Raw genomic sequence first — 144,179 nt, forward strand, 5'->3', positions numbered from 1 at the left:
TGATAGTGAAGGTCCTGACCTGTGAAGATGATATGTGCCTGCTTTGCAGTCCAGGACACAGCTTTTACCCATCAATCTTTCTCTTGGCTTTATTTCTGACTGTGGTTCCCTCTGTAGGTGAGCAGATACTACACTTAGTCTGTGATTATGTATTGGCATTTATGTATATCCTGTTCTCTGTGATAGTATTTTAATTCATTCACTCAGTATGTATACCTAAGTATCTAATCAGCAAGCAATATTTCTATAGAAATAATATTGATTCAAATCTATAAAAATACCATTTTTTCTCCTTTTTGTTTAAGTCTGTGTTTTCCATAGTCACAGATATGATAAGAACTGGAACTATTTTATAAACCTAATGTTAATTCTTAAGGTAGGCTTTTGCTTTCAGATATATATTGATATCGTCTATGTGATTCATTGTTCATGTATTATCAAAATACTGAGTATCCATTCTTTTGACACTATTTGATTTTCCTTAGAACTAAAGTTCTTTGTCTTGGAAGTTGTCCTGGACTCTTCTGTAATAGATTGTCACCATCGTTTTGTCATTTGTATTTACATAGTTCCTGGCTCTGGTCAGTGCACAGCAAATCATGAGTGAATATACTATGAACTTTATTTACGTTTATTTGAAAGATTGTTAGAAAACAGAAAAGAGAGCAAAGGAGCTTCTTCTGGGTCTCATGCATCGGTGCAGAGGACCAAGAACTTGAGCCATCCTCTGCTGCCAATGTCATCAGCAGGCAGCAGGATTGGAAGTGGAGCAGCTGGGACACCAACCTGTGCTCATACAGGATACTGACACTGCAAACGGAGGATGAGCCTGAGAGGCCATCTCACTGGCTCTATAATGTGAGCTTTGTAGTATCAAGTTAACGTTTAATTGAAGCCTGTGTCAATTCTTTGAAATCATCTTCCATGAAAGGAACGAAAGAAGCAAAGATGAATTACCACAAAAGTAAAGTGAAGACAGAAAGAACATGTCATCAATGGAAGAAACATTCATAGTGGAATACATTAAGGGAGAGGTAAGCTTGTTAGATAGTGGTCCATTCCCAACCAAATGAAATGAGTTATAATTTGAGTGATTGGAAAGAAATGTTCCATTGATGACATAAAAAGAACTATCTCCTTTCTAAAATGCCTAGGAAATCCATGCATGCTCGGCTTTTGATAAGAAAAGGATTAGGTATTATCTGTACTATAAAAGGCAAAAGGAAAGACTTCATTTTAATGAGAGTAAATTTAGTCTTAATAAAATGATTATCAGAGATATTTATAGTGTTTAACTATGCAACGTGCTTTGACACATCGTAAATGATTTGTCCTGACACAAAGTTTCAATGAATTATACATTCTCCCCCGTCTGCTAAGTGCACAGAGTTTCTGAACTTGCCTGCAGGCTTGAGGAGCCTGACTCCTGGTGATGTCTTAGAGCTACACTTTCATTCTTGTCATCATTTCTCCTGACTTTGCTCATGTATTTACCTCATTTCAAACAGAAGTTTTAAGTGTGTCTCACACATCTCTCCATTTGTTTCTGTCCCATTCCACATGTTCCTTGGTGCATCCAAAATATTCCGTTAAGTTTAAAATTCATCCTAACCCCAGCTTTAAATCTTTCCGTGGCTTCCCATCAAGCTCAGAAAAAGGTTGCATATAATTTGTTGCCTGCCTTATTTATATTCCTTTTTCCATTATGCCGGTCTCTTTCTTTCTACACTTTGATTATTTATAGATGCTTGAAGATGACCTTCTCTCTAACTCCCCTGAGCCTTTATACCAGTTTCTGCTCTCTGGCATGACTTTCCCCCACATTTTGCACTTAGTTAAATGCCACTTATATTCAGACATGCAGTTTGAGTATAATCTTAGCTCAGGAGTCTTTTGCAATATCTTTAAAGGAATAGGGAATATATCTTTCTTTTATTTTCCAAGTTATGTGTAATATATCCTGTAGAATGATAATCATGAACCTTACAACTATCCATTCCTTTACATAACTATTGAAGATACAGACGCTTCTGTCATTAAATGTATAATTTAATGCTTCAGTCTACACTTGGCATATCGTATAGAGAATATAGGGTTAATATTATTATTTCAGTTTGTCAATGATACATTTCCGTGTGAATTCTGTTTAAGAAAAATAGTTCTTTTAAATTAGAGTAGAAGTTGAACAAAGAAGAACCTAGAATACCCTTTATCTTTTTGTGTTCTGTTCTCCATTCTGTCTAACCCTTGTCCATATATCTCCATATTTGTGGTGATTATAAGAACACATGGCTAGAAGAATGCTTCCAATGTATATAACTTTATTGGTTCTTATATTTATTTATGTTCTTTCTCTGAATTTCAATTCAAATACCTATAGAGACAAATCACTATGGAAGTTTCTTGGACTTCTATCTGTCACATGGCCAATCTTTGCTCTGTCATTGGTGTTCTGATATGTCAACAGGTGTAGCAAGGGTGTTCAAAGGAGTTGAACCTTGGATCATGGTAATTGCTGAGGTGGATTTTTTTTTTTTTTTTGGCCACAAGTCTTTAGGAATAAATAGTTAATTATAAACTTACACAAAGTTCAACTAGGTCACAATGTTATTGATAGTGCCTAAAATCAGAAACAACTTATGAGAAAATATGATAATTATTTCAGAGGTGAAAAAGAGTCGATCATCGAATTATTCGCATGATATGTTATTCTAATAAGAAGTTAAAACTAACATGAGATGGAAAGCTAATCGATTTTAATGAGTATGCCTCCAAAATAATTTTTGAATGTGTGTACACATTATACACTTATATCTATCCACTGCATTTTTCACTTTAGCATTTAAAGTTTTATTAGACTGGTTTCATTTGGCTTCATTTATCTTTAGTTTTCTAAACTTTAGAACCTACAGTAAAACTATTTGATTCTTTCTTGCTAATATATTTTAGCATATATTTTCTTTCTATCTATAAAGACATCGCTATGTTACTCTTTTATAGCAAATGAGGACTTTCTTGGTTTCAGATATTTGGTATTTCATACATGCTTCTTGTTTTAACTTTCCTTATTCTATAAATCTGATTATATTATCTGGATTATATGACAATCTATAAAAATATATATATTGTGATCCTAAAAATCTCTGATCTTATTTTTGTAGTTTTGATCTTATTTTTCAGGGTTTTATTTGAGGCCAATGTATTATCCAAGATTGTCCAGAAAAACAGAAAAAATATTACATATATTAGTATTCTTCAAATTGTTTGTAAAAAAAATAGAATTAAAAATCAGATTGAGGTTTTTTTAAATCTATGCATACTTTCATCAAGAGATTATACAAACTACTATAAAATGTATATATTTATTTTTATTTGAAAGATAAATTTTGCATAGAAACAGAGAAGGGAGTCTTTCATCTGCTGGTTCACTGCCCCAAACAGTCACAATGGCAGGAACAGAGACAATCTGAAGCCAGGAGCTAGAAGCTTCTTGTCAGTCTCCCACATAGGTTCAGGGACCCAAGAACTTGAGCCATGCCATGCTTCCTTCCCGGACCATAATCTGAGAGCTGGACAGGAAATGGAACAGACGGGACATGAGCTGGTGTCTATTTGGGATGCCGGCCCTGAAAGTGGAAGATCAGTTTGGTATGTGCTGTGTTTTGTTCTGTTCAGGCCCCAAGGGATTATATGAACTTCTAAAGGCTTGACAAAAAGAAAATCTATTCCTCTGCCTTCTTCCTTTTGCCACGTGAAGACGGAACATCAGCCACTCCAGAGGACGCTGTAGTCAAATGAGAATAAAGATGAGAATAAAATTGTAGCAGATGACTGACTGTACCAATTCTTTCATTGAAGACTTCCCAGCATCCCTCGCTGCAGGCACTTTACTTACTTTGAGTTGCCCAGTTGCAATTACACGTGGTAGAAGTGCAGCAGTCCTTGTGGCCGAAAAACAAGGAAGCAGATACAAGTAATGTTCATAACGGGAGGACTTAGCAAGCCCCTTTAGGCTGAGAAAGGAAAACGTCCCAAGATCCCTGCATTGGTGTTTTATTGGAATGCTTAGTGAGTCAAACTATAGGAACTCACCTGGCACAAGCATTAACACGCATGCATTTCTCATGCTAACTTGTCAATTCTTGATTAGAAAACAGCTTGACCCAAGAAAGGAAGTCCGTGCTTGAACATCTCAGGGATATCCACGAAACTCAACAGTTCTTTAGTCTTGACCACCTGCAGACCACTGCCCACATGATCTTTCTCTTTGTTGCCAACAGTTTATGCAAGTCCAGATTTTACACAAAGCCTATGCTGCTCTTTAACAGGTCAGTTTGACTTCTGTAAATTGCCTTCAGCAAGCAGCACATGGAGACTAAGGCAAATGAGTAAAAACATGTATGTTAATATGTATTACATGTGTATTTATATTCATTGTTATAACCACGAATGTCCCCACGCCTGAAAGTAATGTAAAAATTGATGTTGCAGTCTCAAACCCAAAGGCACTCTAAAAACAGAATTCTTTCTTCTCTTGTGGGAAAGAGCTCCATCTTATAGCCTTTGCCTGCCTGAAGGCTCACCTTTATTATGCAGATGATTATCGAGTTATGACTGAATTGCCTTTAGGCAGATCATTCTTCAGATGAAAATACTGTAAATAAAAAATGCATTTAATGCATCTCAGTTGCTGAACATCATAGATTAGAAACATAGTTTGCTGCCAAATGTTGAGAATTTAATATCAGAATCTAACATCACACCATACTGCATATCTCTAGTGCAGTAAAAGATAAAAATTCAAAATCTGAAATGCAAGTTCTATTGAATTAATAGTGGATTTGCACTATATTAGAGATTAGAAAGACCCTGCATTGGAACATGTTAGATCACAAACCATAAATAGGGGATAAATCTGGCTTACTCAAAGTTTACATAAGTAAATGCTATTCACATCTGAAAAGTGTCTAACAATATTTGATGCTTGGACTGAAGTTTGTCCAAAATTATCCTATTGTCTGGCCAATGCAAGTGTGACAATGTTTTTTTTAAATGATTTATTCATTTTATTAGAAAGTCAGATACACAGAGAGGAGGAGAGACAGAGAGGAAGATCTTCCGTAAGATGATTCACTCCCCAAGTGACCGCAACAGTCAGAGCTCACGCAGTCTGAAGTCAGGAACATTTTCTGGGTCTCCTACGGGGGTGCAGGGTCCCAAGGCTTTGGGTCATCCTCGACTGTATTCCCAGACCACAAGCAAGGAGCTGAATGGGAAGCAGGGGCCCTTAGAGCTAGAACTTGCACCTATATGGGATCCTGGTGGCTTCAAAGCGAGGACTTTAGCTGCTATGCCACTGCTCTATGCCTGTGTGCCAATATTTCAAGACTATTTAACTTATTTTTACTTCTGTCACAAAATTTTAGTTACTTGACATATAAAACAGTCATAATGTGATATATTTCAACCATATTCTTACAATCATAATATCACAATTCTGAAATCGAGGTTATGTGTATTATTCTTGCATATATGTATGTGTGTATGTCTGCATGTATGTGTAGATTTTTTTTAATTTTTTTTAAGATTTATTTTTATTACAAAGCCAGATATACAGAGAGGAGGAGAGACAGAGAGGAAGATCCTCCGTCCGATGATTCACTCCACAAGTGAGCCGCAACTGGCCGATGCGCGCCGATCCGATGCCGGGAACCAGGAACCTCTTCCAGGTCTCCCACGCGGGTGCAGGGCCCCAAAGCTTTGGGCCATCCTAGACTGCTTTCCCAGGCCACAAGCAGGGAGCTGGATGGGAAGTGGAGCTGCCGGGATTAGAAGCGGTGCCCATATGGGATCCCGGGGCGTTCAAGGAGAGGACTTTAGCCGCTAGGCCACGCTGCCGGGCCCTGTGTAGATGTTTTCTATGTGTGTATCTGTTCTCTTTCTTGTGTATTTCAAAAATAAAATATGTCATAAAATATGGACATGGATAATAGTTTACATCCTAAGTTTTAATATCAATTCTTAAATCATATCACTTCCAATAGAATAGTTTATGTTAAAACAATGAATAGAACAAAATTATATATAATTTAGCTTATGCAGATATTTCAGAAGAATTTGAAGGTATTTTGAAATGAAAGTCATATATTTTTTAGTGCTAAAATACTTTAGCACTCATGGTAGAATGACAAAACTGAACTTCCATGAGCTTTTTGTGATGAGACAGTTAAATCTAAACAGTAACCTTTACAGACCAAATCACCTGTATTTTCTCATTCCCCAAATTAGGTAGCTTCCAAAAGTATGTCTCTGCATAATAATGCAGAATTTTTTTTCATGATTGAAAGGTGCCAAATGAATTACTAAATAAATTTAAATACTGGGCCTAGTACTGCAGCCTAATGGTTAATGTCCTTGGCTTGCATGCACTGGGATCCCATATGGACACAGGTTCTTGTCCTGGCTACTCCACTTCCCATCCAGCTGCCTGCTTGTGGCCTGCGAAAGCAGTATAGGACAGCCCAAGATCTTTGGACCCTCCACACACAAGGGAAACCCAGAAGGAGTTTCTGGGGCCTGACTTTGGATGGTCTCAGCCTCAGCCATTGTGGCCATTTGAGGAGTGAACCAGCTGATGAAAGATCTCTTCTTGCTTCTTTCTCTCTGTAAATCTGACATTCCAGTAAAAAATAAACACCGCTTTGAAAAAAGTAAATTTTTTTTTTTATCTTAGGAGGTTTTATTCCAGTGGGGCAGGAATGGAACAGAGTGATTGGAAGGCGAAGAGGGAGGGAGAGGAAGAAGAGGGGGAGAAGGAAAAGAGACAGAGCCACACCTGGGGGGTTTTATGTCATTCCGGTGTATCATCAAGGTGTGGGGAGAGGGGATTGGGAGGGATTCAGAGCAGGCCCCAGGGGATTGGTACCTGAGACTGTCATGGGTGATTGCCTAAGAATGATTGGTAAGTGGGCAGAGTTGGGGAAGGAGCTGGGAGGTTGGGGATGGGATTCTCAGGTGAAATGCCTGATTGGTGGATAGCTGGACTGGCAAGAATTTCCTGAGCTGTGAGGAAGAGGAAATGGCATTGGGTCCAGTGTGGGATATTCGAATAACTGCCTACATTCCTCCCTTTTGTTATATATAAAAGTAACTATTATTGCTTCTTCTGTTCAATTGGAGCAATGCCCATACCTTAAAAAAACATAGTTACATTTTATTTGAAAGGTATAGTTACAAAGAAAGAGAAGAAGAAACAGGGAGCTGCTATCACCTGGTTCACTTTCCAAGACTGCAAAACATGTAGTTGGGCCAGTCTGAAATCAGAAACCAGTGATTTCTGGGGGTGTCCTATGCGGAGGCATGGGCCTAAGCACTTGGCCATCTTCTGATTACATTCTCAGATACATTAGCAGTAAATTGGATAGGAAAATGAGCATTTGCCCCAGCACTGGCTACCACAATCTTTATCTTAACGTCTACTCTCCACCCAGTCTTCTCTTGACTTTTTGTACAGGTATTTCTAGCATCCTTTTAGTTAAGGTAACTTGAGCTAATTTCAGAATTAACATATTATTGTTAATAAAAGTGTTTATTAAGCAAATGAACAAGATGAGTGTAAGCTTAGGATTCTTATAGAAGTAAATATTAATTACTAATCATATTTTAAGTTTGAGGGTATTTTAAGAGAACAAATAGCTATTTTCTGAAGATGAAGAAATAAGGACAGAAATAGTGCTAACATAAATTTCTTAAATCATCTTAGATATTTACGAATCTTTGAAATATTATAGATACCTCTTTACGCTCTCTGAGGTAAAAGAAAGAATAAACAGGAATATGGAAGATTGACAGGACACTCTCCAAAGGAAAAATATTTAAATGTGCTTTAGATAAATTATGTCATAAATTGAATAGGAAGTCTCTGTAAATTATAAGTTTTTCTACCAGGTAAATCGTCCATGCAAAACAGGCCTGTTACATAGAACAGCCAAACATGGCCCCCGAATATCAGCCCTATATTGATCATTTCATAGCAGGCTAATATACTAGCTCATAAGCCCCACCTCAAATTATACCAAATGCTGCCACCCATTCTGGAGATCTGAGTGAAGTTCATGACTCCTGGCTTTGGTCTGGCCAAACCCTGGCTGTTGTGGTCATTCGAGGACTAAAACCAGTGGATTGAAAGATTCTCTCCTGACTCTGTTCTTGCCTCTATTTCTCTCTGCCTTCCAAATTAGTTAATTAATTAAAAAAAAAAAAAGAAAGCTCTATGGTACTAGTATAAGAGAAATGAGGTGGTCTTCTATAAATTCATAAACAAAGTGCTCATTTTTGTAGCATCACAAATAAACACACTGAAAAAGATGTTAGGGCCAGAGCAATGGCTTAACTGACTAATTGTCCATCTCCAGGCACAGGTGTCCCGTTGGTGTCCTTGTTGCTCCACTTCCCACCCAGCTCCCTGCATGGAGCCTGGGAAAGCAGCAGAGCATGGCCTAATTCCTTGGGATCCTGCACCCATGTGGGAGACTGAAACAAATATCTGGCTGTAGGCTTTGATTTGGATCAGTGCCAGCAGTTTGGACCATATGAGAAGTGAACCAGCAGATTAAAGATCTTCCTCTGTCCCTCCTGCTCTGTAAAATCTGCCTTTCCAATTGGAAAAAGAAATCTTTAAACAACATCCAAAAAATTGTTTGCATAAATACTTTATTACATCCATTTATAACATGTCTTCTCCCTCAGTAAACATCCTTGCTGTGTTTTTTTTTTCCTACAAAAATTAGATTCATTCATTCTTTTAGCACTTATTGATTTTTTTTCAAAATGAACCATTTAAGTTTTTTTCCCCTTGGGGAGTATTAAAGTTCATAAGGTTTGTATTTATGTTGTTCACATAATTATTTTCTGATCCTCTACCCTTGAATTTACTGTTTCTGATATAGAATATTCATTTTTCTTATTTTTCTTTAGTGTTTTTGAGAATATGGAGTAACTAATGAGTTAGCTTTCCCTTTGCAAAACTCCACTGAATTATCTTCATTAGAATCATTCTGCACTAATTAGGCAATGGGGATAGCACTCTGTTATAGTAAGTGTGAGGAGCAGGCTTTATGTCAGGACATCCATAAGTTTTAATCAAGGCACATTTTTATACCAAAGCTTTACTCAAATTAAAATTTTGAAAGGAATTAGAATACCTAATCAATTGTAGCTTTCAATAAAAATTTTGGAGGCTGGCTACAGGTCATAACCAATCAAGAAAAAACACAGACTATAAATTAGGTAGCAAATATATTAAAAAAATAACATGACTTTGAGAAAAAATGAGTCACTCTGAAAATAAGGTCTAAGCAGGAATTTACAAAGAGCAGAGAGTTCTGCTTTAGATGGTTTCAGCTTTCTCTGGACAAGGCTTTGCACCTCAGTGGCTGAGAGCACCTTTATCCTTTCCGCAAAGCTGATTTTCAAAGCATAGGCCACATAGTGTTTCTGTTTTGTAATCTTTTATGACTTACCATTAGTTACAAAGTCCATTATAATATCTCCACAGCCGTCACTACTGACTTTAACTCATTCTTACATACTTTTATCCAAAGGACAAGACTTAAAATGTCCTTCTTGTTGAAATCCAACCATGTTCTAGGAATACACAGCTCGCTTAATTATCTTTTTAAAAAGTGTTGCGCTGCTTGCATGAGATATCCTGGATAGACAAACTCACAGGTCCGTATTGGCCAGTGTCAGAGGAGGAAAGAAGGTAGAATGCTTGCACCTATTTAGTAGGCATGGGATATCTTTCAAGCATCAAGAAAGTACTTTGGAAATAGATTAGAGTGATGACTGAATGCACTGCTAATTTTTAACTTCACTTAATTCTGTGCTTGAACATGATCAATATTGTCATATGAATTTCAGCACAATAAAAATAAACATCTACTTTTAAAAATTACCAATTGTCCAAAGCTTTTATCAGTATTTCAGAAACCTGAAGCATTTGAAACCTGATTTTTTGCCTCTCTCAAATTAAGTAGTCACCTATATAGAATACTATTAAACTAAAGCTCTAATAGTAGTATATTATTTTAAAGTTTCATTTTTGATTTCTGTGTATTTTATCATAGAACCATTCATGTTTCAGGTGCTTTAGGATTCCAAATCTTCCAAATCCTGACTGCTTTTATGAAATATTTATTTGCTGTAACACTATACTTTAAAATTGAAGTGCACACCTCTGTGCATGTTTGAAATGTCTTTTTTAATATGTAAGGAGAAATGTTCCAGTCTTGGGTGATATTTGCATTTGATTTTCACTAATGACCTCATTTTTCACTCCTGCAGGAAAACCTAGAAGAGTCCCTGTCACTGTGATGCATTGATAGAGATCTACTTAATCACATCGTTGTATTAATAATTTTTGTTACGTTTTACACCTTTGTGATTTTAAGAGGTTGACATTCATCATTCTGTGTCTGTTTGGCCCACACTTATTTGAGAAAGGCTAAAACACTGAATTGATGTCCCAACTATTGTAAGGCACGAGTACACATGCTATGTATAACTGCTCATGACAGTCTTCGTTTACATTGACCTCTCAATGTTTTCTTTCATATATTATGATAATCTTACTGTCAACAGTTTGTGAAGTAAATACTTTGTAGTTTGCAGTAGATACTGATATTGGCAAACTGGAATTTATATAAAAGAAAATGACTAATATTACCAGCGAAGCTCAGTGGGTCCTTTCCTCAGCTTAGAAGGGGAATAGAAATCTGGGAAGTAGTTTTGAGTAGATGAGAAGCTTTGTTTACAGAAGGAAAGCACTTCCAGGTAAAGGATCAGGAAGTAGGCTGTCTGGCCAAAGGACAGACACACCAATTTTCAGAGAATTTTTTTATTGTTGTTGTTGTTATTGTTGTTGTTTTCTTTTTAAAGACTTTTTATTTTTTTTTTATTGGAAAGACAGATACACAGAGAGGAGATACAGAGAAAAGGAGATACAGAGAGCAGAATCCTTCGCCTGCTGGTTCACACCCCAAGTGGCTGCAATGGCCAGAGCTGACCTGAAGCCAGGAGGCAGGAGCTTCTTTCAGGTCTCCCATGTGAGTGCAGTGTCCCAAGACTCTGTGCTGTCCTCTTGCTTTTCCAGGCCAGATGCAGGAAGCTAGTAGGGAAGCAGAGCAATCAGGACATGAACTGGTGTCCATATGGGATCCTGGCACATGCAGGGTGAGGACTTGAGCCACCAGGCCACCCTACTGGGCCCTGTGTCTTGGTTTTGTAAAGGCCACTTAGATGGGCATCGGTCTCTCTGCTTGATGCCCACCTGTGTGGACCTGTGAACACCTTCCACACTGGTGATCTTTAATTTATTCGCAAGTGGCTGATCAATTTTTATACTGCCCACTTGAACGTGTTATTTTTCTGGCCACCAGGTGAGGTCAAATGGTAATTGACAAAGAATAAAGGTAAGTATCTCTTCTTATTGAGACTGTATGGGTTCTCGAGATTTAAATAATATCCTGCTTGCCAGTACAAGAGGTGTGTGCAAATGTGAGCCAATGAAATGGTGTAGCAGAAATAATTGCCTCTCAGTGCTTTCTTCTGGACTTGACACAAGATTTTATCAGGATTGAGCAGTCTCAGCTAAGATTTCAAGATATCTGAAAATAAATGATTGGATTAATTAAACAGGTTTGTTCTTAGAGGATAACAATTAAAGGGGAGGGATGGTATTTCAAATATTTGAGACACATTATTGGAAGTGATATTGCATCTTTTTGTGTACTTACAAATATATTGCAGCCACATAGATATCTAGGAGTTAACCCAGAGAGTTTGCAGGGGTGCCCTCACAGAGGATGAATTGCAGAAGAGCACAATGTCCCTCAAAGCCTAGAGCTTGCCAAAGTGCCATATGCACCGCTGTCACCTGAGCTTCTTGTTACTATCAGGATTCACAGTTAGTAGTCTTTAAGTGGCATCTGAGATTTTGAACTTTGAACAAATTCTTAATACAAAACAGCACAATTCCAGAGGTAATCCTTAGATGACTGCCCTTTAAAGGGGTACACCTTCCTTCCTTCGCATGGTAGTGGTCAGGGACATAACAAACAGGTCTGAACAATTCTTAAAGATCCTCACCCTCTTCAGATTTTGCCTGGAGATGACATTTTTTTCTATTCATTTATTCATTAATTACATTGTATTACATGACACAATTTCATAGGTACTGGGTTCTACCCCTTCACCCCAAACCCTTCCCTCATGGGGAATTCCTTCACCATGATGCATAACCACAGCTCAAGTTCCGTTGGGATTCCCTAATTACAAGCTCACACCATACAGAGTCCAGAATCCCACTTGTCCAGTCAAGTTCAACAGCCTCTTAGGGAGGCCCTCTCAGGTTTGAAGGTAGAGCCAGCAGAGCGTCGCCTCAATCAATTAGAAGCTCCAACATATCATCAGCAACAATCCAGGTACGATGAGGCTGGTGCAGAGTCCACTGATTGACATAGTCCATCTTAGAGTTTCCCCTTGTCCAGTTTTTCACTGCGAATATATAGCTGAGGTGGTTGATTGATCTACTCCATCTTCTATCTTTTCTTGATTAATGTTTTGGTTCCTCCGTTTTGTTCAGGGGAATCCCCAAAGAAACTTTGAGGTGTTCCCAGTCCAGGCTTCTACATGCACTACTAGTAAGCACAGTGCCCGCCACAGTCCATCACTCCAATCAGCTGGTGGTTGTAACCCCTGGGTTGTTTCTATTCTGAGCCCTGACCTACATTGGAACCAATGAGCATTGCAGCTCTTCCCGGCTCTGCCCATCACACACTCGTCCCTCACCTAAACCAGTGCGAGGTGTGCTGGTTGGGTGCTGCATTCCCTACTGGCACAGGCCATTTCACTTTGGTGTTTTGTGTTTTGTACTGTTTTGATCGCAACCAAGCCTGGCCAGGCCCCCACACAGTTCCAGCGCTTGGATTTGCCAGTGGATGACGTGAACTGACTTAGCCTGGTCTGCCCCCAACCCGAGCCAAATGTATGCCAGTGGGTCACTTTCCAAAGCCTCTTCTGGGTTGTTTACCTCCATACTTCCTGCGTTTATTTGTAGGGTCAGTGTCCTGTCAGAGGAACTGTTCAGATTCCTCCATCAGACCCCTTCCTGGTGTCAGGCTTCACGCATACCAGCAGGTCCTTCGGCCAGCACCGCTCTTCAACCCATTCTGGTTCCTGCTGTTGAGAGTTTCAGCCCAGCCAAGGCTCGCCCATACCCACATATAGCTCATATATGGCTCAGCTGGGGTTGAAACCTAGCCGAGTCCGACCCACATCTACCCTGGTCCTCCGGAGCACCAAACTGTGTTGCGGTCTAACCTGGCATGGTGCGTCAAGTCCGAATCCATATTTGTGCCAAGGGATTACAACTGTGACCCGACCAGAACTAAGCCCCCTTCCAGTTCCTGCACCCCTCAGTGGTAAGCTCCACCCAGCCAAGGCCTCCCCCAAGCTCCCCAACCAGGCCTGTTCCCAGCCAGTGTTAAGTATGCCAAAGGTTGCTCTGGGTCAGCCCAGCGCGCCCCATAGACTGTCATGCCTCCTGCATAGACTCCACTGGCCCTTCTAAACCATTCAGTGGGGCCAGAGTTTGCACGGGGATTGGTCCACACATACCTGACACATTCTAGCTCCGAGTATGGTTCTCGAATGCCAGACAATGTCATAGTCTTGCCTTCTGTGACTCCTCTGCTGATCCCTCATCCTATTAGGTAATGGAGTATCCTGCTGGACAAGCCCGGAATTTTGCCTTTTGAATGAACTGGTGTTGGCAATCTGCACTATAAAGTGACTATAGGTTCTTCAGAGGAAGATTTACTGCCATTGAGAATCTTAAGGACTAATACACATTCTCAGAGAACTGTGGGTTCAGCATGGAGCGACTCATGTAGCATATCAAAAAAATCAAATTCCAGAATTTCCTGGCCGGGCGGCCAGCAGGCACAGCCTGGCGCCAAATGGCGCACTGGCTGCCCGAGAGCCGTTCACCCCAAGTACGTTCATACGTACATGGTGGTAAGCCTGGCTGTGCTAGGCTGGAATCGTGGCAGGGAACCCGAGCCCTCCGGGCAGCATGGCTGCCTGGGGATTGAGACACTCAGGCCTCTGCCTGGATCCTCCTAGCTCCTCCCCCACTCTACCCACATGGCACACTGAGGAGTTCCAGATTTGCTTCTCAGAGTCCTGGGACAACCCCCCCCCCAATCCCAAAAGAGGGCCATCAAACCAGGATTACGGCAAATCAGGAAGCCGCCTGGGAGCCGCTCACCCCATGTACATACGTGGTGGTGGTAAGCCTGGCTGTGCTAGGCTGGAATCATGGCGGGGAACCCGAGCCCTCCCGGCAGCATGGCTGCCTGGGGGTTGAGACGCTCAGGCCTCCGCTCGGATCCTCCTAGCTCCTCCCCCACTCCAGCCGCATGGCGCGCTGAGGAGTTCCAGATCCGCTGGAGAAGACATTTTATTGAGGATGATAGTTAGCAAGTTTCCATAGAAGTCTAACTTTCCAGAGAAATGAATATTCAAGGGAAAGAGATGGGTTATTTGTCTCTAATTGGTGATATAACAAGAGTAAACAGAATTTTTGTAAGATATTTTGGAGATTAACAGAGAATGGGTTCTAGCTTTTCATGACTTTGATTCAGATCACTAGATATCCAAGAACATAGAAATTCTCAAAGCACGAAGCTAAACCAGATAAAACATGCAAGACATACCAGGGGTCCTGGAAAAGAAAAAGGCAGATGAAATCAGTATCAGATAGAAAAAATGCGCATAATGCAGCTAAGACAAATTGCATGGGACGACAAAGAATGGCAATGCCTTCATTTGGAACCTCAAGCAAAATTAATTTTTGTCTTCTCCACCTACATGCACACTATTTTTTGATTGCTGAATGAAATATAATACTGCTTTTCTTAGTATTGGAATGTAGCTCTAAAGCTAGTCTACCAAGCTGCAGAATTAGGATCAATATAAAATACAAGAAAGTCAAACTGAACTCAAAGTGAGAAATCAGTTTTTATAAAACATGATAATGGATTTAAACAACGACAAAGACAATAAATGTCATCATATTACAACATATGCTATAATTTTTGAAAATAAAAAGCCTGACTTTGATGTAGGTTGCATATTGGGATTTACTGTTTTGGATGAAACAAATACACTTCAAAATAATTTCTTAATCTATAATTGTATGATTATAATTTAGTTATTTATTTGATTGTTGATTTAGGAGTGAAAGAGATGTTGGGGAGAGGCAGAGGCACAGGGAGAGGAGAAAAGGGAGAGAGAGAAAGAGAATCATCATTTACTAACTTGCATTCCAAATGCCTGCAAATACCATTGTTGGACCAAAGCCAAAAGCAGGATCCAGGAAAGAAACCCAGGTTTTTCACACATGTGGCAAGAATCCCATTATTTGAGTCCAGCTCACAGGGCTGTTTTGCAGGCGGCTGGAATCACTAGCATAACTCAGTGCTTGAATCCAAGAACTCCAATGTGAGATGCACATGCTGAACCACCAGGTCCATTACCATTGCTTGGGTCGTTTTCATTCACTGGTATTCAACTGATTCACACTTATTCATAAACTCATTTACTACTGAGCCGATCATCCTTACTCTGAGATCGGTGAAAGTTCCCTTGGTAAAGCAGACAAAATGTATTTGATTCTAAAATTATTTGAACAGGGTAAACACATCCAAAACTGAACCTGATTTTTAAAACCGCTAATTTGAAGGCTTGATAGGCTTTGGAAACTAACATACGCCCCATCAGTGCAATAAAATGTCTTCAGGGAAAGTAAAAACAACATCTCTGGATGTCTCTGCAATGGCACTGTGATGAACAACATGCAAAGATTTTGAGGGATATAAGTGTGTTATATAATATTCCGATTTTATTGTAAATCATGTTCTACACGTTTAACTTTACCTAGTGTCTTAAAGGTCCTAAGTGTTGGTTCATATCTAGTCGAACATGTTGCCTAAATTCAAGACTAATATAAACTTTGATATGTAATTGCAGAAAAAAGGTAGAAATAAAAATTTCACTGTATTACTGTATGTACCCTCTATACCTCATTCTATGTTGATTCATTGATAATTTGACAGATGTTCAAATGTATTTGTGTTAACAAATAGGCATAAATAAAGATACACACATTATGCTTGTCTTTTGTCTTTTTTCTCATTTGTGACATAACTTTTGGTTACTGTTTTATTAATCATTAAATTATTTTAAAATAATTTAATATGGACTATAATATGTAAAATAATTGCCTATGATTCAATACAAATATTTATTTTCTACTTGTTTCTTGAATGATTTTTGCACCAAATCTCATATATGTGATTTTGCCAGTGGAAAGTAATCTACCCCCTCTTTTTCTCCTCTTTCTCCTCCTCCTTCTTCTTGTGTTAATATTTTTCATACTGTTCAGTTTTTAAAATTACCAAGGGAACATTTTCAGCAGTATAATACAGAGACTACATATCCAGAAATTCCCGTTTATTTGTTCCAAGGTATCAATTAAGATAAATAATTTTAGGAATTCTTATGGTAAGCCAATGTTGAAACAGATAGGTGCTCACATTTGTGGTGTGGTAGGTAGAACCATTGCCTGTAGCACCAACACCACATATGGCCACCAGTTTGAGTTTGCACTGCTCTGCCTCCCTTCTAGTTCTCTGCTGGTGCCCCTAGGAAAACAACAGAAGACAGCCTAAATACTAGGGACCTACCCCAACATGGGAGACCTGCAAGAAGCCCCTGGCTTCTGGAACTGGCTCCTGCTTCACATCAGCCAACTTCCTACTGTTGAAGCCAGCTTGAATGTGAAACGGTCGATGAAAATTTATCTTTTCCTGCATTCTCTCCCCTTGACTCTACCTTTCAAATAAAAAAAAATTAAAACAATGAAACAGCCAAATGAACACTATTGTTGAAGTTGCAAGAAGCACTTGGGATTTATCTTTTTCTTTCCCTTAAGGGTTGAATTAAAACAACTTGTTAACGTTGCTGCATTGTCTTTATTAACATGAAGAACATTGCTTTGGCCAATTTAGATCAAACAAAATAAATAATATAATGCATATTTGCAGAAAACTCACACAGCAGACTTTGGCATATGGGATTTGACATAAATTATTTCACCTCACACTTTAGGCAAATATATAGATGTATATATGTGAATATATACATATATGTGTATATACATACATATATGTATGTGTATATATGTATATATGTATGTATATATGTATACACATACACATGTATTTATAATGTACTTTTGCACATCAAAGTCTGAATAGTTTAGACTTATCTAAAGTGTAAAGGGTATACATTTTTTATATTTTTTAGGAATAATACTTTTTATACCTTATATTTATAGAAAATTTAAATTCTATTTGTTTATTTTATTATTTTATGATACAGTTTAATAGACTCTGGGGTTTCCCTTCCCCCTCACCAAATACCCTCCTCCAGACATTAATTTCCTCTATGTTATTGCAATAGTAAAGTCTTTCATAAAGAGTGGTAAGCTCATCATTCTGCTATTTAAATATATCACGACATCGTATGTATGGAAAATGCCAGAGAGTCCAGCAAACTATTGTCAAGATATAAGTAACAGTTTCATTGGGTACTGTGTAATAGGGACTGTCACATCCAGATATGAAGATACAATGCAGCATGCATGTCTACTTCCAAATTAGACATAAACTCCCAATGGAATAACACTGTGTTAAAATCAAATTAGATTTATAGAGGCCCGACGCGACTGTGTAGTGGTTAAGGTCCTCGCCTTGTGCACCGGGATCCCATATGGACGCTGGTTCTAATCCCAGCGGCCCCTCTTCCCATCCAGTTCCCTGCCTGTGGGCTGGGAAAGCAGTGGAGGATGGCCCAGAGCCTTGGGACCCTGTACCTGAGTGGGAGATCTGGAAGAGACTCCTGGCTTCGAACTGGCTCAGCTCCAGCCATTGTGGCCACTTGGGGAGTGAATCATCGGATGAAAGATCTTCCTCTCTGTCTCTCCTCTCTGTATATCTGCCTTTCCAATAAAATTAAAATAAATCTTTTTAAAAAATCAAATTAGATTTATATAAACTTTCTTACATTTGAGGATAATTTGAACGTAGTTTTGAAAGATTTAACTTTCTCATTTTACAAAGTGAGAAGGCTGGCCTTGATGCTAAATATTGACATATTCTAAGTTAAACCAAGGATTGAATGAAACATGAACTTTTGCATATAAATTAGGATCTGATGTGAATTGAAAGAATATTGTATCTTTAGTCATGATCAAAAATTTTTATTTTGGATATCACTTGTTCCATGTTTTGCCTGTACAAATAATGCGGGAAAAAAAGACATTATTTAAATTTCTCCAAAGTACCTCAATGTTTCAAAAAAAAAAAAAAGAAAGAAAGAAAGAAAGAAAAAAAAAACTGTCGCAGAAATGGCCACTGTTGCTTTTTCACTCCCTCAGGCTGACTATTAAATAAAAGTGTTGTGTATAATTAGAAATAACATTTTGGTCTTATTTATTTCCCTTTGCTGTTTTGGAAGTCGTAGAGAATTTTTCTCTACTCTGATATTTTCAGCTTTCGCCATTAAAGTGAAATATCCACAATCGCTTAAAATAAATCCAAGGAAGAATATTATAAATAACTTATTCATCAGTCAGAATGTGTGACGTTCAAAACTAGATTTCAGGCAAGTTTATCACATAAAATGGCAATAAATGTGCTCATTACTTATATAAAAAGTCTCTGAGGGATGAAATGTGAGTAGTCTTTAGTAGTAAAGATAACTAATCAGTTACTGCAAAAAAGCAAAAAGGGGTCAGCATTCCAGTTTTATGTAAACCGCTCCATTTTTGCATCTAGAGAAGTCAATTGCTGTAATCTATAAATAAACAAATAAACAAAAATATTTTCCATAGTTAGCAGTTTTACAAATTACTGCATGAAATTGAAATCTTCTGATATTGTTTCTATTATGTTTTCAGATAAGTAGGATATAGAGATGATCAAATATTTTAGGTGCTGTTACTTCTCTAATTTTCTTTCAAAAGAAATTGCATTATACAGGAAGTTCACTCTTCCTGAGACCATAAAATGCAGATCAATCAAGGACATTCGTCTCTAAAAATGTATTTTTTAACATTTTTAATTTGAATATATTTTCAGTTGCAGCTTGGCCAAAGTTTATTCCCTCATAAACAATTACATGCCATGTTTTGATATCTCTTAGATTTTTTTTTAATTGGAAGAAACATTCTTTAGAGAACAATTTGAACTGCAACTTACCGATTCGACAGTGTAAATGGTGTCACATCTGTCTTGTTCAGTAGTGACAGTCCGCCTTTTTGGACAAAGGAGATGTTATGCTTTAACAAGCGGTCAGTAACTGCACAAGCCAAAATGAAACTAGATGCAAGTTTGAGAGTACTTTTCATCGTAATTAAAAAAAAAAACTCATTTTTAGGTATTTTAGCAGAGCAGAATAAGCATGTATTCATTTAGGCTGAATTTTCATATTCATACATTCAGTACATACATTGAATTATCTTCCAAATATGAAACTAATGTTTGTTTACTAAATTGTACAAATCACTTTATCTTTTTAATGCATGACACCTAAGTAAAATGTAAAGGTTTTGATTAATCAAACTTCAAATTTACATTACCCAAGTAACATGTTGCATCGTCTCCGAACTTAGGTGTGTGTGTCCTGGACAGTATAGTTTCATATATTAAAATTCAATTTTCAGAGGTGAAGTTTCAATCCTAAAAAATTAGAGTAGATCTGTATGTAAGAGAAATAAATGGACTATAATTAGGAAGCTGTTTGATACTCTAAATCAATCCGTGTGCTGAGTCTAGAATTCTAGCTTCATTATCAAAATACAGTGTCTGGCTCCTGAATTTTCAAAAGCAGTAAGGGAGATCTACGAAGGACAACCAGGGAATGGAAAACTAGTGAGTTTGCTGCTGCAGAAATGAATGCAAATGGCATCTCTATTCATTTCATTCACAGCAATCTGTCACCTTTTAGTTTCTCTTTCCAGATAGAAATAGGGGATAATACTGGAAATAGTAATGCCTAAGTGGACAGGGCCTGACCATTAAAGTGTTTACGATTTCCAGAATGATGCCTGCAGATGTTACAAAATTGAAACTGGAAAGGTGTTACAATTGCTGCCGGTTTCTATTCATTTGAATGGCAGCAACCCAGAACTCTGCTTTATGGTTTTGTGTGGAAGGGCAACCCATTATATTTTTCCCCTCCCTGGGATCAAATAGTACTTTTCTGAGGATTACATCTCTGTAGTAAGCAGCAATGGAACCAGGACTATGAAGTTTGAATCTCAAGCTTATTTCCAAATTCAACTCCTTTACAATTGCAGAATTGACTTTGAAATTGAAATCCCTGTTATATAATTGATTTTTAAAAGTTTTGAATAGAAAACTCTTTTCTCAAAATAAAAACTAAGAAGGCACATAGAATATGAAAAGGGCAGAGAAAAAAATACACTTTGTGGGATTTGAAAGTTTTGAGTGATTATATGACTGCCAAACTGTTGCTATTTATTTACTTGTTTTGTGAAAAGAATTTTCTCCTTTTTTGCAAATGCAGAAAGATTATAATTAACTACACACACACACATATTTGCAACATTCACAAAGTAAGCTTGCAGTTGCAAAATTTAGTGGTGAGTCAGGCATTTAATGCAACCGTTACAATGTAGCCTGAGACACCAGCATTCCTTAAGGGAGTATCTGGTTTCAGACTGTAGCTCTGCTCGTGTTTCTAACTTGCTGGTGAGGCACATCATAGAAGGCGGCAGGTACAGCTGAACTGTTTGCTTTGCTAATCCTCACATGGGAGACCATGAAAGAGTTCTCATCTCTTAGCTTTGATGTAGCCTAGCCATGGCTGTCACAGGCACTCTGGGAGCAAACTGAGAGTTGATAGATATCTTTGTCTCTCTTTCACTCTAACTTTCACATAAGCATATTTTACATGGCTTAGCAGTGTTCAGAGACAGTAGTCTGCTTGATTTAATGTTACACTTAACGTGGCAGCACAAAATAATGAAAATAAATGCACACTGGTCTCAGGAACAGTAATACAAGAAGAAATAACAATATCAAAAGAAAACTAAAGCAATCTTTAAATTGGTAAAGTTACAAGAAAAAGTAACAAATATTCATGGAACAATGGTTGGATAAGATGGAGCAGTACAGAATTCCACAAAAGAAGCTTCACAATGGTGGAGCTACTATTTGTTGTGCGTTCTTTTGCTTCTTGAGAACTAAAAAGGATTCCAGATACATACAAGCACACAACTATTTGCTAAACAAGTGAGAAGTCGCAGTAACTTATTACAGTCTTGAGAAAACATTTGCACATTGATTATTGATTTGTTTAGAAAACTTCTGTCTACGTTTCTAAAAGGAAGAAATGTTTCTGAGTTTGCTCTCTTGCTCTGTCTTTGACCCTCTCACTCTCTGGGAGTACTTGGTCTGCAAAGGGTAAAATACAGCAAGGATGATTTCCATTTGCTGTTTATAAGTTGTGTTACAGACATGGCAGCTTGAGAATAGAAATTCTTATTTTTTTCTGATGTTCAGCTGTTTAGTGGATACAGCATGAGTTACTTTGAGTGTCTTCTTCATGTAATCTTGGAATCTTAAAAAGTATGTCAAGAGTTTCCAAGAGTCTAATTTTACATTGTCCTCAGAATTAGATGTAAACTTGAATTAAGCACTTCTCTGACTAATAAGCAACATTCTCTAAGGTGTATTTTTTTTTTGTCGTGATAATTGCTTATGCGGGCTTATCCAGGTAATCAAATTTTGATGACATTTTCTCCTCCACAGAAAAATAATGAAACAATTACAACACATAGTACTTACTTCCAGATTGCCCCCTTGAACAGGATGAGGTGATTTTTCCACCATCTGATGTTTTAACCATCCATGGATAATTGCTCCATAGTCTTATATTTAAATGATCTTTAGAAGATAACACTTTCTAAATATTCTTCCAAGAATGTTATGCAAGTAGCATTTTTACATAATCTGCTTAAGAATATAGAGCTTCACTAAAAGTTGCTGGATACCAAATGTGATTTAACATGTGTTATTAAAAATGCAGGCTCGATTCGACAAAAATACAGTCCATATCTTTTTATTGTCTTGGCATTTATTGCTTCAGTTTCTAAATGCTTTTTTTTCCTTCAAGCTAAGCAGAGTCCCTACTTATATATATAAAGAAGGCTATGAAATGTTTACCAAAAGGCATCCTAACATTTCAAGAAAAAAAGCAAAAATGTTTCTTAGTTGATTGAGATATTATTTTGGAATATGGTAGATATTTTAAATTCATTCTCTTAAATCTGTGAAGTAAGAATAAACTATTGGAAACATGAAATACTCAGAATATGGTTCATTTTGTAAAAATATCCTGAACTATGCATTGTGTAAAATAATGTACTGCTTTTCTGCATTTTTTGAAAGATGTGTCAAGTGTTGTACGACACATCCTCTTGCTTATCTTTTCTTAATTAGAAATTGAACACCTAGGTGTATATTACCATAAAGCACAAGTGCTGGTATGTTAAAATAGATGTACTATAAAATATAACAAAGAATTTTATTGTCTCATCTAAAACCAAAAATACATGTCAGGTGTGCCTACACACCACAAGTTATCATTCCATTCTTCCTGCATATTTACATTTCAGTTTTACCTTCTAATTTATTTTAAATACAACTTTCCAAATTATTGTATTTTAATAGAAAGTGAGAGTGACAAGAAAATTAAAATTACCAACTTATATATGTGTGTATAGAAGTTAGATATATAAATTTATGTATATATTATATATATATATACAAAATATTGAGCACTACAATTTTGCTAAAAATCCTTTGTGATGGAGGGATATGTTAATTAACTAAGCAAGCAACATGCCTGGTCTTATAAAGCTTGCACTTTCATGTGCTAACTCACAAAAAAAAACTTTGAAAAACAATGCACATTATTTTCAATGACAGCGAAGAAAATAAGGATAGCGTACAATCAGTGGCACTATTTGGGACAAGATGATAATGGAGAAATTATTTGCAAGGAGGTAACTTTTGAACAGAATTCCAACTGAAAGTTGAGCTCTGGTCAAAATCTATGGCTAGGAAAAGAAAAATTACCCTAGAGGGAGATGTAAGTGGGAAACAGTTGAGACAGGAATACATATGGGTGCTTAAGAGACAGTAAGCAATCATTTGGAGCATGACGATTAAAGCTGCTGCATTCCGTAAAAGAGCTCCAGCTCCTATTCTGGCTGCTGCACATCTGAGCCATCTCCCTGCTAAGAATCCAGAGAAAGCAGCACACGATGGTCCCTGCCATCTGTACTGGAGAGCTATCTGAAACTTCTGACTTTTGGCTTCAGTCATGTACAGTGCTGGCCATTGTGGACATCTAGCAAGTGAATCAGTAGAAAGAATCTCTGTGACATCCACTTCGTGAAATACTACTAAATCATGAAAAAGAACGAAATTCTACCATTTGCAGCAAATGGCCTCATCTGGAGTTCATTATGCTAAATGAAGTAAGCCAGTCTCAAAGGGACAAATGGAAGGCAACATTCATTAAAAAAATTAAATAGACATATAGATAGACATGTATATACATATATTCTCATAGATGAACCGTAAAATGAAGACTAGGAAAACGGGAAGTAAATACAGCTTAGTAGTATGATACTAGAATTTCTGTCATTGCCTGTGTCTACAATGCGATGATTTCCTTAATAGGAGAGTATCTGTCTTATGACTTGCTGAAGGACTGAAGTATTTTAATAATATTGGGGATATAGTGTGTGGAGGCAAACGGGAGAGAAGAATGGAAGTTGGAGGGACAAATTCCAAGAGACACAAAACTTTATTATGGGGCCTGGTGCCATAGCCTAGTGGTTAAAGCCCTAGCCTTGAACGCACTGGGATTCTAGTCTCAGCAGCACTTCTTCCCACTCACCTCACTGCTTGTGGCCTGGGAAAGCAGTCTTGGATGGCCCAAGGTCTTCCGACCCTGCACCCAAGTGGGAGACCCAGAAGAAGCTTCTGGCCTCTGGCTTCTGATTGGCTCAGCTCCCGCCTCTGTGGCCGCTTGTGGAGTGAACCATCAGACGGAAGATCTTCCTCTCCGTCTCTCCTCTCTGTGTATCTGCCTTTCCAATAAAAATAAATAAGTCTTTTAAAAAAAACTGTATCATGAAAAACAATGAAAAGCACAAAAATGTATTTATTCATTCATTCATTTAAAAGAGAGCCTACTCCAATCTAGCGGATCAGTTCCAGTTGCTATCAGTGGCGAAGCAGCCCGCGCCAGGAGTGGCAGGCAGTCAGTTGAAGCTTCCCAAGTAGGTAGCAAGAACACAATTAGCTGAGCTATGGCTTGTGGCTCTCGAGGAGTGCATTAGCAGAAACCTACAGTCAGGCGCCAAAGACTGGTAAGCAACCAAGGGATTCTGGCATAAGATATGATTGTCATAACCACTAGCCCAATGCCCAGCTCTAAATGGATAAGCTATAAAGGTGAGATATGTACCAAGATTATACAAAAGTACCGAGAAACTCAGAAATTGGTGATTTAGGTATCCAAGATGTGTTAGGCCAAGGATAGAATTTGTACCTGAGGTCGGTTGAAATGGAAAATCTACATGTTAGTGATTATCTATTTAATAGTATACTTGATATCAGGATGTTATTATTTTTGGTTTGGGTTTTGCTCAGAGAAGATGTTAGCATAGGTATAAATATATATACATGTGTGAATGCAAACATGCCTTTGTGTGGATGCTGGTGACATGCTGTTGATGACTGCTTTAGAATTCTTCCCCAGCTTTCCCCACTGCATGACAGTGGAGTAAATGCTTCACTTCATGAAACTGCTCTTTGGAAAATGGTTTCTCAGAGGTAACAGAACTGTTATACACTCAGAACAATAGCATCAAATGGAGACATCTGGAGTATATTGTCAAGTTCTATATTACATATCTCTCTCTTAAAATAAGAAGGTAATTAAGCAAAGACCATAAAGAAGCAAAAGCATGTTTACTGAAATACATTTACAAAGACAATGGATACAATTGCAAGAACAATCTGTTCTGAAAAAAAAAATGCATTACCTTGAAATAATAAGCTGCATGAGGTTACACATTTTAATGTCATTTTCTTAACCAACATTATTGGTGACTGTAAGGAAAAATGTGAATTTTGTTTTTCAAACATGATTTTCTAATTTGTTTTCCCTGGCAGTACTCTTCTTAAATAGGTTAACTTTTTTTTTTTTCCCTCTGTATGTGTGTGTGTCCAGGAAATCGAAGAACTTACAGCAGAAAAATCATAGGATTTTATTTTCTGGTAAGCAAATTTTAAATCATAGTTTCCTAATGAGATTAGAGAGTCAGTTGCTTTCCTGCAAATTTACAGCTACCATTATTTTTGAGGGAAAAAAAATGCTCTTCTAATATTGTTTTATTGACAGCAATTTGTTATAACATGCTTGCTGTGTATTTTTCAGTGATATGAACATATATTTTAGTGACTTGGAAAGTAGTGAAATCTGCTAACAGAAGAATAAATTGCAGTTATATAAACATGTCACTAAATAAACTATAGTGATATTCTCTTTGGTTCAAAAAAATAGACATTTTTTTACTTTCAAAATTTTAATTTTTTAAGGTTTCTTTTTAAATTTTTGTTAGAAAGTCAAATTTACTGAGAGAAGAGGGAAGAGAGACTGATCTTTCTGTCTGCTGGCTTACTCCACAAGCGGCTACAACGGCCAGAGCTGAGCTGATCCAAAGCCAGGAGCCAGGAGCTTCTTCTTGGTCTTCCAGTTGGGTGCAGTGTCCCAAGGCTTTGGACCATCCTCTACTGCTTTCCAAGGCCACAGGCAAGGAGCTGGAAAGGAAATGATATAGCCAGGATATGGACCAGAATCCAGGTTTGCAAGGTGAGGACTTCAGCCGGTAAGCTACCGCACTGGACCCCAAAACTTTAAGTTTTAAACTAATTAGAAGACGACCATTCAGCTAAAATGCTTTCCCTCCCCAATTGTTATATTATATGCATATTGCTTTGAATAGTGTAAGTTTAGTGCTTAATAACAGATATATGTCTGATAATTACAGTATCTGTATAGAAAATGGTAAAAAAAAAAAGCAATACTTAATAAACAGCTTTAGTAACTGAATTTGCTTTATATTCTGTAAGGTAGGTCCTGGATGTGTAATTACAAAGTAGTGCAACAAATAACGGTGATTGATTTCACTCACGGGTTGGGATATATCTTTAGTGATACCATGAAAAGATTAAATAATCCAAACACAGAAGAATATACATGAGATATTTGAAATTTCAGGAACACTGTGAAATCAGAGCTTGTTCTATAGCGTATGTCTTTTTTGTTTGTTTTTGTTTGCTTGCTTCTTCTACATATTTTTAATTTTAGGCGATGTTAACATAGATGATCAGAGTGGGATGGATCAAGGATTAAGGCAAAGTGGGTTTTATCATTGTTTCCAAATTTTCTGTTTCTTCTTGTTTTGGGGAGGGAACTGGGTAGGTATAGGGGAGAAGCCATATCCAGCCTCACAACCACACCAGAACCTGGGAATGGAGAACGGCCACTCAATTTCAGGCCAGGATCCCGATGTGGCACATACCACTGAGGCTTCTGGCCAGGTGGATTTGATACTTCTGAAATGCTCATGATCTTGCCTATCCAAGGATGAGGGAACCCTTCCAATGTCCATTGGCTGACATAGTCTTTATCTACCCAGATATTTGCTGTCATGGCTTGGCTTGGGTAGTTGTCTGTTGTCCAATCTGTTCTGTCCTCCTTCCTCTGGGATGTACAGAAGTCCCCTACAGGGGTCCATGGGCTGCCATATCCTCCATATAGATAGTGGCCAACTGTCTACTACTCCATCTTTTCCACTGAGGAGGACCAGTTCTCACAGATGGGCCAAGAACCCATGCCAGGCAACCCTGGCCCTGTGGGACCTCCAGCTCCTGGGGCTCATGGACCCGGCCCCCACCACTCAGGTGGGCCAAGGACCCAAACATGGCAGCCTGGGTCCCCACAGACCACTCTGGAGCTCACAGATCCGACATCAACTGTACAGGCTGGCCAAGGACCCAGGCCAGGTAATGTGGGCCCCACTAGATCTCCACCTTCTAGACCTAACAGACCCACCCACCCAGTCCTGCACAGGTGTGCCAAGGACCCAGCTAGGTGGCCTACCCCCCACCCAACGCAACCCACTGACCCCATTTTTCCAACTCAGCATTAGTAAAATTTAAGAAACATACTCACTGCTGTTTGAAGTTAAAAAGGAACTATTCTATAGAGGTAAATTTCCCTGAGATAAAGATTTCTGCTGACAGAGTAAAGCACAAAGGAAAGTAGTTTGAATATCTGGGTTATACAGCAGTAAGTTCTTAAAAGTAAATTATGTATTATGTATAATATCATAAAGTATAATACATAACTACAAAATATAAACTTAGTCTGAGCATGGTTTCTAAAACTTTCAAATTACCACGAGTTACTAATTCTTTTACATAAGGAATAGCAGGAAAAAAAATCAATACAAATAATAAGCTGATATTAAAAAATAAATTGCTGGTGCCCGGTGGCATGGCCTAGCAGCTAAAGTCCTCGCCTTGAACAAGCCAGGACCCCATATGGGCCACAGGTTCTAATCCTGGCAGCTCTACTTCCCATCCAGCTCCCTGCTTGTGACTTGGGAAAGCAGTTGAGGATGGTCCAAAGCCTTGGGACCCTGCACCCGCATGGGAGACCTGGGAGAGGTTCCTGGTTCTCAGCTTTGGATCGGCACAACACTGGCTGTTGCGCTTACTTGGGGAGTGAATCATCAGATGGAAGATCTTTCTCTCTGTCTCTCCTCTCTGTTTATCTGACTTTGTAATAAAAATAAATAAATCTTAAAAACATAAATAAATTGCTAATGGAAAATAAAATAGCAACCCCTGCCCAGACGGCCATGCATTTTGTCAGTGTGATGAATCAACTTTATTTATGAACAAACTTTTCTTGAATTTTCTGTGACACTTGACATCATCTCATAAATTATTAAAAATGAGGGAACCTGACTTTAATCTCACATCAGAATGAGTAAAACATTTGTAAACCATGGAATAATAATAATAATTTCAAAAGTTCATATCAAAATTAGAAGTGGATTTACCAAATACCTTCTGGATAAAAAGCAAAACACAACCTGAAATATGAGATTAATAAAAAAAGACACATGGAATTAAAAATATTCAACATAGAACTCCTAGGAATATATCCAGAACACTTGTTCTATGAGAAACCAACATGCACTCCTATGTTCATAGCAGCACAATCAGTAATTGCAAAAACATGGAAGCAGCCAAAATGCCCATCAGCAGAGGATTGGATAAGAAAGCTATGGTTCATCTACTCCATGGAATACTATTCAGCTATTAAAAAAAACAAAATGCAGTTCTTTGTGGCCAAATGGGCCAAACTGGAAACCATAATGCTAAGGGAAATGAGCCAATCCCAAAAGGTTAAATACCACATGTTTGCCTTAATTTAAGATGACACGATGTTATGTATAACATGTTATGTCAGGTTTGTTATATGTTGTGTATAAACTAAAATTGAAATGTCAATGAGATGGTCACAGAAGGTGGTTAAGAACTCGCATTTACTTTTATCATATTGGTTACTCATTACTATGTCAATTAATTCCATAATGATGTAAATTTGTGCTGATGGTATGTTGGAGTTTTTAATTGATCGGGATGATACTCTGCTGGCTCTGTCTTCAGACCAGAGAGGGTATACCTAAGAAGCCGTTGAACTTGAATGGACAATAAGATGATGGACTCTATGTTTGGTATATGCTTGCAATGGGGGAATCTCAGCTGAACTTGAACTGTGGTTATGCAACAAGGTGGAAGAATCCACCATGGTGGGAGGGTTTGGGGAGGGGTGGGGAGAATCCAAGTACCTATGAAACTGTGTTACATAATACAATGTAATTAATGAATTAAAAAAAAGATAAAAAAAATATTCAACAGAAGATAATGTATATCTCAACGACGTTTTGCAGTTAAAAATGAAACAATGAGGGCCTGGTGTGATAGCCTAGTGTTTAAAGTCCTCACCTTACAAGCACCAGGATCCCATTTGGGCACAAGTTCTAATCCTGGCAGCTCCACTTCCCATCCAGCTCCCTGCTTGTGGCCTGGGAAAGCAGTCGAGGACGGCCCAGAGCCTTGGGACCCTGCACCTGCGCGGGAGACCTGGAAAGAAGTTCCCCTGGCTTCGGATTGGCTCAGCTCCAGCTGTTACAGTAACGTGGGGAGTGAACCATCAGATCTTTGTCTCCATCTCTCCTCCTCTCTGTATATCCGCCTTTCCAATAAAAATAAGGAAGTCTTTAAAAAAATGAAACAATGAGTTATTTTCAGCTAAATAATATAAATAGAATACTAAGTACATTTTGAAACAATACAAGGAAGGAAACAAATGATAACAATAAAGTGTTAGAACACGGAAAACATAAAACTATACATATCAAAATCTGCTTTCATTGAATAAAATAAATCACAAATAAAACAAATAATTTAATTTGTTTAAATTAAATTGATGGATCTTTTCTTTATGTGTCTGAATCCAAATCTTTTCATTTGTCATTTCTCTACAATCTCTCCCAATTGGTAGTTCTCAAAATAAAAATATATATAATTAATAATTTAATAATGATATCATATATCATATATTGCACATATATTATATACTAAATATGTATAATATATAGTATACATATTAAGTAGTACATATTATATATTATATATCTTGAAAGATTTATTTACATTTATCGGAAAATCAGATATACAGAGGAGGAGAGAGAGAAACATCTTCCCTCCTATGATTCACTCCGCAGGTCGCCACAATGGCCAAAGTTGAGCTGATCCAAAGCCAGGAGACAGGATTTTCTTCAGGGTCTCCAACCCGGGTACAGTGTCCCAAGGCTTTGGGCCATCCTCGACTGCTTTCCCAGTCTACACGCTGGGAGCTGCATCAAAAGTGGGAAGAGGGAATTAGAATAGGCACCCATATGGGATCCTGGCGCTTGCAAGGTGAGGAGTTCAGACACTAGGCTATCGCACCAGGCATAAAATGAAATAATATTTAAAAGGAAACAGAAAAAAAACTTTTCCCCTTAAATTAGGAAAACATGTGAGAATGCATGATTTTTCCCTACCATTTCCCATTACACAATTCTAAATGGGACATTAAACTCCCTACTATAAGAAAGGAGATGTCCAATTTGAGGTGTAAGACGGGTAAAGAAGATATAAATCTACATAAATTTGCTAATATGACACTAGACCTGAACAATTCTAAGTTACACATGTAACAATTTCAAATAATGAATTGATACAATGAAAAATCAGAACTTTTGCAATATGTATCACAGAGAAAGAATGACTATTTAACACCTAAAGAATTATTTTTTGCATAGTGATATAAGATATATAGTGTAGCATCTATATGATATTCTGATTGATATAAATCACTACGAATTTGGCAAAAAAAAATGGAATGTAAAACATAAATAGTAACCTATTCTGTAAGCTATACACTTGAAGTGATAATGAGGAATATCACTTCAAGTGATAATGAGCAATCAATGTAGATTTATCTAGTGTAACAAGTGAGCCATGCTAGTGAGAGTTATTGATAATGTTGAGAATGAACTTGTAAGAAAGTTTATATGGAAGACATCTTTTAAAAGGAAAAAAAACACTTAAATAACCAAGTTATAGAAGAATTGCAATTAATATCAATTGTTCCAGTTTTGTTCTGTAGCATACTAAGTTTCCTGCACATACCCAGCGTAACAATGGTGGAGGGAAATACATTAAGATTTAAACTACTGGTTCTGGTACTTTCTCCCTGCTTCAATAAGATTTGCTGCTATGTCTGTCTTTTGGTTTCCATGGGATTTTTTTTTGCAGGATGGGATCTGCTTCTTTAAATACAGTATGCTATGAAGGACTGAGAATATTCTACCATGGGAAGGAAAATTCTGTGGAGAGAGATCTTTCAAGTGTTGCATATCAAATAAAAATAAAAAAATTAGTCATGGTTTATATATAATGCAGGGGAATAATGCAATGCAAATGAACATGGGAAGCAATATTGTTGACTCATAAAAATATTGAATGAAAAGAGCCAAACACAACATAAAGTATGCCACATGGCTTCATCTATGTAAAGTTAAACAAAAAAGCAATAACAGCATATGGTGTTAGAAGTCAAAATACAAGGGGTCTTTAAAATGTTCATGAAAAAATGCACATTTTGAAGAAAGTGCAGACTTTTTTACAACAAAATAAACCCAAGCTACCTTATATATCAAGTATGAACAGAAGCTAGTTTCTGGTTTCAGGAACTAAGAGGGCTAATCCATCAGTTTGGAAAAGGCCTTTATCAAGGCAACATAAATTTGGTGAAGTTAACCAGAGAGTAAACATCAGTTTCTGCTACTTAAGGGGTCGAATGGGCAAATCATTTAAGCTTCACAACAGGCTTAAGAAGGTCATACCTCAACAAAAGTCTCACTTTAAATATACAGACCTAATATCAAGAGGAAATGAACTCTTGAGGAAAGTAAAGCCTGCAGCAGGGACTGTCCACATTGCTAAGCATGGAAGAAACTTGAATACCGTCTGTGTCACAATTGAAGAGGATGGATGAAAACAGTACCGACAATTGTCAATGCTGTAGACATCCGAACTGCTTCAGCTTACACAACTGTGACTGAAAAATTAAATTGCAGCAACAGTTTTGTTTTGTGGGTGCCAAAATTGCTGTGTTAGATCAGCTACAGAGAGAGTGGGTTTTTATAGAAAATTGAAACTAAAAGAACCACAATCCTGAACAAAATCCTTGAAGAACTGTAATAGGATATAAACCATGGCTTTGCTGATATGATCTGAAGACAAAGTAAAATCAAGGCAATGGTTATAATGAGGTGAAATGGATTCATGCAGAGAGAAAATAATTTGGAAAGCTCAAACTACAGTACTTTCTGTTTTTCCTGCAGGAACAAAGGACCATAACATCTGCTTTAAAACTTACCTAATTGATGAGCATATCTTTTAATGTTGTAATTGTAATTGATGTATATATGGAGAAAATACAAAAGCCAGAACTACTAATTTCATCATATAGACAGAAATTTTGCATTTTAAAATTTTACTTTGATTTTTTTAGATTTAATTGCAACTGGTATTTAGTGGATTTTATGTGATTTGTAGACACTGTTCTAAGACTGCAGTGAGATTCTCTTTTCCTGTCCCATCCCTGCTCTCATCCCCTCCTCTCTCTTTAAATGGTTAACACTTGAGACAACATATTTTAGATTTAAATATAGTAAAAAGCCTAATACTTCGTTGAATATGAAGTTTAACAAATAAAAAGCAAAAAGATCTAAGTTAACTTCAAGTAAAGGCAACTATAAGCAACAAGAAAATAAAAAAGTTATCAGCTTACCTATGGACAATGAATTATGAAATCATCACAAATGATGAAATTTATAATAGTATAACACTTCTAGCTCCTGGTTTGGCAAAAACAAAAAACAAGGTCTTGAGCAACTATATATATATATTTTTTTCTACATAAAAACTATATATCTTATTTCACTCCATGTAACGCCTTCCAGTTGAGTTTACTTTGTGGAAAGTGGTAGAATTTTTTTGTTATACATGAATGTTCCATTGTGTATATGTGCCACATTTTATACATCCACTCATTTGATCATGGACATCTTAATTAACTCCAATTTTTTTTTCTGTTGTGAACAGTATTGCTGTAAAATATGTGATGAAGGTATTTCTTTGATTCATTGTGTTGTAGCTTTTGGGCTGATGTTGTGAGAAATACAGCCAAGGCTGTGATAGGACAACACTAAGGAGATGCTCAGTAAAAATCTTTCCCCACATTGACAACATTTCAACTCGTGTTTGTCATCAAACAAGACAATTTTGTGAGAGTTCCAGTGTGAAATTAGTAATACAAATTAAGATTCTACTTTTCCTAATTTTTTTAAGATTCATTTATTTTTATTGCAAAGTCAGACATACATAAAGGAAAAGAGACAGAAAGGAAGATCTTCTATCTATTGACTCACTACCCACGCGGTCGCAATGGCCGGGGCTGATGTAGTCCAAAGCCAGGAGCCCAGTGCCTCTTCCAGGTGTCCCACGGGTGCAGGGACCTGACTTTGGACTGTCCTTGACTACATTCCCAGGCCACAAGCAGGGAGGTGGATTGGAAGTGGGGTTGCTGGAACGTGAACTGGCCCCCATGTGGGATCCCCGCTCATTTTGGAGAGAACTAGTTGCTATGCTACCACACCTGGACTACTTGTTACCTTTTCTTATCTCTCAATAAATGATCATTTAAAAGGATATCCATTTTTTTCCTACAAAAATAATTTTCGAGGATTTTTGAATCTTTTTTCATGAAATGAATCATAGAGATTTACATGCTCCCGCTTCAACTTCCTCCTCAGTAGCTATATTTATTGTCCTTAAGTTATTACAATGGCAAATTATTCATTTCACCATATCAGGCATAACATTCTGTTATGTAAATGTATCAGTGCATGAATGATGTGGGAAAATGAATGAACATAAAGCAATGCAACAAAAAAGTTTAATTCAAAGTACTATTGGGATATCTACTATTTCGGGGAAGTAAGGACACATGCTTTTACATCAATTATTTCCCAATATGCTGATCTCCCTTATAGAATTTATGGTTTGTGTGTGTGTGTGTGTGTGTGTGTGTGTGTGTGTTCTGTGTATTAGTTGCGAATCAGAAAGAACACATTATTTGTCTTTCTAGGACTGGCCTATTTCACTAAGAATAATAATTTCCAGCTGGATCCATTTTTTTTTTTTTTTGCAAATGGTAAGATTTCATTATTTTTTTGATTCCCAATCTGTGGAATAAATGTAAAATTTCTGTATCCATTCATACATTGATGGTCATCTGGGTTGTTCTCATGTCTTAGCTATTGCAAGTTGCATTGCTATGAACCTGGGACTTCAGGTACCTCTCTTGTCCACAGATTTCATTTCGTTTGATTGGATTGCCACGGTGGAATGACTGGAACGTGTCTTAAATCTGTTTTGAGGAATCTCCATACTGACTCTCACAGTAGCTCACATATTGACATGACGAAATTTTCATTTCATTGAATTGTTCAGTTGATTAAATGACTGATATTGTTCATTACAAGATGTGCTTTAATCTTGTTGTCGTTTATGTTTAAGTACATTTTGTATTTTTAATTACTATACTGTATTTGATTTCTACATGTACACGTTGAGGCTCCTCAGTAATTTCCTCTAGGAGGACACAAGCATAGTATTTATAAAGCAACACAGAGAGCTGCATTTTTCTGCACTATCACCTTCTCAGTAGTGTGTTTTATTATATTTTAAAAGTACATTAGCCTGGCACAGTAGCCTAGCAGCTAAAGGTCTCACCTTGCACACATTGGCATCCCATATGGGCGCCATTTTTAATCGCAGCAGCCCATTTCCCATCCAGCTCCCTGCTTGTGGCCTAGTAAAGCAGTAAAGGACAGCCTGGTGAGTTCCATCCACTTGGGGAGTGAATCAACGAACGGAAGGTCCTCCTCTCTATCTCTCCTTCTCTATGTGTATCTAACTTTCAAATAAAAGTAAATTTTTAAAGAGTCAATAGCTTAGTTGCTTAGTATTCAAATCTTGCATACATTTATATATGTGTATATGTATGTTCTATACTCATGTATACACTATATTACTGTGTGCACAAAGAACGTAGAATGTTTTACTTCAACGTTCTCTTTTCCTGCAATGTTATTTTTTAATTTTTATTTCTTTTTGTTTTTTTCTCCAAGTATATTATGATGTAGCTATCAGGATACCTGAAAATATTTACCAGATGCACATTTCTAAGGGCAATTTTGAGTAATATGTATTGTAAGATACGTTGATGTTTCCTAAATGAATAATTCAAAAAAAGACTATTTGCTACATGATTTATTATATCATGATTTTAATATAAAAACAGATCAAAAGAAATACAGTCAAGTAAATCTGGAAATCTACTCAGAAGCTTGCTAGCTGAGTGTGTCAAATGATGATGAAAACCACAAAAATGATGTCACACAAGAAAAAACTGGCATTTTTCTATCATAGTCCAAATAAAATCAATCTGATATACAAAAGCAACTTAAGAAATATCATGAACACTGTTAAGAAATACTCATGAGCAAATATACACTAACAAATAAATTTAGAAAAAGCAACATTAAAATATAAATTTTACATCTTATATCACATGTACCGATTTTCCTGATACAAGCATACTGAAATTGAAATATTTGTTTAAACAAAAGGCTGTCTACATTTTGTTCTCATTCGAGTGTTAGGTTTTTCAGCTTATTATAAGAAATCAAGTTTTGAACAAATTGATAAAACTCAAACAACAATCTGAACTTCTTTTTAGCACAATTTCAAAAACTCTCGGTAAATTAATACTAGCCAAAGTACAATTACTCTTTGGCCACTCTAATCTTCTCTGGCTTTGGCCTGATACGCTGGGAATGAATGCTGTATTTCAAGTGTCTGCTGGAGACAGCTGCAGACATCTGCCTCGAGGGATATCCCTGCTTGGTGCCTGCTCACATTTGGCCCAGCACAGCTCAAAGCATTTTGATTCAACATGCCACATTTAAGAATGTTATCTAAGGGAACTTTGAGAATCTCTCCTTCCTGATAGTTTTTGGCGTTATGCTTTGACCTTTTTCTTTTTTTTTTTTTCCGTGAGAAACAATGTCCTAGTCTAAAATATATGCCAGTCTGCAAACAGTGAAGTTGGCATAGAATAAAGGTCATTTACCACACGTAACAACTCCTGTAAAAATCGCAAGATAAAATCAGGATCTAACCTCATTTTGTAATCAAAGAGTCAATATCAACCATCCAGAAAGTCTGCTCAGTGAGGGCCGACATGTATATTTGTGGGTTTGTTGTGCTTCAGAATGCAGTTTCTCATGAACTTCTCGATTTCGTTTTGAGTGAAAAAGATTTGAATGAAAATTGAAATTAGAAACAAAAGTAGAGTCCAAACAAGTGAATTCTCCCAGGAGTTCTCATGTTGCCCCATGGCTAGCAGGAAGGATCCAGGTACGATTTGTTGAACCAACTGTTGGCTACAGTCCAGAGGGAAACTCCTAAGAGGACTCTAAGTTCCTTTGGACTCAAAGTCGCAGGGAATTCCTGGAATAAGTAATGTGTCACAACCTCCTAACAAAGATAAATCTGGCATAGACTATTCCACTTGTTGAATAACAATAGTAATTTCAGTAAGCCGTATAAAAATGATAGAATAAAGCTTATGATATTATTAACAGGAAAGGATGTCTGAAATGAAATTTCAAAGAAAATAGAATCAGTGCAGAACAGAGCAGATAAAAGAACTGATCACAAACCAAAACAGTGGGGAGCAGTCTCACGCTCAGGGAGAATTGCCAGAATTTTAACAGAAAGTTGCTTTCTTCTTTTTTAGTTTTTCAGCGAGCCTTTTTATTTGTTCTTTGTTGAAATGGAAGAGGTTCCCATTTCAGAAAGTGTCATAGCGCCCTCGTTAAACTGATGAACGTCCATCAAGTCTGTTGTTTTTTTTTTTTTTCAGGCTGAAAATACACCAAAAGGGTTTTAAATTTTGTACAGTTTCCTACAATATTAAGTTTTGTCAATTGTTAGCATCCGTATTCCATTTTCATGATTAATAGAGGCATTATATTTCAGTATTAAAATGTAGTTAGGGTTATAATGAGCATCATTAGGATCGCTAATGGGAATCAAAATCATATGTCATTTATACAGGGTTTTTTTGAAGCTTATTTGTACTTTATAATTTTTCTTTTCTCTTTTCCTACTAAGCAGGTAAAGTAGCATAGAGGTTTTAAACTTACAGCTATAAACACCGTTCTGAAATGGTCTTATACTTCTAATTTTATTCTTTTTGTCATAATTTTAAAAGCAAAGCAGTTGATTCCAACTTTTTCCTTATGAATCAGAACCGAGCCTTTATTGAATAAATATTTTATGTTTGCAATTGTGTGCTTAAATTTAAATATGTTAATTTGTTGTAAAAGGATTGAAAAGTGTTTGAAATATGGAAAAATCAATCGTTGCATAATTTATCTTAGAGATAAAGCATGTATGTCCGGTTGCAGGAGTTAGAAAAACACACAGCACACCGCTTTTTAATGTGTACATTGTACTGTAATTGTACTGTAATAGCAACTGATCTACTCATAAAAGCTTTTATTGCGTTTCAATAAAATACAGACCTATAAAGATGAAATATAGGCTGCTACTATTATTTGAAATTATTTTCTATGTATTAAATTCTTTTTGGCCTGCATAAATTAAGATAACTATTCTTAAAACAAAACACATTTTTAAGAATTTAATATGCATCCCTTTGTTGTGCAATTTCATACGACTTTTGTAAATATTATTTTAAGAATTTCTGCAATATGCAGTAAATATCATTATATTTTAGTAAGAAAAAACCACTGACCCCTTCCTTCATCATTAGTTAAATTATCACCACGAGATCGGTGCCATAGCCTAGTGGCTAAATCCTCTTGTTACATGTGCCCAGATCACTTATGGTCGCTGGTTCTTGTCACACTGCTTCACTTCTCATCCAGCTCATTGCTTTTGACCTGGGGAAGCAGAGCAGAGCAGGGTGGCCCAAAGCCCTGGGAACTTGCATCTGTGTGGGTGACCCAGAAGAAGCTCCTGGTTCCTCTCTTCAGATCAGCTCAGATATAGCTGTTGGGGCCACTTGGGTAGTTAATCAACAGAAGGAAGAGCTTTCTCTTGGTCTCTCTTTCTCTCTGTAAATGTGTCTTTCCAAGAAAAAAATTAATACTTAAAATTTTTTAAAAAATTAACACTAAATCTTTTTCTGTCAAGTGAAAGTATTAAAGATCTGAGGCTGACATTGAAATTCCCGGTGGTATAGACTTTTGTGGATATTAAAGGATGTGAGAACTCCAAAATGAGACATTCACATGTCTTTGGCATTCCAAAATTTAACTTCTGTATTGGGAACAGAAGTAAAAATCAATTCCTGATAAGGTGCCAAATGCAAAATACCAGCGAAAGCAAAACATTCCTCTGGATAAAACAGCAAAACTGTATTAGGTGACATATGATAAGTAACAGATTTGTGCAGGACAATTCTCACATTCTCTCTTGAAATATGAAAAGGCTAAGTTCCAAATAAGAGGTCAAATCCTAACTGCCAAGTTATCCATACAGAATAATTTTAAAAATATACAAATTTAAAGATCACAAATTTTCCAATATTCTAGAACAGTATGTTGAACATCATATATTTTTCTTTATATTTGAAGATATTTGTATACAAAATAATATTGGGTAGAAAATAATTTTATTGTTATGGCTAAGGTATACCGTATCTTCAAACTTGAAACAAATTATATTGAAAATTAATAACACCAAGTCTTGCATTAATATTATCATTTGTTACATTCTGTTCAAATTCTTTTTAAAAATTTTTGTGTGTAATTACCTTTTTTTGAAAATTATTCACTCATGTGACTAGTACAAAAAATGTGTTTTGCAAAAATTTTGTAACATCACATCTTAGAATCACTATGATTTTCCAAGAACCTGAGCATAAGGATCAAATCAGGGAATTCTGCAGATATTTAAATGAATTAAAGAGAAAATGTTACCATTACCCATGTCTTTTCATTCTTACCATCAGTTTCAAATGATTCACAAATAAAAAAATGTATAAATGTTATAAAATCTAGTACTATTGAGATCATTCCCTACACTACTTCTAGGACTACAATGAATGTTTGCGTATCATTCGACTCTATTTTATCAGAGTATAATAAGCATGAATTATTTTATTTTTCAGGATATCAACATGATCAAAATGTCATTTTTCTAACCTTTCCTCTTTTGCACGCTTCTTTCCTCTCCTGTACTTACTTCTCTCTTTATTTTCCTTCGTTCCCCCTCCATGCTTCCCTGCCTCCTTCGTTCCTCCCTCCCTCCCTTATTTCTTCCTTATTTCTTTCCCTCCTTCCCTCTTTTATCCTCCTTCCTTGTTACTTCTTTTTATTTCTTCTTCCACCTTTTTCCATTCCTTGCTTCATGTGGAGCAATACATAAATTTAAGTTGCATTTGTTTCGTATCCTATAACAATAACTATATTTTAGATCTATTTAAATGCAGAGTTTATGACGTATACAGATGATATTAAACAGAAATGGAAGCAGATCAAATTTGTTATTTTTATACACATGCTTTGGGAGCTCATTATAGCATTTACAGAAAGGTAAAGGGAATATGTTACTCCTTGATTAGGAAACTAAGATGCACGAACATGGTTAAACTAATTCAAAGAATTCCTGAGCTTTGTGTCAGTGTGGAGTTGTTTATGCAAAGCTTTACTTTAGTGCCACTTACTTAAAACTGGAGCAATTATGTCAATTATCATACATTCTAGAACATCATATTTTAACAATTTCTTCTGGATACATAGTTTCATGATCATTGTTGGCTGTCATTTTGTTTACAGAGCTGTTAAAACATTTTTTGGTTTGCTTTTTTGTATGGTTATTTACCTAGAGTCTAATGTTTCATATTATTTATGCATAGATAAATATTTGAGTGACAATGCATGATCAAATCCATAAGTTACATATTTGCCAGGACAATGAAAAGAGCATGAAAAAGTTTATAAGAGACAATTTTGCATTAAATATTTTGGGGGACTGACAGGTATGAGAATTATGAATTAGGAAAAATCAGTTGAATGATAAATGGAACAGCAGGGGACTAGATACAGACATGAAGTCCTCCCTCCTCCTCAGAGACTATTTATGGTCTTATTTTACTGCAAATTTATTAACTGTAATAAAAAAAATATCTTTCTTTTGCTCATCAACTCCACGATGTATACTCCCACAGTGCAAGTAACGATTCTAAGTTCCTTTGCTTCATAGTTTGTGCTTGAACTTCCTTTCATTCTCTTCTGCATCTGTAATGTATTGAAAGAATCAGGGGCCACTTTACAGCAGTGAAGATTACAACTGCCTTTTGAGGGTTTTTTGTAAAATGGATATTGGGGAGGAAATTAGTTTCTATGCACATTTGCAGCTGCATCGAAAAGAGTAATGTATAAAAAATGGCAGCAGATAGAGAAGAAAAAGTACATAGAGCTTAAAGAAGTAGTCAGGACTGAACATTTTGGGAAACTTAATTCAATTATGTGCAGTATAGAACACATTAACACACAGAAGATACAGGAAAGAACAACTCATCAATCAGTCTACCAAGAAGCTTATTATTACATGAAATAAGAAACATATACATGATCAACTATAATATGAAATAAAATATTAGTACTGAAAAAAAAATGACAAAAGACAATGGTAAAACAGTGGTACTAAGACTAATGAAATGTGCAATAATTACCACAACTTCCATCACCATGAAGACAAATGGCATCTTCATATACATACTTGCATATTGGGTGCCTCCCTAGACTTCACACCCATAACCAGTTGCTTATAGGAGAAATCTTGGATATCTAAGCTATAAATCAAATTCAACATGCCAAAAAAATCTGTCTTGTCTTATTAGTTATCTCAAAAGATTCCTTCTGGGTTGGTGCAGTGGCCTGATGGCTGAAGTCCTCACCTTGAATGCACTGGGATCCCATTTGGGCACAGGATCTAATCCTGGTGGTCCTGCTTCCCATCCAGCTCCCTGCTTGTGGCCTGGGAAAGCAGTCAAGGATGACCCAAAATCTTGGGATCCTGTACCCACGTGGGAGCCCTTGAAGAAGTCCCTGGCTCCTGGCTTCAGATTGGCACAGCACCAGCCACTGAGGCCACTTGGCGAGTGAATATTTGGGCAAAGATCTTCCTCTCTCTCTGTATATCTGTCTTTGCAATAAAAATAAAATAATTTAAAAAAATAAAATAAAAGATTTCATCCAGTAGTCTTAGATCTCACATAATGGAACTATTTAACTAATTTCTGAAGTCAGTACCTATATATTTTTGCCTATTTCCTTCCCTAACCCCTACATGTGAACAAATAGCAACCATTGGTGACTTACTGCCAGACATATATGTTCATTCTCTTTACAATGAAAATCCTTCCATCATCATGATTACTGCTGTCTTTACTGTGTCTGCCAATCTATTTTGTAATTCCTTTAAAGACGGATATATTATTGTGTAAAGCACCTCACATATTTACTGTTTCAATTTTTAAAATTCCAACTGCCAGGCCCTACTCAATGGTTGTGTGGCTAAATCCTCTCCTGGCATGCTCCGAGATCACCGTTGTGTACTGGTTTGAATGAAGATCTTTCTGTCTAGGTCAGCCTTCACAATAAAAAATAAATAGATGTTTAGAAAAAGAAAAAAGGAGAGAGAGAGAGGAAGAATGAAAATCAAGAAGCAAGGAAGGGAGAAAGGAAAAGAGAGAAGAAAGAAAGAAAGAAAGAAAGAAAGAAAGAAAGAAAGAAAGAAAGAAAGAAAGAAAGAAAGAGAAGGAGAGAGGAAGGGAGGAGGGAGGGAGGAAAGAAGGAAGGAAGGAGGGACAGGAGTAAGAAAGATCCATGTGTTTTTCTTAAGCGAGCCCAAATGTCTTTCTCAATCTAGGAACGGCACTGTTACCACTGAAGTCCTCAGAGACTTTTTGTTCCTCTTCTTCCTTAGGGCATTTATGAGTTTTTGTACTTCATTTCCATTCTTTATATGCTATTTACTTGATATCTAAATAAGTCATCTCATAATAGAAATTTATATTAAAATTACACTGTATGGCCAAAACTCAAGTCACTACGTTCAGAAATAATTGTGGTGTGTTACAGCTATCATATTTTAGCTTTTCTCAGATTTCATGGTAGCCTTTCATGCTAGCTTGCCAATTTTTATTTACTTGGTCCCTGAAATATATCACGCTTCATCTACTTAACTAATTCATATTGATATTATCAATTGAAAATGCAAAAAATAATATCTAGATCTAGACTTACATATAGATTTAGCTATAGATACGATTTAATGCTTGCAGTCTCTTATTTCAGTTAGACCATTTCCATGCAACAAGAAAAACAGATATTGTAGAACACATAACATATACTGGTGAAAACAAAGAAAAATGAATTATAGGTTTAACAAAGAGATATAAAGGGAATTACAATACTGAAAGATTAAATTGTAGGGATCGCTGAGTTTTGTTTTTTGAAAGTAGACTGTAAAATTATAAGAAGCACTTTAGGGACATATTTAATGGAAGCTTCAGGAAAAGTATGTTAGAGAAAGTTATAAAGCTCCAGATAATTCATTTAGGAGACAATTGAAATCATTTACTTAATGATACTTGACAGATATCAATCTTGTTGAAGTTTCTGAATATATATTATTCATTCATCAATTCACTCAATTACTGAATAAAGATAGGGTCAAGATATTTTTCTTCCTAGAAGCTGACAGAAATTTGGATAGCACCAATACATAGATGACTTATTTAAACCTTAACTCCTCAGCCCTTTGGCATTCTCATCAGCAGTGAATCTTGCATTTTTCATCCCATCACAGTTAACATCTGCACAGTTGCAATGGACTTAAAGTCCTCCAGCACTTGCATTGACACCTTCACATATCAATAAACTTCTTGCTTAGAGACTTCATCATCCCAACTTTGACTTCTTGAAAGCACTCAGCATATTAACTTTGCTTCACTTTCCTGTTTCATATATATGGAACATTTTATATATATATATATATATATATATATATATATATAAAATATATATATATATAAAATATATATATATTTATATACATATAAATTCAATTTTTATGCAAGACTTAATCAATCCCCAATTGAGGCTAATTATTTCTGATCTTGATCCTTCAGTTGCCTTAAAATAACTTTGAACCAGACATACGGTTTCTTCACTGAGAAAAAAAATTTTTTTTGAAAACCATGTAAGATCTAAAAACCTCTGCACCTAAATTCTTGCTTTTATTAATTATGCTTTACCACTCTTAAAGATGTTATTAAATTTTGAATCACATGCCTAAATGTTCCTTTTTCAAAGAAGATTTTATTTTAATTTGAAAGGCAGATTTGCAGATAGAAGAAGAGACAAAGATCTTCCATCTGCTAGTTCAAACCCATACATAGCAGTGCTGGAAGCATTATGTGGCCCATTGATAGGAACCCACACCAACTCTAAAGACACCCAGACATTAGAAGAATCACATCATTATGTAGAATGCTGGTTGCAACTGGGGAAGATCTTTATGTTGTAAAGAAAATTATTTAAGAGTGTGCAAAGGAATCACAAAATCTCTAGCAAAATTTGTGTAATTCACCACACTACAATTTCTTATCCATTTAATGTAAAGATAAATCACAAATTATAAGGAAAATCATATTTTAATTTTGCATGACCTAGAAAGATTCTATTCAATATAGTCATATTCATTTGACCATAATTCCATGCATTTTTGTCATCGGTTGGTGAATATCTGTTCTACGCAGAATTGTTAGTATTTGATTTTATTTGTTGGTTATGCATCCTTTGCTAAGCAGATTTTTAAGAAATCATTTCACCCTAAAGAGAATGTGTGGTCTACAGGTTATCCAGCATGAAAACACTGCTCCCTACCTGGAAACAAGGTACCCTGCCAAACTCTGCAGCACTCTAGGGTTCAGAACAGCAACCTGGAGCTGTTCGTATAAAACTATTTCACAGTTTATGAAATAAATTTCTGAATACTACTGCAGATCAAGGTTGTTAATCAATTTGCACATGTAATTTTACTAGTTGCTTTAGGGAAATATTTTGCTGATGTTGAGCTAGATCAGGAACACAGTTGCTTTTATTTTGTGTGATCAACCTCTAATTTTCAACTAAGATGCAAAGAAAACAACCTCTTTTTTGTGGATCCATAAAACATATTATTTAACCACTCCAAAGTGTGGTTGTAGATATTTGAAGAATCTTTTAAAGGAAATAAAATTGTGAATAGACTGTTCATGAAAATTTAGTTTTAAATCTCCACTTGCTAGATGTTAGGCATCTGTAGTAGAATATCAGAAAATAATTGCGACAAAACTTATGAAACACAATATAATAATAATAATAATAATAATATAATGATAATAAAACCTTTCCTTATTTTAGTCTCAGAAAAACCAGGCACAGGCATTTTGCAACAGACTCTTAAATTGTGAATCTTTTTAAATTTATTGTTATGATAGCACAATCATATTAAGTATACACAACTCTCAGTCAAACATTTGTTTAAAATGATGAAAATGTTAATATGTGAATATTTTTACTGTGGCCTATTTCTCTATGAATTGGAGACATATTTTTAAAAGATGTATTTTATTTTTATTTGAAAGGCAGATATACAGATAGGAAAATTACACAGAAAAAAAAAAAAGATCTTCCATCTGCTGGTTCACTCCCCAGGTGGTCTCAGCCAGGAGCTTCTTTTGGGTCTCCCTTGCAAGGTGTAGGGGCCTAAGGCTATGGAACATCCTCTACTGCTTTCCCAGGCCACAGGCAAGGATCTGGATGGGAAGTAGAACAATCAGGTCATGTACCAGCACCAACAGAGGTCCTGGTGCATACAAGCAAAATTTTAGTCACTGAGCCATCCAGTCGTGCCCAAGAGACATATTTTATGACAAATGTGGAGTTATTCCATTTCATATGCTGAGAAAAATAAACTTGACACTGAACACAACTGAGAAAATTAAATTATGACTTCCCATATAACCATGATACTTCTTTGTCCCATAGAGGCTGTAACTCTCTATATCGTAGTGATAATCAAATTCGTCTTCAGACTTGGAATTTTGCTGCTTCAGACCTTTCCAGTTGATGTCATTAGCTGAAATCATTCCCTTAAGCTTTTTCTTGCCTTATTTTTCTTTGAAGTGCTGTAAGAACATTTTCATACAGTTCCTTACACTGAGAGCTAAGAAACCAACATTACTGAGTCCGGTTTGACTAAATCCATTATTTAAACCTCTATTACCCTGAATGCCTTACTCGTTGTAGTAGTTGTCCACAGTGCAAGCTGACAGTCTTGGATTGAAACCCACTGTGGTGTCATTTGTATTGCAGTTAGAGTGTCAGACAAGAGATTTCGAAAGCTCTTAGATGTACCATTTACAGATTCTTCCTAAAATGTGATTAGACCAGTCACATCTTAAGGTGAGATGGGCAGGAGTAGTGTTGAGGTAGTGTTGATTTCAATTTAGGTTTTAAGGCAGTTTAAAACAATATATTCTCTACATTTTACCTGTTTCCTTCACTCTGCTAGTCTACTCATGCATGGAAGCTAACCTGTCAAAGAGAAGTCTTTTCAGTTTGGGTATGGTAACATGTTGTTTCATATATAATTTATTATTTTTCATGTTTTGTTTATTATTGAGAGTGAGATTTAGCAAAAGTATAAGTGTAGATTTGCCTTACTACATTTAATGATGTCTAATAAATAATCTTTAAAAGTTGCAGGATGTATTATTATCTAGATGAGAAAACATTTTAAAATATGTAGTAGAACACTTTATTAAAATACATGCTAAAACATAACATCTAGCTTTTGATAAAGAGCAATGTTTATTTTCCTGAAGCCATTTTTTACTAAACATGGAAGCATACAAGAAAAAAAGGGGCTTGCATAACTATTCCAATAAATTGTTAGACCACATCTCTGATTTTTCTACTATTAATTAATAATTCAATATGTTTCTCATCCCTTAACTTATTTTATATAAAGTTAGGAAGTTATTTCAACTATGTAAATATCCTAACATGATGTTTTCTTCTTCTTTTGGATATTATACAACATCCTTTGGAGTTATAAATATGTCAAACTTTCCTTAAGATGTCATGATATAATTCATTATAATTCACAAGGAAGAGTAGAGCATAGTTTTGGAAGTAGCTTATTATTATATCAGGATGTTTGATATTAATATCAATAAATGCTATAGAAAATTCCTGAAATATCCTTATTGCATAAAAAGCCATTCTATACCCAGCTTTCCTTATTTAAAAATACAAATCTATGATGTCATGAAAAGATTTAATATCTAACATTTCTTCTTAATCTCTGCTTGTTAAAAATTTTATCCTATACTTCATCTAGTCTTAAGGGGGCACATGAGTTAATCACAACATATCAAACTGTTTAATTAAATTTATCTTCAAGATACATGAGGCTGAGCCCACTGATGAAAAAAGATCAAAACTCTGACATCCTATGTCTGCACTAATTTTCAGAATGCTAGGGTTCTTCCAAGAATAATTAGATTAGGTTACTTGTATGCAATAGTTTTGTTAAGTTATTATAAGTTAGAAGACTGAATTAAGCTCATTTGCCATTTTTAGTTCAAATAACTGATTAACATTTAATTTTGATAATGGATAGCACACTGGGTAATTTGTAATCAACTTAAGGCATTTTACCTCTGTTTATATTTCTGTGGAAATATGGTCTTTCTACTCTTGTTGAAAATTATGTCTAGTGTTGAGTTAAACCTGTTATTATAGAGTGTATTGAAATTACATTTTTGTGAAAATTGAAAAAAAAACATATATAGAAGAAAGGAGAATGGTTGGGGGAAGAATAAAAAAGAGAGGTAAATATGACATTAACAGAAAAAATATACCTTTAGAATATATGAAATCTGTTATTCTACACTTTTAAAAAGTGATATCAAATACCAAAAATGGGACAAGAATTTCCGATCATATTAAAGGAAACAAAGTAATAGATTTCTGTGAGTGAAGGGCAGTAAGCTCCACTACTTCTCTCCACAGTGAGTGCTAAATGTATTAGTAGTCAGAAAGTCGGTCTTTAAACATCAATTTTAAAAAGTTGCCCCATAGTCTCTGCTAAACTCATTATTAATATAGTATTGTTTAGCTGTGGAAATGAGATAATTTTATGCAAAGTATAAAAATAGATATTCTCAATTATTATGTTGATTTGATTATTATCTTGATTTTTCTTAATGTATTTATTTGGTTCTCTTCTGACCTGCTAATATCTACATGAAGCAAAGAAAAAAAATTTCTTTGTCTGAAAGATTTGATAGCTTCTTTTTCAGAAAGTTACTAGTATTGGTGTGAGTTTTTAAAGTAATTTACTGAGATTCACTCATTTATTCTCAAAATAATTCAGTGTAGATTTGATTTTAAGCTATTTGTTTCATCTGTAAACCTTAGTTACTCAACTTTTAAAGTATTAATTATTGTCTTATCTAAATGGTAATCACGAGGTCCATCAACTACAGCTGACTACCAAAGTAAGAAAGTGCGGATTGGGCCTTGGACTCTTCTATGGCACATGAAACATTTGATGATATGATCATGACTTAGAATATATAAATGAAGCATCAATGCATCCGTTTTCTTTTTTTCTTTAAAGATGTATTTATTTTTATTGGAAAGGCAGATATACAAAAAGGTGAGACAACAGGGAAGATTTTCCATCTGGTGATTCATTCCCCAAGTGGCTGCAATGGTTGGTGCTGAGCCATTCTGAAGCCAGGAGCCAGGAGCTTCTTTGGAGTCTCCCATGACATGCAGGGTCCCAAGGCCTTAGGCCATCCTCAACTGCTTTCCCAGGCCACAGAAAGGGTACTGGATGGGAAGCAGGGCCTGCGGAATTAGAGCGTACCTCCAAATGAAATACAAGGAGAGTATTTTAGCCACTAGGCTACTGAGTCGGGCCCTGGATGTATCTTTTACTTAAATGTGGAAGTTATGCTTAGGTGTATACAATTAATCACAGTGAAATATAGAATTGGAGAATATAACATGTGCCTATTTTTTCTAAACACAAACTCACCCTGATAATGAATAATTGAAATGGACTCTCAAATATCCAAAGGAATGAGGATGATAACATAAACATGCAATTATAGTTCAACTTTAGTTATACTTGAAAAACAAAACAAAACACAACCAAAAAAACCCTTTAACCAAAGCAAAGTGAGAACAGTTCATGCAGGGGACACAAAATACCTCAACAGACTAATCCTCTGCCTGATGGCCCTGGCATCCCATACGGCCACCGTTTCATGTCAGGAATGCTCCATTTACCACTCAGCTCTCTGCTTATGGCCTACAAAAGCAATGGAGGATGGTCCAGAACCATGGGACCCTGCACCAGCATGGGAGACTCAGAAGAGGTTCTTGATTCCTTGGTTCAGATATGTTCAACTCTGGCCATTGCATCCATTTCAGGAGTGAAGAAAAGGATGGACAATCTCTCTGTTTCTTTCTCTATGAAAATTTGCCTTTCTGATAAAAATAAATAAATCTTAAAAATCAAAACAAAACAAAAAACAATATATCTGATTGACACCTACAAGCAACAGAAAGGAAGGAGAAGCAGAAGATAGATAAATGACCAAACTCAAGTATAGTAATTGTAGAGTCAAGAGTGTTGGATGATTGACCCACAAAGCAAATAGGGAAATGTCTTGTAACTGTAATGATTATTTTAATCTAACCTACAAAGAAAGACTGCAAAGGCATAATCACAGTAATTACTTTAATTACTGAAGATTCTCCAGCTCAGGTAAGTTAAAATGAAATACATAAATTCATTGATGATGCAACATCTCAGTTAAATACCTTCTAATGGTCTGGCAAAACTACTCCATAGTATATAAGAAAAAAAATTGGGGGCCAGTGTGGTGACGTTTCAAACTGATCCTACACATACTCTGTTTCCCATCCAGCACCCTGCTTAAAGCCTGGGACAAGGGAGCATAGCACAAGTCTTCTCTCTCTCCATCTTCCTCTTCCTCTTCCCCTCCTCCTTCTCCTCCTTCTCTCTCTCTCTCTGTTTCTTTCCTCTATGTGGATCTACCTTTCAAATAGTAATGAATCAGTCTTATTTTTAATGAAACAGTAGAGAATTTCAACTGAAATGTACAGTTCTAATGGTTATGATTACATGTAGCCAAAGAAATATCTGGTCTGTTCTTAAATTTTAAGTAAAGATTTAGGGGGGTTGTTATAAACAGATCTTTTTAAAGATGTCTTTATTTCATTGGAAAGGCAGATCTGCAGAAGGAAGAGGCGATGGAGAAGGATATTTCATTCACTAGTTCACACCCCCAGTGGTAGCACAGTCTCCATCCCAGGGTTTTGAGTCATTCTCCACTGGATGAAAGTGGAGCAGCTGCACTAACAACCAGCACCTACATGGGATGCAGGTTCTAGCAGGTTAGCCAGTTAAGGCACCATGCAAGTCAATAAACAGATCCCTTAAGCATTTACTTTATTTCACACAAAATAATGTATGAATATTAACCTCATAATGAATGGCTATATATATATTCAAATTTGCAAAAATTATGGATCTTAGGCTGACAGGATGGCTCAGCAACTAAATCCTTGCTTTGAGAACCATGCTCTCCTATGGGCACTGATTCATATCCTGGCTGCTCCACTTCCTTTCAAGATCCCCCATTGTGGCCAGGAAAAGAAGAAGAGGATGGCCCAATGCCTTGGGACTTTGTACTAGTGTGGGAGACTGAGAGGAATCCCCTGACTCCTGGCTTCAGTTTGGCTCAGTTTTGTCCATTGCAGCCACTTGGGAGTGAACTAGGGGATGGAAGATCTTTCTTTCTGCTTCACCTTCTCTGTAAAAATCAGACTTTCCAATAAAAATAAAGCAAATATTTTAAAAACATTAACATTTAAGTCCTAAAAGGTAATTATTTCTTCTCTTATCCTTAAGAACACCTCTAAATTAATTTATATCTTCTAATTTTTTAATGCTTGATTCATTTTCGTTGGAAAAACAGATTTACAAAGAGAAGGCAAAAGAAAGATCTTCCACCCAGTGATTCACTCCCCAATTGGCCACAAGGACAAGAACTGAGCTGATCTGGAACCAGGAGACAAGGGCTTCTTCCAGGTCTCCCACATAGATGCGGTGTCCTGGGGCATTGTGTCTTCCTCTACTGCTTTCCCAGGCCTCAAAGTGGGAGCTAGAAGTGAAGTGGAGCAGTCAGGACATAAACTGACACCCATGAGGATCGCTTAGAGTTGGATTACTAGCCATTGAGCCATTGCATTGGTTCTGTGTCTTCTTTTGTCTTAAGAACAATATTTGATAAAAAAAAAAAGTATTTTTCTGTTAAATGTCTTCTAAAAGCCTATTCTACTCTAGTCATCTTTCTTCTCAGGACATTTTAAAATAAGGTAGCATATATTTGATATAATAAAATTTTTACATCTAGTCTTTTTATCCAACACTCCTAAAGATATCTGTTTATGTTTCATATGTCCTGATAGATCCTTCACATGATCATATCTGGAATTATACAAGTTTAAACTGTAGTGGAAAAAACAGCATCGTGTTAAGCCTCACCATAGTCTGACAGTCTCAGGCACCATGGTACCCAGGGCTTTTCTTCCATCCCTCAGGAGATTGGACTCCAAGGTAAGGTTCTTTATAGATGTCCACCTCCTAGCCATGGCCCTGGCTGACATACTCAATTTCCCAAAGCGAAAGTCACACTTCTTTTTATTTTATTTGCAGGCTCCAGAGAGCATTACTAACTCCTTAATTTGACAAAATGAACTCTGACAATGTGCTAATGAGGGCTTTGACATTTGTATATTTTAATAGTAATTTTCAGGAGTTAATTATTTTATCTCAATTCAAAGAAGTGCCTCCAGCAATGCAAGATTTATTCCACATAAAAGCAAAGCCAGGGCCCATGGTTATCTGGAATGTCCACATTTCTACCATTATTTCCCTGTGTTGTTTTCATAATGTGTTCCTTGTTGGAAATTAGGCGGCTTGGGAATTCAGAAGGGATCTAATAAGATCTTTGACCCTGTGAAGAAGATGCATATGTTGAAGTACGGATTCTAGTAGTAATCATGTTTTCTTTTTCCTTTCCAACTACAATAAAAATGAAATAAACTCAAATTTAAAATATAATCTAGACTTCCATCAATTCGCAGTTCCTTCTGCCTGCCTCAAGTGGTTGTTTGTCCATTTTGCAGTTTAGCCCTGAACAAAAAGTAAGGCCAGAAGGAAGATGCAGACTGTTTTTTTTTTTTTGGAAAGTCAGATATACAGAGAGGAGGAAAGACAGAGAGGAAGATCTTCCATTCGATGATTCACTCCCCAAGTGAAAGCAACGGCCGATGCTGTAGTCAGGAGCCAGGAACCTCTTCCAGGTCTCCCACGCCAGTGCAGAGTCCCAAGACTTTGGGCCGTCCTCGACTGCTTTCCCAGGCCACAAGCGGGGAGCTGGATGGGAAGTGGAGCTGCTGGGATTAGAACTGGCACCGATATGGGGTCCTGGGTGTGTTCAAGGCGAGGACTTTAGTCACTAGGCCATGCTGCCAGGCTCGCAGTCTGCCTTTTTAAACAATAGTTATACGTAGAGGAAAGGAGAATCTCTCTCTGTGTGTGTCTCTCTCTTACACACACAGACACAAACACAAATGCACACACACACACAGAGAATCTTCCATCTCCTGATTCACTCTTCCAGTTGATACAATGGCCACATCAGGCCCACATTGAAGCTAGAAGCCAGAACTTTCATTTTAAATCTTGCATGTGGCTGGCAGCAGTCAGACACTTAACTTGGCTCCCTCTGATTTTCCCAAGCTCTTAGCAGGGAGCTTAATCAGAAGTGGAGCAGCCAAGACACGGACTGGAACCCAAAAAGCATGATAAGATCACAGTGCGCAGTCAGCACTTTAACTGCTCTGCCACAACGTTGGCTACTAGATTCTGCTTTTTTGTTCTGACACATAGATAGCCCTGCAGCTATAATCATTCTTTCTCATCTGTGACAGTTAAAAGCATACGTATATATAATAGTGATGCCAGGTTTCCGATATCCTAGAGATAAAAGAAAAAAATATTGGCGCAGGGTTAAGTTAGGTTCAAAGTTATGTATCAGGACACTTGCTGAGACAACAGAAACAACAGTTCAGGATCATATGATCTTACAAAGGACTGTAGTTTCTGGGAAACTACTTTGTCAGAAGGGAAGTGGGCATGACAATATAGGCTAGCAGAGGAATAAATTCTATGCAACCCTTTCTAAGTGTCAAAGTTATTGTCCTATACTATGTCTGCCCTGCATCTCAATGTACTGCCCCATGGTTTCAAATATAGGCATTGTGTGGGCACCCACAATACTCATGTTTCTGTGGAACTAAAGGTGAACAAAAAGAGCAGAGTAGTGTCAGTTTTTTCAGTATTAGATAAAAATACAACTGTGTTTCTACTTAATGCACTCTCTCCCAGATCACCATGACCAAGAGATGTCCAGCCCCACTTTGCTGATGAGAAAACTGTAAGAAATGATAAAAAGTGAAGTTTCCTTGTTTGATAAGCTATGAAGCTCATTTTGAATGAAGAAGCTGAATCTACCTTCAGGGTTAACATGCAAATGTATTTTGTGCAGAATTATTATTTTCAAATAATCTGTTGTTCTTCAAGTTGTCAATTTTAGAGTTGATGCTCAGAGGATACCTTTTAACAGAAGAGAGTCGTGTTGCTGGAAATTGGGTGAAAAGTTCATATGCACTATTGTATTATATCTCATATCCATTTCCCTTTTCTTCTGATCATTGAAGATAATAAAACTTGTCTTTAGAGAAAAGGAAAAGTTATAAATATCAACGTTAAACCATCTGTTAACATACTAAATATTGCATAATATTTGATTTGCAGGATAAAATTGTTCTACTAGTGATGACCTGCAAATGGAATTGTTGCATTGTTTTACTTATTTTTGTCAAAACAAATTGATAAATGATATATCATGTGAAAAACATGATGCTGTATAAATAATAAGGTATGAAATGAATGTAGAAAAATGAGATGTCATTAGACACAAATGTCATAATCGAATGCTTAGGAATAAACTCACAGCAGAGATGCACGCTAAGAATACTTGCCAATATTCAGTTTCCACATTAATGAGCATAAGATTTCAAGTTCTTCTCAATTTCCAGGATTCATTTGTACTTTTTACTTGACTTTTGAGGCACATATGATGTATCTGAAGAGAATAAGGACATGCAGTGTATCTAAAAAGATGATGAACATAATCTTAGTATTTGTTATAATATTAAATATTTACACACATCTGTAGCATATATAGGTTGAGCCATATCTTTATAATATAACTCATGATTTGAATATATTCAGATGTGTGATCAATCTCCTTGTTTTAATTCATTTCAGATATATTATTCTTAGCTTCTCATAAATAGCGACAGTATGCTTTATTTTACATGTTTGCCAATGTTGTCTCATTCACTGATATGTGTATTCTATTTCCTTTTTTTCTTAAAAAATACATTGTGGGCCAATTTTGCTATTATAATATTTTCTTAGCTATAATATTTTTGATTGCTAAAAGTGAATTTGGCATTGATTTCTCATTTGTGTTTCAGTCAACATCCTTGTTTTATAATCTTTTCCTAAACAAATTAACATGGCGAACTTTTCAAAACTTTAATTTTGTGAGCAAATATTTTATTCTTTGAAACAATATTTACTAAGCATCAATTATTCCAGACATCCTTCTACTCATTAGAGGCAGGATATGACAGACAAAATCCAGTCCTCTTAAAGCTTGAATTTCAGAGAATTAAAAAATCAATAAGCACACATCTAAATAAATGATTGATACCAATTTATCATGTGCTTAGTACCATGGAGAAAACCCAATACTTTCAAAACCTCAAAAATAAATTAGAATTTTTTTCTGTGATTTTTGATGGTGTATGGCAGTGAGGATGTAAAAATCATTTTGCCTTGGATATGATGATAACACGGAAGCCTCATCACCCTCATGGGGAAGGAAATCACATTTTATTTAACATGAATCTTAAAAATTAGACCATTTAGTACAAACTCAAGTATCACACAAAACCTCTAAGTGATATATGCAAAACACTATTATTCAGAGGCATATTTTAACTAGTGGTTAAAACGATTATGAAGCATGGATTTCTAAACTTGGCTATGATGACCGACCAAAAATACGGATTAGGCAGAATTAACCTGAGTCCTTGGGGAAAAGAAATGGCCACATTCATTATGAAAGCTCTAGAACAGCATTCTATTAATAGAGGCCGGTAATTTGGCTTACTTCAAAATGACTAGCGGCATTGTTCCTGTTTTTTTAAAATGATTTGCTTTGCTGGCAGAAAATCTTGTGTGTAAGTCAAACTCACACAAAGTGATTCAAATCCCACTTTAGCCTCTGAACTTCTGCATATGGGTTCCAGGAGTCTAGGGTTTCCTTAGTCACCCTATTTTAAGCCTACTGTTTTGACACATTATTAATAATTTTAACCGCACTTTCAAATTGGACTCATTCAAACAATAAATGCCACTAACATTTTAATATAGAGATATTCATATAAAAGCCACTGTCCATTTCATTAATTGTTTTGTCAAAGAAGCAACATTAGGGCCCAGCACTGTAGCCTAGTGGCTAAAAGTCTTCACTTTGCATGTGCCAGCATCCCATATGGTTGCTAGTTTGTGTCCTGGTTGCTTCACGTCCCTTCCAGGTCCCTGCTTGTGGCCTGGGGAAGCAGTAGAGGAGAGCCCAAAGCCTTGGGACCCTGCATCTACATGGGAGACCCAGAAGAAACTCATGGCTCCTGGATCCTGGCTTCTGGCTCCTGGATATTTTATAAAGAAACGTTTCTTTGGCATAATTCATTTTACATGTTATAATCAATCCTTACCTTGATTTTATTTAAATCCTTTTTTGAAGTCCAATGTTCTGAAGCTGTGTGAACTTTGATAGGCAGCATGGATGATATTCACTCTGTAGTGATTATTTATGATATTTATGTATTACTTTTTAAATAAACTGAGAAATATAATGGATGATACAAGCAGAGAGAATGTCTTACACCTGTCAGGTGGAATGACTATGTCACACCATCAACGCCTGCAACATCCAGGGCTGGCAAGACCGCCACTGAGAATTCCAGAAAGATTTTCTACTGGAAGATAGGGACCGATACTTCAGCATGATTTTCTGTCTGAAAGGTGTATTTGCAGAAAGCTGAATCAAAAAGAAGTGGCAGGAGCTAATCCCAGGCATGCTGATAGAGGGCAAGGACCTCCAAGTGATGGTTTAACTGGCTGCATCACAATACTCACCCCAGCTACATAAGGAATATAAAATTGGAAAGATAAAAGTTATCTAGCGTAAAACCCTGAAGAACATAGCGTTAAATTTATATTATTTCATTAGCACTATAAACAGTGGGATTTCCTTGATGTTATTCATTACTAATTTTCAGATTATCCAAAGCATTTAAGTTATTATTATTCAGCATTATTCGTATGCATGCTATGCCTTCAACAAGTGCTACTGAGTGATAAGAAGTATGAATACATAACTGTATGTCTTACAGTCCCAAGGCTGTGCAATGAATAAAAGAAACAGTGATAAAAGACAAAACCTTTGGTGAAAAAAATGTTTTGTTTCATATTTTTTTTATCTTGCATGGAGCTAAAGAATTTAGGATTATTTTAATAAATAATTAATGGATCTTGGTCAATTGCTGATAGATTCAGTTGTCTTTCTAGATACTAAGAGGAATTTTGGTGGCTTCATTCTGTATACATACATTGGGTGACTGAGTAATTGAATCAATGACAACTCTAGTATGGCATTCATGGAATATTTAAAAATATGAGACTACTTTCAGGAAAGAGTAAAACAACAACTGGAAAATATATAAAGGAAAGAGAATCAAAATTAGGCACATAAATCCATAAATATTTCCACATGTAATCTATTATGTAGAAGTCATTGATCATTGCAACCATTGCAGACCAGCATAATTACAAATTCAGGTTAGTAACTGAGTCTTTATCCCTGAAGTATCATATCCAGCAGATGACTAAGAAATAATAACTCTTCCTCAGCATAGTAATATTCTCTATGACTAATAGCAATTTCATATTAGGAAATTGGAAATTTTTCAGTTTATTGAAGACAATGACTAAGGGAAATTCAACTCAAAGTAAGTATTGTGTCTGTATTGCCTTACCTAAAGGTCATGTATCAAGGATCATTACGGAATTTCAGACATGGTGTACATGGGTCAGAACTGGCCCTCCTTGGTTGCTGAAGCCAATGCAGTAGACAGCATGTCCAGATGCACCTGGGGCCATGACAGCTCCCTGAGGCCTGCAGAGGACATCTAATACCACAGAGGGCAGAATAAACGCGACAACTCTCTCAACCAAGCTTTGACAGCAAGTATCTGGGCAAATGGAGACTCTGTTAGGCAAAAACCTTGGAAGGATTTCCTCATCCTTGATTCAACAAAATGACCAGCATATCAGGACTGTTGACACCAGTTAAGCAGTATGCTCAGCACAGGCTGCACATCAGGGACCCTAGGATGACATCGAGTGGCTGTCCCACATCCCTTGGTAATGATGTGGTTAGGCTGCTGGGTGTGGACCTCCCTCCTTTTCTCTCTGCTTATCCCAGATACAGACACAAGAAAATGAAAATTGGAAACAATTTTCTCATCCACCTTCTCCTATTCTTTGACCATTCCCACCCTAATCAGTGATCTACATGGACATAGATCCTTCTCAACTCAAATTTATTTTTGAAGGTAATTAAAAAATAAAATAAAAAAAGAATTCCAGACTTTAAGCACATCGTTTTTATAACAAAGTAAAAGGAGCCTTCATTCATTTCCATAAGTGTATGAATGTAGATCATTGCAGTTTATATCAATTGAATAACCAAAGTTTTATTACAAGTTAAATTTTGTGAACATTAAATATAATATGTGCCCATCTAAAATATATCACATTTATTGGGAAATCAATAAAATACTTTTAATTTTAATCAATTGACATTGATTTATTTATCCATTCAATCAGAAGAAATATCCACAATCAGTAACAGGCACAGAAATTCAGTTTAGTGTCATAATAAATACAATAGCATCTTTGAAATAAAATTGCCACTATGTTTTCTCAGATAAAAATACAGACATTTTTAAAAACTTACAACTAGCTTTTCTCTGCTTTAGATTTTAACTAGTACTTGTTTCGCTGCATGGCACATGTTTATTAGGTGAACTGGGCTATACTCATTTCATACTTCATCTGTTTTTTCTTTGTGTGTGTGTGTGTGTGTGTGTGTGTGTGTCTATGTGATGAGATTACTTCTAATTGCATTTCACATTTTTTGTGTATTATCCTGCTACTTTAGAACATGCTGCAAAGCAAATTTATAATATGTAAACAAGTATAAAAACAATGCAATTAATTTGTAGAATGTGTTTCTAACAGATTCTTTCAGTATTTCTCTTTTCCATCGAAATCTGGAGGGCAAGCCTTGCTTTTTCCATCTTCATTCTCTGCCTTGCACTATTATTGGAATTCATAAGCCTTTGTTGTTTGACACATGGAAAGAAATGCTTACCAAGCTAAAATCAAATCCATTCAAAAGTTGAAGAAAATAACATGCATTATGTCATTGACTTTTAGCACAAACATAAACCAGAATAGCTTACCTGAAAGTATTGTCCTACAACTAGAGTACAAAGCAGGGCTGCACTGTGTCCTGCAATTACCAAAACATCTCCTTTCTTTGCATTTACGCTTTATTGCTCCTGTGTGACTATGAAGGCAATAGTATCTTCATCTAATATTTTCCACATTAGTAGTAGAGATCACACTGAGTGTATAAATAAAAAAGGAAGGAAATTATGAAAAAGTATTAGTTCAGGAAATAATATATAAGTATTTATGCTCTGCTTCAAGAATGTTTAGAATTATAGACATAATTTACAGGGCCCGGCGGCGTGGCCTAGCGACTTAAGTCCTCGCCTTGAAAGCCCCTGGATCCCATATGGACACCGGTTCTAATTCTGGCAGCTCCACTTCGCATCCAGTTCCCTGCTTATGGCCTGGGAAAGCAGTCGAGGACGGCCCAATGCACTGGGACCCTGCACCCGCGTGGGAGACCCGGAGGAGGTTCCTGGTTCCCGGCTTCGGATTGGCGTGTACCAGCCCGTTGTGGCTCACTTGGGGAGTGAAACATCGGATGGAAGATCTTCCTCTCTGTCTCTCCTCCTCTCTGTATATCCGGCTTCCCAATAATAATAAAATCTTAAAAAAAAAGAAAGAAAGAACTTACAGTGTTTGGGTTAGTGTATATTTCTGTAAATAAACCTTTGTGCTTTAATTAGTATAGATTTGTTACAGAAAATAGATTTTTTGCTGGATATTGTCATGCACTATAGAATTCAAGTAATCTGATGATACTGTAAGAATAAACATATAATGGAGTAGACAGTCTGAGTAAAGGCAAGTAAATATTAAGACTGCTTTTTAGAGGTCATTGCAGAGATGGAGTGGTGATGTATCTACGAGACAGTGAATCCGCGGCTGGCAACTCCTCACAGAGCACTGATTTGAGTCCAGAATGCTCTGCTTCCAAGATAGCAGAGAAATCAGAGGAGCATGAACCAAGTACTTGGGCCTGGGACCCTCATTTGGGAGGCCTGGAAGGAGGTCCAAACTATTGAGTTCAGTCTGGTCCAGCCACGGTTGTGCAGACACTTGGAGAGTAAACTAACAGATGGAAAATACCTTTGTGATGATGTCTCTGCTCGCTCTCTCTCTCTCTCTCTCTCTCTCTCTCTCTCTTTCTCCCTATCTTCCTCTCTCTTTCTCTTCTGTTCTTCCCCACACCCTCCTTCCCTCATTATAAGCCATTCAAAAAGAAGGTGAAATGCTGATACAGAATAGAAATGACAAATACTTCTTAAGTCACTGTATTTTTGCCTGAAGTTGGCTTCCATAAACCTGGCTAGGGATAGGATTTGACTAGAAAAAATTTAAAGTGATTCTTAAACTGGAGAGCGAATCAAAGTCACCTGTAGGGATAATTAACTGGACAAAAATTTTTGGAGCCCTTTTGTCTCTAGACATGGTGATTCAGCTACTGGAATGGAACCTGAGGGTTTTAATTTCAAAATAATTCTAGTGATGCTATTGACTTGGTGAAAACAGAATGAGAAATACCAGCCTATATACACCTAATTATACAAATGTAGCATTCGGGTTATCAATTGCTGTCTAGCAAATCTCTCAAAATTATTATTCAAAGCAATGCTGAAGGAGCATTTGTGTTTCTGTGGGTTGAGTGAGCTTGTCTGGATTATTCTCATTGTGTGTCTCATACAATAGCAGTCACTCATCAAGTGAGTCTGGAACAATCTGAATGTTGTGCTGGGACTGACACCCATGATGGTTTCCTTACACACATGTTACTTCTGCAGTGGAATATGCAACAGGGCAGACATATCTCTTTCTCGACAAGCATTCTCAGGGAAGATTTGGATGGGTCTTCTATCTTTCCTGTACAGGAGAACAATCTCAGGCTAATAAATTCAAACATCAGGTTGAATAAGATGATCAAAGCTCAAAGACTTGTCATTTCTACAGTAAAAGAAAAAAAGGAGAGCTTTAGTCTTTAAAAAGATAGCCACTGGCAATATTAACTATTAAAACTGAAAAGAGCATGGAGAATAAATCTCATTATTTTTAATTACATCCAATTGTGGTTCAAAATATTCACTTCCCTTGGTGCTAACATGTTAAGTTCTTTAATTTTTTTTTTTTGAAATGTAGGTATGAAACAACTGTTATCGTGATGAATATATTTGGGCAGAGCATTGTGCTGCCCTAGAATAAATCTCTGCGTGGATCGACATTCTAACTGAATGTATGAAATCTTTTACTTTCATGAAACAATTTTCATATAACTTAGAGTAGCCTGATAAGAAGCTATATCATCTGACCCTCATTCATTCAGAACTTGGTTTTAGCCAAAATGCCAAGACGTAATTGGCCCTATTCATTCTGAATGTATTATTTTAATTCCAAGATACTACCACTCTGTTGGTAGAGTGGCCACCAGTGAATAGTATGGCTGGTCTCTTTTGTTTGTAAACTCGGAAATAATGAAATAAATAATGGGAGAAATATTAGGTGGAAGAAAAGGACAGCATCCAAGTTGTTTTTGCTTTTATTTCATGTGGAAAAGAACAATAAAATGATGATGAATAGAAAACAAAGGAGTGTACCAACATCACCTCTGAAGAAACAACCATAAGTTCACTCATCCATCCAATCTCATTTTTTAAAAGTTAAGTAATTGGGGCTGCAGTAGTGGCATAGCAAAGCAAACTTCCACATGCAGTACCAGAATTCCATACGGGAAGTGTTCATGGTCTAAATGCTTCCATTCAGCTCTCATTCCAGATCCTTGCTTCTGATGTAATAAAGCAATAGAGGATGGCCTAAATCCTTGGGCTCTTTTCACACTATTGGGAGACCTGGAAAGAAACTCCTGGCTTTGGATTGTTACAATCATATGGGGAGGAACTAGAGGACAGATGATCTCACTTTGCCTTTACTTCTCTCTCTGTAGAGAAGTAAAATAAATAAATAAATCTTAAAATAATAATAAATCTTAAATAATCTTAAAATAACAGAGTAATCTCTGGAAGCAAATTCCAAAGAGGGAAAGAAGAGACAACACTGCAAGAGAAATAGTCGGAAGGAGGATGTGTCAGAGAGTGACTACATTGCAACTTGGAAATCATTAGAAGAAAAGCTTAATTTTAAGGAACTATAAAAATAACACCAAATCCAACTTTTTGATTTTTCCGAAAACTGTACCTCTATAAAATACTAATCAATTTATAAAGACAAAATTTCAAATCAGACATTCACTGAGTTTTGTGCCATTAACCTCTGTATAAATACTATTATATAGGGATTTTAAAAGCAGCATATATCAGAACAATAATGTAATATGATTTTTCATTGTTGTAAGAAATTCTAGAATTTTTTTTAAGGTTTATTTATTTTTTATTGGAAATTCAAATTTGCAGAAAGAAGGAGAGATGCAGAGAAAGATTTTCCACCGGCTGGTCATTCCCTAAGTGATCACAACAGCCAGAGTTGAGCCGATCCAAAGCTAGGAGCTTCTTCTGGGTCTCCCATATGGGTGCAAGATCCCAAGGCTTTGAACCATCCTTGACTGCTTTCCCAGACTACAAACAGGAAGCTGGATGGGAAGTGAAGCTGCCAGGACCCAAACTGGCTCCAACATGGGATCCCAGCAGGTGTAAGACAAGGACTTAACTAGTAGTCTACTGTGCTGGGCCAAGGATCCTTTTTCTTAATAAATGCTTGCAGAGAGTCTGTGGCAAGTCAAAATAGTATTATGTATTAAATAACCACTCCTCTTATATAATACATTCGTAACTCATATCAGATTTAAAAATAAATGTTCATCAATCAATTCAAAAGATATGTACATCAACAATGTGATATAATATTGTCAGTTTTAGAGAATATTTTATAGGAAAAGTAATCTTGTCATCAGTATGCAAATTTCATTTTCCTTCATCAGAAGGTAATAGATTTATATCTGTACCATCTATAAATAAACTGTTCTGGTGACTTGAAGTCAAGGGAGAATATTTCTTTGTGCAGGGAGGATATACTCATGGAAACAATCAGTTATGCTGGTGGTTAATGGATTAATTTTAATGGTTGATTTGAAAGGGTACAGGCTTGATCATATTATTGCATCTGTAAACAGGGCCTTTGAAATGAATGAGCTGATTAAATAGATCAAATAGATCATCATGAACAGATCATGCTAGTTTTAGAAAATCAGATACGTGCTCTTAGAGAATGTTTTCTGTGTCTCTCTGACTCCTGACCTATAACTTGATCATCTTTTTCCACTTGTTCAAACTCTTCAGATGCCTGAAATGGAGCCAAGTGATATTAAACAGATATTCTTCAAAACTCTAAGTTATAAAGAGCTTTATGCCCTCATAAATATGCCCTTTCAGATATTTAAAGTATAATAACCAAAATTGGTAATATACTCTTAGAAAGTAGCTGCTTTCATGAAAGTTCAGTATACCATGTTGGAGAGGAAAGCCACATTGATACAGAATAACTATAAAAATCTGGAACCTGCAGAGGACATCTGGTACCACAACAGAGGACAGAGGACAGAACAAATCCATTGTCTACCCCAGCCATGTGTTGGCAGTGAAAATCTGGACAAATGGAGACTCTAAGGTGGACTATGTCAGCCAGTGTATTCTGGAGATATTTCATCGTGCTTGGAATGGTGAGATTGCCAGCAATTTAGAACTGCTGAACTATCAAAATCACTTGAGCAATGCCCTCAGAATATGCCCCGAGTTGGGGACCCTGGGATGGGTGGGAGGCTGGGTAGGGTTTCTGTCTTTATCTCTACCCTTACCCCAGGTTGCCCCGTCCTGCAGCGACATTAAATGACTAGGAATCTCGAGGGCCTAGGAGAAACAGGAACCGCCACCGCAACCGGCACACACACCGCACGAACACACACACAATCAAATGAACGAAAAGCCGAACCAAGAAATCAAAGGCCAAGGAAAAAGGAAAAGATCGCTTCTTTATTGCCGAAAGCGGGCTGCTTATATATCGTTCTTCCCCAATCACCTTTTTTCCCGTGGGCCCACTGGGTGCTACCTGATTGGTCAGGCCCTGGAGAGGAGGCAAATTTGCCTCACCTGCGACCTTCTGTCTTCCTGCTGCTTCCTGGCCTTGAGCCAGCCGCCATCTGGAGGTCCCTCATATGCGTGGGGTCAGTTCCCGGGTCGCTGCTCCCCACACCAGACACAGAAAAAATTTGTGGAAACGGTGATCTTACCCACTTTCCTGTAGCCCTGATTCTTTATGCCCTAATCAATTATGTAATGATTATCAAAATAAAATAATAAAAAAAATAAAATAAAAAGGAAATACAACATTCATATCAAGGATAAACTGCTATAGAATTTTTAAAAAATAGACTCTGAGGGGGGTGGAAAATATGAAATTCCATCACTTGCTAGTTATGTCCAAATCCCAATAGGGGCAACAGACAGATCAGTAAATATTTCTTGATTCCTTCAGTCTCTTTAAAGCAATCTGAAGCAGTGTAAGCTGGCTTCAGACAAGGTAGTAAACCATCAAAATAATTTCCATATGTCATTTAAAAGCAAGCATAAAAGATATACCAAGCTAACCATATTAAAGTGAATTAAAAAGAAGTAAATGATCTGGAAATCATTCAAACAAAACAAAATTAAAAAAAAAAAAAAGACAGGGAGTTCCAATGCAGTGCAATCCCTCTGAGTATGTACATGTGTGTATTTAAGTGTGTCAGACTCCTCAACATATTTGATAAGCAGGTATTCATCACTGAAAATTCAAGTAAGATTACTTAGAACTGAACTTGTCAAACTTTGGGAAATGTATTGATTGACCTGATTTGTGTATTAAGAAGACAAACACCATATAAAACTCTGCTTCAAAAAATCATATAGAAAAGTGAAATTAAAAAAAAAATTATATATAGTGAATTTTTTAGAGACCATATATATTAGGAATTTCAACCCTGATGGGTGAATATCTGAAAAAAAGCCATTAGAATAAATAAAACTCACTTCTTAGTATGCGATTATGTATGTGTCCATTTTATAACCCTTGTATGAGATTATGTGCATATACTTGTTTATATATCTATTTGTTTCTATTTTTGCATGAGGATTGCACTATATCAGAACAAAGCTGTGGTATATTCCTTTTGGGACTGGCATATTTTATTTCTGAAAAAGAGCAGACAGCTAAGATGAGAAAAGCCTAGTTATCGCTATTGGTAAATGAGCAGCGGCAATCGGGCAAAAGCACATGTTTTCCTCCAATACATGGAAAGTGTGTGATTTACCACATGATTACAAAACTTTTCATCCTAAGCTAAATAAAATAAATAAATGAAATAAAATAAAAGTATTCCATATCTCTTATGCTGTGGAAGATGAAGACAGAGAAGGTGAGGAAAATTAGGCTTATTTTACATCGAGTTGTACAAACGGAACAATGTCTAATGAGGAAATGTTTTTTCAGATATTCAGATTATGGTAATGATGAGGGCAAAGTCAGAGAAATAAGTCTAGACAGAAAGATGTAAAATGAAGAAGAAATACTTAAATTAAACTGAAGGTTATAAATATACAAAAATATATATGTAAATTCATACTAAAATTAAACACTTAACTAAATCTGAAATGGTGACTCAATTAAGTTAAGTGTTAGGAGAAACTCATGTTATAGCAATTGAAAGCAGAGTGAAGGAACAGACTATCTGGCTGACCATAGCTCATCTATTATGGTCTTTAACTGGTCTCTTCTCTGCTCTACTTCAAATCATCTCAGTATGCTATTTCATTTCATTTCATTTCATTTCATTTCATTTCATTTCATTTCATTTTAGCTTGGAACACATGTAACTTCACCAAAGGCTCCTTCAAAAGCACTACAGAATGTTTCACTTTGTGACCTAAGAGTTCTCTAATCAACGTCATTATGAGCATCTGGTCAAATGGCTAACATGGACATACCTAGAAGTTCAAGATATTTCCACATCCCAGTGCAAAATATGGCAAGCAGCATGGGATTTGATGGAAAAACTGTTAGTCCCTCCATATCTCATGACATAATCTATGCAGCATGCTATGCAGATACTCAAGAATTCCAGTGGAATTGGGCTTTCCTTGTTCTTTGAATTAGCAGCTCAATAGCTCACTAATCCATTTACTAAGACCTCATGTTTCATTCTTGATGCTACATCTCCAATGAAACTGTCTGTACACCAGAATTATATCATGTATGATGTTGATTATTTTGCAAGCATCTGGTTTTTGCTTGTTTGTTTTTCCTGTGGGGAAAAAGTGTTGAAAATTGAGATACAATTCATTAGATATTTAATATATGTTGGGAAACAGAGGCTTCGGGTTGCCCCATTTTTTTTCCTTCTGTGTTCATCTTTTTTGAGAAGAACAAACTTATGACTTCATTATCTATATACTCTTATATATCAAAACCTGTGAGTTATAAAATATTGATGAGGATATAAGCTACTCCAACAGCACAATATATTATACACACTAATAGGACAAGCAATAAGATGACAAGAAAGGAATTTTAGAAATGTTTACTTATCCTTTAGTTTCATGACGATGTTTCTACCAGTATGCCCAAGAACAGTATAACTGACTTTATAGATAGTTCCAGAATTGCTTGCTCAGGTATTAGCATGACTTTTTAAAGCAGGAGAAATTATTACATGTCTCATGATTTGGAGCATTTTGAAGTAGCAAATTCTGAGACAAGCATGTTTAATTTCTCTCCTCAGAATCATACATACCAAGCAGAGATTTATGCCATTTTGTGGATGACTGTTCGAGTAAGAGAACAGTTTGTCATTAATTCAAGCTTTCGGCCTTATCCAAGTTGAACATTTATTTGAAAATGAGAGTCCTTACAGTTTTATTCTACAGCAGTGATCGCCAACCATAGTAATTCCTTTACAATTCTTGAGTTCTATATGATTATGATGTACAGGAAAGCCCTAAAGATCTGAAAATCTGTAATAAACATATATTCCAGTTAAGGAAAAAAGTATCTTTTTTTCAAAACAAGTAAGATTCTAGATTTTTTTTCTCTTTCCTCAAATAACTTACATATAACATAAACTTAAGCAGTTATTTTCTGCTGTTAATCTATTTTACATCTTTTACATTGTAATTATGATGATTTTATAACTGAAGTGATAAAAATAAGTAAATACTTATTTTATCATAGTTTATTGATTCCAATTGTCACTTATGTGACCTTTCACATTTTTACCAGTAATATTCTTAAATACATATGTTAATTCAATTATACAAACTTAATATCTAATTTCAACATGCTTGACAGAAATTGGATATGTGCTTTATTCAAACAAAAAAAGCCTGAAAGTCAGGCATACACATTACAATTTTCAAATGTATGAACCCAAATAGAGGCACTAATATTGGCCTGAAATTCTGCTATTCCAGCTATTTATGTACTTACTTTGTTATTTTATTGGTATCATTTACCATAATATGAATGCTTTGAATTCAGTCTTTGATTAGGCAGCAACTCAAGCCCAATGAATGTTAATGTCAGTGTTTAAATTACGAGTTAGGTCAACAAATCCCTGTCCAATTTTTATTCAGTTTAATTCACATAGCAATAATTATCTTACAATCTATATTTCCATACATTTTATTAAGTGTTATTTCAGTGGCATTTAAAGTGCATTTAAATAAGTTATTGAAATCAAATCATTTTTAGCCAAAGTGATTACATTTCTTTATAACACCAGCAACAAATCACAGTTAGAACAGAAATGACATAAACTAAGTCAGACTCAAACATTTTATAAAATTGGAAGATTTAAAATACTACTGGCCTATTTACTTAAATTGAATATAGAATCAGTCTAGTGTTACTCTGTGTAAAAACTTCAAAGCCATCTATGGTTGCATCCATTTCCCTGTTTTATTCATAAAATGAATTGCTAAAATATCTTAGTATATAAGAAATAAATATTTCTGGAGCATGTCTTTTTGTTATTGTTATTTTTCATCATACAGTTAAGTAGGAACAGGGATTTCCTCCCCTTACTTTTGCTCCCCATTTCACTGTTTCCACCTATATTGTTACAATATTATAATCCTTCAGCAACAGTAAAAGATTCAACATTCTATGTGAGTGCATAATGGCATTGTAGGCTTAGACAATGGTAGAAAGGTTCCTATTGTTAAAGTACATTTAATAGTTTCATGTGATTTCTGCTTTTATTTAGGATTAGAGACGAAACATATCTTCACTTCCAGGAATGCTAGTTTCCATTATATAGTTCACCTATGAAAATATATGCTTATACATGTTAGGCAATATATCTGTTAAGCTTTTATTTTGCACGAAGGCTATCTTATATCAGAAAAAACAGATGATGTTTGTCCTTTTGGGATTGGTTTATTTCACTAAGCATAATGGTCTCTAGTTGGGAACATTTTGGTGTAAATGGTAGAAATTCATCTATTTAATGGCTGAACAGTATTCCATGCATTAGATATAACACAGCTAATTAATCCACTCCTCTTTTGATAGGCATCTGGCTTGTTTCCATGTCTTCACTACTGAGGATTGTGCTATTACAGAGAGTTGCAGGTCACTTTCTTATATGCAGATTTCACTTCTTCTGCTTTGTCACGTAGTAGATTGATTTTCAATTATCTTAACAGTTCTCAACATTGACTTCCATTTGGCCAAGTAAGCCTACACTCCTACCATTCCCACCTACTTCTACCATTTCTACATTGAAGCGAGGTACCTTTCTCCCCACATCCATGCCAACAGTGTTTTATATGTCAACTAATGATGACACATCTCAAGTAAAACTTTAATGAAAATTAAATGAAGCTTTAAATAAAATAAGTACATCAAACAATCTAGATGATAGAAATTACTAAAGAATGAATTTATGCAGCAAACATTTGTCCTCTAAGATTGTCTATGTATTTATAATGTGACTGAGTAAAATGATTATTTTAATAATTAGGTAAAATATAAGTCGAATAATACCCATGTGTTAAGAAACCATCTGCTTGGGTATGACATTGTGAAATAATGTGAATGGTATTGTAGGCCTACAGACTTCCTGCCACCTCACACACCACTCACAAGCACACCAATTGGCCAGTGTGTTTTGTCCAGTTCCATAGGTACCCTGGCTTTCTTGACCCAAGTCCCACCATAACCCCCAAACCTGGGGCTTAAGGACCTAGCACTTGCTTCACAAGTAGGCCAAAGGACCCGGGCCATGTGAACTTGGATTTGCTGCATCTCCCACCCTCAGGGATGACAGATCTAGCATCCATTGTACAAGTGGGCCTAAGTACACAGGAAGGCCATTCAGGCCCCACTGAATCCCCCACCTCCAGGGCTAACAGACCTGTCACCCACCATGTAGGCAGACCAAAGGACTCAAGCAGGGTAACCCGGGTCCTGCTCATTCTCCTGTCCTGAGCTCAGAGGTCTGGCACTCATCATGCAGGTAGAACAAAGAACCCAGGCCAGGTGACCTGGAGTCCTACCTGACTCCCTGCCACTGGGGCTCACGGACGTGGCACCCACAATACAGATGGAGCTAAGGATCTAGCACGGATGACCTGGGCCCTGTTGGATCCCAGCCCATGGGGCTCACTGTCCCAGCACCTACTAAGCAAATGGGTCCAAGGACCTGAGCCAGGTGATCTGATCTAACAGCCCATGCCTTCCCTACCCAGCCCCCCCAACACATACACAGGGCTCATGGACTCAGCACATTCACACATATCTTCAGAAAAAAAAAAAAAAAATAGAATAGGCGAGGTGACAATGCTGGCACACTGGTATGGTTAACAAAGATTTGACATTTTCCAGGCCCAGGATATCTACCAGCTATTAATTGCTTTTCTCCTGGCAGTGTAACACTTGGCTAGGTACTATGCAATGCCCACAGATGGGAGGGAAGGTTTCACACTCCCATTCATTGATTATGATATTTTCTTTATGATCTGTCACAGGTCATCGTTTCCAAAAATCCAGTGAAGAAATCTGAAACTAATCTTCTTAGCAATTAAGTTATATGACAACATGTATTCCTTAATTGTTTGAGGGCAGCAAAACTGTATAAATGCTATATCAAGGCCAAGTTACGATGTAAACGAGATGTAAACCTTAATTGTATTAATTTATTGAGACTTTGGAGCTATTCTTAACAATAGCTGGGAATTACTTTATCCTGACTAACAAAATATCCAGTAAATTAAATGAATTTTGTTTATATGTTCAGAATAACAATTTAAGTTTTTTAATAATGCAATTGTATGCTTAGTCTACTCCACCATGATGAAGTAAATGATAAGAAATCCATCTTACTTTAGATTTTTATTTCATTGAATTTAAACACTTAACGTAAATGTTAGAAATAAATTGTATAGTTTTAATTTTATCAGTTACAAAAATATTTACTAGAAATAGAACATAAAACAACTACATTTCTAATCTTTTAATTTAGCCTTATATCCTTGGCATGCACTTGCTGGATAAAATGAAGCTCAGTAACACACAAATGTGACTATTATTAATTCAATTCAGAAACTCATACAGAGTGATTAGAGCAATCCAAATTGCCCTTGATCATATTTCTGACCACTTATCACTTTGTGTCTTCACACTGCTGTTAGCCTCTCCTTTATGATTTTCTATGTCCTTGTCAAGTAATTGCTTCAGAAACAGATCAATGGGAATGTATAAAGAGAATTAAGATCAAACTCAACCAAAACACCCATTTCAATGTTGTTCTGTCCTCTTTGACTTTAGTGTGGAGCAATTAATTTACATACATTTCCATCACTTTCCCCAGTTTTCCTCACTGGGTAAAAGCATTTCAGAAAATCAGGACTCTTTACAAAAGCCACCACAGCCTGTGGATAAAAGAAATAAGTTGTTAGGGTATTTATAAATAATCCAGGTCAAAGCACTTCTGTAGATAGATGAAGGGAGTGGAGGATGGCTTATGTTGCAGTAAATTAAGCTGCAGAATGGAATGCTTTAATTCAATGAATTTGAATTCTAGCACTCCTGTTTCCGATCCATCTTCCTGCTAATGCATCTTGGAAGGCTTGGTATGCTATTTCCAATACTCGTGATCCTGCCAATCACGTAAGATACCACATGGAGTTCTAGACGCTTGGCTTTAGCACAGCCCAGCTTTGTCTAGGTTGCAAGCACTTGAGGAGTGAGCCAGTGGGATGGTTTCTTTCTCTTTGAAGCAGATGAAAATGAATAAATATATATTTTTAGAAGAAAAATAGACATGTTTTGTGGTTTATATACCTGAAGAAAATATTATGCATGATAGGAAAGAAGCTATTGATTCTGGTACCAATTCCGTCTGTAAGCTTCAAAGTAAGAGACCAGAAATTGCAGAAAATTGAATACGTGTTAGCAGTACTTATTGAAATTCAGTCAAAATTATTTGTCAACATGTTAAACTCTATTTTTCAACACACTAATTATTAGTGGAGTACATATGATTAGCAAATAAACTGTGGAGGTGGTGCCATTGTTGTACTAAATGGCTTATGGTTTACTAAGCATATTTTGGAATACGTCAAAAAGTGCATCTAACAGAATTTAAATATGCTTATTTTGAAAAAAGAATTCAATGTGCATATTTTGTTTCAAATGCTGTTAAGATTTTGAATAAATTTTACATATTGCACATTTTCATGAACTTTTGAATGTTCCTTATATGAATAAAATATGTAAATATTATGAAAGTTGTTCGAAAGTATACTTGGCCACTTGAAGAATATCAACAACACATAGAAAACATTCCTTAATGTTTTTTTAACCTAATTGCCCAGTGTTTCTCTAGTTAAAAAGGAAATTTCCATGTATTAAGACATCTTCACATTTTTTTGTGTATGTCACATTTGTTCCGTTAGACTTTCTTACATCCTCACTTCTATGAAGCACGTTGCTATGCATAGAAAAGCCTACAGCATTTAGCTCATTTTTTCACAGTAAATGACAATGTTGAGGCAAGACTACCACAACTGTAATCCACACACATTGTTTCAGAAGCGAACATGTCAGGAAGCTGCCAATTGCATTGTTTTTTACAATGGTTAAATATTTGATTACCCAACAAATTGTTAAAATTGTTTTTGAAAACATGAATTTAACCATCATGCATGCAGAAATTACAAAATTAAGATATTTTCAAGTACCAATATTTTATTTGAAATGCTAGAAACTGTTACTGCCTTACCACATCCATGAGGGCTACTTCTGGTTTAAAACTGGAAAACCACATAGTAAAAGGAGACAAACAATAGAAATGCCATCAATTTTGCCATCAAATGCAGATACCTACCAGAATTGTAACTAAAATGACCATTTAATGAATAAACATTGCTGCCAAATTTCTTGGGGCATGGTATTTCTCGTATTCACACTATGATAAAATCAGGTTTTATTTCAATAACAACTTGTCTGCTTTCCCTAGTTATTATTGAATCTAGTTATTACTGAATCTATTATTTTCGGAGGATGATGTTTTGTAACTAAAAGGGATATGTGTCTCAATTATTATCTATATGTTAAAAGAATTACATGAAGATAGTTAATAATGTCACAGAAAGTGATGTCTTGGTAAATTAATGTAAAATGCCATAAAATGAAATTGAGTAAAATGTTTTGTAACAGTTTTTAGGTCTTTCATCTAGTCCAAATAATGCTCTCTGAAGAGCTCCATTTTCTAAGCCATAATTCTGTTTTGTTTTTAAATTTTAGGAGTGAAATTGGAGCCAAATTATTTCCTATTAATCTACTTGAAAGCATTATATTTTATGCTATTTAAAATTAGGGTGCAGTTAATCAACTCTAATTAAATGCTACTCATTCATGTCTGATTCATATTTCCCCACAAGTTAAATATTATAAACTACCAAGTATGCAACTTATATCATTCAGCAGAGCCTTTTTTATTATTATTTGCATGTATGCAGAAAATAATGTTTTAAAATATAAAAAAATGCTCAAATTTCCTCTGCATCTTGAGTTTCAAATCAACTGAGACATTCAGAGAAATGGAAGTGTATTACTAATAAAAATTTGAAGAACGTGGTGGTAGAATCATGAGTTAGACCTGCTGGTAATAGCAACTGAGCAAATGCATTGATGAACTGATTCCTTCGAAATGTCGACTTATACAATTTCAAGCCTTAAATATTGACCTACTAATTCTATCTTTAATGATGAGCAGTTTATCTGATGCATCCAGGCTCAGAAGGATAAAGTGAGAACTTTTGTTAGGCAAAGGAGATGAATGTGGCTACCCTGTTTATACCAGCTTCTGGTGAATTGAGCAAGGCTAGGAAACTTCAGATGGCAAACCTGTGCAGCATATACTCTTTAAAAAAATTATCAAAGAAATAGGTAATTTTCCCTACTTCTTACAATGGTAAATATATGTACATAGCCTGGGTCTTAATCTCTTGGTTGAGATGCTGTGGGCTAAGATTATTTTGGAAAGGTCATCAAAACAGAAGCAAGAAACAGAAAAAAACTGACAAACTAAAGAGTTGTGCATATTAAAAATAGAGCAAAACAAAGTGAAATTAATAAGCAAGTTGCATATACACATAAAACAAATGTTCAAACTGTTCAATCGCTTAATTATCCTGTGTTTTGAAATGTATAATTTTCCTATTAAACTGCAAGAGCCCAAGAATCTTATATAGTACTAATTATCCAAGTTTCTACAGTGCAGGGAAAAGGACAGAAATTCCTGGCTTAGCAACAGTTCTACTTAGCAACATTTGACTTGATCATGGTGCAAAAGAATCACACATTTAATACTATCTACAAATTTTAATTCAAACATTTATGGTTTTACAAGCTAGAAATATATTCTACAAAATTGTTTTTTCTAATTATCCTGCTCCCACAGAATCAGCTCCATAATCATAACAGCAAATCAGTCAAACTTTACAGTACTTGGCACTCCACAGCCAACTTTTTAAAAATAAAAGTATGAATGAATTTAGTAATTAATCTGCTCAACCCTGTGCCCACTACAAACAAAAAAACATCATTTACTTCCTTATATTACAAAAATATCTGTATAAAGAAACCTACTTTCCTTTTTGTCTAATTTATTTCTTAAAACTACCATTCTGCAAAAAATAACCTTATAAAGCATAAATCTGATCACAATCAGATTTTCTTTACAATATTATAATTTTAATCAAACTCATATATAGATTAAAAAATACCCATATGATATGAGACTTAATACAAAAGTAAGCAATGCTTCCCTGTATTTACTCCCTTTTCATGATGCTAATGCCCCATACGTACACAAAATGATTTTTAACTGGCAAATTAAAAAATGTGTATGTTTAGGGCATACAATATGATCTTTTCATATGGATTTATGGTATTTTCTCATGCATAGATGCTATGCAGTGAATAATTGAAAAAGTGAGTATTGAAAATTTACTCTCATAATATTTGTCAACTGTACATTACTATTACAACAGTCAATCATGTTGTACATTAAATATCCAATACTCATCTCTGCTGTTCAACATCTCTCTATTCTCCCTACTTCATTGTGCTATGTTTCTGTTTAAACCTCATAATTGCTCTTCTTTTATGATTTTTCTTTACAATTACACAACTAAGTGAGGTTTTGCAGTATTTATCTGTCTTTGTCTAGTTTGTCTCTGTTACATATGACATTCTTCCGCTTATCATATTTGGGAACTCAAGCCCATTATATGTCCTTAATGCAGATGCCTAATACTTTCAAGTCATTGTCTCCAATGCTCCTTGGTTACAGGTTCATTTTAATGCTTTTATTATGTCAAATAACCTTTCAACTAAAATTGGTTCAAGAGTGAAGGGTTGATTTTACTGACTCCACAATTTCTCCAAACGAGAATAAACATATAACAGAAACATTGATTTTTGGTCTTCTCTTGAAAGTTTTGTTTTCTTTCATTTTGTTTTAATCAGAACCTAATTTCTAAGAAAATGTAACTACTGCCTCCATGCATCACCCTGACTCAACTCCTTAACAATTATGGTATTGGGGGTGAGAGAGGGACACCAGCGTGGAGGAGGAGGACAGGAGAAGGCTTGTATCTCGACCCTGGAGACTCGGGGATCCTCACCAAGGATTGTCAGTACCGGCAGCAAGGACTATATCCCAACTTCCAAGGAGACCACAGGGAATTGGAGTGCCCTCATAGGCCGAGAACTCTGAGGCCATCCATTCCCTATTGGATCTCCCACATGGGATGGAAGAAGCCCAGATCCTTTCTTACAGAATCAAATGTCATTGGAACAGCCAGGAGCCCTGAGAGGTACTCAGAAACAGAACAGTAAACTTCCTTTGGGACTCAGGAGAGGAGCTTTCTCTGGTTCTTACTTATTTCCAACTTTGGTTCCCCATCCTCTCTTGCAATGACCATCAGGGTCATTTTGGAGTTCTCTCCCCCCAAAATTAGGTCAGATAGACAGAGAGCAATAAGAAAAGCTTAGAACAGACAGGAAATAGTCAGCGTGGACTCACATATACTTTACTAGGTAGGACACAAAGAAAAGTTACTCCTCACAAAGGTATTGAAGATTTCTCTACACACCCCTCCTAAACCATTTTGTGTCTCCAGTGTTAACGTATGCCTTGTTTGAGTTGTAAGCCTATTTGGACTATCCTAAATTTTGCCAAGTTCAGTAAAAATCATGCTTCAATACTCTAAGCTGCTAAATATAAAAATGAAAGTAGACATGAGACAATTGAATAGTACCATGTAACCATTTTAAGGTGTATAGCAACCGGCTGTGTATAAACTAAAATTGAAATGCCAGTGAAGTAGTCACAGGATGTGGTTAAGAACTTGTATTTTCTAATATATTGATTACTCAATACCATGTCAATTAATTCCATGATGTTATAAATTGTTGATGTTGAGTTGTGGCTTTTCATTGGAGGGGATGATACCATGCCAGCTCTACTTTCAGAGCAGGGATGGTCTCCCAGTGAAACTGTTGAATTTATCTGGACAATAAGATGCTGGACTCTCTGCATGGTCCATTCTCACAATAAAGGAATCATGACTGGTTATGATCTGTACTACTGTAACAACGTGGAAGAATCCACCATGGGGGGGATGATTTGGGGAGGGGTTGGGGGAATCCCAGAGACTAAACTGTGTCATAAAATTAAATAAAAAGGAAAAAGAATACTGTATTGCCATTCAATCCAAGAAAAACTATCCTGTAGATCAACCAGAGCCTTGCATGGACCAGTCAGAGTCTTGAACATAAACTGAACAGATGCCCCACCTACACCACTTTCTTCAATAAAACCTTTAGCCTTAACTTTTCATGATGATGAGGAATTGATAGTTTCCTGTTACACAATTTGTACTCTGATAAACATCTCTATTTCATCACCTCAAAGTCTGATTCCTCTCTGTGTCTTGGATGAGTACACTTAGTTTTCGGGGTCTCCATATTAACTCCTTCAGTTAGCTTAAGCAGTTGCTCTGAAGCATTGTTATGAATAACAATATTTCATTTGTTTTTTAATATATTTTTAGTTTGAATTTTTGAATTATGTGGTACAATTTTGTATAGACTGGGAATCCTCCCCAAACTCCCACCCCCTGGCAGATTTTCCCCATTTTGCTACAACACAGTTCTGTACTATTCATCTTTAAAAATAAATGAAATTTTTGTGTATATACACAGTAGTTCTTTTCTTTCTAAAATATTTATTTATGCATTTGAAATATATTTTAATGATTAATAGCAAGAACAAAGAGAGAGAGCTTCCAAGCACTGGTTCACTCCTCAAATATCCTTAACAGTCAAAACATGGACAAGTGAAGCAAGGAGCAAGCCTTAGGCCCTAATCACTCTCATTGGTGGCAGGGTACCGAGGACTTGAGTCATTTTCTGTAGGTTTCCCAAGCAAGCCAGCAAGAAGAATGCTAACAGGTGGAACAGAGATGACTTAACTCATCGGACCAAAAGAGAAAAAAAAAAAGATAAAATAAGAGTGGGCTCTGTGCTTTTATTACTTGTTCTGTCATTGTGATTGATGAACTATTACATTGATTTCATATATTGGTTATTGTGAATAATGATAGATTGCCCATGTGAAGACAAATGCTTTCACAAGGTACTGAAATTCTTGAAATCACACCAAGTGGTAAGATTGCTGTATTATATGGTAGTTCTATATTTGAATTTGCTATACAAACCTACACTCTCATTTAGTATATAGAGTAATGTTCCTTTTTTCTACATACCCCTTGACACTCAATCCTTATCTTTTTGATAAATGCCATACTATCAAATGTGATATACTATCTCAGCAGAGTTTTAATTTTTGTTTCCCTAGAGATTAGTGAGGATGAACATCTTTTATAAGTCAAAAATAAGTGTAAAGTTATAGTCTTCATTACTTCAAGAACACAGCCAAATAAATTTTAGGAATATAGCAGAAAATATTTGGTCATTAATGCATACTCGTTTACAGTAAAACATATGATAAAATAATAGTAAATTTTCTTTAAAGTTCTCAAATTATTGTAGTAGGCTTAGAATTATTCACTTGAATTCTATCTATAGTTATCTATACCTTTTGATCTTGTATTACCACATATTTTAATTGCAAATGTATGTCTACAGTGTCACTAAACAGAGATATCTGAAGATAGACAATCTCGAGAGAATCAAGATGGTGGAATAGGATAAGGATGCATTTAAATGGACGAAAAAAATTTATTCAGGATGAAGCAGAGAGGACATATTCCAGGAAATAGGAGAGGACAGAACAACAACAGAGGGGTACCTGGAGACTGACAGACACAGGAAAGCAGCGGACACAACAGTGTGGTGTTGCAGTGACTGATACTCCAGCAGCATTCAGCTAAGGACGATCTGAGCTCCACCAGTAGCTGGAACTCCACCAGCAACCAGGTGGGAAGGAACTTTCACTGTGAGCTTGGGAGGTGAACCCAGACAAAGAACTGTCCATCCTGCTGCTGGTCCGTTTGCTTTTACCAGGAGCAGAGACAGAGCAGCAGATCTCAGATGGGCAATGCAAGAACAGGGTGGATTTCACAGCCCAGTCAGCCCCCTAGAGCCGAATTGGGTGCCATTTTGTGTAAGGAGGCAAAGGCAAGGGAAAGGATGGAGCATGCGCTGAGCTGGGTGTGAACTCATTTCTGACTCAGTGAACTACAGCAACATGGCATTCTGCAGGTTCCACCCAAGGAAGGTCTGGGTAGCCCTAAGACCTGATGGCCGACAGATGAAGAACTCTAGTAGTGGTACATCAGGTGCCATTTTGTACACTATGGCAATAGCTTTAGGACTGCAGGGGATAACAGTAAACTGCACATGTGCTGAGCTTGCAAAAACTCACTGACGTCCATGGATTACACTGGTCCAACAGGAATATAATACTGACTGTGGCATCGTACCAGTCAAAATAGGTCTTTGTGGCACACAGACCAACAGGTCCAACAGGTTCCAACAAGATCAGTGCCACCAACAACCTAACTATATTGGACACCTGATGTCTCTCTAATCCTGGGACCTGCTCCAACTGGAAGGTGGGAGAAAGGTTGCAGAGACAACAGTGCAGCCTCAGCACGGTATCACAGGGGATGGAGAGTGGTGAGCCAGAAGCCGGGGCTGTGGAGACCACGGTGGAAATCTAACATAAGAACCCAGACCTGGAACTCACTGTAGGTTGTGGCACAAGTGGCTGCAAGAAAAAAGTTGTGTACCAATTGCAATAAGTAAAATTGCATTGTAGACCTGTGGGTGACACAGCTTAGAAACCTGCCCCAAGGAGAAGACTCTGCTAACCAGAAGTGCAATGACCAAGAGCAAAAGAAGAGACAAAGGCACAATGAATATGACTGAAAACTCCCCTGCAAAGGAGCAAAACCCTATGCCAACCTCAGAGTTAACTGAGGAAGACATCGAGAAAATGGGGCATATAGAATTTATAAAACTCATTTTAAAGCTTCTGATCAACAATGAGAAGCACATACAAGAGTTTAAAGAATTTAAGGAAGCAATAAAGCAAATTAAGGCTGATATATCAGAAATTAAGAACATAGTAGAGCAAATTAAAAGCACAATGGAGAGTCTCCAAAATAGAATGAAGCAAGCAAAAGAAAGAATCTCAGAATTGGAAGATATTTCCTGTCATCAGGGGGAAACAAAAAAAAGCTGGAAGCAGAGCTGGATCAGACCAAAAGAAGTATTCAAGAATTGAAAGACACTGTTAAGAGGCCAAATGTAAGAGTTATGGGAGTCCCAAAAGGTGCAGAAAGAGAAACTGGGATTACAGATATATTTAATGAAATTATAAAGGAAAATTTCCCTAATCTGGAGAAAGAATTGGGAAACAACATCCAGGAGGGGCACAGAACTCCAAACAGGCTTGACCAAAAGCGATTTTCACCAAGACACATGATCATCAAGCTTTCTTCAATTGAACATAAGGAAAAGATCCTTAATGTGCACGTGAAAAAAAAAAAAACAATTGGCATACAAAGAAATGCCAATTAAACTCACAGGTGATCTCTCACAGGAAAACCTACAGGCAAGAAGAGAATGGAGTGACATATTCCAGATTCTGAAAGAAAAAATAATTGTCAGCCTAGGATAACATATCCAGCAAAGCTTTCTTTTGTCTTTGAAAATGAAATAAAATTCTTCCACAGTAACGAGAAGTTAAAATATTTTGCCTCTTCCAAACCTGCCCTACAAAGGATACTTCAAGATGTTTTCTTGACAGAGAAGAGGAATAGCACCTACCAAAACCAAAGGCAAACTGGAAGAACATCCCAGTAAAAATGACAACAGAAGACTAAACCAATGAACAATCCATTCCTAAAATGACAGGATCAAAGTACCATACATACATATTAAATTCTGTATGTAAATGGCTTAAGCTCAATTAAACATCATAGAATAGTAGACTGGATTAAAAAACAAAATTCATCTATTTATTGTCTAGAAGAGACATACTTCACCAACAAAAATCAGCGGAAGCTATATTGCATGGATTTTGTTGTTTTCTGTTGGTTTCATTTCTTCACAACCCTTTCTTCTGATTAAATCATCCAATGACTCATAGATCATACAGTAGTATCATTTTCTGCAAGAAGGTTCTTGATTTTCATTTCTTCAGCTACATGTTGGTCATTTAGTAGCATGTTATTTGACTTCATGGTGTTGTCAATTTTTTTTTCTCCTTCATGTGGATTTTGTTCTGTGGATTTTCGTTTAAGGGGATGCATAGTAGCTGTGTAATGGAGACTGTCATATCTAGTAACATGTCATTTAACTTCATGGCATTGTAAATTTCCATTTTTTCTTTCTGTTGTTGATTTTGTATTATGACTTTTCATTTGAGGGGATGTACAGTAGCTGCGAAATGGAGACTAACATCCAGATGTGAGGATGCAATGTAGTATGCATTTCTACTTCCAGACAAAGATGGACTTACAATGAAACTGTTTATTCTATGTTGACAATAGGATGCTGGACTCTCTGCCATTGTCCATGCCCGCAATGATGGACATATGATTGTGTATGAAGAACTATATTTTAGTAATGATATAGAGGAACTAGGTGGAGGGGAGGGCATTGGGGAGGGGATAAGGGAAATGCTAGGAGCCTATGGAACTGTATCATAAAATGATAATAATAATGATAAAATGTAAAAATAAACAAAAATCTCAAAAAAGACAATCTTAATGTTTTTATTCTTTCTAAAAGTTTTTAAATTATGAGTACAATAAATATATAATGCATAAGTTATTATAAGAATTAATATTGAATTTAGTGAATTATAAGTACCTCAAAATTTGCTCTAAGGAACTATGAAGCATTGTTTTAATTCTGTCATCTTTTAGAATGTTAAAATATTAACTAGATTCAACTTATTCTTCAGAAGTGTTTTAATGATTAGATATTGTATATCTTATATTTAAAAACATTGTAATGTTTTATTATGCGTTAAAACCTTGTATTTTGAAGAAAAGATCATTTTTAAAAATCTAGTGAAGCCCCAATGTTTTACCATAAATTTTGAAACACAATTTTTAGCAAGATACATGTGTTTAATCAGCATCTCATTGCTATTGTCCTTTTTCAAGAATCTGTGAAATTTCATGACAATGAATTTGAGCCTAAAATCATTAGTTTTACTCTAAAACCATCGAAACTACTGGGTTTCTAATATTGTCTATTTTTATCTGTTTTTATTTAATTCTGTTAATCTTGAAAGGTGAAAATGTATTGTTACTATAGGTATGACTTATAAGCCTTAATGTCTTATTATGTAGTGACTATGAGACACAATGTTAATTAAAACTCATTTCACATAGTATATATGCATGTGTAAGTTATATCTTTTCTTCGTATCTGACAATTATGCTATTGTTTGCATCTTGTGCCTGGGGATTTTCTTTCTTTACACTAATAGAAATTTCACATTGATCATCTGGCATTTCTTATTATTGTGCTATCCACACCAATTTCATGCATTCACACATGTGAGGAAGATACAGTAAATACTTCTGCAGATGGGTAATTTTTGCTCATAAATGAAGTACCTATATAGCAAATTAATAACAAAATGTTATAATGAAATATTCCTCAGAGGAACTTAGTGAAAATGAGATAAATAATATCTGATTATAGCAAAGTAAAGTGTTCATACCAATCTGATTGATTCATTTATTCATTTTTACTTAGAAGAGTGTATTCTATAAACCACCCTTCTGTAATGGGTTTAGAATAAACTAAAATAAACTCACTAGAATATATGTCTCTGTGCTTCAAATTTCCTGATGCTTCTGTTCATGTTGCTTTTCTGGTTGTATTTCTTCCATTTTTTTTCCAGACTGTTAGGTTAGGTCATGCTTAAATCAGGCAATATAGACAGAGGTTGAATGCTTGGGAACTGAAGACGCTACATGAACTTGAATTCCAGCTCTATTCAAAATCTGGTATGTGCTTTTGTAAAAGCTAACTGATCTTTTTAAGACAAATTTCTTTAATTGAGGTACTAATCATGATTCTCCAAAGTGACAAAGCTAATTGAGTATATCTGTATCTATCTGTGGGTGATTAATTATAAATTTTGGGGTCATGTAATTATGGAGGATGAGAAGTCCCACTATGTTGTAAGCAAGGAGACATAAGAAGACTGGTGGTGCGACCTAAATGCCATCAGGTTCCAACAAAATCAGCACAACTGGAAATCATGCTATTCAAGACACCTGGTTTTATCCTAATCCTGGGAACTTCACAAACAACAAAACAGGATCTCAGGAGCCCAGATCTGAAACTCACTGTAGGGAGTGGTACAAGTGACTGCAAACAAAAAACTCCATACCAACCACAATAAATAAAATAAAATAACATATCTGTGGTTGACACAACTTGGAAATCTGCCCTAAAGAGAAGAATCTGCTAACCAGGAGTACAGTGACCAAGAGTAAAAGAAGAGACAAATGCACACTGGATGTGACCGACAATTCCCCTCAAAGGAGTAAAAGCCTTTGCCAACCTCAGTGTTAACCTAGGAATATATTGAGAAAATGGGAGATATAGAATTCAAAACAGTTATTATAAAGCTACTTATAAACAACAAGAAGAACATGCAGGAATTCAAGGAATACACCACACAGCAAATAGCAAACACTGAAACAAAATCAAGCCAAATTATTGGAAAAGAGAGATGCAATAGAATTAAAGTCAAATTAAAGTCAATCAAAAGTCTCAAAAATAAAACAAAGAAGGCAGATAAAAGAATCTAAGGATTGGATGGTATTTCTTGTTACAATGGAGAAATAAAAAAAGATGGAAGCAGAGTTGAGCCAAGCAAAAAAAAAAAAAAAAAAAAAAAGAATTATGAGAAACTATTAAAAGGCCAAACATAAGAGTCACAGGAGTTCCAGAATGTACAGAAAGAGAAGAGGGGTTTAAAAGTGTAATTAATGAAATAATACCAAAAAAAAATCCCTAATTTGAAGAAAGAATTGGGAAACAACTAGGAGGTGCACAGAACTCAAACAAGGTTGACCAACAGCGTTTTTCACCATTACGTATGATGATCAAGCTCTCTTCAATCGAACATAAAAAAAAAAAAAGATACTTCAGTGTGCTCACAAAAAAAAAAAAAAATCAATTGACATAAAGGAATGGCAATTAAATTCACAATTGATCTTTCCAGTGGCATGTTGCTTAATTTTAAGACACTGTAAATTTCTGTTTTTGTTCCTGTTGCTGATTTTGTTTTGTGGCTTTTCACTTGGAGGGATTTATAGTGACTGCATAATGGAGACTGACATGTCCAGATGTGAGGATACGGTGCAGTGTGCATCTCTACTTCTGGAATGAGGATGGACTCCCAGTGAAACTGCTGGATGTGGCTTGATAGTGGAATGCTGGACTCCCTGCCATTGTCCATGTGCACAATGATGAGCTTACGACTTTTTATGAGGAACTATGCTATTTTAATGATATGGGACAACTGAGTGTGGGGGTGTGGATAAGGGAAGGAATTGGGGAAATCTTGGGGCTTATGGAACTGTAGCACAAAATGATAATAATGTGATGATGATAATAAAAAAAGGAAAATAAAAGAAAACTGGTGGTGTTTGGGGACTGGGAGCTAGGTGGCTGATGGAAAAGGCCTAAGAAAACGTAGCACAGGTGGCCAAGCAAATTATTGTTACAATGATTTCAGGTTAGCCAGCAGAGGACAAATTCATCCTTTCTCAATCTTTTCGTTTCTATTATGAATGCTCAGTGATGCCCACAGGCATTGAGGGGGATGTCTGCTGGCTTTACTGAGTCTACAGATTGAATTCTAATCTCTTTTAAAAGAAAAGCCACACCCAGAGATAACATACATACAGAAATGTGAAAATGCTGTGATATGGTCCAATAGACAAATTAGCTATGATCATTATTAAAAGTAGGAAATTGAAATTTGTATAGAAAAGACTAAATAGGATATTTAAAAATAATCAGAACAAAGGTACTAAGAACAATGCAAGCCACTTTAAATAATATCTGATAAAGATTACACACCATGGGCCCGGCGGCGTGGCCTAGCAGCTAAAGTCCTTGCCTTGAAAGCCCCGGGATCCCATATGGGCGCCGGTTCTAATCCCGGCAGCTCCACTTCCCTTCCAGCTCCCTGCTTGTGGCCTGGGAAAGCAGTCGAGGACGGCCCAATGCTTTGGGACACTGCACCCGCGTGGGAGACCTGGAAGAGGTTCCTGGTTCCCGGCTTCGGATCGGCGCGTACCGGCCCGTTGCGGCTCACTTGGGGAGTGAATCATCGGACGGAAGATCTTCCTCTCTGTCTCTCCTCTGTATATATCTGGCTGTAATAAAATGAATAAATCTTTAAAAAAAAAAAAAAAGATTACACACCACGCGCATGATATTCCTCTTAATGTGCTCTGTTATCAGCTTCCTCCCTTTAGATTTTTTTTAATATTAATTCAAAAATTATCCTTGCTTTGTTCATCACCTTTCAGTTTTCTCTGCCAGTTGAGTACCTGTCTAATTTGCTTTTTCATAGCACTTGTGCTGTGTCCTTGTGCCACTGCATATGATGGGTATAACTAATTCTGTATATTTGTGCTTTTGCATTCCCATTCATCTTTAAGCTCCTTACAATTTTACATTGCACAAAACCGTAAATGTGAATATGTATATTTCTTTGCTTAAAGGGGAACATCAAGTTCAATATTTTTTGAAATTCACCCAAATAAATTTGCCTTTTTTATTTATACAATATTTTCCATTGGTCCATGAGAAAACTTGCAACTAGCTACATAACTAATTTTCTTCAACAAAGGAATTGAAAATTGAATTCTTTCTCCTTGAATGAGCAAATATGATTATATTTTTGTTGAAACACAGTAAGAACCAACACTGCGTTTTCCTGTGCTCCTCTTAGATTTTTAAACATCTATTATGCTTGGTGTAAAAATAAGTCAATAGGAAATATGGGATGCCAACAGATTAGACACATCTTGAAAGAAGACCTGTGTATATTAAATGAATGATACCTTTTACTGTCAATAAGTAAGAAAGACATTTGTGAAATCTGAAGAAAATTTATTTACATGTAAGAAATACAATTTTACTATTGATGAATTTATAAAAACTAAAACAAAACCTCTACCAACAACAACAAGGAAGAGAAACTGCAGCTGTAGCTTTAACAGAATCAAGTACCTTGACTAGGATTAGGTTGACAGTTTCTGCTTTTACATGGGATGGAAACAAATACGCTCCACTCTGGATTTATAATTAAAGAACTTCTTTCCAAGTACAGCTTTGCAAGATGAGAGTACTCAAAATTTTATTACAAATTATTATGTGACGCAGAAAAGTGTAAATTAAAACCCAAAGAGGCAAGGAAACTTGCATATTTTTGTGCTAATTTTAATGAAAAGTGCTAATTGTGGAGATTATGATTTTAGCAATACAGTGTGACGTTGTCAACAAATTAGGAAAAATTGAACAAGGCTTTCTGAAAATGTCTTTCTTTTATCTATAATCTGGACATGGTTCATGTGAAAATATTTAAATGTCCTTCAAGGGAAGGTAAGAGATTATTTTCTTAATTTTGTGCTTACTTCAAGAAAGAAGAATGGGAGAATATTAAGCAGTCCTTCGTCTCCTATCATTTCTCAAGTTTTAATTTGGAATAATGAACCCTGAATTTCACTTTTTTTTTTTGGTATGGCTATATAAATTTGCCATTGGACAATCTGTCCCAGAGATAATGACTACTAGTTCTTGAAAAACAAACAAACAAACAAAAAATCAACAAAAGCCAAATATGTAAAGATAATGAGGATTCACCCAACTGTAGACATTTAGAAAGTGGAAATAGCTTCAGGCAAATCTGCCTTGCTGCTAGCCTGAGTCAGGACCCTGGGCTACAGTACAGCGTGGGCTAGAAGGCAGCAATCGCTGGAAAGGTGTAAGGCCTACACACGCACACGCACATGTCAGAGAAGAGAGATTCTATGTAAATAAAATCTGCCCAAATCATTGAATGACCATTACATTACACAGACATGGGCATTAGCATAGGCAAGAACAACAACAGCAGTTAAACTTTGACTTCTTTCTCATAATCCAAGGATTGCACAAGAAGTAAATGAAGTCACCTGTCTCATGAAACAAAATTAAAAATTAAAAATAATACATTTATTTTATACATCAGAGACACGCAGAAGAAGGGAGGGAGAGATTGAGACCCTTCTTTCACTGGCTCTCTCTCCAAAGGCTGGGCAAAGTCAAAGACAGCAGCCAGCAGATTCATCCAGGAGGGTGGCAAGGACCCAAGTATTTGCACCAATTTTTGCTGCTTTTACCAACCATTAGCATGAGAAGCTGTAGTAGGAGTGGAAAGTGGTGTTATCCCAGAAAACAATCTTACCAGCTACACCAAACACTGGCCCTGAAATAAAAATCAGTAATAAAATTTGTAACAGGAGCATTTGCTTTATGTCTAACATCCTGTTATCTTGAATGCCATCCAAAAATACTAGGCTACAAAGAAATAGAGAAATGAGAAACATTGTCAAGCTAAAAACACTTAGTGATATCAGTTCTTAGTTAACTTAGTGATTGCAGCTTGGAAATAAGAACACTAAACTGTATTAGCTGTGTTTAGCAATGAAAGAAAAATTTACTCCAAGGAATATTTGGAAAAACAGTAGAATAGAAAGTATAAAAATAAAAATAACTGATGTTTTGAAAAAAGATTAGTAACTGAAAAAAAAAAAGGCAAAATCCTTAGGTGTGGGTCAGGCATGTGGAACAGAACTCTGCTTCAACAGCCAATCTTGGCTGATGAGAGGAGGAAACAGCCCACCCCCAAGTACTATATGAGCAGCCGGCACCATCTTTATTTCACTGGCCACCAGCAGATGAGCTCTGGGGACTTGGGGTTGACAAAATATTGCCTAGGGACATCCATGGATATGGACACTATATGTGCAAGTGAAGAATGAATCCTGAGAGATGCCTAACACTCTGAACACTGTACTGGCTGGTAAGTGAAGGGACTGAGACCTGTTGGTATGGAGGGGAGAGATTGGATGATTTGTATGGGTAGGACCAATTCACCAGCCCACATGTAAGTCCTGAGATGGACATGCTAGCATAGAGCATCACTGACCACCACACGCCATACCACATGAAAGCTATGGCTGGGGGCTTGTCTAGCAGAGCTAGATCCAAGTACCTGATTGAGTGTTGGAACAAGGGAAAGGTCACATTAGGCAGGGCCATGACACTAAGCAGCACGCGAGAGAATCAGGCCTGGGGGTAGACTCTGTGAGGGATAAATGGGCCCAATCCTATGAAAATACATGTCCTGCTGGTTAGCTTAAGAGTTGGGGTGGTGACTGGCTGAAATAGGAGTGAACATAGAACCTTTCAACACTCCTGGGTACTGGGGCTGAGAACAGGCTGGGCAGGTCCAAGCTGCAGCACCTGTATGTGCATCCTAAAACAGGGTGTAGAGCGGGTCAGCCAGCAACATCCACCAACTCATACAAAGTCCAAGATGGGGGAGAAGGGCAGTGGGCAGTCTATACTGAGCAAGGGCCTAGCACCTGCTAGAGCATGTGAGATATGGGTCTGAGTGGGCTGAGTGGAGAACCTGGGAGACACCCCTAATGGGTCATAGCTCCTGCTGGTGAGCATGCATTCCATATATAAAAGTCAGACAAACTGGGCAAGGTACCCCCACCTGTTGGCAAGTATGTGGGTTGGTTTTGGAAAGGGGCGGGCCTGGCAGGACTGAGCAGATCTTAGCCCACTGGTGAGTACAGAAACCAGTTTGGAGTGCAGGTCATTCATGCTGGGCTATGGTATCACACCTACTGGTTTACATGAGCTGGGGATGGGAGCAGACTGAGCAGGGCCATGTTTCAGTATCTGCCAGTGAGGGTTGGGAGTGAGGGCTTGCTAGGTCAGGCCAGACTGCAGCATCCAAAGGCAGAGGATAAGACGGACAAGGCCAATGCCAGGTTGGGTCACAGCAACCACTGGCACATGTGAGATCTGTGGAGGGGAGCAGGTATGGTTGGGGAGCAAAGGGAAAATGCTGGCCAGGTTTTGATCCCCATTAGAGAGCATGAGGGCCAGGGTGGGGACGGCGGTCTCATCTGGATATAGCTGCAAAATCCCTGGGCATGTGTGTGGTCTGGGTATGGGATGTGCCAACCTGGGCAGGAACCTAGCACCCATTGGTGCTCTTGAGATCCAGGGTACATACAGGATGGGCTAGACCAGGTCTTTGTCTCCGCTGAGCCATGTGTGAGCTGTGTCTGGGTATGGATCAGGCTTGGCTGAACTGTAACGCCAAACTACAAGAATCAGAATGGTGAGGGTTGGTGAGGAAAGGCCACTGTTCATTCTAAGACAGGAGGTGGACTAGTAGGGCTGGCCCATGGACCCTCTGATATGTGTGAGATGTGGCATTGGGAGAGATCTGGATGGAGAAGACTGGGAAACTCCTCTGTCAGGACACACTCCCTGCAGGTGAGTGCAAGAACCAAGACAGGTAGCAGCTCAGACCAGGCCAAAATACGGTACCCACCGGCATGGATTTGGCATAGGTGTGGGCAGGCCAGGCTGTGTCAGTCCATATCACCAACTGGTGATCCAAGTGCCAGAAAGGAGTGTGTGTCAGGACAGGTCAGGGCACAGTACCAGTCAGTCCACATGAGGGCCGGGAATGGGGGATGGCAGGTTGGGCTAGGCTGTAGCCCATACCAGCGTGAGTTGGAATTGGGGGTAGGTCTGGCATGGCCAGGCTACAGAACCTACTGGCAAATGCGAAGGTGAGGAAGCTGTGCCAGACTGGGCCGCAGCACCCAACCAGCCCATAAGAAACACAGGGGGTGGTGGGAATGGCCTCAGTGAGGGGGCTGCAAGGGCACCCCTGTTGAGCCACCATTCCAACTGGTAAATATAAAAGCTGGGATGGGGACAGACCAGGCCGAGCAGGGCCACATCCAATGACCTACATGTGAGCTGGATCAGGAAAAAGCCAGGCTGGGCTGACTGTACCTTCTGGTACATGCATAAGCCAGTGTGGGTGTGGATTGATTAGACTTTGTCACAGCATCAGCTGGCAGATGTGTGCACAGGGGTCAAATTCTGTCAGGTGCAGGCATGGGTTAGATAGATGGTGGCGCCCACTGCCACCAGAGTGGACTGGATAGTGGGGCTGGTTGGGACAAACTGTGCTTCAATGCCATCAACATGTATGAGAGCTGAATGGGATGTGGGACAGAACTGATCCAGCAATTGCAACCACGAGTGTGTGTGTAGGCTGATTTGAGTGACAACTTTGCCGGACCCTGTATTGGCAAATATACAAAAGAATCCAGGCTGGGATGGCCTAAGATCAGTTTTCTTTGGTGATTCCCTACAAACTGAATTGCTGAACTCAGAACCCTAACTATGGAGAGAATTGCAAAGTCCATGGGCTGACTGTGGGAGTGGATGTGTAAGAGCTGAACCCTGTCAGTTGTTCAGACGTAGCAGTGGACAGCATATCCAATTGTACATGAAGGATATGGCAGTACATTGGAACCCCTGGGAGAGACCTGGTACCATGGCAGAGGATAGAGGACAGAACAAATTGATCACTTACCCCAGCCAATCGTTGACACTGAAAATCTGGGCAGATATAGACATTAAGGTGGACTATAGCAGCCAGTGAATTCTGGAGAGATATCATCGTGATTGGAGTGGCGGAATCGCCAACAATTAAGGACTGTTGAAATATCAAAACCTCTTGACAGGTGTTGTAAATTTGTAGTTTTCTTCCTGTTGTTGATTTTGTATTGTGATTTCTCATTTAAGAGGGGTGTAGTGAGTATGTAATGGAGACTATCATGTCCAGATGTGAGGATGCAGTGCAGAGTACATCTCTACTTCCAGATCAAAGATGGGCTACTAATGAAATTATTAGCTGTATCTTGACAATAGGGTGCTGAACTCTGCCTCTGTCCATGCCTGCAATGATGAACATGTGACTGTTGATAAGGAGTTTTGTTAGAGTAATAATATAGGGAAATTCGGTGGTGGGGGTTACAGGGAAAATCCCAGGTCCTATGGAACTGTATCATAGAATGATGATAACAATTTAAAAAGAAGTTAAAATAAATATATATGTATACATATATATTAAATGTATGTTTATATACTATTTTTCTATATTTATATTCACTATGCATTTATATTATTCATATTTAAATATATATTTATATATGCTATATATTAAAATTTAAATGTATATATTTCAAACCTTAAACTATTATGACATTCACTTAAATTTCATATTTAATTTAAGAGTTATCTAGAAAATAACATTGATGGAAACATTGATCTCCCAAAAAGGTATAAAATCATTTCAAAATATGATGGAAAAATATAACCATGATTGACTTAGAGTACTTAAGCTTACAGTCTAAAATCATTTAGGTGTCGCAATAACATTTTTAGAGCCTGTGAAGCTAAGAGTTAAGCTACGTTTCCAGATTTGCACTGTCTTAGGTTATTTTAAAGCAAACACATAGGGCTAGTGTGCCATGATGCTCTCATCCAATGTAAGAGTGCTGATTGAAGTTCCGGCTACTCTGCTTCCTGCTGTTTCAGTGAAGGCAGAAGAAGATGGCAAGCATGTTTGAGCACATGCCAACCATGCGGCTCCTGGCTTCAGTCTGTCCAGAATAGCTGTTATTGCATTTGGGGAGTAATTCGTCAGGTGGAAGATCTTTCTGTCTCTCTGCTATATAACTCTGTCCCTATGAATCAAAATAATATGAAACAAAACAAACATACAAAACACAATTCCTTATAATAGGAAAAAAATCTTTCATTTAGTTGTCAGAATATCTCACGTCTGTCCTTCTCTATGCCTTTAAAATAAAATGAACTTGAATAATAATGGTAAGAATGCCAATAGGGTAATAAATGTACAATAATGATGATAATGGAAATAAAGAACATAAGGACTGGTGTAAATTTTAATAATAATTGTGAGAATTGCAATATGGTAATAATGAAAATATGATGAGGATGATCATGAAAAAAAGAAGATAAGGTCTAGCATTTTCATGTAGCAGATTAAGTATATAGGTGCCAGGCCATTTCCCAGCTACTTCCCTTCTAATCTAGCTGCTTGCTGTTGTTCTAGGGAAAGCAGCAAATGCTCCAAGTTTCGAGACCTATGAAAAGGACTCAGAGTGAGTTACAGGTAGGCTTTAGCCTGGCCCAGCATCGCAACCATTGAAACAAGGCATATTGATGTGAGAAATAGGTATCTTAGCTACTAGTCTAATCGCCCATTCCTGAAAGATCATTTTTCTTGGAAAAGCTAATAGAAGACACACACAAAATTAGAATAACAATTCTTATAAAGATCTGTTAGAATAACACATGTGTGATTATCTTTTTTATAGTATTATTATTATACATTTCAAAACGAGAAGTTCAGTTTTTTTTTTCTCTCATAATAAAGATTGACTGTGTGCCTGACTTTTGTGCTAGCCTTGAATTGTTTTAAAACCATAAAATGTTCCAATTACCATGAGGTGTATGTCTTAAACAGTCAGTATAATCTACTGACGGTGATTCTAGGCAATAGGGAAAGTGATTTATTTTTTCTATTCAAAAAATTTTTGTTAATTTTAGATTTGCTAAAAAGGGTTAATAAAAATAGACATGAAGACTCAAACTATTTTCTTGGGTTGTGAGATCTTGTCTGAGACATTGGAGTTTACTTAAACCAGCTGAGGCTTCCTTCCAAATGTTACAGTTTGGAGCAGAATTTTTTGCTCGCAGTTTGGAGCTGAATTTTTGATACTGATTTGTTACATCTTTGGAAGCATTAATCATTTCTGATGCAATGGTATAAAAAATGAAACTCTCTTAAGCAAGGGCTTAATTTTTCACAGTTAAGACTTACGAAGGTATATTTAATAAAATATCCTTTGAGATTTACCGATTTGTTGTTTTGTTTTTCCTGACTGAAGTTTACAAGTTGCTAATTTATGACATGTTGTTCCAATATACTGCTGAGATTTTGTGCATTGATTTCAGCCAAGAATTCAAGTTCACATGAGATTATTTTGTCTAGGTGTTTACGTCAATAATTAGCACATTGCAGGAAAAAAATATCTTATTTCTCTTTTTTTTAATCATGTCAGATTCAGTTCTCATGAACAGAGATAAAAATATAAGGAAATTATTTATATATTCTAAATATCTAAATGATTTTCCTTCCTATCTGACAGAGTCATTAATTTAATTCACTTTATTTAGTGCTTTATTCTTTCTGCATTTTTTATTTAAAGGTGAAAAAATAGTTTAAAAGTATTTAGGTCAACAATTTTTAAAGAAGAAGACATATAGTTTAAATCAAAAATCGGAAACTAAATTGCAAGAAATTAGCTTTCACATCAGATATCCACTGTAAAACCTGATATCTTGTGCTAGCATTGACAACTAAAGTTTTAATTATCAAACTTAAGGATGTTTGTGCTGGGAAAGAGTTTTTCTCAAAAGCAATACAATTAATGAGACTTTGATCTTTGGGTAATAAACATTTAATAATGATTATATTAGACTTCATATCCCTTTGAGTGCTCTCCTGATCGGTACAACATATAACAGGTGCTATATTATCTAACATGTCAGAGCATAATAATTTTTAATGCACTTGACATTATTTATCTAGAATCAAGTCACTTACATTACTATTTTTTTTAGAAAACTTAATTAGGAGTTAGGGAATTTAAGACTAACATGATATAATATGGTACATTCATGATGAGAAATTACTTACAGTCATTATGCTAAAATATGAAATTTCCACCAAGATATAAATTGTTGTAGCAACACTTATAAAAAAAAACCACTTGACATTGAAACCTCAGACACAATAGAGTATAGGAATGCCAAAATCTAGGAAGCAATTCCTTTTGATTAGCAGTCTTTGCGGGCAAGAAACTTGAAAATGCATGACCTTATCTGACTGCATCACTTTAAAGTAGTCCACACTTCATCTTGTGCTGAGATTTGAAAAAAAGAGGAAGTCTTACACCATTACCAAGAATCGTAAGTGTAAGAGAAAGATGATTTAGCTGGTTGTTCTGAACAACTGTCAGGTGAACTTAAAGTGGAAAATAAATTAGTCTCCGGAGCTGTGAGTGTACCTCAAGTGATTGTGGTATTGACGTGTTCGTGACCAGCTGCTTTGACAGGCATTACTGTGGTAAATGGTATCTGACCTAATGCTTCCACAAACAAAAATACAAGTGATTGTCTATGAGGAGTGAATGAGATGTGCGAACTAACAGCAATACAGTGTAAGAAGTGGAAGATTTTTTTTTTCCTCCTTATTCCTTAAAACATAACTCACTATCTCTAGTCAGTAGTCCTAATCTTTTCCTGTCACTTGTCATTTCAACTCAATTTAAAAAGAAAACATTGTTACCTTATGTGAGTTTGCAAATTCTGTTGCAAGAGGGAGGCATTTAAGTGTGTTTCCTCAATTTCTCTGTCCTTTTTATAACCTCTTATGGAGATTTACAACCTGACCAAAACTAAGTGTCTAAGTATCTGAATCTTATCAAGAAAGGATTGTTTACATTGTGTTACTGTCCCTGAAGAAATAAAAGAACAAGGTGTGTGTCTCTTCTGGGTGAACACCTGCATCTTCTTGTGTATTGACAGTTCTGTCTGAGAGAAAATCTGCAGTAGACATACGTGCGTACATCAAGGTATTTGACCACCATTCACTACATCAACATGGATTTTATCATCAATGATCTGTTCATAACCTCAACTATGTGGTCTACATGTTCCAGTAGGATTCCACCCATGCAAAGTTCAATGGCACAAAAGTGTATGATAATTGTGAAGTCCATTCAGAAGTGAGGCTTGTGTGTCTGCTGGAGCAAGCCATGTTATATGACAGACTAGTATGTTTACTATCCTGGAGAAGACTGGAACTTTCTTGAAGCTCAGAAAAAACAGGTCATAATTTTTGTCCCTTCTGCTGTTTGTGATGAAATTGAACTATGAGGGCCCGGTGGCCTAGCGGCTAAAGACCTCGCCTTGAATGCGCCGGGATCCCATATGGGCACCAGTTCTAATCCTAGCAGCTCCACTTCCCATCCAGCTCCCTGCTTGTGGCCTGGGAAAGCAGTTGAGGACGGCCCAATGCATTGGGACCCTGCACCCACGTGGGAGACCTGGAAGAAGTTCCTGGTTCCCGGCATCGGGTCGGCGCGCACCGGCCCATTGCGGCTCACTTGAGGAGTGAATCATCGGATGGAAGATCTTCCTCTCTGTCTCTCCTCCTCCTCTGTATATCTGACTTTGCAATGAAAATAAATAAATCTTTAAAAAAAAAGTCAACAGAGTGCATCTCTACTAAGGAATGAAGGTAGATTCCCACTGAAACTTTTAAATACGCTTAGACACGAAAAAAGTAAAATCTCTACTTATTATTACCTATGCCAACAGTGTCATGACACACATAAAGAGCAGAAAGTTGGAACCATTTCTCTTTCATCTCTAATGTTAAGTGGTTGTTCTCTCATGGTGCTCTTTATTAATATGGCTGAGGGTTTGCTTTTCTTTTCTTAGGGAATGGTTCTTTCTTGTTTCAATTTATAGTTTTTTTTTATTTCAAATCCAATCATTTTTACTGTAAATTTTACTCTTCTGCACTTATTCATTTGTTTCTTTTTCAATAAGTCCTTGTGTGTGGGGTTCAGGGGCAAGGAGGTCACTAAGTCAACAAGATGGCAACAAAAGTCAAGGTCACTGGGTTACACATGGTGAGCAAGATGACAACAAGCACAGATCCCTGGGCGTGAACGAGGGCAGAGTCAAGTTGTTTCAAAGAAAGACTGATTGGCCAGGGCCATTTTGCTCACCTACCCCTGGCCTGGCGGGTGGGGCGGGGGATGGCTTCCGCAATCATGCTCCTGGTAATTGGCTCCTAGGTCTCCGCTCCTGGAATTCCTGCCCTGAGGCTATTTTTTACCCTATATAAGAATTTGTACTTCCCAAATAAATTGGAGATGCTTAGACAGAAACTCTGTCCATCTATTTGTCTCACACTCTGGGAGGCTGGATGGCGGGCAGCAGGCTCACCCCTCCAGCAACAGGGTACTAGAGGAATATGTGGGGGAGACCCCACGCTTGTGTTTCATTAATAGATCATTCATATGAGACATTTTGATTGTTTAAAACCACCTGATATTGTAAACATCCCTTTCAACACTGTTTTTGCTAGATCTCACAGGCTTTGATATTGTTTTTTTCATTGCCATTTCTTCAGCACCACAGGAGTCCTGCAGTAGCATCACTTTCTGCAGGAAGGTTTTTTGTTTTTTGTTTTTTTGTTTTTTTTAATCACTTTAGTGATGCCTTGGTCATTCTGTTGCATGTTGTTTAGTTTAATGGTAATATAAATTTTCAGTTTTTCTCATTATTGTGGACTGTGTTTTCTGGCTCTGTATTTAAGGGGATGTATAGTATAAGTACAGTGTCCAGATGTAGAGACAAAGTGCAGTATACTTCTGTGCATCCAGACCAGAGATGGACTCCCAGTGAAACTGCTGAATATATCCTGACAGTGGAATGCTCAAGTCTCTGACATTGTCCATGCCCACAACGCCAGAAAACACTTCAGTAGGGGAATAATGGACTTACAATTTCATGAAAGACTACCCATTGTAATATTGCAGGGGAAATCAGTGGGGTCAGGGGACAGGAGATTTAGGAAGGGGTGACTGGAAATCCCAGAGCCTATCATTAATCAATTGGGAAAAAAATGATTAGAATCGAGATTTATGAAGCATCATGAAACTGTTAGAAATAAGATTATGTTAGAATTTAAAAGGCCCATTTCATGGACTCTAAAAATGTGCAAATGTTCTTGAATTTTTTGTTTTATGGAAATAATTAATTACATATGAATTAAATATTTGGAAAAATGATACTGCTCCTGTCAAGTTCTGAAAGTACAATTGACTTCTTTTGGAGTGTTTTAATCAGTATTTGTCATTAACTGATTACTGACTTTGCTGTATGAAGTAGTGATTTGTAGTAAACAAAACAGGAAGAGTTTTCCAGAGAAGATGGGAGATTATGAGTAATTTGTTGTACTCAAAATGTTTATAACTAGCAAAATAAATGTCAGAAACATTCTAATTTTCTTTATTAAATACTTTAAATTGAGTACTACATTATTACACAAAGAGATTGATGGTTATGGATATTCAATATAATGTTATAAAAGCAACATTATAAATCTGTTAATAACAATTATATTTCAGGTAAGTAACTTATTTTCTAAGTTTTTTATCCTGGTGAATAGTAAGTATCCTGCATTACTGAAAAATTATTGATAGATTTAAAGATAGTTTGAGACAGTATTACTAAGCTGTTAATGAAATTAGGAATACTGTTTGCCTTTAACATTGCTAAGTATGTGCCTAACAATAAAAGACCAGAGTTTATACAAATAAATTCATGAAAAGGAATTAAAATAAGTATTACTTTTAATTGTTTGCTATGTTATATGTTTCAAATACTGTTTAATACATTAAAGACTTGCTTTTTATTTTCTACTATATTTTGGGGAAAATAATGGTATTTTATCATAAAGGTTATTTTCCTTATTCATGTCTCCATTATATTCAACATATATGAATGTGCATTAAGCATCAGAGGTTAACTTGAATCATAACTGCTTTCAATTTTTCTAACTCAAAATGCATGCTAAAAACGGTGTATTTTTAATTGGTTTTCTTTAAGAAGTCAATATGGAACGTATGTTGTGGCATGGTGGTTAGGTTGCTACGTGCAGTGCTACCTGAAGTTCTGGCAGGGCTTATTGGACCCATTTGAGTCCCTTATGCTCCACTTCTAATTTGGGGTCCCTGTTAACTTATGTGGGAAGCCAATGGAAGATGGTGCAGGTGGGTTGGTCACCTCCACCCATGTGAGCTATCCAGATGGAGTCCTGAACTCAGACTCATTCGGCCTTAGCTCTCAAGGCAATGTGCCAGATAATCCAAAGGATGGAGAATCTCCTCTTTCTTTGTAGCTCCTTCAAATAAGTAAGTAATCTTTTCTTTAGATGTTATTAGAATTTTAAGAAAAAAAAATCAGCAAGTAGTCAAAGAAAAATTGATGTGTCATCTTGGAAGATATACATTTGAAGATTATCTTCCCGAAGACATTGAGTGAGAATTTATTTTTGAGTTTTAAATATCAAGTAGCATACACATTTTCCTCCTGGCCCCTATAGTTATTTTTCAGCTCCAAACTATGCTTAAAAAATTGAACCTTGTTGTTATCTAAAAGAAACAATGAGTCAAATGTGCAATAGACCAAGCTATCATAATTAAAAGTCTGTTTTTCTTATTAGTTCAAAGTGCTGATTCTTCCAATTACTTAAAATTAAAATCTCATGCTGAATTCAATTAGTATTGCGTTTTCATCGAGTAAACCAATTTTAACAGGATTTTTTAAATTGTATTATATCATGTTAAATAAGACTAAAACCAGATATATTGTCAGTCTGTGTAGGTATATATTTATATTTTGATTTTTGAACATATTTCCTTCCTTAAATAATCAAAGATATAATTTGCACAACTCATTGCTAGGCCATTTAAAGCATGCTTGAACATTACAAACAAGATTTCACTAATTTGACAAACCTGCATTGAAAGCGGTAATATTCATTACAACTTCTTATTTTTAAATTTTGTGAAGTTCTTATTTTTTGTTTATTTATTTAATTTATTTGAAAGGCAAATTAACAGAAGGAGAGCAGGGAAGGGAGATCTTCCACCTTGGGAGCACATGGCACATTTCTCTTTTAGAGGATCCATAATTGTTCAAGGCACCTTCCTTGGAAGCAGAGTGTAGGCCTGCACCCTGACTCTTCCATCTTGGATTTTGTAGCATTCAACATTGTGGGAAATACATACTTTTTATAAGTTACACAGTTTATGGTATTTTTTCATAAGAAATAGTCCTCACAAGGTAAGGCTAATTTTATTTCTAAAGAGCTACATACACCGCATTTGCTTATTTTAAATATGAATAGGTATTTACTACAGTCGTTTTCTACACCTGACTTTTCTTCAGGTAAGCATCTAAATTGAGACTGTGTAAACAATACACCCCTGAAGTTATTCCACTGAATATCCACTCCACATCGTACTCATTATTAGTAAGACACCTGACTGGTGAATACATTGGTTGAGATGCCTGAGTAAGAGAGCCAGCATTCCAGTCCTCATTCTGCACCCAAATTCAAGTTTCTACTTAACGCTGTGAGAGTTAGAAGTGGTCACTAAACTATTTGGCAACACTCAGGTAGGAAAACTTGCTTCAGTTCTTATCTGCCTGACTGCAGACCTTTAGGGGGTTAAGCAGCAGACAGATCCAGCTATGTCTTTTGTCTGTATATTTAGCAAAAGGAAAGTTGTGTTTGGCTTTAGCAAAAATATTGTGAATAGAGGGATTTGAGAAAGATTTCAATGGTCTAAGGAAGAAATGAAAGTAAAATGAAAATTAACATTTTATACTTTTTCTCCCCTAGAATTTTGCAAGTGAAAGAGGCAAGAGCAAAACCGTCATAGCTACAAAGAGGGTGGCTGTTAAAGCAGAAGCTGTGTGTGTTGACTCGACTTGAAAGGCAGTGAGTGTTATTTTGGTCTATACAGCCATTTCTTTTGGTAGTCATAAGATATTTTTAGCTGAAAAAATTTTTTTCTATAGTAGATGTCCAACTGTTCCAAAGAACAAGGGCTAATCGAGACATCATGAGCCATGACCACGTCAATCCAGTCAATTTGAATGTATGTTAGGATTTGTTATATGTCCACTCTGAGAGGGATCTTTCTTTGCTGTTTGGATAAAGTCATATAATCCTGGGCCAGGGACTCCTGCTAGCCTTATGTAATACAAACAGACATGAGACTGGCGGATAGAATTTAGTCACGATCGCCTAACACATGGATGATATACCAAAAGAACGACTGGGCTTTTGTGTAGGAGTCATAGTCGATTTCTTGACTAGATCTATTCAAAACAGACATTTTTTGATAATTGCTTTACTTTTACAGATGTATTTCCAACTTTATATGAAGTTCATATGGCATAGTCTATGATGGACTTGCTTAGAGCTATTTCTTTTTATTTCCCTGAATTACATACATAAAGAAATCTGATTATATTATGTCACCTAGTCTATGTAGAAGAAAATGGTGATAAGGATGAGAACATGGAGCAAAAGAATGTATTTTCAAATATTATATATATATGTATATATCATATATGTAGAGAGGGAAAGTAGCCCACCTACACAGTACTGTAGTATTTTACTTCCTTCAACAGTGACTATACACAGCTATTCCATTTATGACAACTAATTTCATACGCTTTCTCCCTTTGATTCTATACTTTATCCCAAGGTATTGAGCAACCTATTATTCATAGGGAGATCAAACAGAATGTAACACATTTTGGTAAGAAGTATAAAACATTAAATGTTCTAATCAGATATTTAGTTGAAAAATAACAGAAACTGAATTAAACCAGATACTCGACCTAAAAATCCAATATTAAAAAAAGATTTATTTATCTCATCTTTAGGTTGCATTAAAAATGCCTTCTATGTTTGTGGAGAGTGCCTGGCACATTTGTAAGCACTGCCTGTGTTGCGAGCATCCTGTGTTGGAATATCTGGAGTTGAGTCAGTTCCACTCCAGGCCCGAATTCTTACCAATGCACATCTAGGGAAGTATTAGGTTTTGGCAGAGATACTTGGCATTTTGCCAACCACTTTGGAGACTCAAAATGAGTTCTAGGCTTCTGGCTTCAGTCTGGATCGAATGCAACTGTTGTCTGGGAATGAGGCAGCCCATGAGATATCACTTGATTTCTCTCCATTTTTCTATCTTTATCAATCTGTCTGTCACACAAAAAAGATTTTAGAAGCGTGCCTTGAGTTGTCATTTTGGATGCGTAAAATAAGCCATCACCTGCAACAAAAGCATCCCAGCTGCCCCACTTCTGATCTAGCTCCCAGCGACTGTATCTGGAAAGGTAGTGAATGAGGGGCCGATTGCCTGGGACTCTGACACACATGTGGGAGATCAGGCTTGATTCTTGGCTCTTGTTTCATGCTGGCCAAACTCCAGTGACGCTCTTTTGGAAAAGTGACTAAATCAATTGAAGAAAACACTCCGTTTTGTTTGCCCTCTCTGACTGCCTCTGTCTGTATGCATGCCTCCCTCTATTTTTTTCGCATAATTTCTTCTGTTTTAAAAATTTGCTTTCTTTTTTTTAAGATGTATTATTCATTTGAAAGTCAAAGTTAAAGAGAGAGTGAAGTAAACACACACACACAGAGAACAAGAAAGAGAGGGAGAGAGCTCATACAGAGTTAAAGTTGGAATGGCCCAAAGACTATAGCCAGGAGTTCTTCCAAAGATTAAAGCCAGGATTTCTTCCTGGTCTGCCATGTGGATGCAAGCAAGTACTTGGTCTTGTTCTGCTGCATTTTTAGACCATAAGCAGGAAGCCAGATTGGAAGCAAAGCAGCCAGGACATGAACAAACACCTATATGGGATTCCAGCACCACAGGTGGCAGTGTTACCTGCTGTCACATAGAGCCAGCCTCTACTAATTCTAAGTAAAAAAAGAGAAAAAAAAAGAAAAAGAGATCTTACAAAGCATATATCATATGCTAAATTGAAAGAAGTTTATAGTTATGGACATGCAGTTGGGATAAACTGTATCATCTAATTACAGTAAACCTAGAGGAATTCAGCAAGACATTTGTTCAAAGTTCTGTTTGTGTCCCTTTTTTCAGAGATGAGAATGTTTTTCTCCTCTGGTTATAGGGTTGCTGCCTCTTACATGATGGTGTTGTGATCTGCCTTAAGGGAGAAGGGGGTGATATCTTTCTGGTTTGTATAATCTGACTCAGCAGAGATGGGTAGACTATCACAGTGACTCTTCTGTTTCTTCTGCGTCTGAAAAGTCAACTTGGAGTAGTTGGGAACACCTTGTCCTCAACTATCAGTGTCTCCCGTCCCGCGGAAGAAATCACCCGATACTGGAGAGCATTTCAGAGGCACTTTTATTCCAACCTTCAGTTCCTTTTCTCGGGCAGAAGCCCCTGGCTTATATATCTCTCCTATCCCTTAAATCCATTACCCAGAAGCCTTCAGTTAAGTCAGTTAATTCCATTATTTCCGTTACGCAGAGAACCTCCTCACCCCTCCTCCAAGGCCCCTGGCTATCTCTCAATCCTATCCAATCAGCTTACATGCCTGAGGCAAGCGGTAAAGGGCCAATCACAGGGCACTTCCTGAAACCTGTCTCCAAGAGGAAGTAGGGTCCAGGCATCATCTTAGGGCAGGGCACACGTGCAGTACTCCCAACACTCAACCTTATCAAGAATGTTATAAAACAAAGAAAAATATTGAAGGGAAAGTGTTGCCTTCCCCAAGTTTAGTTAAATCCTTATCCCACTTAAATGGAACTCTTCCAAGAAAAAAAAAAAAAAACATTTTAAAGAATTATACTCTAATAATTGTGTTTTGAAAATAGTCTTCACTTATGAAACTGTGACTCCAAAAACTATCCTTAGAAATGTTTTGATTTCTAGTAATAGAATCAAAGAAACAGTTTTTCTGTAAAAATTAATTTAAATTTGCTTTTCAAGCTTTCTATTGAATTAAAAAAAAACCCTGGCAATTTGCACATTGAGATCCCTAATGGTTTTTAAAATAAGGTCATTTGAGTCAACAGGACTTCAAAGATTAGTGGGTTATGATGCAAATAAATTTAATAGAAAAGCCACGCAAGAGCTGATTAGGAGCCCTTTATCGACTCTTCTTCAGCTGATTGCAGGATACATCCAATAAACAGGGGTTAAATAGAAACGTGGAGACACCTGGTTTATTTTGCAAAACTCTTGAGAATGAAGAGTGTAAATGGTAGCATTCATCTTAATAGTCATTGTGAACATGCTTTAATAATTAAACCTTTGCATCTTAAGACTGCAGGCATAATATCAGTGCTAAGGTTTTGTTAATCAATTATGCATCCCAGAAACTGGCAGCAGTTCCTTTGATGAGCTATTGTTGGTACTTTACAAAGCAAAAGGCAGCCTCTTGATATTGCTGATTTTAATTGCCTTTTACAAAAGGTAATTGTTCTCTGTTACTTGCTCAAAATTATTACTTAATTTTATAATCTAAATTGATTAAAACAGTGACTTATATATGTATGAAAGGCAAATATATGGAAATGGATGCCTATATTTAAGACTTATTTGAAATTCATAAAATGTATCTGAATAATTTCAATAAATTTTGCAAAATCTAAGTAATTTGAAATACTGTTATCTAAGCCAATCACTCATTTGATTAAATAAACATTTAGTAGTAATGTGTTTGGAATTATTACAATTATGATGAACATTATGTTGACATGTTAATATGAGGTCAGAGAATACATTGAATAAATTACAAAGCAATGGTTGAAAAAATGAAGCAAAAAGGAACAGTTTCTTTCTGAAGCTAATCTAAATGTTTGTTTCAAACTAGTATTAAACTACTCTATAGTTTGATGAAATGTCAGAAGACTGAAATAAATGTGTGTTTCTGTTACTTACTTTGTGTTTTTTTACAAACCTATTAATATTCTTCTACTGATTTGCTTTATCTAATTTTCTCAAGTGTCCGTTTTATATTCCTTAATTACACAGAGATATTAATCTTTTTGGATGCTTATACTTGTAATATAGACAGAGCCTATCCCAGTATGTGTGCAATGAAGAAGGATACCTTGACCTGGACATAATTTGACTATGTTGTTGACTTCAATTTCCACAGTGTCTTCCCTAATAGCCTTTCCATCTCAATCTCCATCTCCAAAGAAGAGTAATGTGACTTAATCATCTCTCTCGTTGTCTACTTTATAAATTTATGTATCTTCCACCTTATGTGAATTAAAACTTACACATACACACATAATTACATGTATATATACAGTATTTACACCAAATGGACAAAAACACCTATCTATACATTTTAACGATGGCTCCATTTCTTCATACACACCCTTTTTCCATGCCCACTTCCTTGACAAGTCCTCATCATAGACAAATCATTTACCCCCTTACTCTTGATGTTGTAGTTTGTATGTGGCAATGATTTTAACAGATTTTTAAATATGTGGGGAGAGTTAGCTGAACTGTTTTATTGTAGCAAAATGTCTATGATAGAACATGGCGAAATATACAGTAAGCCAGCAGTATGCCCTTATTAACTGAAAAGTTGGGGAAAATGGTTTTTAAGCAGGATGTTTAGGCTTGAAGCAGCTCTTTGATAGATAACGCACATACACACAATGAGGATATAAAAAAAAAGGCAACCTATCTACAATAAAACAGAAATAAATGCCTTTATTAAAACTCTTAATTTGCTTGAAAGGCATAGAAACAGAGAGAGAGAGAGACAGAGAGAGAGAGAGACAGAGAGGCTCCCTCCCTGTGCTGTTTCATTTCCGAAATGTTTACAACAGTCAGAGGTGGGTCAGGAGAGTCTTCTTCTTGGTCTCCCATCATGGACACAAGACTAAGCACTTGGGTGATTCCCTACTGCTTGCTCAGGCACATTTGTAGGAATCCACATTTGAAGTGGAGCAGCCTAGCCAGGAACTGGTGTCCATATAGTGTGCTACCATGGCAAGCAATGCCTTTCCACATTATGTCACTATGTGAGTCTCCCAAGAGGAATAAAACAGAAAGCACAACTACACTGACTTGAAAAACACTGAATATCAAACTAGCAATAGAAATTTGCAATGTTTGTTAAGAACTTGAATGAGTATGTATTATATTACTATGTTACTACATGAGCTGGGCAAAGGAACACCCAAGGGATTAAGGACATGGAACCACAGAATCACAGAGAAGCCTGGTGTGTTCAAAGAATCTGGGGTTATATCCTCAATAGGATTCTGTGTATGATTTTCTGCACAACAACTAGATAAAAATCAAAGATCTACAAAGCCTGAAAAGATGTTTTAAAGTGTGACACATTGGTGAAAGCACTGATAGCATGACATAAAAAGGGAATGAGACTCTATGTAATATGGGAAGATATCTTAGCCCTTGACAGTCTACACAGGAGTAAGAGGGTTTCCCAAAGGTCTGTTCCCAGCATCCCCTTCAGAAATAGCACATAAGGGCAATGAAAAACAGGAGAGGGGGGAAATCTTGCAGAAAGCCAAAGTAAGAATGTTTGGAGAAAAATAGTCAAGGAAACCCTTCCAGTAAGTAGAAATAGAAGACTTAAAAAATTATATGTAGTTTCTAATGCCCCTTAGGGGTACTTAACAACTAGAATTCATAGAATGAATACTTCCTCTTTTCCAGGGAGTATTGGCCATGGTTATCATGACACTGTCATTACTTTATTATTGAATGAATACTGCTGGATGCACAGCAGATAGCAACATTTTAGGTCATAGATCTTGAGAATCACGACGATTTCAATTATACCTGAGGGCCTGAGATAGATAATAAGGCCAGGGTGTTAGAATTAAATAAGGCTCTCTGGCCTATTAAATGAGGTTTCCAAGGTTACAAAATGAGAGGAAGTGTATTTTGCCTGTGGGAGGATTAGAAACAATTATGGCAAAGATGATCAACAATCAAAAATTGAATTATTGGCCACATTCTTTCTCTTTGTTGACTGACTGGGCTAATACTATTTCAGCATTGTGGCATTGACAGGGAAAAATTCCAGGCACTTGGAAATATTGGTTTGACTGTGGGATTGCTTTGTAATATTAGAAGTAAACACAAGTAAGGATTTCAGTTCCTGTGTCAGTCTTACAAGAATGTCCTTTGATCGTGCTTGTTATCATACACTTCTGTTACCATTCTTGTCCCTGGGCTCCAAAATGAGAAGTACAGACTAGAACCAGACAGATCCACATGGACCATGAGGGAAGACCACCCAGCCAAGCCCACGGTGCGTGGGCAAGTTTCCATATTACACACAAGATTCAACATCCAAACTAAATTCCAGTAAGAAAATGTTCATCAGTATGATTTTATGTCTTGTTTTCTGTGATTCTAGGACTGAGACTTGGAAAACCATATTTTCACTTTGCTAGCTAACTCTGATGAAATTCCCATGGTAAAAGGCATTATATTCCTATGGCATAAGATATTATAAGGAGATCAAGAGGTTGGAGGGTAAAGAATGAACTTGCTTCATCTAGTTTATTCCCTCTGACTCAAATAATCTTCCTTTGAGACTCTTCTCAGCCAAGCAGCGTCGTCATCTTACCAAGAGTTGTACACAAATTGTAGTTTTGCAAAAACTAGGAAAACTGCCTGACTTTGCTTCTTCTGAGGTCCCTGCCACCTCCTAGCTTTCATATGTCAGGAAAACAACCTCTCCACCCCAGTCTATGCCTTGTCTTTGAGATTGACAGTTTTGTATAGTTCAAACCTTTTGATAATTATGTATTTTCATTTTGCTTTCTATGGTTACTAGAACAAAATTTATATGTATTTAGAAGTTCTTTCTATTTAATCCTCTCTTAAAAACAAGAACACAGTGATTTCCATATCCAAATTGAGTTCTTGTCATTTTCTTCAAGGTTGTTTTGAACAGTTCCATACACTAATCTCAATGTCATTCTGTGTGACTATGTAGGTGGTCAGGTTGAGGTGATTAGAGACTCTAGTCAGCCATGCCATGTAATGTTAACTTCTTACCTGAAAGTTTAAAGTGTCCACCTTTCCATAATTCCTCTTTGTCTCATCCACAACCAAGAAAGAGAAGACATAGTGACCACGTGGATAAAAAACTTCAGGTGAGGGATCAGTACTATGGCTTCTAGGCTAAGCCTCTACCTAGTGTGCCTGGATTTCAAATGGGTGCTGTTTCATGTCTCAGCCACTCCACTTCCAATCCAGCTTCCTGATTGATGCCTGGGAAAGCAGTAAAGAATAGCATAATTGATTGTGCCCTTGTACCCATGTGAGAGATATAGAGAAGGTTCCTGACACTCATTTAGTCAAAATTTCCCAATCTTTCTGTCTTCAGGAGCTTTCTAACTCTTCATGATATGCATATTTCACTATATAGAATGGCCCACACTTACATGTAAATATGTTTCATTTTCTCTCTTTTCCCTTTTTAATTTTTATTATTTTTCATGATATGGTTTTATGGATATAGGATTCCCTACTTTATCTCCTCTTCCTCCTTCCCAATTCTCCTGACCCATAATTTCCCCTCATATCATTACAATGGTTATAGTCCTTCAGCAATAGTTACAAGTCCCAACATTCTGCTATTTAAGAGCATCATGTTATTGTAAATACGGGCAATGCTAAAAATTGAGTATCATATTGTGAACATATATTTAATTATTTGATTGAGCATAAGGATCACCATTTGGGAACATTTGTTACAAGTTTATTCTGTATAGTGGCTGGATAGTATTCTATGGAGTAGATGTAGCACAGTTTCCTTATCCATTCTTCTTTCAATGGCTATCTGCATTTTTTTTCATGTCTTAGCTATTGTGGATTGTTCTGCTATAAGTATAAGATTGTGGATCATTTTGTCATATGCAAATTTAGTTTCTTTAGATATACTAGCAACACTGAGATAGCTGGATCATACAGTAAATCAATTTTCAGTTGTCTGAAATTCTACACACATAGACTACCATAGTGGCTGCACTAGCCTACATTGTCACATTTCTCCCCACTTTCATGGCTATGTGATATTCTTAGCAGATTTGTAAATGCAAGCCATTCTCACTGAAATTTGGTCAAAATTCAATGTGGTTTTTATTTGAATTTTGAATTTGTTCATTTGAGAAATGTCTGCTCCTTCCCTTCATTCATTTCTTGACAGAGTTGTTTATTTTGCTGTCACTGAGTTTCTCAAACTCTTTATAAATCCTAAATATTAGACACATATTTCTAGCGTATTGTGCAAAGGTTTTCTCCCCTCCTTTTTTGTTGCCTACTTACTTTTTTTTTTTTTCTGTAAAGAGGCTTCTTAGTTTGATGTAATCATTCATTTACTTTGGCTTTGTGATTTTGGTGACTTTTCTAAGAAGTCCTTATCTTGTAAAGTGATTTGTATGTTTTCTTTCAATAGTTTGAATAGTTTGATGATTTCTAGATTTAGGTTCTGATCCATTTGGAGCTGATTTTTTATAGGGTGAAATATGGGGTGTTTTTTGTTTGTTTTGAATTCTGCAGGCTGATATCCCATGTCACAACAGCATTTGTTGAAGAGATTGAACTTTTTTCCTTGGATAACTTTTGTTTCTTTTGTCGAATCAAAGTTGGCTGTACGTGCAGGAGCTTCTGGGGTTTCTATTCTGTTCTGTTGATATATGGCTTTGTTTCTGTACCAGTACCAGGCTGTTTTGATTACCACTGTCTTACAGTACACCTTGACGTTTGGAAAAATAAATTCTCCCACTTCATTTTTATTCTTCATGATTTCTTTGATTATTTATGGTCTCTTGTGCTTCCGGATGAACTTTTATATCATCTTTTTCATTTCTGAGAAGAGTATTGTTGGAGTTTTAATTGTGGTTGCATTGAGTCTGTATTTTACTTTCAGTAATACAGATATTTTGATGATGTTGATTCTGCCGATCCAAGACTATGGTAAAATGACCCATCTTTTAATGTCTTCTATTTTAAAAAAGACCTCATCATAGAGATCTTCCACATTTTTATTAGGTTTACTTGATGTCTTTCTAGTTTCTTGATACGGGCATTTACTGAAGTAAAGTTAGCATGACCTTGACGGTGTCCTTCAAGTTTTGATATGTTGTACTGATACCTCCATTCATTTCAAGCAATTTTTGGTTGTCTCTTTGATTTATTCTTTAACTCATTGTTCATGTAGCAGCATATTGTTTGTTTTCCAAATATTTGGATATCTTCTGGGGTATTTCGACTTATTGGACTCCAGTTTCACTCAATGACCGTCTGAAAAGATTCATGCTATGATTTCAATTACAAAATACATTTTGAGGCTTGCTTTATGCCCTATTATATTGAAAAAAGGCATATTCTTTGTAGAGTGACAGATTATGTATCTGCTAATTAAGTCCACTTGTCCCATTGTCTGGTCAAGTTCTGCTTTTCCCAGCTGAGTTTCAATCTTATTGATCTGTCTAGTGAAGTTAATGGGGTGGTTCAGGTCTAGCACTATCATTGTATTGAAATGTATTTCTCCCTTTAAATCAATTAATATTTGTCTCACATAGTTAAAAACATTCACATAGTTAGAAACAACCTGCATTTGGTGTGTATAAATCTATTATCATGAATTCCTCTGCTGAACGGATCCCAGAGTCATTAAGCAGTGTTGTTCTTTCCTCTCTTAATGCTTTTCACTTTGAATCCTGTATTATCTGACATTAGGATGGTTATACCAAGTCGTTTTACCTTTCTATTAGCCTGGAATCCTTTTCTATACTTTTACTTTTTGTTTCCACATATCTTTGTTGGTGAGCTATGTCTCCCATAACAACATAGATGGGTCCTGTAGATGGATTCCGTTTCTTTGCTTTTTTCCCCTTCCTTCCTACATTTCCTTCCTTCCTTTCTTTCCTTCTTTCCTCTTTTCTTTTCTTTTCTTTTCTCTTCCCTTTCCTTCCCTTCCCTTCCCTTCCCTTCCCTTCCCTTCCCTTCCCTTCCCTTCCTTTCCTTCCCTTCCCTTCCCTTCCCTTCCCTTCCCTTGCCTTGCCTTGCCTTACTTTGCCTTGCCTTGCCTTGCTTTGCCTTGCCTTGCCTTCTTTCTTAAACCAGTCAGATAATCAATGTGTTTTGATTAATGAATTTAAACAATTTACATTTGGGGTTAATATTTGGTCCCATCATTTTAGTATTGGTTTCTCACTGTTGTATGGAGGTGTCTTACATTTATCTTTGAAATTGGTAGGTGTTGTTTTTTCTGTCTGTAGCACATCTTTAAGCAACATTTGTAGGTCAGGTTTGGTAAAGGTTAAGTCGTTCACATTTTATTTGCTTTGTAAGTACTTTATTTCATTTTTAAATACAAAGGAAAGCTTTGGTGGGTATGGTGTTTTTGTCTGACTTTATTTTTTTAGGATCTCTAATATATCACTCCATTTTCTTCTGTCTTGTAAGATTTCCTCTAAGAGGTCAGCTGTGAGTTTTATTGGGGCTACTCTGTAGTGAATTGATAATAATCACATGTATTTTTAAAATCTTTCTTTATATTCCACCAAAGAGAGCTTGACTATGATTTGTTATGGCGAGGACTGCTTTTTCTGAGTTTCCTCTGGATTCAATCCTTCCTGTATTTTTCTCCCTTTCTTTTTCCATGCTGAGAAAGTTGTCATTTATTATTCCAATGAACACATCTTTCAATCCAACTTCTTTTTCTGCACTTTCAGGAACTTCCATAACCCTAATGATTTCTCATGGTTTCAGCATTTTTTTCATGTAGACTCTTTTTTTTTTTTTAAGATTTCTTTATTTTTATTGCAAAGTCAGATATACAGAAAGAAGGAGAGACAGAGGGAAAGATCTTCCGTCAGTTGATTCACTCCCCAAGTGACTGCAATGGCCAGTGCTGTGCCAATCCTAAGCCGGGAGCCAGGAGCTCTTCCGGGTCTCTCACATGGGTGCAGGGTCCCAAGGCTTTGGGCCATCCTCGACTGCATTCTCAGGCCACAATCAGGGAGTTAGATGGGAAGTGGAGCTGCTGGGATTAGATCCAGTGACCATATGGGATCCCAGCACATTCAAGGTGAGGACTTTAGCCACTAGGCCACCACACCGGGTCCGGCATGGAGCGTCTTGAACTTCTTTCTTCTGCCTAATTCTATTGCAAAATTCTATTCATTATCTCTTTCATATGCATCTCTCAGATTTTTAATGATTTTGAGTACAGGCAAGTATTAAATCACTGCATTTTTAATGCTGTTACTTGAAATTATGATGATACATTTTTGAGAATCACATATTTGCTTGAGTCACCTCCAAATATCAATGTTACTATAGAGTTCCTGGTAGAGGGTATATGACTTTCTTAGATGTTTACAAAATCCAGCAAGTGCTGGTTCAATTGTATTGCAAAAAAATGAGATTCTTATTCAAAAGAAGAAACATTGTAGGAAAAACAGTAAAGTAGGTTAAGAATTATGTTAAAGAAACAGTGCATTTTCCTTAAATTTAAGATAACTAAAGGACTATTTTGCAAAGTGGAATATAAAGCAGCTAATGACAGCCTTAGCAATTACAATTTATTAAAATTATAGATTATATATGTATACAAAGAAATACATGAAAATCTAGAAATATTTTCAAATTATTCTGAAGTGTATAAAAGAGATAGCTGTTACTAATTGCAATAAAATAATGAAATATGCATTTGTTGTTCTCATTTGGATGAACTGAAATCTGCCTTGATGTTCATTTACTTTGGATGGAAACAGGTGTTAGTGATTTCTACTAAAACAAATTCATAAATGAATTATCACTGTGTAAATGGAGTATAGAGTCAGAACAAAGTTACAACTTGGCACACGACATACTAGATACCATTACATTTTGTCCTAATCTTCCCTGCTCCCTGTAATTTCACGCACAATCTTTCATTTAAAATCAGAGAAATATTTGAATTTATTACATATAGATACAATCATCACAGGATTGTAAACCACATGAAATATAAAATTTCCAAATACTTTTTCTCTATCCTTAAGATACTCTTTGAAATCAAAGTATCAAGCATGATAATATGACCCATGTGAGTCTGGGATAATAATCAGCCATTATTTCTAATATTTTCTGAAAGCCTACCAAAAATAAAATGCACTGAGTGCTGGGGTCCGTGCAGTAGGTGTGAATGACACAAAGGTGTGAAGAGAACAGCTCCCCTGTTTGGCAGGGCCCAGGGGAACTTCCAGCAGTTTGGCAGGGACCAGCTGATTTCTCTCTGAGCACCTTGACGCAGTTTCACCCCCTGTTTGCATGGACACTCAAGCACCCCACTAAGAATTCTACAATCCAATGGGGGAATCTCAACTGAACTTGAACTGTGGTTATGCAACAAGGTGGAGGAATCCACCATGGTGGGAGGGTTTGGGGAGGGGTGGGGAGAATCCAAGTACCTATGAAACTGTGTCACATAATACAATGTAATTAATGAATTAAAAATAACAAATAAATAAAAAAAACAAAACAAAACAGAAAACAAACAAAACAAAAAAGAATTCTGTAATCTATTGAGCCATTGTTTTTTGCCCCTGTGAGATGGCTTTTGCAACCAATGTGAACTTGAGAGTTAATGTTACCAATAATGTCTCGGTGAGTGGGACTTTGACAATTTATACACAGGAGCGCAATTAAGCCCATGCCGTTTCTGGACACTTTATTGTGTGCTAATCATTGTCTCAGAACCTGGCAAAGACATGTAGCACACCTTCTGGGAAAGGGCCTGATAAATAAACTAAATATTAATGCAAGTGATGGGAGTGAGAGCTGAAACTGCTATGGCAGTAAATATTGTTATCTCAAAGGTTAGCCTGTCTGCAATTTTTTGGAGCATAGAAAATGTAACTTTTAGCTGCTTTTATAATTTTTAGCTAGAGGAATTAAGGATGCTTTTATTAAGGAAATATGCTTTTAATTATTGTTTTATTGTTTATGGGGTTGTAGATCCTATAGTTGTAGGGGGATTTAATATTTGAAACTTTTGTCTTGGATTTTACGTTTTTTCCCTTGTAACCTATTTTCCCATTAAATAATGGGTAGATTGCAGAAATAGAAATGTGGTAGAAATGTAATACTGATTAGCAGGTAATTGCATGTGCTTTGGCCTTGGCGTCCTGGCTGTCGCTCCATGTCTACTACTGAAGAATGAATAATGGCTTGCTTTGAAGAATAAGAATACAGTATTTTGCAGACTTTTCTTTAGGGACACCTGTTTAGCCCTGAAGTGCAGACGGAATGGCCAAATGTCTGTACATGCCATCTTAGTCTTGAAGTTAAGAATTGAACAGTTAGTTGTTTGTGCAGAGGCTTGAGATGCGCCTAAGTAAATAAAAAAGGACAGTTTTTTCTTGAGGTGTAGCAAGAGCGCAAGATGTGACAGTGTCCGTGTCTTTCTTTATTGCTGATTCCAAGCACCATTCCCAAGCTCCGAGCTCGGCTTGGGCCTGACTCCGGCAATTGAGCTTTGGACTAGTCATTATATGTTCAGCCTCCCACTTTGACAAACTATCCACAAGTCTTTTCTATGGGAAAAATTTATATATTGAAAACTAAGAAGCAATTATTTTGGAAAAGGTAATTAAGTTGTGTAGTACAGATGTCAATTTTTTCACAGTGACAAGAAATTCTACAATGAATAGAAAAGTATTTCTGGCCATAAAACTTATATATTAAAAAAATAATGTCAGGAACTTGCTACCTCGATATTTAGGACAAAATGTATCCGTTCAGGTTTCAATTTTGTATATTATGTTAATATTGAGTCAATGATCTCAGATTGGAAGAGTGAGCAGGTCTCCAGACCACAGCAATGTCATTCCTCTCACTGGTTTGTCTCAATGTCCAGGTTTTCTCCATGCAGCCTGTGTGTTGCTTTACCCTCTTCATACAATGCCTACCTTTGGGAATCGCCTCCATGTCAGATGCCACCCTATGGTTTACCAAGCTTCCTTTTCTTTCCTAATGTGCAGACAGACTTGACAGTAACTCTTTTCATCTGTAAAAATCTGTGATAAAAATGTACAGTTGGGCAGCAACTGTCAGAGCAATTCATATCAAGTTGATGATTCTTTATTTAACACACAGACATCTTGCTATATTTCCTCATGCGCTAGCGCTGAGTGACCTCTGCATTTCCCATTTTCTTCTCTTAATTCAGTTAATATCTCTCACCCAGAATGTTGACAGCTTTGGCCTGAATAGATAATCAATAAAGAAAATGCAGAGTGTTTTCTATCAATTATATCTCAGATAGCCAGTAGATTGTTGCCTAGTGGATAAAGCCCTGTCATGCACGCATTGGGATCCCATATGGGCACCTGTGCTTATCCCTGCTGCTCCATTTCCCTTCCAGCTCCCTTTTTGTGGGCTGAGAAAGCAGTCAAGGGTTGCCCAAAGCTTTGGGACCCTGCACCCGCATGGGAAACCCGGAAGAAACTCCTGGTTCCAGGCTTCAAATCGGCTCAGCTCCAGCCCTTGTTGCCACTTGGTGAGTGAACGAGCAGATAGAGGGTCTTTGTCTCCTTCTCTGTGAGTCTGACTTTCCAATGGAAATAAATCATGCTGGACTCTGTTATTGTCCACAGCTTGAATGATAATTAAACAATGATTATGTTTAATATCTGATTTCCTTTTTTACAAACTAAAGTGTACTTTAATATTTTATCCTATTGCTTTTTTATCTATTAGATCATAGTTTAGACGTGATTATTTCAGAGCATTGGCTGAGAATGACTGTGAAAGTGATATTGAAAACCATCAATTTTGATTGCTCATTTAAAAGACAGAGATACAACGAGGAAGACAGAGAGGAAGAGACAGACAGAATGAAAGCATCAACCCTAAATGTTCACAGGGGTGCTGAGAACAGGAAGCCACAATGCAAGTCAGTTCTCCCAAAGAAGTCACAGGAATACAGGAGTTATCACTGTTGCCTTTCAGAAACTTTTGAATTAGCCATGATCTGGAGTCAGGAACCTCAACTGGGAATTGAAATCAGAAACTTAGATGTGGTCTACAGATGTCCAAACTAACAGGCCAAATGACGTCCTTGTATTAGCTGTTTATTAAAGTGTCAGATGCATTTCGGATAAACGAGTAAGAGAAAGACATGTTCAGTTTAACATAATATGGCGTAGCTTTTTGATGAAGACAGAAAAACTGTATGAAACAATATCACTGTTTCTGTGCTCCTAGTGTATGGATAATGTCTGAGAGTCTTTTAAAATATTTATTAAATATATATATTATGTAATATGTTTATTAAACATATAAATTACATATAAATTATATATAAATCATATATATACACAATCCTTAAATTAGTTATAAAATATGATATTTCTTCTTCATTTCTTCAGTGACACATTGGTTGTTCAGAAGCATGTTAGTTAACTTCATCTTTTTATAAATTTTCTCTTTTTCTTCCTGTTGATTTTTTTTCCATTCTTGTTTTTTTTTTAAGATTTATTTATTTTTATTGGAAAGGCGGATATACAGAGGAGGAGAGACAGAGAGGAAGATCTTCCATCTGATGGTTCACTCCCCAAGCGGCTGCAATGGCTGGAGCTGAGCCAATCTGAAGCCAGGAGCCAGGAGCTTCTTCTGGGTCTCCCATGCGGGTGCAGAGTCCCAAGGCTTTGGGCCGTTCTCGACTGCTTTCCCAGGCCACAAGCAGGGAGCTGGATGGGAAGCAGGGCCGCCGGGATTAGAACCGGCACCCAGATGATATTCCAGCTCTTGTAAGATGAGGACTTTAACCACTGTGCTATCGCGCTGGGACCCCATGGTCCATTCTTTTTTTTGTTTGTTTGTTTTAATTTATTTTTTATTTATTATTTTTAATTCATTAATTACATTGTATTATGTGACACAGTTTCATAGGTACTTGGGTTCTCCCCACCCCTCCCCAAACCCTCCCATCATGGTGGATTCCTCCACCTTGTTGCATAACCACAGCTCAAGTTCAGTCACAGCTCAAGTTCAGTTGAGATTCCCCCATTGCAAGCATATGCCAAACATAGAGTCCAGCATCTTATTGTCCGATTTATGGCTTTTCATATAAGGGGATATACAGTAAATGTATAATAGAGACAATCAAAACCAGATGTGAAAATACGATGCAATATGCATCTCTATTTCCAAATCAATGATGGAGTCCCAATGAAACTGTTAAATGTATCTTGGCAATAAGAGGCTGAATTCTCTGCCATTATCCATACCTACAATTTCAGGATACATTTAAAAAGCAGAATGAAGAACTTATGGCTGTTAATGAAGGATTAGATCATTGTAATATTCTAGGGGAAATCACTGGGGGGAGGGAACTCAGAAAGGAGGAAGGGAAATCCCAGAATCTATAGAACTCTGTCATAAAATAATGAAATGAATAAAATTTTAAAAAACATATTTCTTCCAGATACAAATTATCAAAAAAAACTCCCTTAGCCAAAAGAAAAGTGATATGCAAATACATCTTGTCTACTATCATAATTCTCCAGAAAATTTAATGATCATATTTATTTCCATGTAATACAGAAGAACAAAGTCTAAAATAAATTAAGAATTGTGAATATTTTAAATGGAAGAGAACACAATTTGTCATAATTTCTTACCTGAATTCTCAGTGATTTAAAACTGTGAGAATATATATCTCTATATCCTGGTATTTTCATGTAGTTCAGATAATTTAGGTTTATAGGGTATTAAGCTGGTACTTTTTTAATTGAAGTCTGCTCTCATTTCTCTACCTGATTTGGTGAACTTGTGTTTTTCTTGAAAAGTCCTCTTACAGCATTCTACATGGCAGGTACTACTTTCATACTTCATGGCACACTAAAAACAGACAGATTTAAAATGAGATTATATAACACTGTTGATGAGTTTAATGATTTTATTGTTCATCTCTTTCTCGTCCATTAAACTATAGATACTGCAGATTATAGTCATTATCTCTTAAGTGTTTATAGTTTTGTGTCCAAATGTCTATGCGATACAGGAATTGGTTATAAAATATTACAAAGTATAATCTAATTTTGTGTGGATAATAGTGCTTCTTATTTTTGACTATGTACATGTGATTTCATGTTAAACACTCAGAGGTCCTAATTAAAGTGGAGACCTTTTATAAATAATGTGGTTACTATAAGATTAGATAGTGGTGAAATTGATTTTTGGTCCAATAAGATTAAATGCTTTTGCTTTTTTTCACAAAATTCTTTTTTCATTTTTTATTGCTATTTTTATTTATTTTTAAAGATTTTTTATTTATTTTTATTAGAAAGTCAGATATACAGAGAGGATGAGAGACAGAGAGGAAGATCTTCCATCAGGTGATTCACTCCCCGCACAGGCGCAACGGCTAAATCTGAGTCAATCCAAAGGCAGAAGCCCAAAGTCTCTTCTGGGTCTCCAATGCGGGAACAGGTTCCCAAGATTTCGGGTAGTCCTCAACTGCTTTCCACAAGTAAGGAGCTAGATGGGAACTGGGGCCGTCAAGAGTAGAACCAGTGCCCATATGGGATCCTGGCAAATTCAAAGTCAGAACTTTAGTTGCTAGGCTACATACTGGGCCATATTTTTATTTTTTATGATAGTTCCATGGGTTTAGGGATTCCATGCTCCCACTTGCTTTTATCACTACTCATTCCTCATCACATGGTAACTCTTTAGTAAGAGTTACAAGATTAATATCCTGCCATTTAAGTATATTATGGTGTTAAAAGTAAAATAAATAGTAAATCTAGTATCATATTTTCAGGATATATTTACCTATTTTATTGGGAATCCTTTCATTCAGGAGTAGAGATGTATATTGCAATGGATCTTCAATATAGGGATGTGATACTCCATTGTGTCATTTACCTGTGAGAATACATTTGTATACTTGTTTACCTGTATATCTATGTGTTTTGTATTTCACTTAAAAGTTATCATGCATCAGAGAGAACAAATGATATTTGTGCTTTTGGAACTGGCTTATTTTACTAATGATAATGGTCTCTAGGGGAGATCATTTTATCACAAATAGTATAATTTCATCCTTTTTCAAGGCTGTGTAGTATTCTCAAAAGTAGATGTACCCCTGCTTCCTTACGCATTCATCTTTCAACAGGACCCTGGGTTGTTCCCATGTCTTTGCTTTCAATCATCATTGGATGCATGCTACTTTTTTTTTCCCACAGAGATAAGGCCCATGGGTGTGGTAATCTATGAATGAAAATAAGAGTAGCTGACTTTATTATTTAGTGTTTCATTGCCCATTGATACTTTAGAAATGTGTTTTACTTTCCCTCACTTAAACTTAGGTTTCTCTGATATAGTACTCTCAATTCCAAACAAAGTGAGAAGTGCATCTCTCAGCAGATAAAGCAGTGATACCTTTAAATTAGAGCTTGAGTTTTCCACCTGCCACTCTATATTGCACATATGACAAATCAGTAAATGAAAACGGAGTTTATTGTATCATTTGTGTGTTTTATCCTGTCAAGAAGAAATTGAGGTTCATTTTGTAATCCAGGTTAAGAGAATGTGCTTCTTTGAAATGTGCAACTCTTATAGAGTACATAGTTTTAGAATGTTCTGAGAGTGATCACCTGAAAAGCTATAGACCTAAAAATGTGCTAGACAAATAACTCTTTAGCTTATTAAGGAATGCCAAATCCTAGCAACCAGCAACCATATGGTGAATGAAGTAGATTTTCCACAGTTTTATTTCTCGTATTAGGTGACAGTGATATCACATGATTTGTGTAAGGCTTTTATTTTGTTAAAATAAAATCTTGTATTTTATCCAGTTCTGCATATATAGATCTCGAGTCTCCATAAGTGAACCATAGATATAACAGATTAAAGTGTAATATGGAAGTTGATATAATTCTAGCAATGTATGTCTGATTGGAAAGGAGTGTACTTTTGAATTAATGTTTGACTAAGCACAGTGAAAGTTTACAATGGAGGTGATGTGAAGGTTGTTTTTGTTTTGTTACAACAGTAATTCCCTGCAGTTTTTGTAGTTTGGAAATATTCTGTAATTTAAAACTTACATTGGTTTGATAGACCACTGTGTCATAGTTTTAAAATGGCTTATCTTCACATAAGCTATGCCTGTATTTCAGGAGTCCAGTGCCTGATGCTGACTTCCTCATTAGCCACTCCTCCCTTGTTTGTGTAAACTACTTGATTCCATTTATTTCATTTTCCTATATCCATAATGGAGGGTGATTGGCATTAGTTCAGAATCTAAGCCCGATTTGATCTTATTGGAATGACACCCCAAATGTTGAATAATGGGCAGATGAAATGAAATTTTGTTTTCTGGACAATATGGGAAAATAATGTAACATGTTATGAAATATTAATTTCCCTACTCCAAGAAAAATTCGCCTGTGGATGAATTGGCACAGCTGAGACTATTTCAAATACAGCAAGTGGTAACTTCATTTAAAATAATATGGATCATTTATTTTTGTGTAAAGAACAAAAATCCTAGTGGGCCCCATTCCTTATGTGGATGTGAAATAACACCTAAAACTACATTTATCATTGTGGCCTGGGTTTTTATTTGCAATTGATGACATTTTACCTCATGTAATAAAGAGTGATGAACGGATCAGTATCTGTTATTCTTCTTTAGATAGTATTAATTTTATTTATAAATCCTTAATTTTATTGAATATCCAGCAAACAAAAATAGTGTTAATTCATGTCTTAGCAAAGCCACTTTATGTAGGATACAAAATAGGTATATAGATAGATTTAAAAATTGCTATATGGGGAATTAAATTCTATAGCTTGTCAATTTTGACTGATTTTTTCTTAAGCTATGCTGCAACTTTGTGAAGTAGGGTATTTCTGAGAAATAAATTTAAAATGTTGAAGTTGCAAATTACCATGAAGATTTTCTGAACCACTAAATGATTTCTGGAATGTGTACTATTGTTCATCACAATTTTATGAACTAGTGCTTGCATTTTTTGAAGAGGAAGTTATATATATATAATATAGTAGCAATACTTACATATAATATATATAGATACTCATATATATTATATTCCTAGCAGTCAAGACTTCTCAGTTGTAACCATTTTTAAATGTAACTTTATTTTTAAGCCCTCAAATCTTTTTACACATCTTCTCATAGCATGATTACCACTCATATAACTTCACAGAAGGCTAACTCATTTCAGTTCTCAACATTATTTCTAAAAAAAAAATCTGTTTACCAAATACTATCAAAGAAAGAGTTTATTGAAAATATTTTGCAGTTCTAGTTATTAATGTCAGATTCTTTAAACTGGCCATTGTAGAAATCAGACAGGGTGTTAGAAAAGAAGTAGTTTTAAGTGTAACATTTCACCAAAACGTAGGTACATATTGGAAACAGAACTATTGAAAAAGACTCCAATATATTTCAGCAGAAACATGTGACTTAATCTGAATTGAAAAATTAATTCTAGGATTTGTTAGATATGTTAATTGGTTAAAATAAAAATTAACATATGAAAAGAGAAGGAAAAGACCCTGAAAATAGACTGTGATTTCATGCAGCAAACGAAGTAATAGAAATAAACTTTACATGTGACAGCCTGTCACCTCAATAAAAAAGGGCTGTGTGGTAAAAGGCAGCTGTTGCAAAGAACCATGACACTGTTATTCAAGATGAGCATGAATGTTGGTCACATAGACATTTTCTTTACAAATATTCGTGTCATTAATCTTCACAAATTGATGAGGTATAAACATGAGCCAGACTTGCATTTACAAGGAATGCACAAAGTATGCGTACTCTCTATTCTGTTTCTATTTACACATTTTACAACAATGTATACCATGTGTGAAAGAGAACAGATTTTTTTTTTTAATGCTCAGTTTACTTGCCTGGTATGTAGAGTTCAAAAATGTCAATAAAAGCTACAATTTGTATTTCTGTGTATATTTTTCTTTTGTTTCTTTATAAATTGTTTCTAGAATAACGTCAACATTAATTTATCATATAACTTTCCTATTTCTATTTTTATAATAAATTATTCATTTCCTCTATAAATATATACCACAGAGAAAAATTCTTTAGGAACAATTAAAATGCATAGCATATGTCAGAAAATAAATGCCTATGGATGTAGTGTAGTTAGCAAATGTCTGTGTATGTAAAATTTTAAGATTGAAGAAAGGTAAATGTCTCCAAAATTGTGATTATTATATACTAAGAAATAGAAGCAACACAATGAAATTTTGTTATTATTTTTATGGAATTGCGAGTAAGTAGTATGATGCTGGGGAGGAGAAAATTTACTTTTTATTTTTGATATTTATTTACTTATTTGTCTTGGAAAGAGATTTACAGAGAGAGAGAGAGAGAGAGATCTTTCATCTGCAAATTTACTTCCCAAGGGACTGCAATGGCCAGACCTGTGATGCTCCAAAGCCAGGAGCCAGGAGCTTCCTGTGAGGCATCCATATGGGTGCAGGGTCCCAAGGCTTTGGCCCATTATCGACTGCTTTCCCCTGCCCCAAAAGTGGAGCAGCTGGGACATGAACCAGTACCACCAGTAATTTATACAGGATCCCGGTGCCTGCAATGTAATGACTATCCACTGGACTATAGTACTGGGCCCAGGAGAAATGTATCTTAAGAAAAAGCAAAGCACATTGTGTTTGTTTTTAATTTTATATTATAGTTCCATAATCTCTAGTATCACCCTTCCCTCCTGTCCAAATCCCCTCCCCACGCTGATTTCCTCCATGTTATTACAACAGCATAATCATTCATAAATAGTCACAGGTTCATCATCTTCTTTTTAAGTGTATCCTGGAATTATAGACATGGACAATGGCAAAGAGTCCAGTAACCTAATGTCAAGACGTTTTTAACAGCTTCTGTGGGAGTTCATCCTTGGTCTGCACGTACATTGTATCTGCACGTACGTTTCTGAAAGTTTCTAATGCAGTTACTGCACATACCCTTAAATGAAAAGCCAAGTAAAAAAAACAATGGGAAGAGACACAGAAAATATACAAAAAGATGGGTCATACAGTCATCCATAACTTTTGTCCTGGTTTCTATTTCCACCAGTAATGGATTTGAGTTCCTTTTCGAAAGCGTAACACTGAGCAGCAATTTATGGCCATTAGTCTGTGTTCTCTTCATCGGGCCCAGCTCGACAGCCTAGTGACTTAAAGTACTCCCCTTGCATATGCTGGGATCCCATAAGGGCGTTGGTTCACATCCTGGCAGACCTGCTTCCTATCCAGTTCCCTGCTTGTGACCCGGGAAAGTAGTGGAAGATAGCCTAACGCCTTAGAACCCTGCACGCGTCTGGGAGACCTGGAAGTGGCTCTGACCTCCTGGCTTTGGATCGGCCAGCTTCTACCTTTGTGGCCAGTTGGGGTGTGAATCATCGGTGGAAGATCTTCCTCTCTATATGTCTAACTTTCTAGTAAGTTCTCTTCATCATAAGGACATCAATCCTCCCCCAAACTTCCTGATCGATTTATTAAGAATGGCAGTCAGTCTTCTCCCACCAAGGTAAATGTGAGAATTCCACATATTTTGCAAATGAAGTTAAGACACAAAGTTTTGTTCATCATATTAGGATTTTGTGATTCCATTAAATTCTTAAAATCTCTACAGCATCCTCTATGCTCTTATTAGTACCAATAATTACTGAAGTTGTTTTTAAGTGGAATCAATACTAGTAGGAGGCTATCTGGGTCTCCTATAGGCAACGCAAATTAGAATGTTTGGCATCTGTATTTGATTTGGTGATGACTGATCCCTCAACATGTTTAGCTTCATATTTGTCAATACTCTAAAGAAACAAATAGGAAGATACATCACGGACACAGTGTCAATGCATGTAAAGCTATTAATATGTGCTTTTGTAGACAACATTTGTACATATGCAGAAAGAAAGTTATACAACAATTTTCACAGCACCATTTTTTGCAAGAGAAAAACAAAATGAGTTCATTAAAAATCAAATTGGGGACCAGCGCAGTGGCCTAGTGGCTAAAGCCCTCATCTTGAATGCGCTGGGATTCCATATGGGCACCAGCTCCACTTCCAATCCAGCTCCCTGCTTGTGGCCTGGGAAAGCAGTCAAGGACAGCCCAGGGCCTTGGGGTCCTGCACCCACGTGGGAGATCTGGAGGAAGCTCCTAGCTTCAGATTGGCGCAGCACCGGCCGTTGCGGTCACTTGGGGAGTGAACCATCAGACGGAAGATCTTCCTCTCTGTCTCTCCTCTCTGTGTATCTGACTTTGCAATGAAATAAAACAAAATAAATTTTAAAAAATTGAATTGAGTTCATTAGAAAATGGATAGAAAAGCCACATGCATTTGCTTGAATCAACATGTAAGTGTTTTCTTTGTACTTAGACACATAAAATACAGCTAATAATATCTTTCACAATTCTATCAGCATCAGGTCGCAAAAAAATTAAATTCTGGGGCCAGCATTCAAACAAAACCGGTATAACGTCCATCTGTGATGCCAGCACACCACATGAGCATTGGTACAAGTCCTGCATGCTCCACATCCCTTCCAACTTCCATGCTGGAGTGCCTAGGAAAGCAGTATAAGATGGCCAAGGTACATGGGCCATTCTATCCATCCAGGAAATAGGTGAAGTCCAGGGTTTCTGGGTTCTGGCTTCAGCCTGTCTCATTTCTGGCTGCTGGAATAAAGCAGTGAGGGGAAAATATTATCTCTCTTTCTCTCTCTCTCATTTTTCACCCCTCCCAACTCCTCTCTCACTCTCTTTCTCCTTTTTCTTCCCATCTCTATTCTTCTGTCTCTCTCACTGCCATTCAAATAAAAATTTGTTTTAAAAATGCACTTACTTAATATGGTTTTCTTTTATTTTTGAACTCAAATTTTATTTGCTTTGGAGCCAGTGTCCAAGATCATTGACCTTGTTATGCTTGCCCTATTTTCTGTAATATCTGACACATGTGCTAAGATTGAGTGACCAATAGCATGTCACATAAATGTTGTCATATCACTTCTTAGATTATTACAAAATGAATTAAATTCACATTGGTTTAATCCCACTTTCTGATTGTTCTTGTAATGAAGTCACACAAAGACTAAACTGGGAGGATAAACACATTACCCAGTAAAGAGACACATTGTCAAGGAAATAACACAACCAGCCAACAGGCGTTATCTAAGCCATTTCTGCAAATTGATAAATCACATATGGAGACTCCCTTTCAAATGCAACCTAAAGACAAACTTGAATAGAAGTCATCCCTGGACTCATGAGACTCAGAAATTGTGCAATGCAATAAAAATCTATTGATTTCAGCTGCAAAGTGTTGGATTGTAGTATTCTGCAGAAACGCAGCGCTGATGCGCCAATTTTTTACATTAGATGCATTCTTTTGCATGTAAATCACATTGGAAAATATATCATGTTGCTTTTGTGCATGTATATCTATGAATATTTACAAGAAATATTTTTAATATCTACTATCATTTATTGAGTGTGTATCTAGTGTTGTTTTGTCTAAATGCAGAAGAACATTTTATAATATGTATTATTCACAGTTTATATTCTGGGCATTCCCTAGAGACTTATTATTATTGGTTTTCAAAAGCAAATATTCTGAAAGAGATTTCTGACCTGTAGGGTACATATGCTTCCGTTTTAGTTTGAAGGCTTATTTTATTTCCTCCCACTACTTCTCTATTCCCATCAACACTTTTGCTTCCTATTCTATTAGTGATATTTTAAAAGTTTAAGTCTCTTTTATGGCTGTTTCGAATGGCCTCCCACTTTCCCGAAGGGGAAGATGATACAATTCGATCTTATCCTTCTTAAATGATTCATTGTGTAGGTAAGCAAATATGGATTATTCACATTTCTAAACAAAAAATAGAATGTTAAACTGCAGTTCCATGTACCATATACTCATTTTAGCTTGTTGTTTACCTTCTGTAAAGTACTGTTTCAGAGCCTAAAGAATTGACATCCTCTTTACAGATGCCTAACTTACCATTGTTTATTTTTTAACCTAAGGAATTGTTTCTAAATTTGGCAGGAGAATCAGGATGATTCCCCTATATAAAAGTTTACAAGATTCTGAAATTAATACTCTTACAGACAAAAATTACATTTGGTCAAATTTATTCATAGAAATACTTTTAAATGTTTTAAAACAATTTCAATACGTGGGATAATTCAAGGAATCATATGAATATGTAAAAATAACACTTTATAGAGGCTGTAACAAGTTTTAAAATTTATGTCAAAAGTCACCTTGGAGAATGGTAATTACATATTTTCCCTTGCCTAGGCATGATTTGGTGTTACTATTTTGTGGTGATGGGATTTGGCTCCTTTCCACTTAGCAACACAGCAAGTGGTCATGGTTACTTGGTTGTTGGTGTCATTCATTCCCAAAGGATCTAGAAAGTTATTCGTTTAGCACATTTTTAGTTCTATAGCTTTTCAGGTGATCACTCTCAGAACATTCTAAAACTATGTACTCTATAAGAGTTGCACATTTCAAAGAAGCACATTCTCTTAACCTGGATTACAAAATGAACCTCAATTTCTTCTTGACAGGATAAAACACACAAATGATACAATAAACTCCGTTTTCATTTACTGATTTGTCATATGTGCAATATAGAGTGGCAGGTGGAAAACTCAAGCTCTAATTTAAAGGAATCACTGCTTCATCTGCTGAGAGATGCACTTCTCACTCCGTTTGGAATTGAGAGTACTATATCAGAGAAACCTAAGTTTAAATGAGGGAAAGTAAAACACATTTCTAAAGTATCAATGGGCAATGAAACACTAAATAATGAAGTCAGCTACTCTTACTTTCATTCATAGATTACCACACCCATGGGCCTTATCTCTGTGGGAAAAAAAAAGTAGCATGCATCCAATGATGATTGAAAGCAAAGACATGGGAACAACCCAGGGTCCTGTTGAAAGATGAATGCGTAAGGAAGCAGGGGTACATCTACTTTTGAGAATACTACACAGCCTTGAAAAAGGATGAAATTATACTATTTGTGATAAAATGATCTCCCCTAGAGACCATTATCATTAGTAAAATAAGCCAGTTCCAAAAGCACAAATATCATTTGTTCTGTCTGATGCATGATAACTTTTAAGTGAAATACAAAACACATAGATATACAGGTAAACAAGTATACAAATGTATTCTCACAGGTAAATGACACAATGGAGTTTCACATCCCTATATTGAAGATTCATTGAAATATACATCTCTACTCCTGAATGAAAGGATTCCCAATGAAACAAGTAAACATACCCTGAGTAAATATGCCCTGAAACTATTATGTATATGTATATGTATATTATATATATATATATATTGCTATGCTTGCAATGCCATGATACTTTAGAATATCAGAATGCTAAAAAATTTTAATTGTTACTAAAGTGTTATTAGGTGGGGTGAAATGGGAAAGGAAAAAAGACATCAGAGTGGAAGGGCAGGAGAAGGGAGTAATCTCTACAGGTATAAAATTATACTATGGGGCCTGGCAGCGTGGCCTAGCAGCTAAAGTCCTCGCCTTGAACGCACCGGGATCCCATATGGGCACCGGTTCTAATCCCAGCAGCTCCACTTCGCATCCAGCTCCCTGCTAGGCCTGGGAAAGCAGTCGAGGACAGCCCAATGCATTGGGACCTTGCACCCGTGTGGGAGACCCGGAATAGGTTCCAGGTTCCCGGCTTCGGATCGGCGCGCACCGACCCATTGCGGCTCACTTGGGGAGTGAATCATCGGACGAAGATCTTCCTCTCTGTATATCTGACTGTAATAAAATAAATAAATCTTTTAAAAAAATATATACCATGAAAAAGAGTTACCAAAAACCTCCACAAATAGAGACAGGAATATGGATAGCAATTTATTTAGCACTGAAATACAAATTTTAAAAAGTCCTTTGACTATTCATTCAGCTGTTTCCGCATGATGAGGAGAGTTAAAATACCAGTGATTTCCATTTGGTTTTGTTACCAAATGAGATCTTTGATATAAAGTTTCTTTATGTGATACCATAAGATAATTTTATGTTTATGAATGCAGTTTAGGTAAAAGTATTGCAGACTAGGAACGCAATCCACTTTCAGAATCAATATCACTTCCAAATATTGCCCTTTCCAATGGTAGGAGTTGTCCAACACAAAATAACTAACCATAATGCGATCATATAATTTTTTTTAAATGTGGTAAATCAGGAAATTCATAATTAGCACCATTTTTCCACAGGCTGATCACTGAGAACTGAATGTGCATTGATTGACCCTGGTAAGCACAGGCTACATAAGAATCCTAGATGCACAAGGAAAAGCTTCTGAATCAACCAATTATTATGAACTGAAATTCCTCTGATCTGAAATCTTTCTTTAGTGAACATTCACATACAAATAAATGTGTTCTCATTCCTCCCATCTGTGTTCTTTCCTGTTCTCCAGACATTCTTGTCAGAGGCTTTCCATTCATGTTTAATCACATCTTGCTGCCATCTAGTAAAGTCTTAACCATAGTCGAAGAAACATTGTTGGCCGTTACCTCCAACTATCTCCTGATATGTAACTTTAAGGACCAGGTATACTACGGACATTCTTCCCACTTGGAAGGTTTCACTTCAGCACTGCCCTCAGGCAACATGTCTAAACAGGCCCATTTGGCAGCAGTTAGTTGCTTTGTGTTGATCCACCTGCTCTCTGTTTTCAAGATTGTGCATCTCAAGTCATCTAATCATAAGAAATATTCCACAAAACCTCAGGTGTGGATACAGAGCAAGAAGGCAACAGAGGAGTTAGGAATCACAGGGATATGGACACTTTCATCATTCAAGTTACTTGCACATTTTTCTAGATTTGGGCTCAGTATCCTGAGTGTTGCACGTTGGCATAGTAAAAGATTTTTAAATGTTCAAAATCAAGTAATATGATTCAACTTGACTATGGAAAAATCACTTTACTTTGTTCTATTTCATATATATATATGTAACACATGTAAATGTATACATCATATATGCATATATAATGTAGACATACATAATGCTTTACTTCATTTTATCATATATGTATATGTATGTAAACATGTGTGTGTGTACATATAGAACATGGTTCTCCATATTTCAGATAGTTATTTTTCTCTCCTGTATCTGGTGATGATTCTTGGCAAATGAATGAGAATGTATTTTAATAAAGCTCTGACTGGAAACTATGCAAAGAGCATCTTGTTACCTTTTTCTGCATGGTGAAATCATTTAAGCAATCTCTTTGTTGATTGAACATGAGTCCAGTGCATGTATATATTTCTTGTTAAGCCAGTCAAATATTCCAGAAATTATTACTTAAACAGAGCAAAAAAATTGACTCCTCACTTTCTAAGTCTAAGGAGTGACAAAGATAGGTGAGATCTAAACTACATTGGTAGAAAAAGTAGAGCTTGTTTTTAGGGTGCACCCAAAGTTCTCAAGTGTTTCTAGCTTCTTTACGTACAGGAAGCTTGTGTTCTTTCTTTAGTGTGACCTTTACTTTTGTGAGAGGTTGGAGGGTGGGGAAGGCTTGCAGGGCGAGAAGGAAATCATGTTGCTTTTCTCCTAGAGTTTTCATTATCTCAGGCTCCTTATATTTTTCTTTGATTTCTGCAATCTCAGTTCAAAATGTAACTTGTGCCATTTCTTGAGTCTTTTGTGGATTTTTCAAGCTAAATAAAGTTTTTGGATTTCACCTTGAAAGTTAAAAGATCAGCCCTCTCAGGCCAGCTCACCTATCTGTTCTTGTACTTCTAAAGGAAAAATGGATTGCCTTATTACCTTTCTTATCTATCTTCAATCTAGAAGTTCTTCTTTTTAAACAGAAAATAAAAAGGAAAATATTTCAACTTGTAAGTTATTAGGGACTTTGGAATTGATGAAATCTGAGGAGTATGTGCCATGAACAAGAATCCCTGTTATTTATTCCAACTAGAATTGAAACTTAAGTATGGATAATGATCTTATAATTGTTTATTCCATTGGATTCCTTAAAGCTTTTAAAGTTAAAAAGGCTTTTTTTTCCCCCTTTTTATCAGGGATTTCCATACTTGCAGTGTGGCATAGCCTGCTAAACTTCTGTCTGCCACCCATCAGTACACATATGAGTGTTGGTTAGATTCCTAGCATCATTACTTCTGATTCGACTCCTGTGAATGTGGATGGGAAAGTGAAAGATGGCCCAGGTACTTAGTCCCTTGAACCCATGTGGAAGATCCTAAAAAGCTTCCGTCTCCTGCCTTCTGTCCTGCCCAACCTTATCCATTGCAGCTATTTGTGTTGTAAGCCATAGGATACAACATTTCTATCACTCTCTCACTCTCGCTTTTTCACTGTAACACTACTTTCATATGAAGTTATTTTTTAATGCAAGAGTTTTAAAATGTGTCCTTGACGTCAATTTTAGATTCTTTGGAAAATTATGTTTCTTCTTATTTCTGCTCTTTATAAACTTGGCTGAGCTTTATCATTATTTCATACACACTGTATCTCTAATTGATGTTATTATATTTTATTATAAGGAGATACTATATATTGAAATTACTATATTTATAATATAGAAATATTTATAAATAACAAATTTCAATTTTATACACACACATAAAGTGAGAATAAAACTTCATTTCACTCCATAAACAGATATTTCTCTTTCAAAATTAGAGTTCATTCACCATTCATGTCTATTAACTGATTTTAAAAACTATCAATACTGTTTCCTACTCAGGAGAAATAACATGAAAAACTGACCTGTGAGTTTTTTGCATTTTGATGTCATGCATATTGAATTGCTTTCACAATGTTTTGGCAAAGACAGCCACAATAATCATGTCAAGTAATTCCTCTTATTTAATAACCTTTATTTTTCCTATCATCATGGGCTATATGAAAAAGTGAAAGATAATGGCAAACACCATAGAAATTCTCCAAATAGCATATCCTATTTAGTCTTAGCTCTACAGCTCTTCTGTGTGTTCACAGCGTAGCACATCTATTTTGTAGTGAACCTAATTATTTCTTTCTACACAATTCACAGATATATTGGAAACTTCAAAATATATACTTTCATTACCAGTTTGTAATGTCATCTGGCTAGCCATCCTTAAAAGCTTTTTCCACCGTTTTGCTCAGGTAGATATGAAGAAACTTAAAAAGATGGAATTGTACAACACAGTGAACTTGGATGGGTCTTATTGTCAGCTTATTGTCAGAACATGAGAGGAAGTTCCATTAACTACAAGGCCAAGGAGAGTGGATTATGTGTACAATTGTTATGATGCGGTTAGTGTGACAGCCTGTGAGAAAATAGATAGGGGTTTTTTTTATTTCCTCCTCTTTCTCTAATCCCTGGATCAGAAACAAAATCCAAACCAAGCAGAAAATTGAATAGTCATCCTTCTTCCATCTGCTTGCTCCATTTTAGGCCACAAAACTGTTTTTTGTACTGACCCACTCTAACTTCAAATGTATGTATTAATTTTTTTAAAAACCAGAATAAGAACAAATGAATTATTGAAAAAGACTTCCAGGCAGAGAATGATTTCTACAACTAAATAAGTATTTTGAGAAGGAAAATATGATAAACTGTGATACTCTTGGGACTCTTATGTGTTTAATTATTTAATTCTCTCCATGTGTTATGGTTGTTACCTACTTTCAATTTAGTTAACAGAGGATCATAATTAGCAAGTGAAAATATTTTGAAGGTAAATGGTTGACAAATATTGAAACTTGGGTTTAGAATTAGGGATAATATGATCTGTATGTATTTAATTATATTTCTAGCGTAGCTAAATGTGGACACACTTTTTAATGATAAACATAAGTAGCAATAAATTCTATCTAAAATGTCTTTCCATTTTACACACACACGCACACACTGAGTCACTTGATTTCCTTTTGTCCTGCATTACTATCTCCAATGTGCCAGTTATGACTGAGAGGATCAATGAGCATTACTTTGTATTAGTTGTTGTCCTACTGACTAGATTATCTGCACAGGCAGTACTAGGTCCTTTAGTGTTTTGATCATGGATCTAATCTCCACACTTAAAGAGGGTCTGAGAACTAAGAACTTCATACATCTCTTGTAAGTATTGATAAATGAATGAATATCTTTGAGAATTCAGAAGACGCAACTTCACTGAAATGATTTTCTCTGGTAAGAAAACAGAATATTGTATACAAAAACAACAGTAAGTATTGAAAATCTGCTTTTAAAACAAGCTTCAAAAGACAAATGTATTAAGGAAACACACAAAAAATTAGAGACATGGCTGGGCATAGCAATTAAGACCATTCTTAGGAACATCACCATCTGTATCATGGTGTGCTTGGACCGCAGCTCCATTTCCGGTCCAAACTCTTGATAGTGTAGATGCTCAGAGGCAATGGGAAAGGCTCAAGAAGGTGGGTCCTTCCTACCCAACTGATTGAATTCCAGCGATTTGCTGCAAGCTCAGCATATAGGAACACCAGCCTGATTCATCCCCAGCTACTGCTGGCATTTGGAGAATAAAGCAGAGGATGATAAATTCCTCACCGTCTCTCTTCCTGTTTCCTCTCAATGCCTCTGCTTTTTCAAGTAATAATAATAAAATAACATAACTTTCTTTTTAAAAAATGTATCTAAACATGTGTGATTATTACCTTTTGCTGAGGGCTTTGCCCTCTTGAAATAATCACTTCTGAAAGACTCAACCTTCCACCTTCACCTTGGACGTTAGAGTTTTAACATATGAAATTCAGGGAGACACAACATTCAAAAGACAGCCCATGTAAATGCTGAGAGTTTAATGCTTACAGGCTTTTTAATGGAGATTATGCCATTTTTAAATTTCAAATTCTGGAATTTTCTTGACATATGTTGATACTATCACAATACGCAACTCAAAAATATTCTACTACGTGCTCTTACTCTTCAAAATGAGGATAGTAAGAGACATCACTGAATGTTCTTAGAAAAAAAAATCCATGAGTTAAAGCTATATATGTTAGCCAATTTATTTTTTAGGTCGTTGTCAGAAGTGCTAGGAACTTTATGGAAAGCAACATCATTGTTGCTGACACTAGCTCAGCCTTATTCTGTTCCTAATCTGACCTGAAGTTCAATATCACTGAGATCTTACAGCTACTATAGCTACCAATGCATCACTGAGCACTGATATTCTACTCCTTATTTTGCCAACTATACATTTATATTATGCAATATATATTGCATAATTATACATAATATACAACATATCACCAGCAATGTTATATGTATATTATATATATATATCATATATACATATAGATGTTTCAGAAGAAAATGTTTCATCACATTGCTGACCTCTAGTTATTTTCTTATGTAGGTACTCTACCTCAGACAAACATGATGTAACTGTAAAAAAGAAATATTTAGGATTGAGGTTTTGGATGGAGAGTATGCAAGCTTCAGTATATAGGAACACAAAGTATTAGAAAGGCTATTCAGAATATGAGGCTCTCATCAGATGTTTATTTTTCCATAATCATAAGAACAATTAAAAGAATAATACAGGAAAGCAACTGACCAACTCACCAAATAACTACTGAGAGGTAACTAAACCATGTTCGTTCCTGCTGACAGAATCTGGAAGCTTAAAATCTTAAGAAAAAGCAAGACACAGTGCATAATAATACTTTTTTTGACTTGAATTATGAATTTGGGAATCCTGAAGTGCTCTCAGCATGAATTGAGAAGTCAGGATATATCAGACTTATGTTGCTCCTCAAAGCTATTTTTTTCCTGGAACACAATTTCAAGGAATTAAAAAATATGTGTCTTTCATCAGCTTGTTTAATTCATAATGTAGAATGGGTGTACCCTCTTGATTAGTACCATTTTAAAACAGTGATGAATATTCCCAAACTAGCTAATAGTGCCAAAACCACTGGAAAACACAACTAGGAGAATTACTGAACAAAAGTTTCAAGTGCTTAGCAATGACTGTATTAATGATATCACCTTTAGAAATTCAGCAGTACATAAGCAATATTATTGCGTTTTGCATTTTCAGTGAATATGAGTAACTAGTTCCTTACCATCAAAGCTTTAACTGCAGATTCTTCCAAGTGCCCGATGTAGGAACAGGGACTCATGGATTTGAGCTGAATCACAAGTGAGCAGTCGGGACACCAACCAGTTGCGATGTGGAGGACTGGCCTGTTCAGCCACTTCAGCAGCCCCATAAGTGCTATTTCTGAAACACACGTTTCAATCTTCGTGTCACTAATTTAGTCAGACTTTTTTTTTAAAAAATTTAAAGATGTATTTATTTATTGGAAAGAGTTACAGAGAGAGAAATCTGTATCCATTTCTTCACTCCACTAATTGTTGCAATGGCCAGCACTGGCTAGGCTTAAGCAAGGAGCTTGGAGTTATAATAAAATAGCTGGTAAAGCCACTAACTGCAACATTAGCACACCATAAGGGGACTGTGTTTTGTTCTTTCTCATGTACCTCTGCTCCAACTCCTTGCTAATGACATGGGAAAGCATCAGCATCAGACAATTGTTCAAGTGTTTTGACCCATTCTACGAAAGGGACAGACCTGCAGGAAGCTCCTGGCTCCTGAGTTTGATTTGACCCAGAACTGGCCATTGAGGTCACCTGGGGAGTTAACTGGTGGATGGAAGCACTCTTTCTATCTTCCTTTCCCCCTCTCCTCCTCTCTCCTCTCCCTCTCCCCTCCTCCCCCTCTCCCCCTCTCCCTCTCCTCTCCCTCTCTCCCTCTCCTCTCCCTCTCTCCCATTTTTTTGGTAACTCTACCTTTAAATAAGTAAATAGACATCTAAAAATTAATGAATTATTTAAGTAAAAGGTTTTCATTGTGTTTCAATGCAAAGGTATTTATCCTTAGATGTAAGCTCGCAAAAATAAGAAGTTGAATCATGACCTTGTCTGTAAACTCAGCTATTTCATATTTACATTTCAACTTTATAAATTTCTTTTCCCTCTCCTAAAGAATATTTGAAGAAATATAATCTCATAAAACAAAATGTCTTTAAAGTAATACTTATTAGTCAGAATAAACTGGTTTATTTTTAGAATAATAATTAGGATAAAAATTCAAAGATTGCAAGGATCTTTATTTTCTTGAGTTTTACACAGCAAGAACTGAAATTTAGCTTAATTGTACCTAATCGATCAGTGCAATCAATGTAAATCAGTACCTAACTGATAAATGAATAAATTATTTCACTCATCCTTTGATTCAATTTCACATTTTTTTCCTTTTTGGTTGAAAGATAAGTTTCTTTGAAAATTACATTCATGGGCTCAGCGCAATAGTCTAATGTCTAGTCTTTGCCTTGCACGCGACAGAATCTCATATAGGAGCCTGTGTACTGGCCAGCAGAACCAGTAACGTGGACACGGCGAGGATCTGGGAATGAAGCACCCGACAGGAGACCTGGATGGTGGAAGTCTCCCGAAGTCTCTCTTTATTGCACTTTGGTGATAAAGGCTTCCAGGCCCTTACCGCAGCAGCGGTGGTCTGAGCATAAACACCTGGGTCATAATTAAGCTGATTCTGTACATCAGCAAAATTCCCCTCACCTGTCAACATATCATGATTTCTCTCAGGAAGGTCTGCCTGGGCATTTTGATGTGCTGTGTCAAGGCAAAGCTCATAGAACCCGGATTTCCACATTAGAAAATTGCCCCCATCCAGAGTGGCCCTACAGAGCTGTTGCCAATCAGCCGGGGTCAAATTGGTAGGTGCCAAGAATTCAATCATGGAAATGGTGAAGGGGCCGATGGCCTATACGTAGCAACAGCATTTCTCAGACTATGTTCTTAAAGGACAGTGCCAGGTGCTGTCTGATTCTCTGCCCCTGCTGATCTACCTCAACTACCGGGAAGGCAAAATGCCTAGCAAGGGCAGCTGCCTCAGGGTCTCCCTGCTCCTGTGCTTGCTGTACCGCACGTTCCACAGCTGAAAGAGAAGTTGAAAGCAGGGGTCCAGTGCAAGCCCCAACAGTGCATCCACTCTGTTCCTGCCTCAACTGAAGGGAGAGGAGCTGAAGTTGCTCCTGTGAATCTTTCACAACTGTGCCCTGATATGATGGCGCCAGTGGCTCAGGCGGCAGAGGGCTCTGTGCCTGTCAAAGAGAGATTTTTGCTTGGCACACACTCTACAGGTGGAGGATCCTTGACAAACTCACTTCCATCCTTTTCCTCTTCATCTTTCTCAGAAGAGGACCACAAATCTTCTGTGCACACTTTCCCCAGACTTTGTCTGGTTTGGGGTTCCTTCTCCTTTTTAACACTGGTTTGCAGCTTTCTCTTACTTCTCATGGACAATTTTTTATGGCGGGGTTGCACCACTGCTTGAGGGGATGGCAAAGCACCTTTTGCCAAGCACCAGAGAAGGAAGGGGACTACAATGAGAGCAAACCATGGGAATACATCGCAGACAGTTTTAAAGAAACTCTATGAGGCCTTAAGCTTAGTGTCGGTGCCTTGTGACTGGAGCAGATCTCTGATTCCTTTAATCACCTGTACTTTAATGAGTTCTTACCCCATGATAAATTTTACTTATGCCCCTGCAAAAAATGTTTAAGCTTGCCTCTAGATTTCCAGGGTCCCTCAGATTGTCCCTCATGCCCCAGGACAGGGAGAAGGTCTGGAGATGAAATTAATTATGTCCCTCCAGAGTTTTTAAATTCTAAAATTGCCTCCGGATTTCTGGGGTCTCTCAAATTGTCCCTTGTGCCACAGGATGGGGAGAAGGTCTGGGGATGAAATTAATTATGCCCCTCCAGAGTTCCAGGGGTCCCTCAGATTGTCCCTCGTGCCCTAGCACAGGGAGAGGGTCTGGGGATGAAATCACTTATGCCCCTGCAAAATTCTTAAATTCTAAACTTACCTTCGTAGGTCCAGGGGTCCCTCAGATTGTCCTTCGTGCTATGCTCCACATTAGGTCCCAAATGTTCCGGCCAGCAGAGCCAGTAACGTGGACATGGAGAGGGTCTGGGGATGAGACATCAACAGGAGACCCGTGATGGTGGAAGTCTCTCCGAAGTCTCCCTTTATTGCCCTCTCAGCTCTCCTTGTATTCTCTTTCCCCCACACCCTCATTAACAGAATATTGGGTACAGATGAGTCCAATTAGATCAGGTGCTTTTAGCCCTAAGCCCATTCCCTGTAGTGCTCAGCTTAATGAGTGCTAATCAACTCCTTAGCCCACAACAAGCCGGTTCTAATCCTGGCAGCCTCATTTCCCATCCAGCTCCCTGCTTGTTACCTGGGAAAACACTTGAGGATGGCCCAAGACGTTGGGACCCTGCAACAATATGGGAGGCAAGGAAGCAGCTCTGGGCTCTTAATGCTAGATTGACTCAGTTCCGGCCATTGCTGCTGCTTGGGGAGTGAACATTGCATGGAACAGCTTTCTCTCTGTCTCTACTCTTCTCTCCTCCTCTCTGTATGTCTGCCTTTCCAATAAAATAAATAAATCTTTTAAAAAGAAAAGAAAATTACATCCACGTTGAATAATCATTGTCATAAACAAAGGATATATAAGTTAATGTTGACCTATCAGGATTTTTAAGTCCCTTTTTTTTATGTTACACCATCCTCTCATAAAGGTTGTTTAAAACCATGTTAGAGGGATGGTAGAGTGACTCAATTGCCTGATCTTCCACCTGCAAGCACTGGCATTCCATGTGGGTGCCAGTCCACGTCCAAGTATACTCCACTTGCCATCCAGCTCCCTGCTTATGGCTTTCAAAAGTAGTGAACGACCACCCAAAATCCTGGGCCACTGCACTCAGAAAAATATCAGAAGCAACATTCTGGCTAGCAAGTGTAGAAACAATTACACCTGGAATATAAATGTTAGCTTAGGACAGGACTTTAATCACCATCATTTCATTCATAAAAATGTAATAATAGTGCCTAGCTGAAATATATATCGGAAAAATAAATTAGAATTGTTAACAGCTATTAAGAGTAAAGCAAATAATATGTCATGATCACTATTATTACTATTAGTAAGCCCAACCCAAAAACACATTAATTATGAGAAGTGAACATTTTATGGATAAAAAAATAAGTGACTACTGAATAAACCAAGTAAAACATTTCCCCCTCTCTCTTTTTTAAAGATTTATTTATTTTTATTAGAATGTGAGATATACAGAGAGGAGGAGAGACAGAGAAAGATTCACTCTCCAAGTAGTCACAACAGCTGGAGATGAGGCACTCCAAAGCCAGAGCCAGCAGCTTCACTGGAGTCTCCCATGCGGGTGCAGGGTCCCAAGGCTTGGAGCTGTCCTCTCCTGCTTTCCCAGGTCACAAGCAGGGAGCTGGATGGGAAGTGGAACAGCCTGGACAGCAACTGGCATCCACATGGGCTACCAGCACTTGCAAGGTGAGAAATTAACCATTGAGCCTTCACACGTGGCCCAAGAACTGATTTTCTTAAAATGAATGAGACCCATATTGAGTCATTGTGCTTAATGAAATAGCTGCTGTAGCTACTACCTAATTCGTAAGTAAAACAAACTTTTAAAATCACATTTTTCACAATATTTTAGGCTTTTAAGTGATAGTAATTTTTCTATTGTGCATGCAATTCAGAAAGTATATATGCTGAAGACTGAACGCTGAAGAATGTAGACAGAATCGAGTATGAAATTTTCTTTTTTATGCTATGAAAAATAAATGGCAGCCCAAATTAGGAAAAAATTCTAATGTTTGTGATAATTCATACTTTTGGAATTTAATAACTTTTTGTATTGAAATAAATCATTAAATTAAGAATATAATTTTAATAATTTTAGATTTAAAAGTCATTTCCTAGTTCTGCTTATATTTATGAATAGTTCAATAGCAACTTAATAGAATGTCTAAAAGCTATTTTTTGTCACTGCTTCAAGACCAGAAAAGAGAATTGAAACAAACAATTAGGCAACCAAATAATGTGGGCATCTATTAACTATCAATATGCATAACAAAAATAAATTTCTAAAAATTATTAACATTTACCAAAGTATAGAGGTATATTGATCTCAGTTACATTCTACTAATCATGTTTGTATTATTTCATACCTTATTAATTTGAAAATTATTTCACTAACACAACTTAAAAAATTACGAGTTTTAGCATTTATTTTAAAATAATCTTTTAGAAAATGGCTATATTGTTCTAAACTGGACTAGGATAAAGTATTTTCCCCAACCCCCCTTTTTTTAAAATTTTGTTTTCATAAATGGATTGATGTAGGTCTCAGCAAGAAGATACCAAATTTTAAAATTTATTATTGTCAATAGTCTGCATGACCTTTACTTAACTGCATCTTGCCTGTCAGTAATAATCTAAGGCTGTGCTTTCAATGATAGAATGAAAGAGTTTGCATATTGAATCTCTGGGTCTCCTTGAAAGTGTTCAACTATCATAGTCATTTATTCCCATTGTCAGAGCAAGGTCTGTTATGAAAGCCCATTCATCTTTACTTGAAGATGAAGAGTAAAGAAACTCCACTTCTGCCTTGAATCAAGTACTAACTACTTCAGAGCCCTCAGATCCATCAATGCACTGTATTGCCATACGTCTCAGATTCTTTCTCTCTTGCTCTGGGCACTGGTTCTTAAAGAGTTCACTTCACCTTCATAATGTACAATTTTTGTACATTTTTAGTATGGCTGGGCATCTCTTAAAACTGCATTTAAGAGGAAACTTGAATTTTGAAAGCAAACGTGTTTTGTGTTTGTTGAATGAAAAAATAAAGAATAACCATGATGAATCAGTAAATATACAATTGTACATTTTATTCTGAAACACAATTTTGCTGTGTGATGTGCATTCTAAATATACAATAATATATAAACCATAGCATTATGTAATTATTTAGCAACTGTCAAAAAAAATTGTTACCAAAGCAACAACTGAATAATGCTTTGGACTAGTTATCACAACTTATAAGACATTTTGGGGAATTTATACAGAATAAAAACAATAATGAACATTGTACACAAATTATTCTTTGCTTCTTTTGCCCCAAGCATAATATGGTAACGACATTTACAGTCGTGAGATCTAGCTAGGATGATCTCCTCCGAGACCATCAGTCACGCATGCAATGACCTTTTACTCCAAATGAGGTGACATGAAGAGGTGCCAGGAATTATGACATAGACACATATTTGGCATGCAGAGACCTTATTTTCTTGTCTCATATATTTCCCCGAACAGCCAGAATGGCCAGAGATGTGCCCATCCAAAGCCAGGGAGTCGGGAGCCTCCTCCAGGTCTCCCGCGCGGGTAAAGGATCCCAAGACTTTGGACCATTCTTGGTTGCTTTCCCAGATTACAAGCAGAGAGTTGGATGGGAAATGGGGCTGTTAGGATTAGTACCAGTGCCCATATGGGAGTCTGGCCTGTGAAAGATGAGGGTTTTAGCCTATAGGCTATCGCACGGGCCTGGGGAGAGCCTTTTTGAGTTTACCACATTCACTCTCTCCCTCTGTTGGCACGGAAGCTGAAAATAAAAATCATTGCTAAACCAAATTCTTTAAATGAATAATAATTCAGATAATTTTTAAAGATTTTATTATTATTGGAAAGCCGGATATACAGAGAGGAGGAGAGACAGAGAGGAAGATCTTCCATCCGATGTTTCACTCCCCAAGTGAGCCGCAATGGGCCGATGCGCACCGATCCGAAGCCAAGAACCAGGAACCTCTTCCGGGTCTCCCATGCGGGTGCAGGGTCCCAAAGCTTTGGGCCATCCTCGACTGCTTTCCCAGGCCACAAGCAGGAAGCTGGATGGGAAGTGGAGCTGCCGGGATTAGAACTGGCGCCCATATGAGATCCCGGGGCTTTCAAGGCAAGGACTTTAGCCGCTAGGCCATGCCGCCCGGCCCAATGCAGATAATTTTTGAACATATGTTTTATGTATTTTTTGGCAGCAGCAAGAAAAAATGGTTTGTAGAGCACTGAGAAATATTGTTATATGACAGCAAGCTTAATGTTGAGTTACATGCAAAGTATCGAGCCTCAGCAGGAGCTGCCCTGGCAGCATGGAAGAGCCAGATTGAAAGAGAGGGAATGTATGCAGATAGGGTATAAGGTTTGCTATGCCAGATGGTGATTCGAGGGTCATACTAGCTCCTCCTGAGCTTTGTCCTAGAGCCTAAAACCTGAGGAGCAAACACATCCAAGAAAGAGAAAAGTAAATGCCGAATGAGCAAAAACTGCAAGCTCCTCCCTAACAGCACCATGATAACTCAGTAGGAAGTGGCAGACATCTCTTTTGACTTTCCAACAAACTGTAGAGCTGCTCCATGTAGCATTTATGATGCAGATTGTCCATTATAGACCTTGCAGGATCCATACATGCAATGAAAGTCTTCTTACACCAGATCACTTTACTCCAGAATATCACTTTAAAGTTTTCAAAGGTTGCATTTCTCATAAGATTTTATCATGGTGGCCCAGCGCACTAGCCTAGCAGCTAATGCTCTCACCTCACCTTGCACAAGCCAGGATCCCATATGGGCACCGACTCTAATCCCAGCATCCCCTCTTCCCATCCAGCTCCCTGCTTGTGGCCTGGGAAAGCAGTCATGGATGACCCAAAGCCTTGGCACCCTGCACCTGTGTAGGAGATCTGGAAGAAGCTTCTGGCTCCTGGCCTTTTGATCAGCTCAGCTCCGGGCATTGCGGCTACTTGGGAAATGAATCAGTGTACAAAAGATCTTCCTATCTGTTTCTCCTCCTCTCTGTGTGTCTGACTTTCCAATAAAATAAAATAAATCCTAAAAAAACAAAATAAGATTTTATCATGGTGACATTAGTGGGCAATATTTTTTTTTGGCCTGTACATACTCAAACATAATTGGAGCTCATCATTAATCATTTATTTAGCCCTCATTTTCGTCTATTCATTTCTAACATTATAATTCTGATGACCCTTTGGTGTGAAGTATTTCCACTCGGTATATGAACAACAGAGCAGAGTGTCTAAAATGGTCTAAAAGTGATCCAAGACATATCTTACTTACATAATTTGAGTTTTCACAGTTTGCAGGATTAGCATATCACAAAAGATGTTTGCTTATAATCTTGAACAGGTGAGGGAGGGTGAGGCTTGTTAAGCAGTAAGGTATTTCAATAATATAATGTTTAGTTCTAATATATTGTTGTAGCTTAAGATATCTAGCTGCAGAGTTAGCTGAGATGTAGAAAAAAAGTGTATGTAGACTTTGGATTTGGTGTGCTAAAAAGCTTCATTCTGTACAAGTTGCATACTTGGCCATGATGTAAAAATCCTGCTGTGACTATACATTTTTTGTTTCAAATACATTTTTTCCTTCTTGGAAAATGTTCATGTTTAATAGGGCTTTTGGCCACAGTCATTGTATGTATGTTTGCATGTATGTATGTATATATTTGTATGCATAGCATATACGTACATCTCTATATATAATGAAAATGCGTCTTTAAACACTATATAGGAAATGCATACTTAATGTATCTTTTTCTTCATGTGTCTATTTTGTGTGTGTATGAAGAGTAAAAGTATCAATTAGAAATTAGAAAACCTGTAATGTAACATCTTAAAGTGTTTACTGCAAGAGGAGGTTTTTGGTGCATTTTTTAAAATGTTTTGGACTGATGTAATCCTCATTTATTAATACTTTTCTTTTTTCTAAAGATTATTTTTTATTGGCAAAGCAGATGAGATTTAAGGCAAAACGAGAGACAGAAAGATCTCCCATCTGTTGTTTCACTCTCTGAATGACGACAGCAGCCAGACTGAGACAATTCGAAGCTTCTTCTGGGTCTCTCTCACAGGTACAGGGTCTCAAGACTTCAGGCCACCCTTATTGCTTTCCCAGGCCGTAAGCAGGAGCTGAATTGAAAGTGGAGCAGCTACAAACCGAGGCCCATATGGGATTCTGACATTTGAAAAAAGTTAGAATTTAGCCCATTGAGCGATTGCACCAGACTCTATTACTTTTCTAATAAATAATATTTTAAAGGTAGCAAGTCATGTAAATAATATGGATATTTGAGAGCAATTTTCAAAAGTTCTCTTTGAAATACATGCCTTTAGATTTCTTCTAAGTTTTGAAAACAGGAGCTGGGAAAATGCTGCTTTCCACTTAATGTGTTGGGTAACATTACAAAATTAAAAGAACTTAGAATTATTTACATCTATTAAAGTTGAACTGAAAAGTACATGCCAATATCACTGTGGATAAAAAGGTAGTCACTTTTGTTGGACTTCAGGATAATTGATGATTTCTGACAGTGACAGAGCTCACATTTATTTTATACAAAGGATGACAAAGCTGTTACATATGTGAATAAATTTAATTAGTTAGCACTTCTTGGTTGTTCTTTTTTTTAAATATGTTTTCTGTAACACTTTTGTATTCCTTTTAAGGGCTGAACTAACAAGATGCAAAATTCAGCAGGAGGAACTCATCTGCCAAAATGCAAACCAGTAATGCTTTTCTGTAGCTATTCCTGGGCGCACTCAAATCAAGCTTTTTGAGGCTTAGATTGGCTGCCTCCAACACCCCCTTATTTACATAAACTATGTGCTTTTGCAGTCATTTCCATTGTGCAGCAGAGTTTTTCTGCATGCATTCTGATTAGACTTGTGCAGAAATGCATAAATTTCTCATCCAATCAAATGCTGACCTGGGGGGAACTGGCAGGGAGTGGGCAACGTAGAAGATTACTAAATTGGCAATTCCTTTTTAACTCCAGTAGTCATTTGGTTGAAATGAACCATATCTTAAAGAGGGAAGCCATATTCATCTAAATAGAAATAAAATAGAACGCCTTTCTTTTGCAGAAAGATACTGCAAGATATAGACAAAAAGTCACTGTGACCAGAAGATCGAAGATTAATGTGGGCTAGTTTTCAAGAACAAAATATTTCATAGAATACATATTTTCTTCACCTTCTATGTCAACATATTGATAGAAGTGGCTCTTATAAATAAATGAGTCATTGTAATCTTTTGCTTCTTTAATTCTATTAGAGGATGAAACATTTGACAGTGAAGGTGACTATTATAAATCATTTACCATTTTAGTTATCATTCTATTTATTTACATAGCATTTCTTAATAAAGCCCTTAGCAGTAAAATAGGTACATACATTGCATTAATTTATTTATCTGATATATATTTCAGAATCATGACCATTTTTTAAAGATTTTTTTTTTTATTATGAAGTCAGCTATACAGAGAAGAGGAGAGATAGAGAGGAACATCTTCTGTCCAACGATTTACTCCCTAAGTGACTGCAACAGCCAGTGCTGTGCTGACATGGAGCCAGGAGCCAGGAACCTCCTCCAGGTCTCCCACACAGGCACAGTATCCCAAAGAATGGGGTCTTCCTCAACTAGCTTCCCAGGCCACAAGCAGGGAGCTGGATGGGAAGTGGAGCTGCCGGGATGTAAATTTTTGCTGATGGTATGTTGGAGCTTTCAATTGACTGGGATGATACTCTGCTGGCTCTGTCATCAGACCAGAGAGGGTATACCTAAGAAGCTGTTGAACTTGACGGGACAATAAGATGCTGGACTCTATGTTTGGTATACGCTTGCAATGGGGAAATCTCAACTGAACTTGAGCTGTGGTTATGCAACAAGGTGGAGGAATCCACCATGGTGGGAGGGTTTGGGGAGGGGTGGGGAGAACCCAAATATCTATGTAATTGTGTCACATAATACAATGTAATTACTGAAGTTAAACAATAAATAATTAAAAAAAAATAAATTCATCACTTAGCCCTTGGAAAAAAAAAAAAAAAAAAAAAAGAACTGGTGCCCATATGGGATCCTGGCACATACAAGGAGAGGACATTTAGCCGCTAGGCCACACTGCCGGACCCAATATCTTTGAACAATATTTTTAAACAATATCTTAAAATCAGCCTTATTTTCTTTGCTAATAGAAAAGTACATAGTATAAGACAGGTTTCCTTTAATCTAATGAAAAAGGTTAGATTTAAGTAATTATACTTGCTAAAGATTTATTTATGTGTTTGAAAGGCATAATTGATAGAGAAAGCTGGAAAGAGAGGAGAGATAGATTTTTCTACACACTACTCCCCTTCCTAAATGGTCAAAACATCTGGAGCCAAGCCAATGTGAACCTAGGCACTTCTTGAAGACCTCCCATATGGACTCAGGGAACCAAGTCTTTGGATCATTCTGAGCTGTCTTCCCACGTGCATTAGCAGGAAGATGGATTGAAAATGAAGCAGCCAGAACTCAAATCGGCACCCATGTGAGATACCAGTGACACAGACAATGGCTTTTACCCACTATGACACAGCACTAACATTCAAATGATTATAATTTTATGAAATCTAAGCTGCAAGTTTAAAGATGTACAAATTTATGAAGACTAGAGATGTATACTGTGAACTGGGGCAATCGAACTTATGCCTGACAGTACAGGTAAAATAGGGAGAGAGAAGATGCTGAGGTTTTTCTGTACCTTTTAAATTTTTATTCTATTTTAAAATTTAATTTATATTTTTTTAAGTCAACATTATAAAAAAGAGGGAAACAATAGAAGAGAGAGATAGTTAGAGAGAGAGACATCTTCCCACTGCTGGCTCACAGCCAGAGCTGTGCCAAACCAAAACCAGGTTCCAGAACCTTCACCTGAGTTTCCCAAATGGGTGGCAATGCCTCAAGCACTTGAGTCATCTTCTGATGTTTATCCCAGCCCGTTACTAAGCATATGTATTAGAAGGGGACCAGCCAGGAAATGAAGGAGAGCCTCTATATGAGGCAGGCAGCAGGAAAGACAGCAGATGAGCCTGCCCAGATCTGCAGGCCCTTTTCCAACAATCTAGCATCATATACAAGTTCCCGTATAAAAAAGCCCAAAGTAGTGCAAGTACCACAAAATATCCCTCTACCTGTTTACCATTCTTCATTTCTGTCTCTCTCAGTAAAAAGTGAGAAATGCTTTTTTACATTACTGTCTGGTCATTAATCACTGTCAATATAATTCAAGAATCAACTTTTTTTTAAATCAAGTTTCACTGACTCAACAGTATTCTAGGATCTGATACAATTTATTCCCAATATCAATAGATGAATTCCTTTGCTACAATAACTTTGAACATGATATTCTAATTGTTTTTCTTAAAGCTCTAGTTTTGGGATTTTGTTGAATACTGTTCTGTTTTGCTGTTTCTTCTAAATCCTATCTGTGGGCTAGCATGTCTTTAGCTTTGTTCAGAATTGTTCGTCTGAGCAAAGTAGATTTACTCTCTGGATGTTCAGAGCATTGCCACTGCTTTGACAAAAGCCCACTCCTCAGTGGCAGCTATATCAGCAGAGTACAAAGTCAGAAGCACTGGTGGAAGCTCCAGACACACAGGCTGCTGAGTAGGTCAAGTCACCACTTCACTTCCCCTCTGTAGGGGCCCTTGGTATTTTATGTATCATTTTACTTTTCAGCCAACTATTATTTGAAACCCTGTTTTATTGAAGTGGAACACCCAAGTGTTTTTCTGGGTGGAAGGACATGACTTTTTCTTTTGGGGAGGAAGCCAATAATACCTTCCATGATGCTCAGAAGCTGAGATACCACATGTGGGTTTGTTTTGGCAAGTGGCTTAACTCCTGAGATGTGAAGCCATGTGAAATCTGGGTTTCACAACTGGAAACTCTTAACGGTGCATCAGGCTATGACTGCCAGGAGGCCAGCAGCAGCGAGGTCACAGGAGTACGTGCTGTCGACTCTTCCTCTGTGAAATGACATTGTGTGTATTTTTTGCTTGTCCTTCCATATTTTCTACCAACTCTTCAGATCCAACTCTGTAATCCTGCTCGTTTTCCTGGTTTAAAATAGCTGACTCTTTGCTTCTTCTTCTTTTTTTTTTGAGAAAAAAAAATAACTAAACGCATCCTTCGATCTTTCCAGAATAATCAAACATGACGCACCCCACCTCCTTAATGCTCACTTTTTTAGTGATTTTTTTTCTATTCATTCCAAGTTGATTTGAAACAGCAAAAGGATCACTAAGACAGTGAGCATTAAGGAGATGGGGTGTATCATATGTGATTATTCTGGAAAGATCGGAGGATGCATTTAGAAGAAGAAGTAACTAGTTATATGTCGAAAGAGAGATCATGGTTACTTCTAAGTCCATACACATTACCTGTGCTTTCTCAGGTCAACTTCTTTTATTTCACTTAAGGCTCCATTATCATTAAAATAGAATTTTGCAAAACTCATGCTAATATTATTTTACTC

The sequence above is a fragment of the Ochotona princeps genome, chromosome 7 (genome assembly GCF_030435755.1).
Source record: "Ochotona princeps isolate mOchPri1 chromosome 7, mOchPri1.hap1, whole genome shotgun sequence".
In the NCBI taxonomy this organism is placed as follows: domain Eukaryota; kingdom Metazoa; phylum Chordata; class Mammalia; order Lagomorpha; family Ochotonidae; genus Ochotona; species Ochotona princeps.